Raw genomic sequence first — 144,179 nt, 5'->3', positions numbered from 1 at the left:
GAGCTTCTTCATTCAAGCTTTTAACACCATCTACCTTTATTAACAAATAAAATCTAACAAATTTTCATTGGCTGGTAAAAAAAAAAAAAATGGTGTAATATGATGGACTCAGTTACTATTAGTTGCAGTGTTTAATATTATATTCTTTTTAGTGTGTTACAGGGAATTTGTCTCTCTTTTCTTCACTGGTCTTGTATTTGGTCTGAGATTCGAAGTAACTAACAAATTTGGTTTCATCTTGGGTGACCATGGATTTAGATTGCATTGGTTTGGGTATCAAACCTAAATCAATCTGATCCCAAAGAATTGATAAAAACTGAAAGAATACTGCAAAGTATTTCATTTTCAATGCTACATAGCCATATTTGTACATTCCATTATTGCCCCTCTATTAACCTTGATTTTGTCAGACATCCAAATAGTTATTTTTGAAATCTATATAAACAATCAAATGTTAATGACAGATTTAATTTGTAGGCATTCTGTGTTAGAGATGCTAGATTTAATTTGTAAAATGAGGCATTTCATTAAAGTTGCAGAGTCTTTTTATTTTATTTTATATTTTTTGATACAAGTCATATTATCGATGGTATTCCTTACAAAAAATAATGGGCCTATTATAATCATCATCATTTTTTTTTTTTTTTCAGCACATATCATATTATGAATGATATTTCTTAAAAAAAATGGTTGATTTATTATAATCATCTTATTCTTTATCATATTTTTATTTTTGTTTTTGGTAAGTAACATGTTAGATTAACCATTTCTCAAAAAAAAAAAAAAAAGACATTTACATCGGTTGATGATGCTACCAAATTTTTTTTTATATATATGTAAAAAAAAAAAAAAAACATAACATAACAAATACATAGTATAAAATACAAAAGAAGAAAATTATTCAAATATGCATGTTAAAAGAAATAATTTTAAGACCGGGAAGTAGAAAAAGAAAAAGAAAAAAAAATGAGAGAAATTTAAACCAAAAAAGTTAAAGGAAAATTTAACCACTATAATTTATTTTCATATAGTGAAAAAAATAAAAAATAAAAAATACCACATATATTATATTGGGCTGGGCCAGATAAGGGGGCACGCCCCCACCCCCGCACCGGCCTCCTTAATTGGCTTCGCTCACAACCTATTACTTTGTTTAATTATTGATAATCTTATATGACTTAAGATTGATGGCACGTATATGATATAACGAAGTATTAAAGGTGTAGAAAAGTCTTTATCGAACAAATCAAAATTTAAAGTAATAAAAAACAATATTCACGAATGATAAATAATTTTTTTGAATCTTTTTGAAGGAATTACTAATTAATCTCAACTATATCAATTTTCTTTCTTTCTTTTTCTTTTTTTGGCAAGTGTAGTTGTATCAATGTTCAACAAAACGAACATTATAGATTTTATACTTGTTTTTGCAAAAATCGTGAAATTCAACTTAAATGCAAGTTCTAGTTCTTTTGATCAGACAACCTGGGTTATCATTTTGATTACTCAAATTATGATTTCCCAAAATAGAAAATATATGATAAAATATTATCATTCAAATAATGTAACCATTTACCAATCATGATAAATGGCTAACTGTCAAATAAAGAAAATTCCTATTCCCTGATATAAAGATTATTAAAATGGAATCCTGAGGGATAATAGTTATCATTAAAAATTTAAAACAAGGGTGAAAGTCCATCTATTTAATAAAGACCTGTAATAATTAATTAACATCTAATTTCCTCATCAAAATTACACCGTATATATATGTCCACAATATGATGTCAATCCCTGTTTTCTTATCAAAATGTATAATGACAAGTACAAATAACCGATTATATTGAACAATGATAAGAATTATGTAAATGTTTACATAGACTTGGAATTATATATACCACATAGATATCGTTATGTATTGTATATGATCGTTATGCATGTATTTATTTTTCGTGTGCTTAATTATTAGTGATTTTATCTCTTTGTTTCCGACTCAGTTTCAAATGAGGCAACATACTTCATATTCATGACATCAAAAAACATAGTCAAAGCTATGGTCTTAGCGTAGGTAATTGTTTAGGTACAAAAGATGTTTTTTCTTTCTGTCAGAAATGGTAATATCAACACTAGTTTTCTTCTAATTTTTTCTCCACGCTAGTTCCTCTCCCATCTCATTCATCTGAGGACTGAGACTGAGACTGAGAATCAGAACCACTTTTATAATTTTTGCATTGCATAATAGTTACCCAACCATATTAATGTTACAAGGAATAGAGATAGTAATTAGGTGCGCTAACACATCGTGCATCATACTTATTCGAACAATAAAATATAACACGATGCATGATGCGTCATGCCCCCAATACCTTATCTATTACAAGATGCGTGACAAAACAACTACAAATGACTTTTTGGTAGATGAGTGCATTAACAGTTAGTATTAAATATAGAGAAGGTAGTACACGAGAAAAATTTCATACGCAATAATGAACGGATAGATGCGCCATTGCAAACAAATTTTTCACCCAGTACATACCATATGTGGACCTACTATGATGGTTGACGTCAAATGACTAAAAACCATGTTTCTTTCATTTTCAATGCTGCAGAGCTATATTTGTATATTCCATTATTGCCACTCTACCGACTAAGATTTTCGTCATGCATCCAAATAGTTAATTTTTGAAATTTATAAACAATCAAATATTTGGTGAAACTTTTTACCCACCCTTTTCAAAGAATTAATGATTAACGCATAGCCCGGCCAGTGAATTTGTAAACCCAAGCCCGCTCAGACCTTACTTGCTCAACCACGTCAACCAACAACCATCAACAAATCCAACCACCACCTAATGGCTAGATTTATTAAAATCATTTTATTATTTAGGAAGACAATATTTACATTTCACTTTTTAAAAATTGCACTTCATATATATATATATATATATATATATATATATATATATATTTAGGTCGAAAGAAAATTTATTCTATTAAAATGATGATTAATGTTAAAATCAGGTCACAACTACTCAAATCAAAAAGTAGAAAAAAGGGCAAGCATAATTAGAGACAAAAGACAGTCACCATTGTTCCAATCTATAGCTTTTTAAGTATATTCTTCTCCCTTTAACTATTATTTCTAAAATCACCCTCTTCTCATGTTCTTTATTTTGGCTCAATTTTTTTCCTTACCTTCCTTAATATTTCATTCAATAAAAATATCAATCAAAATTTGAATGTATAAACCAAATAATCAAAACAATTCAGTTAATTGGGATGAGATCTCACCAAAGCTCGAAGGGATTTGTCGGCATATAGCAAAAGTTTTGGAGCAAGCACACATTGTTTAGATTAAGTTAGTTAATTACATAAATGGATGACGTCGAGAGGATCCGCTCTAATATCTACCTTGCGGGCTTATCCACCAGACGACTTAGGCACAAATGCTAATTCCATCGGTTTCAATCACCTTCGAGGGCTTAGCCACCAGACGATTGAGTGGCCTAAGGTACAAACGACAATTGATTAGGTCATTGGATGTAATTTATCATGAAAGGTGAACTCTTGAAATCTTTCACTATCCAAGAATTTTTAGGATGGAAGTGAGTGGCCTAACGCCCATCACTTTCAATCCCATTAGAGGGTCTAATATATTGAATGATATAGGGCGGGCATAACTAATGACGTGGCATACCTGGTACACTCGATGTCTTCTCATGAGGTATGATAATTCTATAAATACATCATTCCTGATGCACTCACCACAAGTCACTTTAACAAGGTTAATTAACAAATAAATGTTCACCTTGAAAACTATGGGAGTAATTTTTTTTGTAAATCCCACACCTACTATGATAAATAAAAAAATTATATATATATATATATATATATATATATATATATATATATTAATATATACTCCCTCTATCCCATAATATATGTCCTGCATGGGGAATTCAACTTTTTGGAGTAGTGGAGTTTTAATAGTTTTTTATTGTATTGATAAGAGTGAAGTTTCAAATATGCTCTTACTAAAAGAAAAATAGTGCTCCATAATTAATGCAGTTGTTTAGTTAAAAAGGATAATTTGAGAATGTTATAAAAAAAAGTACATTCAATTTTGGAATATGACATGTTTTTTTTGGATATCCCAAAATAAAAAGATGGACAACTATTTTGGGCCAGAGAAAGTATTCTATAAGACCTTGATTATAACACCTTAGTACTTATATTGTTATGTTTGAAATCATAAGGGTACTTTTGAATTGTACAATTATTATTATTATTATTTTTTCTTAATCCTTCATACTATCCAAAATAACAAAATAATATTTTTCACATTTTTTTTTTTTTTTTTTTCATGTGCCACGCCTTTGATGTATGAAATGTATCTTTCATTTTCAATGCTACAGAGCCATGTTTGTACATTCTATTATTACCTTTCTACCAACCTTGATTTTGTCACGCATCCAAATAGTTATTTTTAAAATCTATATAAACAATCAAATGTTAATGACAGATTTAATTTATAGGCATTCTGTATTAGAGATGTCAGGTTTAATTTATAAAATGAGGCCTTTTATTAAAGTTGTAGACTTTTTTTTACTTTCATTTTTTGATACAAGTCATATTATCCGTGGTACTCCTTCCAAAAAATAGTGGGTCTATTATAATCATCTTATTTTTTATCTTTTTTTTTATATTTATTTTTGAGCACATATTATATGATGAATGATATTTCTTAAAAAATGGTACATTTATTACAATCATCTTATTCTTTATCATATTTTTATTTTTGGTAAGTGATACGTTAGATTAACCATTTTTCAAAATAATAATAATAAAATAAAAAAAGACACAATACCTTCCAAATCTTCTTCTATATATCACTCTCTCAAGAAGAAAGTTTGCTTCAGGACAGGAGCAGACGTACCAAATCAACAAATTGAGCTGATGGAAAAGATAATTGAGTTGATGGAAGAGATGCGTGAAGAGTTCTTACAGCAGTTCGAGACCCTCCGTCAGACGAACGAAGCTAGTATGGCTCAGATCGTGGCGCTCCACCAACGGGCCATGGAGAGCCCTTCCGATTCTATTAGGAAAATGGCGACGCCTTCAAATTCTATTTGTACAAGGTCTTTCAGGTTTGGGTATGAAGAAAACAAGGACACTCCAAGTGGACATCCGAAATGTGCTGCTAAAGTGGCAGCTATGGTCACCGCCGTGACCTTCCAAGCCGGCGTCAACCCACCGGGTGGTGTTTGGTAGGATGATGGGGATGGACACTAGGCAGGAAGGGCAATTTACGCGTCTCACAAAGTAGTATTCTACGTTTTCTTGATATCTAACACATTTTCTCTTTCAGCGTCCTTCCTTGTCCTTGTTTGTCTCACTCAAGGATTTCCTTTTCATTTCGAATTATGGGTGGCCACGGCCTCAATGTGTGCAACTTATGCTTCTGCAGTTTTCTCTATTGCACCGGGTGAATCAGTGAATTTTCGCTATGTTCTGCTTGCAGCTGCTGTGCCTTTTATAATGAGATTTGTGATTCGGTTGTTCAGGAAGTGACATTGTTTTGTGCTATGCGTGGTCTGTTTGTTGTTTTTTTTTTTTTTTTTTGGGCAACTGTCATGTGTTGTTTGTTGGTGCTCTTTTTCTTTACTCTTTATTTATTTATTTATTATTATTATTTTTTAAAAATCTTTTCTGGTTTATGGAAATGGCCCTTTTCAATTGTAATATGAGGGTATGCCCTCTCTTGTAGCTTTGTACTCTTGTTTTGTTGGTTTAATGTAATTTTATTTAGGAAAAAATAAATAAATAAAGAGTAGCCAATTTAAAAAAAAGAAAAGAGAGAGAGAAAGATTTATATGTTCATGTTGTGGTTGGTCCTTATTGAATTCGAAACAATATGTATCACCATTGAGCTTCATTCAAGCTTCTAACACCATCTACCTTTATTAACAAATAAAATCTAACAAATTTTCATTGGTAGGTAAAAAAAAGGAAAAAAGAAAGTGTAATATGATGGACTCAGTTAGTATTAGTTACTTGCAGTGTTTAATCTTACATTCTTTTTAATGTGTTACAGGGAATTTGTCTCTCTTTTCTTCACTGATGTTGTATTTGGTCTGAGATCCCAAGTAACTAACAAATTTGGTTTCATCTAGGGTGACCATGGATTTAGATGGCACTGGCTTGGGTATCAAACCTAAATCAATACAAGTTCTGCGGTATTTTATATGGTTCAGATAGCTATTTGTCTTCTTTTCTTCATTGATCTTGATTCTTCTCATCTTGATATTGTAATGACCCGGTCATTTTTCTTTCTTTCCTTTTTCTGAAATTTTACGGATAAATTTTTTCCTTTTAATTTTTATTTCTGAGTTCAGTTTATCGTCTCATAGTGTCGTCTTGAGTGCTCGAAAATGGTTTCTGAGACTCTTTTGTTCGAATTGACAACTTCCTTTGAGGACCAAGTCATTTCCGCATTTTTATTTTTTCGACACTATTCATTTTTCGTTATTTTCCCTATTCTGTATTTTCCCCGTTTGTCACTTTGTTGATATAAACTCACTTTTCTTGCTCGGAGTTAGTTTTTGACCTCACATATCTTTATTCTAAGTGGTTTCAACGAAATACGTATCTTTACTTTTGTAAGAAAGTACTCTGGTTGCTCCCGGTGTCCATAGGGGCATGGATGCACAGTTTTTCAGAATCTTTTTCTTTTCTTGGGGTGTTTTTCATAAATATCTTTTGAAGATATTTTATTTCAGGAGTTTTTAAGAAAATATTTTTGGAAGATATTTTCATTCTGGAGCAGTTGTGCAGTTTTCACTTTTTGGAGGGACCATTGTGCAATTAACGAAAGTTATTGCAAAAATGTCTCGTTTTGAGTCTGGATTCTCGTACAGGTTTCATTTTCATATTTCGTCGACTCGTGTAATCTTAGAATTTCCTTCTGGTCGTTTTTCTCCAGTTTCAGGGTTTTTGGCCCCGGTTGCCGCCGAACTTGTTCGGGGCATATCTCTCTGCTCGGAACTCAGTTTTCGACGTCGTTTCTTCCGTTATTCATATTTTCTCATTTTGAATTTTTTTTGTTCACGAAATTTTTCCATTTGAGCTCGTTTACTCAAAAATCCACTTTTCCGAACCCGGCGGAACCCTTTCGGGGCACTTTTTGAGTTTTTCTATAAATAGGGGAGTCTTAAGTCAAAAAGTCAGATTTCTTCATCTTTTTCCCCCTCTTGGCCGGCAGCCATGGGAGCCCAAGGGGCTGCCTTCATTCTTTCTTTTCCTCCACTTGATTTCCTTAGTGAAAACTCTTCGGCCTTAACGTTTATCGTTGGCCTTGACGTGTTCTACCTTTCCCCCTTATTAGAAACTATTTCTGACCATTTCTTGAGTTCGGGGTTTGAAGTCAAGTTGTGATTTTCATGGGGCTTCCTTCGGATTCTTGTTCACCGTGTTGTCCCCGACAAAACCCCTCGGTATCGTCGGATTCGAAACACTTTTCTTTCGATGGGGATTTGAGTTTTTCATCTCAAATTGAGGTAGGGGGTGTTATAATTTACTTTCTTGTTATATTACATGCTATGGATGCTTATACAACTCATATACATGCTTGGATATCAAATCTAGAATTTTTATTTATTTATTTTCATGTATGAGATTTGATTTTCCCGGTGGGTTATAGCATGTTTTAAACTTGTGGCATGGCATTATAGTACACTTTGATATGGTCATTGACATATATTAAATTTAGAACATTTGGACAAGTATTAAAGTTTTTATTTAATATTTATCTTGAGTAAATATTTAATTCACGTGGCCTTAACTAGATAGAAATCAATATGTGTTAGCATATTATATTAGGCCCTAGGTGAATTTGAGAGAAATCGGTGATGTTTTGAAATCTAGTAATATTTAATTAATTTGATTTAATTAATTTATTCCATGTGTACTATTCACTCTAATGGAATTCTGACTTGATATTATGGATGTGCATGCCATATGATTTCATATATATTATTTTGAGAATTTTTGGACAACTATGATTTTTAGATTAATTAATTTCTACTTAGTGTTCTAATGATTTAGTCATCTATTTCATGTGGCTTTTGTCTTTTTATCATGCATTATGACTTGTTGTATCATGGTTTCACTAATGCAGTTATTGAATTTTCACGATTGTCTTGGAGTGATTTAATTATTCATGTATGGCTAAGTAAATAATTAAATCGTGTGTCTTATACTATTGGTATACTTGCATCAATGAATTCTATGTGCTATATATCCTAGTTTGTAGTCCATGTAGATGCATACTATGATTTCTTGACATTTCACATGCCATGATAGTTGAGAACTTAGGGCATGACTTGTGTGTTTCCAAAATCTCGGTTGTGCATGAAATGTGTTTAATGCATTACTTGTATCTTGATACTATCTTGACTTGCATAACTTGTTGATTTTGGAAACTCGGGGATATCAATCAAGAAGTGACATGGTTAGGACTTGGTTCTAGTACGGGAGATAGAGAGCTCCCTACACTATCGTGCGCACTAGGGGAAGGTACCCTTGGGTTAGTAGTCCTAAAGTGATCTTAAAAGAATGGTTTTTCTATGGTGCGCACTAGGGGAAGGTACCAATGGGTTAGTAGCCCTAAAGTGATCCCATGAGTACGGTTTTAATTCGGGCGATATCCAAGTATCCACACTGGTTGATTTCACTCTTTAAATTTCAAGTTGCTATTCCTTGAAGATTTAAAACTCTTTTCGTGTTATATGTAATGTTCCAACCTTATTCAATTGCATTGATACTATGCCTTATCTTTGATTTCGCGCCTTGTCCTTGTCGTGTTAATTGAATTGTTTCAATCTTGTTACTTTTCTTAATTATCTTGTTTCATGTTACCTTGTGCTATCGTGACTTAGGAATGATCATCTACGTGTAACTTGACTTAGATTCTAGTTGGCATGGTCCACATGTAATGATTTATATCAACATGCAAACTCTCTAAACCCTTAGATTTCAAGTGTTATCTCTTAAAGATATAAGGACCTTGTCGTGTTATATGGAGTATTTCCTTCCTTGTTTAATTTGCATAGACATTATGCTTACTTCGTGTATTTTGATCTCATTCGGTATACTTGAAACTGTGCACTTGCTTCTTGCGTCTAGATTCCATTTAGCATACTCGTGTCTTGTATACTTGCCTTGTGTGTTTCCAATCTCATTAGTATACCTGTGTTTTGTATATTTACCTCGCATGTTTTTACTTTCTTTTAGTACACTTATAACCGGTATGCTTGTATGTCGTGTATCTCATTTCAATTGCATGAGTAGCTTAGGATGCTCCCTGAGTCTCATCTTGACATAGACGCTAGGTGGCATGACCCATTTGAACTGCATCATGTTAGTCTAAAAATCTAAAAGAAATCGAGTCGATGCATGCTCATTCTCTACGAGTAAACTTGTTTACTAACCCCGAAGTTACTGGGGGTATTGTTCAGGTACGAAGACTTGGTTCGTGATGCTCATCGCTCCGTGGATGACTTGTATCTTTTAGGTTTCCATTTCATGCAAATGTTAGCATGAAATATCTTTCCGTAGCCTTATGTATCAAACTTGTATTCTTTGATTCCATTTATGTACGTAATGTGTACATAAGTACACCTTTTTCATTGTATTCAACATATATAAGATGAGGCCGGAGGCTAATGACATGTATCTTGTATTCTATACACTTTCGTTTTCAAGGTTCACTATGAAAATATTGAAAATTCACAAGTCTTTGCTTCATAACTTTTGCATCGGGCGTGGGAATTCTATTCTTTTTCTTTCATAGGGTTTCTATGATCATGGTTGAGATATGACCAAAGGCCAAACACTATTTCATTCTAGGTTTTGCATTGTGGTTCCATTTATAGTGTTTTTAGGCATTTTTGGCCGTTGAGAGGTTATATTTTGCATTGAGGCTATTTTGAAGCCGTAGACCATTAGGATGTGTCTTAAATGTCTTTTTACGTTCGCGTGCATGTCCACATTACACAAAACTCTTGAGTTTCAACTTTTGACCTATTTTTGCGCGATTTATTGAATTTTCATGGAAAATTCATCCTTAGGATGTCATTTTGAGTTCCTCCTTGTTTATATGCATGCTTTGGATGCTTGAACGGGGCTAGGAAATGTTTTCAAACTTGTTCGAATCATGTAGAATGCATGTAGAGCCCTAGGATTGGCCCAAGCACCATTTTCACACATTGCAGCAGCTTTTCATAGCTAGAGCATATGTGTCGGTCGGCTGATGAGGGTCCATCAACCGGCTGACAAACCTCGAGGGTCCATTCCAGTAGCATTTTTGTGAAAAGTGGAGTTGCAATTGGCTGACCATGGGGATTCGGCCGGCTGATGATGCACTTTCGGTCAGCTGATCCTTGCCGTCGGTCAACCGATCCTCCTTGGGACCTTCTCCTTTCAGTTTTTTTGGACAATTTCCTTGCACCGACTTCAGAGGGACTTATCTCCTTCGTTTCTAATTCAAATCTGTTCATTCTTGAGTCTAAATTCAAAAGCTCGAAGTTATCCTTCCATTGGTACCAACCACTCATCAAAACTCCAACTGTAGTGGGAGTTATTCCAGTTCTAGTGAGATAAGGTCGAGGAAATCCTTAAGCGGAGAAGGCCACTTTGTTTTAAATTTATATCTTTTCCGTCCAGACTCAGAATCAGGTGATTCTTGAGTCTAACTTTGTTCATTTTTTGTTGTCTTTCCAATGGTGTGCGCGGTGGCACCCATTTCAGTGTGAAATGACCATTTTGCCCTTGATTCATTTCTTTTCGAGTTAAGCATTCTTGCTTCATTTGCTTGGCTCATTTAAGTTCAGTGGCTTTATGGGGAGTCACTTTGGCGTCTTAGAGATAACGTACATCTCTAGAGGCCTTTTTACTTCTTTTGCTTCCGCATCTTGGATCTGATTCGGGTCATCACAGAACATGCTGGGTTGAAAAATCCAGGGTCGTTACAGATATATCATTTTCCTTGTATTTGGTCTGATATATGTTCTAATTAACTAACATGACTTGGTTTCATCTATACATTTAAGTTGCTTATCTGGTCTAATTATTCTCTTTGACACCACAGTAGGACATCTAGGACTTGTAATTCAAGTGATCAGAATTGCCAAGTCCAATTTTTTTTGGATTAATGAGGTAAGCTTGCTTTTAATGAGTTGGAGTTATAGATCTATTATTCTCAATTCAGTGGTTAAATATATTTTACATATTAAAAAAAAAAAAATGTTTTAATTCAGTAGTTAAATATAAAAAGTTAATTACAAATGAGCTTTCTTGATAGCATCCACTCATCTAAAAATAGATAATACTAAGAACCTAATGTTCAAAATAACTGCTTTAAACATAAAGACTAAAAAAGGTCATGCTAAACACATAGTTATGCTTAATTTCAACAAAACTGCCCGCTTTAAAGAAAATATTGTAAAAATTAACTTATATAGCTATGCATAGAATTGGAGCCTTGGAATTAATAGAATAGATGAATTGGAGAAAATTTAGTTCGTGGAGCGGAAATCTGTCCTTTTAACATTTTCCAAGCATATGTGTACGAGCAGCATAACGTAGGAGCAATGTCCTCCTCGTCTCCATAACTCTGTGTGTGTCTTGTATTAGTGCTAGGTCAGTGGATGTAAGTTGTCATCAAAGTCTTTCACTTGCTTCCAAGAAATTTTAAGGATGAAAGTCAAATTTTTATTTGATTAATGAGGTAAGCTTGTCTTCAATGAGTGACGCCAACACCAACCATTTCACATCATTTTTCTAACTGAATCAACTCATTTTTCAAGATGAACATACCATTATTTTACTCTAAGCACGTGTTCATGAAGGCATCCCGATGATTCTTGTTCATCGACTGTTGAAACACCAAAATATTTTATTACAATAACGAGTACAGATATTATATTAAGTACCATTTTATCTTCTTCCTTCCTAATTAAATATCAATGAGTGTATTGGAAAGTGAGTTAGAAGACAGTCCAAAATTTCTTTTATATATCAGACTCTCAAAATGAAGTTTTCAGTACCACAATTAGCTTCAGGAAAATGGGCAGGCCTTCAGATTCTGCTTGTTGGAAGAACTGGTTCAGGTTTAGGTATGAAGAACACAAGGACACTCCTAGTGACATCCGAAATGTGCTGCTAATAGTGGCAGCTATGGTCACCGCGGTGACATTCCAAGCCGGGGTCAACCCTCGTGGTGGTGTTTGGCAGGATGACAGCAATGGACACAAGGCAGGAAGGGCAATTTACGCGTCTCACAAAGTAGCATTCTACGTTTTCTTGATATCTAACAAATTCTCTCTTTCCGCGTCCATCCTTGTCCTTGTTTCTCTAACTCATGGATTTCCTTTTCATTTCGAAATATGGGTGGCCATGGCCTCAATGTATGCAACTTATGCTTCTGCAGTTTTCGCTATTGCACCGGGTGAATCAGTGCATTTTCGCTATGTTCTGCTTGCAGCTGCTGTGCCTTTTATAATGAGATTTGTGATTCAGTTGTTCAAGAGGTGGAAGTGACATTGCTTTTTACCATGTGTTGTTTGTTGGTGCTCTTTCTCTTTACCTTTTTTTTTTTTTTTTTAATCTTTTCTGGTTTATGGAAATGGCCTTTTTCAATTGTAATGTGAGGGTATGCCCTCTCTTCTTGTAGCTTTGTATTCTTGTTTTGTTGGTTTAATGTAATTTTATTTAGCAAAAAAATAAATAAATAAAGAGGAGCCAATTTATAAAAATAATAATAATAAGATTTATATGTCCATGTTGTGGTTGGTCCTTATTGAATTCGAAACAATGTATCACCATTGAGCTTCATTCAAGCTTCGAACACCATCTACCCTTATTAACAAATAAAATCTAACTACTTCTCTTTTAGTGTACCTGTTACAGGGAATTTGTCTTTCTTTTCTTTACTGATCATATATTTGGTGTACTTGGTCCGAGATTCGAAGTAACTAACAAATTTGGTTTCATCTAAGGTGACCACGGAATTAGATTGGATTGGTTTAGGAATCAAACCTAAATCAATCTGATCCCAGCGAAATGATAAAAATTAAATTTAATATGATTTGTAGACTCTCAAGAAGTAAGTGTAAAACTCTCTCTTTTCTGTACCTTGAGAGTTGAGATGATCCTTAAACATAAACTTTAACACTCTGATTACTTTCCAGGTCTTTCCACTTCCACAGCATCCTCTGGTTCGTGCACCATCCTCTCCAATTATTTGATACTGTGGTAGCTTCCATCCATGCTGAACAAGATACATTATCCAGATCCCCCTTTCCAGAAACTGAAATACAGATGGGGGTAGGATTAGAGTTAAAACTTGAAAGAATTAAAGAAATAGTGTACATATAATATATATTTTGCAATAATGTAAAACTAACGGATTTGTTATATAGGTTCTATTTTTTAGACCCTAATTTGTTAATCGATCCGTTTTCGACAAATTCTTAATTTATAAATTTGTAACCCAAACATTACACTAAAAATTGATAAATCCGTACGGATTTAATTGGATCGAATCGGATTCACGAATTAGGGGAATCAAATGAACACCCCTAGTTACATCTAGGTGCTTATTTAGTATTATTATTCTGTTTGACACCACATAGTAAGGGTGCAACTTGTCATTTTTACAATTAGGGTTAGTCATTTTTTGAAAAACATTAATTCAAATTCAATTAGGGTTTGAATTGAGTCGAAGTTTTCAATCTATATATATATATATATATATATATATATATATATATATATTATATTATAATATTCATACTATGATCACTTTTTTTCTTTTCAAATTTTTTTATTTAAAATTTAATTTATTGCATTCACAGGATTAATTTCTTAGAAATCCGCATTAACTTTGTACAATTTTTTGTGCTTTAAAGTATTTTAATATGAAATTATTAACTCTGGATCAAATTAGATTTTCAATGACCAAGGGACTTGTGATTCAGTGGTATCTTCTCTATCTCTCAAATTGGACTTGACCAAAAAAATAAATAAATTCAATTTGTACTGTGATTATATTAATAACTCGAAGTAACTTGATTTTTAAATTTGAAATCTCAACCGAATTGTAAACCTGAATTTAAAAATTAAAGAATAAGTTGGGCTCGAATTCAGTAATTACAGTTGAAGGTCGTATTAAAATTTAATTAGAATTGAATATTTCATATATCCGGTTAGACTTGAGTTGTACTCATCCACCTTGCTTAAGTTGTAACCCTATGACTTATAAATCAAAGTATGAGAATTGCCTAGTCCATTTTTTATTATGAGATAAGCTTGACTTAAACCAGTGACGCACCCAAATTGGGCGGTAAGCCAATTTGGTAGTAATTAGCATGGATTTATACCCAATACATTCACACTCCAAACAGTCCACGTGAACAAAGCCAAAGGAAATTTGGCCAAGAGTCTCATTAATGGGACGCACCAAATCATTACAACTTTTCCCCCACCAAATCTTTACAACTTTTCCTTACTCTTTCTTCTCAATTCGGCCAGGTGCTCCACTCCAACAGATATTTTATAATATATATATAATACTACCTAACAAAGAAAACTAAATCAAACCCCTTTAAATATTTCAATTAGATAAATTTTTAAATAAAATTAAATAATTAATCTTTGACAACTAAAAATCATGAAATAAATATAAATTAAAATTTTTAAAAATCTGGATTGTCACAAATGGCCTGGTCTCCTTAACTGTGTGTGTGTGTGTGATGTGTGTCTCTGGTATTAGTGCAAGGTCAATGGATGTAAGTTGTCATGAAAGCTAAACTCTAAAAGTCTTTCACTTGCTTCCAAGAAATTTTAAGGATGGAAGTGTTGAAGGGTTTCTTAAGCTTTTGACAAAATCTTACGTAAACGTGTTTTATATCATTGCTTGAACCACCATACTTCCTAGATAAGATAGGAGGGGTTTGGACAGTACAATATTCCATTAAACGTGTTTTATATCATTGCGTAAACGTATTTTAACACGAATAATACTTAGCTATTTACCGATAAGTAGCTTTACGTTACTCTCCTCTCATGTGTTCCAATAACAATATATCATACTAACTATAATAATCAAATAATTCACATTCTTTATATTTTCTCAGATCAACCATTAAATAATTTTTTTATTAAAGTTGATGTGGTATGTTATTATTGGAATACATGAGAGGTGAATAAGGTGAAACTAATCACCAGTGAATAGTTAATCATTATCCAATCAACACAAAAATATGCCCTGTGCAAGTATCCCCCAACAAAGTGATTTACTCTTAGAATTTTTGTCACTAATTAGGTGTGAATGGACTCAATATATTTTGATGGAATGTCCAAACAACCCCTTGCAATAGTATATAGGTAAGAGGCATGATGATTCTATATATAAATCAGACCTGTGGTTCTTATTCACACATAGCTTTCATTAAGCAACTTATTAGACCTCAACCAAAGGTCTTTTTTTGGTGTGCAAGATCCAAAAATGGATATTCAGAAATTGTTTGAAGCTGCTTATACAGGAAATGTTGAATTGCTACGCAAATCGCTTCAAGAAAAGCCATTGATTCTTATTGATGTTGCACTAACATGTCCCCCGGAGTCTCTGCTACATGTTGCAACTAAAGCTGGACAGCTTGATTTTGTACGCGAGCTTATAAAACACAATCCCGAATTAGCTAGAGAATCAAGTGAGGATGGTTTTATGCCTATGGACATAGCTTCGATGGCTGGGAACGTAGAAATAGTGAAAGAACTAGTAAAAGTTGATAATATGATCTGTCGTCTCAAAGGCAAAGACCAGAGGACAGCGCTTCATTATGCTGCCATCAAGGGGAGAGTTGAAGTAATAGATCTATTGCTCTCCACCTGTCCAGAATCTGTCGCAGATGTCACCGTCCACGGAGAAACTGCCCTCCAACTAGCTGTGAATAACCACCAATTTAAAGCCTTTAGTGCTTTGCTCAAGAGGCTTGAAAATCCCAGCATGGAACCAGTCTTGAATTGGGGTGATCGCCATGGAAACACTGTTTTGCACCTTGCAGCCTCTACAAAACAACTTGAGGTCCGTTTAGCTTTATTAGAACCACTGTCTTGATCTTGTTCTACATTTGCCTTCCATTTTCTTTTTTCATTTTTTTGTTTGTAGTCTCATGTTTGTGACAGTACTAGTGGTATGGAAATCAGATCATTAATTTATTATATTAGAAAATAGTATCAATGTTTGCTCTGATTCATATGACAGCTTTGAAGTAGATTTTGCTCTCCTCTTCTTGGTTGAATCAGAGCATAAATTCATAATCTTAGCAAAACTTCACGCACCTCTGTATATGAGACTTTGTATAACAATATGTAAATATTGTTTAGCTAGGATTTACAAGTTCATTAAATTGGAAGTCAAAGGCCATAGAAGTTGCTGATAAGGCGATGCCTCCAAAGACCACTATAGGTAAAGGACAACTGAGAGTCCCTAACCAAATCATGTGATCTTTGGGAAAAATTGATAAGAGGATATTGTTCTACTAAGACCAGTGGCATCTTTACGAACTAGCTAGAACAAAACAGTATTAAATCCTAATGATACCTAAGCATAAACTTGTGATGACTCGAATTTTTAAGATTTTAATTTATAATAATTATTATTATTATTTTTTTTTTTTTGAGTTTGTTTTAGTGGGGAAGCCGAATCCAAGAAGAGAGATTTGGTTTGGTTTGGTTTTGCACTTGTGTGTGTGTCTGTATATATATATATACACATATATAGTGCATTTGATGGTTGATTAAGCTGGTTGTACGAAACTGGTGAGATGAAAAGGAAAGATGAAGTTTGTGATGATGGCTTTTTCTTTTTCTGGGACCTACTAGGATTTGTGTTAAGAGATGAATTTGGTTTTGTGCATTGTATATAAGATATATATATATTTATTGCAAGAAGGAAGGTGGGCAGGTCCGCCGAGAAGAAAAGAAAGGGGAATTTCAGGTCCCACTTGATATTGATATTGATGGGTTGAAATTTGATTTTTTTTGTTTCATGTGTATGTGATATATATAAATATATACGTTGGTCAGACGGACAAGTGGTCCAGCCGAGTGGGAAGAGAGGAAAAGAAAGGTGGTTTGATTTGTTGGTGGGCCCACAAGAATTTATTTGGAAAAATTACATATAAATGGAGTCAAAGTTCCATATTTACTTAGAGGCTGAGTCAAAGTTCCATATTTCTCTAAAATGGATTGCTGAGGTGGCACATGGTTTTTTACTGTTTAGAAATTGTGGTGCCTAAAATACCCTTTCGCGAAGGTACTACTTTTTCTTCGAAGGTACTACTTTTTTGAACTGAAGGTACTACTTTTTGGTGTCCAGGTACCATGTTTTTTAAACACCCGCGAAGGTACTACTTTTTCTCCGAAGGTACTACTTTTTAAACTGAAGGTACTACTTTTTTGAACTGAAGGTACTACTTTTTTATTAGGGAAGGGCATTTTAGGCACCACAATTTTCTAAACAGTAAAAAACCATGTGCCACCTCAGCAATCCATTTTAGAGAAATATAAAACTTTGACTCAGTCTCTAAGTAAATATGGAACTTTAACTCCATTTATATGTAATTTTCCCAATTTATTTTGCAAGAAAATCTTGAGCTTCACGTGGGTTTTGTTTGTTGATTCTTTGTTCTGTCGGTGGATCTACATTATATATATATATATATATATATATATATATATATATATATATATATATGTGAGTATTGTGTGTCACAAAGTTGTATCTTGAAAAGAAAAAAAGAAATAGAGTGAGCCAAGACAGTGAGAGTTTGAGCGTGTGTCGAGAGTTGCAGAGGGCGCAGGATTCTCTATACCTTGAATATTTTTAATTAAATATATATGTTTATGTTATAAAGCTATTTTATTAAACCTCCATAAAATTCTTGTTATAGTTTTTTCTACGGGGACTTTTTGTCTCACCACTGTTTTAAGTACAGAAGATGAACGGGGATCGCTAGATTCTGACTTAGGCTGAAGAGTCGGAGGATTTATTTTTTTTATTTGGAGAATTGTTTTGTATATTTGAGAAATTTGACTTTGTATAAAAGAAGGGGTAATTTTTATGATCTGGGTATATTTTGATATATTTAGACTTGTATAAATTGAGAATTTTATTAAAATTGTCGGGGCCTGACAAAACTGTTCTCAATGAATCCAAATAAAAGAATTAGGATGATAGTTATTAATACTGTACATATTATGCTCATCTTCTTATGCAGTCCATTTCTCGAAAAAATACCATTTTAAGCAAATGGTCTGATAGATTAGTAATTTAGCATGTTCTTACATTATATATTTCTATCATGCAGTTTATAGAGCTACTGCTTTGTAACAGCGATGCTATTAGAGGGATTGTGAAAGTGAACGCCACAAATTCAAAGGGTTTGACAGCTATGGATCTACTAGATATAGTAATGGAAAGTCCCAATGATGTCCAACTAAGAGAAATCCTTCGACGTGCTGGAGCACTTGGGGCTCAAGATGTTAGTCCTATTCCTTCAAGACCTTCTCTTCAGCAGGTTTCAGAATCCGAACAAACTCAGCATGAGGCTCAATCAGAATCTCCAACAGATTGGTTTAAATATTTTAAATTTCAGTTGCAAAGAGATTCACCAGGCGAAACACGCAATGCACTGCTAGTAGTGGCTGCACTGATTGCCACGGTCACCTTTCAAGCAGGCGTGAACCCTCCCACTGGCTTACTAGAATCGAAAACCAATTCAGCTTCTGGTAATGGACCACCAGGATCAGCAGCACCCACAGGAGCACAACATTCACCATTAATAACCTCTAGTCTAGGTGATACTATTGCAATTATTGGCTCTCATTCTACTAAACCATTTTTGTTTTTGTTTGCAAACACATTGGGGCTTACTGCGTCACTAAGCATCATAATCTATCTCACTGGAGGATTTCCTTTCCAAAGGGAGCTCCTGGTTTCCATATACTCCATGATGTTCGCGTATGGATTTTCAATTAATAGCATGATAGAGGAGAAGAAAGTCATCACAAATATACTTCTGGGAGTCGCCTTCATTCTACCACTCTCTATACGGTGGCTGCCAAAGTGGGGAAACAAAGTTTGGAAGTGGTTGAGACAACAATCAGAGGCTAATGAAGGTCCGGACAACCTTTCTAGAATCTAATTTCTGTGCTCATACAAACACACTGGCTATCATAGTTCTCCTACTTATATTCAAGTGCTATATGCTGTTAACATATTTCTTCGGAGTTGATGTTTTATTGTAATTACATTTTTCATTATTTGTGTAATAAAAGTATTTAGTGTGTGCTCTCTAATAAGTCATTGTTATAAGAAAATTTACCTAGCTCATTCAAGGTTGTTTTATTACATTTTGAATTTCCAATATTCAACAAGTAGATTCCCAAGAGTGTTGTTGATCTTCAAATTTTAGCCCATACTGCCTATGCTAATTAACAAAAATTTTGGGAGCTTTCTTCCCTTCTATTTATTTATTTCTCTTTTTGCCAGCGAAGTTTCATTTAGTTACAAGAATAGTAGGCATAAAGTGCCACGCTAAATGGTATCCGTTACTAGATCATTAGTTGACAGAAGTCCGGTGCACCTTCAAATACGAATACTCAAAGTGTCGTTCACCATTTTCGTGCTAATGAAGATTCATAAACGATTTTAAAATTACTATACTCATGTACAGAAGCATTTTTGCACAATTAAATGGATGACTCAAAAGTAAGGACCACAGTAGAACATTTAGGACTTGTAATTCTAGCTTAGTGATGAGAACTGCTAATTAAGTCCAATTTTTATTTGATTAATGAGGTAAGCTTGTCTTTAATGAGTGACGCCAAGGGTAAACACCGACCATTTCACGTCATTTTTCTAACCGAATCAACTCATTTTTCAAGATGAACATAACATTGTTTTACTCTAAGCACATGTTCGTGAAGGCATCCCGATGATTCTTGTTCCTCGACTGTTGAAACACTAACATATTTTATTACAACAACGAGAACATAAATTATATTAATATCAACCAAATCAACACTTATCTAGGAAGTCAACTATATATATATTTTTTTGTGGGGAAGGTCGACCATTGAAGAAATATGAATGAAAGTTCCTTAATTAAGTAACCATTTTATCTTCTTCCTTCCTAATTAAATATCAATGAGTGTATTGAAAAGTGAATTAGATCGAAGACAGTCCAACTCTTCTTTTATATATTACACTCACAAAATGAAGTTTTCAGTACCACTTTTTCATAAAAATGGGCAGGCTTTCAGATTCTGCTTGTTGGAAGAACTGGTTCAGGTTTGGGTATGAAGAACACAAGGACACTCCTAGTGACATCCGAAATGTGCTGCTAATAGTGGCAGCTCTGGTCACCGCGGTGACCTTCCAAGCCGGGGTCAACCCTCCTGGTGGTGTTTGGCAGGATGACAGCAATGGACACAAGGCAGGAAGGGCAATTTACGCGTCTCATAAAGTAGCATTCTACGTTTTCTTGATATCTAACACATTTTCTCTTTCCGCCTCCATCCTTGTCCTTGTTTCTCTAACTCATGGATTCCCTTTTCATTTCGAAATATGGGTGGCCATGGCCTCAATGTATGCAACTTATGCTTCTGCAGTTTTCGCTATTGCACCAGGTGAATCAGTGAATTTTCGCTATGTTCTGCTTGCAGCTGCTGTGCCTTTTATAATGAGATTTGTGATTCAGTTGTTCAAGAGGTGGAAGTGACATTGTTTTTGGCTACGTTTTGTTTGTTGGTGCTCTTTTTCTTTACCTTTTTTTCTTTTCTTTTCTGGTTTATGGAAATAGGCCTTTTCAATTGTAATGTGAGGGTATGCCCACTCTTCTTGTAGCTTTGTATTCTTGTTTTGTTGGTTTAATGTAATTTTATTTAGGAAATAAATAAAGAGTAGCCAATTTATATAAAAAAAAAAGATTTATATGTTCATGTTGTGGTTGGTCCTTATTGAATTCGAAACAATATGTATCACCATTGAGCTTCTTCATTCAAGCTTCTAACACCATCAACCTTTATTAACAAATAAAATCTAACAAATTTTCATTGGCAGGTAAAAAAGGAAAAAAAAAAAAAGGTGTAATATGATGGACTCAGTTACTATTAGTTACTTGGAGTGTTTAATCTTATATTCTTTTTAGTGTGTAGCAGGGAATTTGTCTCTCTTTACTTCACTGGTCTTGTATTTGGTCTTAGATTCGAAGTAACTAACAAATTTGATTTCATCTTGGGTGACCATGGATTTAGATTGCATTGGCTTGGGTATCAAACCTAAATCAATCTGATCCCAAAGAATTGATAAAAATTAAATTTAATATGATTTGTAGAAAGTTGCAATTCGAACCGAACACGGTTGGTAGCAAGAACACGTTTGGTGGTCCTTATTGATAAGGACTTGGTGAATAAATAGAGACAAGAGAGCGGCCACCGTATTAATGTTACAACATACATTATACAAATAAAATAAAAAAATACAAATTTGCTTTTTTGGTAGATGAGTGCATATATTAAATTATTTATTTGTTTTTTCTTTAATAGCTAGTGCTATTAAAGACTGAAAGAATACTACAAAGTATTTCATTTTCAATGCTACATAGCCATGTTTGTACATTTCATTATTGCCCCTCTACCAACCTTGATTTTGTCACGCATCCAAATAGTTATTTTTGAAATCTATATAAACAATCAAATGTTAATGACAGATTTAATTTGTAGGCATTCTGTGTTAGAGATGCTAGATTTAATTTGTAAAATGAGGCCTTTCATTAAAGTTGCAGAGTCTTTTTATTTTATTTTATATTTTTTGATACAAGTCATATTATCGATGGTATTCCTTACAAAAAATAATGGGTCTATTATAATCATCTTTTTTTTATCTTTTTTTTTTTTTTTTTTTTGAACACATATCATATTATGAATGATATTTCTTAAAAAATGGTTGATTTATTGCAAACAACTTATTCTTTATCATATTTTTATTTTTGTTTTTGGTAAGTAACATGTTAGATTAACCATTTCTCCAAAAAATAAAATAATAATAAAAAATAAAAAAAAAAAAAAAACCATTTACAGCAGATGATGATGCTGCCAAAAAAATTTATATATATATATATATATATATATATATATAACGTAACCTAACAAATACGTAGTATAAAATACAAAAGAAGAAAAGAAAAAAATTATTCAAATATGCATGTTAAAAGGAAGAATTTTAAGACCGGGAAGTAGAAAAAGAAAAAGAAAAAAAAAATGAGAGAAATTTAAACCAAAAAAGTTAAAGGAAAATTTAACCACTATAATTTATTTTCATATAGTGTAAAAAATAAAAAATAAAAAATATCATATATATTATATTGGGCTGGCCCAGATCAGGGGGCCCGCCCTCACCCCCACACCGGTGTCCTTAATTGGCTTCGCTCACAACTTATTACTTTGTTCAATTAGTGATAATCTTATATGACTTTAGATTGATGGCACGTATATGATATAACAAAGTATTAAAGGTGTAGAAAAGTCTTTATCGAACAAATTAAAATTTAAAGTAATAAAAAACAATATTCACGAATGATAAATAATTTTTTTGAATCTTTTTGAAGGAATTACTTAATCTCAACTCTATCAATTTTCTTTCTTTCTTTTCCTTTTCTTGGCAAGTGTAGTTGTATCAATGTTCAAGAAAACGAACATTATAGTTTTATACTTGTTTTTGCAAAAATCGTGAAATTCAACTTAAATGCAAGTTCTAGTTTTTTTTATCAGACAACCTGGGTTATCATTTTGATTACTCAAATTATGATTTCCTAAAATAGAAAATATATGATAAAATATTATCATTCAAATAATGTAACCATTTACCAATCATGATAAATGGCTAACTGTCAAATAAAGAAAATTCCTATTCCCTGATATAAAGATTATTAAAATGGAATCCTGAGGGATAATAGTTATCATTAAAAATTTAAAACAAGGTTGAAAGTCCATCTATTTAATAAAGACCTGTAATAATTAATTAACATCTAATTTCCTCATCAAAATTACACCGTATATATATATGTCCATAATATGATGTTAATCCCTGTTTTCTCATCAAAATGTATAACGACAAGTACAAATAGCCGATTATATTGAACAATGATAAGAATTATGTAAATGTTTACATAGACTTGGAATTATATATACCGCATAGATATCGTTATGTATTATATATGATTGTTATGTATGTATTTATTTTTCGTGTGCTTAATTATTAGTGATTTTATCTTTGTTTCCGACTCAGTTTCAAATGAGGCAACATACTTCATATTCACGACATCAAAATATATAGTCAAAGCTATGGTCTTAGTGTAGGTAATTGACTTGGTACAAAAGGTGTTGGGTTGTTTTTTTTCTTTTCTTTTTTTTTTTTTTTAGGTTAGAAACGGTAACATCAACACTAGTTTTCGTCTAATTTTTTCACCACGCTAGTTCCTTTCCCATCTCATTCATCTGAGGACTGAGATTGAGATTCAGAACCACTTTTATAATTTTTGCATTGCATAAGAGTTCACCAGAATTCTCAAAGTATTAATGGCACTCATCTACCGTAACCTTAGTCACACAATTCATCTGGTTCCGCTTTAAAGCTCCGTACGCGAATTTGCGATTTGAGAGCGAATTCACACAAAATTCGCGAATTCAATTTTTGATTTGTTTTCCTAATTTGCGATTTCCCTATTACTTAATATATACATTAATTAATTAAATTTCAGTGTGTCCAAGGTATATGGCGTTGCTATACTACCACACACACATATTAATTATACATGTTTAAAAATATACTACTAAATTTTTTTTCAATTAAAGAATATTACAAATAAATCACGTATCTATTAGTGAAAAAAAAGTTAGCTTATTTATTATATGTATCATTAATGGAATAAATAATCACATATATGTATCATTCACGAATTTGTTTTCCTAATTTGCGATTTTCATACAAATTTACTTTATATAGCTAAATTTATTAGAGTCCCAGTGATATAAAACACATATATTACCATATATGCATTTATTACTTACCTTATTACTTAATATATACATTAATTAAATAAATTTCAGTGTGTCCAAGATATATGGCGTTGCTATACTACCACACACACACACATATATATTAATTATGCATATTTAAAAATATACTACTAAAAATTTTTTCAATTAAAGAATATTACAAATAAATCATGTATCTATTAGTAAAAAAAAAGTTAGCTTATTTATTATATGTTTCATTAATGGAATAAATAATCATGAAAATATTTGCATATAGATTTAAATAAATATATAAATATATATATATATATATATATATATAATTTTATTTAAACAAAATATACCTACGCTCTCAAGACGCTCCTGTTTTAAAAATTTTTTAGACTTTGACGCTTTCGCGCTCCAGCTCTCGCATTCGCCCCCGCTCTGTGTGACTTAGACTGTAACTCATCCATGTATTGCATGAGTTGGCAACACAAAGGACTTGGTGAATAAATAGAGATAAGAGAGGAGCCCACCATATTAATGTTACAAGGAATAGAGATAGTAATTGGGTGCGCTAGCAGATCGTGCACCACACTTATTCGATCAATAAATACAATAACGATGCATGAAGCTTATGCCCCCAATACCTTATCTATTACAAGATGCATGACAAAACAAATACAAATGGTTTTTTGGTAGATGAGTGCATTAACCGTTAGTATTAAATAATACAGGGAAGGTTGAAAAATTTCATGCGCAATCATCAACGGATAGATGTGCTGTTGCAAACAAAATTTTCACACAGTACATACCATATGTGGACCTACTATGATGGTTGACGTCAAATGACTAAAAACCATGTTTCTTTCATTTTCTATGCTACAGAGTTATGTTTGTACATTCCATTATTGCCATTTTACCAACTAAGATTTTGTCATGCATCCAAATAATTATTTTTGAAATTTATAAACAATCAAATATTTGGTGAAACTTTTTACCCACCCTTTTTAAAGAATTAATCATTAACGCATAGCCCGGCCAGTGAATTTGTAAACCCAAGCCCGCTCTGACCTTACTTGCTCAACCACGTCAACCATCAACAAACCCAACCACCAACCACCACCTAATGGCTAGATTTATTAGAATCATTTTATTATTTAGGAAGACAATATTCACATTTCTCTTTTCTAAAATTGCACTTCATATATATATATATATAGGAGACAATATTCACATTTCTCTTTTCTAAAATTGCACTTCATATATATATATATATTTAGGTCAAAAGAAAATTTATTCAATTAAAATTATTAAAATGATGATTAATGTCAAAATCAGGTCACAACTACTCAAATCAAAAAGTAGAAAAAAGGGCAAGCACAATTAGAGACAAAAGACAGTCACCATTGTTCCAATCTATAGCTTTATAAGTATATTCTTCTCCCTTTAACTATTATTTCTAAAATCACCCTCTTCTCATGTTCTTTATTTTGGCTCAGTTTTCTTCCTTACCTTCCTTAATATTTCATTCAATAAAAATATCAATCAAAATTTGAATGTATAAACCAAATAATCAAAACAATTCAGTTAATTGGGATGAGATCTCACCAAAGCTCGAAGGGATTTCTCGGCATATAGCAAAAGTTTTGGAGCAAGCACACATTGTTTAGATTAAGTTAGTTAATTACATAAATGGATGACGTCGAGAGGATCCGCTCTAATATCTACCTCGCGAGCTTATCCACCAGACGAGTTAGGCACAAATGCTAATTCCATCGGTTTCAATCACCGTCGAGGGCTTAGCCACCAGACGATTGAGTGGCCTAAGGTACAAACAACAATTGATTAGGTCATTGGATGTAATTTATCATGAAAGGTGAACTCTAGAAATCTTTCACTTGCTTCCAAGAATTTTTAGGATGGAAGTGAGTGGCCTAAGGCCCATCACTTTCAATCCCATTAGCGGGTCCAATATATTGAATGATATAGGGCGGGCATTACTAATGACGTGGCGTGCCCGGCACATTCGTTGTCTACTCACGAGGCATGATGATTCTATAAACACGTCATTCCCGATGCACTCACCATAAGTCACTTTAACAAGGTTAATTAACAAATATATACTCTCTCGGTTCCAAAATAAATGTTCACCTTGAAAACTATAACTCATAATGGGATAATTTTTTTGTAAATCCCACACCTACTATGATAAATAAAAAATTATATATATATATATATACTCCCTCTATCCCATAATATATGTCTTGCATGGGAATCCAACTTTTTATGATAGTAGAGTTTTAATAGTTTTTTATTGTATTGATAAGAGTGAAGTTTCAAATATGTTCTTACTAAAAGACAAAATAGTGCTCCATAATTAATGCAGTTGTTTAGTTAAAAAGATAGTTTTGGAATGTTATAAAAAATAGTACATTTAATTTTGGAATATGACATGTTTTTTTGGACATCCCAAAATGAAAAGATGGATAACTATTTGGGACGGAGGAAGTATATTATAAGACCTTATTTATAACACTTTAGCAGTTATATTGTTATGTTTGAAATCATAAGGGTAGTTTTGAATTGTACAATCACCTTCTTCTTCTTCTTCTTTTTTTTTTTTTTTTTAACAACTTCATACTATCCAAAATAACAAAATAATATTTTTCAATTTTTTTTTTTTTTTTTCATGTGCCATGCCTATGATGTATGAAATGTATCTTTCATTTTCAGTGCTATAGAGCCATGTTTGTACATTCCATTATTGCCTCTCTACCAACCTTGATTTTGTCACGCATCCAAATAGTTATTTTTAAAATCTATATAAACAATCAGATGTTAATGACAGATTTAATTTGTAGGCATTCTGTGTTAGAGATGCCAAATTTAATTTATAAAATGAGGCCTTTTATTAAATTTGTAGACTTTTTTTATTTTCGTTTTTTGATACAAGTCATATTATCATCGATGGTACTTCTTACAAAAAATCAACAAATTGAGCTGATGGAAAAGATAATTGGGTTGATGGAAAAGATGCGTGAAGAGTTCTTACAGCAGTTCAAGACCCTCCGACAGACGAACAAAGCTAGTACGGCTCAGATCGTGGCGCTCCACCAACGGGCCATGCAAAGCCCTTCAGATTCTACTAGGAAAATGGCGACGCCTTCAAATTCTATTTGTAAAAGGTTTTTCAGGTTTGGGTATGAAGAAAACAAGGACACTCCAAGTGACATCCGAAATGTGCTGCTAATAGTGGCAGCTCTGGTCACCGCCGTGACCTTCCAAGCCGGCGTCAACCCACCGGGTGGTGTTTGGTAGGATGATGGGGATGGACACAAGGCAGGAAGGGCAATTTACGCGTCTCACAAAGTAGCATTCTACGTTTTCTTGATATCTAACACATTTTCTCTTTCCGCGTCCTTCCTTGTCCTTGTTTGTCTAACTCAAGGATTTCCTTTTCATTTCGAATTATGGGTGGCCATGGCCTCAATGTGTGCAACTTATGCTTCTTCATTTTTCTCTATTGCACTGGGTGAATCAGTGAATTTTCGCTATGTTCTGCTTGCAGCTGTTGTGCCTTTTATAATGAGATTTGTGATTCAGTTGTTCAGGAAGTGACATTGTTTTATGCTATGTGTTGTTTGTTTGTTTATTTATTTATTTATTTTTTTTTGGGTAACTGTTATGTGTTGTTTGTTGGTGCTCTTTTTCTTTACTCTTTATTTATTTATTTATTATTATTATTTTTTAAATCTTTTCTGGTTTATGGAAATGGCCCTTTTCAATTGTAACATGAGGGTATGCCCTCTCTTGTAGCTTTGTATTCTTGTTTTGTTGGTTTAATGTAATTTTATTTAGGAAAAAATAAATAAATAAAGAGTAGCCAATTTAAAAAAAAGAAAAAAAAGAAAAGAGAGAGAGAGAAAGATTTATATGTTCATGTTGTGGTTGGTCCTTATTGAATTCGAAACAATATGTATCACCATTGAGCTTCATTCAAGCTTCTAACACCATCAGCCTTTATTAACAAATAAAATCTAACAAATTTTCATTGGTAGGTAAACAAGGAAAAAAGAAAGTGTAATATGATGGACTCGGTTAGTATTAGTTACTTGCAGTGTTTAATCTTACATTCTTTTTAATGTGTTACAGGGAATTTGTCTCTCTTTTCTTCACTGATGTTGTATTTGGTCTGAGATCCCCCAAGTAACTAACAAATTTGGTTTCATCTAGGGTGACCATGGATTTAGATGGCACTGGCTTGGGTATCAAACCTAAATCAATACAAGTTCTGCTGTATTTTGTATGGTTCAGAAAGCTATTTGTCTTCTTTTCTTCATTGATCTTGATTCTTCTCATCTTGATATTGTAATGACCCGGTCATTTTTCTTCCTTTCCTTTTTATGAAATTTTACGGATAAATTTTAACTTTTAATTTTCTTTTCTGAGTTCAGTTTCTCGTCTTATAGTGTCGTCTTGAGTGCTCGGAAATAGTTTCTTAGACTCTTTCGTTCGAATTGACAACTTCCTTTGAGGATCGAGTCATTTCCGCATTTTCATTTTTTCGACATTATTCATTTTTCGTCCTTTTCCCTATTCTGTATTTTCCCCGTTTGTCACTTTGTTGACATAACCTCATTTTTCATTCTCGGAGTTAGTTTTTAACCTCATGTATCTTTATTCTAAGTGGTTTCAACGAAATACGTATCTTTACTTTTGCAAGAAAGTACTCTGGTTACTCCCGGTGTCCATAGGGGCATGGATGCATAGTTCTTTATAATCTTTTTCTTTTATTGGGGTATTTTTTGTAGATATCTTTTGAAGATATTTTATTTCAGGGGTTTTTAAGAAAATATTTTTGGAAGATATTTTCATTCTGGGGTAGTTGTGCAGTTTTCACTTTTTGGAGGGGCTATTGTGCAATTAACAAAAGTTATTGCAAAAATACCTCGTTTCGAGCCTGGATTCTCGTACGCGTTTCATTTTCACATTTTGTCGAGTCATGTACTCTTAGAATTTCCTTCTGATCGTTTTTCTCCAGTTTCAGGATTTTTGGCCCCGGTTGTCGCCGAACTTGTTCGGGGCATATCTCTTTGCTCGGGACTCAATTTTTGACGTCGTTTCTTCCATTGTTCATATTTTCTGATTTTGAATCTTTTTCGTTCACGGAGTTTTTCCGTTTGAGCGCGTTTACTCAAAATCCACTTTTCCGGACCCGGCGGGACCTTTTCGGGGCACTTTTTGAGTTTTCTATAAATAGGGGAGTCTTAAGTCAAAAAGTCAGATTTCTTCATCTTCTTCCCCCTCTTGGCCGGCAGCCATGGGAGCCCAAGGGGCTGCCTTCATTCTTTCTCCTCCTCCACTTGATTTCCTTAGTGAAAACTCTTCGGCCTTAACGTTTATCGTTGGCCTTGACGTGTTCTACCTTTCCCTCTTATTAGAAACCATTTCTGACCATTTCTTGAGTTCGGGTTTGAAGTCAAGTTGTGATTTTCATGGGGCTTCCTTCGAATTCTTGTTCACCGTGTTGTCCCCGACAAAACCCCTCGGTATCGTCGGATTCGAAGCACTTTTCTTTCGGTGGGGATTTGAGATTTTCATCTCAAATTGAGATAGGGGGTGTTATAATTTACTTTCTTATTATATTACATGTTATGGATGCTTATACAACTCATATACATGCTTGGATATCAAATCTAGAATTTTTATTTATTTATTTTCATGTATGAGATTTGATTTTCCCGATGGGTTAAAACTTGTGGCATGGCATTATAGTATACCTTAATATGGTCATTGACATATATTAAATTTAGAACATTTGGACAAGTATTAAAGTTTTTATTTAATATTTATCTTGAATAAATATTTAATTCACGTGGCCTTAACTAGATAGAAATCAATATGTGTTAGCATATTATATTAGGCCCTAGCATGCTCTTCAACATAGGTGAATTTGAGAGAAATCGGTGATGTTTTGAAATCTAGAAATATTTAATTAATTTGATTTAATTAATTTATTCCATATGTACTATTCACTATATTGGAATTCTGATTTGATATTATTGATGTGCATGCCATATGATTTCATATATATTATTTTGAGAATTTTTGGACAACTATGATTTTTAGATAAATTAATTAATTAGGTTAATTAATTTCTACTTAGTGTTCTAATGATTTAGTCATCTATTTCATGGGACTTTTGTCTTTTTATCATGCATCATGACTTGTTGTATCATGGTTTCACTAATGTAGTTATTGAATTTTCACGATTGTCTTGGAGTGATTTAATTATTCATGTATGGCTAAGTAAATAATTAAATTGTGTGTCTTATATTAGTGGTATACTTGCATCAATGAATTATATGTGCTATATATCCTAGTTTGTAGTTCATGTAGATGCATATTATGATTTCTTGACATTTCACTTGCTATGATAGTTGAGAACTTAGGGCATGATTTGTGTGTTTCCAAAATCTCGATTGTGCATGAAATGTGTTTAATGCATTACTTGTATCTTGATACTATCTTGACTTGCATAACTTGTTGATTTTGGAAACTCGGGGATATCAATCAAGAAGTGACATGGCTAGGACTTGGTTCTAGTACGGGAGATAGAGAGCTCCCTACACTATCATGCGCACTAGGGGAAGGTACCCTTGGGTTAGTAGCCCTAAAGTGATCCCCAAAGAATGGTTTTTCTATGGTGCGCACTAGGGGAAGGTACTAATGGGTTAGTAGCCCTAAAGTGATCCCATGAGTACGGTTTTAATCCGGACGATATCCAAATATCCACATTGGTTGATTTCACTCTTTAAATTTCAAGTTGCTATTCCTTAAAGATTTAAAACTCTTTTCGTGTTATATATAATGTTCCAACCTTGTTCAATTGCATTGATACTATGCCTTATCTTTGATTTCGCGCATTGTCCTTGTCGTGTTAATTGAATTGTTTCAATCTTGTTACTTTTCTTAATTATCTTGTTTCATGTTACATTGTGCTATCGTGACTTAGGAATGATCCTCTACGTGTAACTTAACTTAGATTCTAGTTGGCATGGTTCACATGTAATGATTTATATCAACATGCAAACTCTCTAAACCCTTAGATTTCAAGTGTTATCTCTTAAAGATATAAGGACCTTGTCGGAGTATTTCCTACCTTGTTTAATTTGCACAGACATTATGCTTACTTCGTGTATTTTGATCTCATTCAATATACTTGAAACTGTGCACTTGCTTCTTGCGTCTAGATTCCATTTAGCATACTCGTGTCTTGTATACTTGCCTTGTGTGTTTCTAATCTCATTAGTATACCTGTGTTTTATATATTTACCTCGCATGTTTTTACTTTCGTTCAGTACACTTGTAACCGGTATGCTTGTATGTCGTGTATCTCATTTCAATTGCATGAGTAGCTTAGGATGCTCCCTGAGTCTCATCTTGACATAGACGCTAGGTGGCATAACCCATTTGAACTGCATCATGTTAGTCTAAAAATCTGAAAGAAATCGAATCGATGTATGCTCATTCTCTACGAGTAAACTTATTTACTCACCCCGAAGTTATTGGGGGTATTGTTCAGGTACGAAGACTTGTTTCGTGATGCTCATCGCTCCGTGGATGACTTATAACTTTTAGGTTTCCATTTCATGCAAATGTTAGCATGAAATATCTTTCCGTAGCCTTATGTATCAAACTTGTATTCTTTGATTCCATTTATGTAATGTGTACATAAGTACACCTTTTTCATTGTATTCAATATGTATAAGATGAGGCCGAAGGCCAATGACATGTATCTTGTATTCTATACACTTTCGTTTTCAAGGTTCACTATGAAAATATTGAAAATTCACAAGTCTTTACTTTATAACTTTTGCGTCGGGCGTGGGAATTCCATTCTTTTTCTTTCATAGGGTTTCTATGATCATGGTTGAGGTGTGGCCAAAGGCCAAACACCATTTCATTCTAGGTTTTGCATTGTGGTTCCATTTATAATGTTTTTAGGCATTTTTGGCCATTGAGAGGTTATATTTTGCATTGAGGCTATTTTGAAGTCGCGGACCATTGGGACGCGTCTTAAATGTCTTTTTACGTTCGCGTGCATGTCCACATTACACAAAACTCTTGAGTTTTAACTTTTGACCTATTTTTGGGCGATTTATTGAATTTTCATGTAAAATTCATCATTGGGATGTCATTTTGAGTTCTTCCTTGTTTATATGCATGCTTTGGATGCTTGAACGAGGCTAGAAAATGTTTTCAAACTTGTTCGGATCATGTAGAATGCATGTAGAACCCTAGAATTGGCCCAAGCACCATTTTCACACATTGAAGCAGCTTTTCATAGCTGCAGCAGATGTGTCGGTCGGCTGATGAATGTCCATCAGCCGGCTGACAAACCTCGAGAGTCCATTCTAGTAGCCTTTTTTGTGAAAAGTGGCGTTTCGGTCGGCTGACCATGGGGGTTCGGGCGGCTGATGATGCACTTTCGGTCAGCTGATCCTTGCCGTCGGTCAACCAATCCTCCCTGGGACCTTCTCCTTTCAGTTTTCTTGGACAGTTTACTTACACCGACTTCAGAGGGACTTATCTCCTTCGTTTCTAATTCAAATCTGTTCATTCTTGAGTCTAAATTCAAAAGCTCGAAGTTATCCTTCCATTGGTACCAACCACTCATCAAAACTCCAATTGTAATGGGAGTTATTCCAGTTCTAAGGAGATAGGGTCAAGGAAATCTTTAAGTGGAGAAGGCCACTTTGTTTTAAATTTATATCTTTTCCGTCCGGACTCAAAATCAGGCGATTCTTGAGTCTAACTTTGTTCATTTTTCGTTGTCTTTCCAATGGTGTGCGCGGTGGCACCCATTTCAGTGTGAAATGACCATTTTGCCCTTGATTCATTTCTTTTCGAGTTAGGCATTCTTGCTTCATTTGCTTGGCTCATTTGAGTTCAGTGGCTTTATGGGGAGTCATTTTGGCGTTTTAGAGATAACGTACATCTCTAGAGGCCTTTTTACTTTTTTTGCTTCCGCATCTTGGATCTGGTTCGGGTCATCACAGAACACATTGGGTTGAAAAATCCAGGGTCGTTACAGATATATCCTTTTCCTTGTATTTGGTCTGGTATATGTTCTAATTAACTAACATGACTTGGTTTCATCTATACATTTAAGTTGCTTATCTGGTCTAATTATTCTCTTTGACACCACAGTAGGACATCTAGGACTTGTAATTCAAGTGATCAGAATTGCCAAGTCCAATTTTTTTTTTGGATTAATGAGGTAAGCTTGCTTTTAATGAGTTGGAGTTATAGATCTATTATTCTCAATTCAGTGGTTAAATATATTTTACATATTAAAAAAAAAATGTTTTAATTCAGTAGTTAAATATAAAAAGTTAATTACAAATGAGCTTTCTTGATAGCCCACTCATCTAAAAATAGATAATGCTAAGAACCTAATGTTCAAAATAGCTGCTTTAAACATAAAGACTAAAAAAGGTCATGCTAAACACATAGTTATGCTTAATTTCAACAAAACTGCCCGCTTTAAAGAAAATATTGTAAAAATTAACTTATATAGCTATGCATAGAATTGGAGCCTTGGAATTAATAGAATATATGAATTGGAGAAAATTTTAGTTCATGTAGCCGAAATATGTCCTTTTAACATTTTCCAAGCATTTGTGTACGAGCAGCATAACGTAGGAGCAATGTCCTCCTGGTCTCCATAACTGTGTGTGTGTCTTGTATTAGTGCTAGGTCAGTGGATGTAAGTTGTCATCAAAGTCTTTCACTTGCTTCCAAGAAATTTTAAGGATGAAAGTCAAATTTTTATTTGATTAATGAGGTAAGCTTGTCTTCAATGAGTGACGCCAACACCAACCATTTCACATCATTTTTCTAACTGAATCAACTCATTTTTCAAGATGAACATACCATTTTTTTACTCCAAGCACGTGTTCATGAAGGCATCCCGATGATTCTTGTTCATCGACTGTTGAAACACCAAAATATTTTATTACAATAACGAGTACAGATATTATATTAAGTACCATTTTATCTTCTTCCTTCCTAATTAAATATCAATGAGTGTATTGGAAAGTGAGTTAGAAGACAGTCCAAAATTTCTCTTATATATCAGACTCTCAAAATGAAGTTTTCAGTACCACAATTAGCTTCAGGAAAATGGGCGGGCCTTCAGATTCTGCTTGTTGGAAGAACTGGTTCAGGTTTGGGTATGAAGAACACAAGGACACTCCTAGTGACATCCGAAATGTGCTGCTAATAGTGGCAGCTCTGGTCACCGCGGTGACCTTCCAAGCCGGGGTCAACCCTCCTGGTGGTGTTTGGCAGGATGACAGCAATGGACACAAGGCAGGAAGGGCAATTTACGCGTCTCACAAAGTAGCATTCTACGTTTTCTTGATATCTAACACATTTTCTCTTTCCGCCTCCATCCTTGTCCTTGTTTCTCTGACTCATGGATTCCCTTTTCATTTCGAAATATGGGTGGCCATGGCCTCAATGTATGCAACTTATGCTTCTGCAGTTTTCGCTATTGCACCAGGTGAATCAGTGAATTTTCGCTATGTTCTGCTTGCAGCTGCTGTGCCTTTTATAATGAGATTTGTGATTCAGTTGTTCAAGAGGTGGAAGTGACATTGTTTTTTGCTATGTGTTGTTTGTTGGTGCTTTTTATTTTTTTATTTTTTATTTTTCTGGTTTATGGAAATGGCCCTTTTCAATTGTAATGTGAGGGTATGGCCTCTCTTGTAGCTTTGTATTCTTGTTTTGTTGGTTTAATGTAATTTTATTTAGGAAATAAATAAATAAATAAAGAGTAGCCAATTTATATAAAAAAAAAAGATTTATATGTTCATGTTGTGGTTGGTCCTTATTGAATTCGAAACAATATGTATCACCATTGAGCTTCTTCATTCAAGCTTCTAACACCATCTACCTTTATTAACAAATAAAATCTAACAAATTTTCATTGGCAGGTTAAAAAAAAAAAAAAAAAAAAAAAAAAAAAAGGTGTAATATGATGGACTCAGTTACTATTAGTTACTTGGAGTGTTTAATCTTATATTCTTTTTAGTGTGTTACAGGGAATTTGTCTCTCTTTACTTCACTGGTCTTGTATTTGGTCTTAGATTCGAAGTAACTAACAAATTTGATTTCATCTTGGGTGACCATGGATTTAGATTGCATTGGCTTGGGTATCAAACCTAAATCAATCTGATCCCAAAGAATTGATAAAAATTAAATTTAATATGATTTGTAGAAAGTTGCAATTCGAACCGAACACGGTTGGTAGCAAGAACACGTTTGGTGGTCCTTATTGATAAAGACTTGGTGAATAAATAGAGACAAGAGAGCGGCCACCATATTAATGTTACAACATACATTATACAAATAAAATAAGAAAATACAAATTTGCTTTTTTGGTAGATGAGTGCATATATTAAATTATTTATTTGTTTTTTCTTTAATAGCTAGTGCTATTAAAGACTGAAAGAATACTACAAAGTATTTCATTTTCAATGCTACATAGCCATGTTTGTACATTTCATTATTGCCCCTCTACCAACCTTGATTTTGTCACGCATCCAAATAGTTATTTTTGAAATCTATATAAACAATCAAATGTTAATGACAGATTTAATTTGTAGGCATTCTGTGTTAGAGATGCTAGATTTAATTTGTAAAATGAGGCCTTTCATTAAAGTTGCAGAGTCTTTATTTTATATTTTTTGATACAAGTTATATTATCGATGGTATTCCTTACAAAAAATAATGGGTCTATTATAATCATCTTTTTTTTTTTTTTTTTTTTTTTTAACACATATCATATTATGAATGATATTTCTTAAAAAATGGTTGATTTATTACAAACAATTTATTCTTTATCATATTTTTATTTTTGTTTTTGGTAAGTAACATGTTAGATTAACCATTTCTCCAAAAAAAAAAAAAAAAAAAAAAACATTTACACCAGATGATGATGCTGCCAAAAAAAATTATATATATATATATATATATATATATATATATATATATATATATATATATATAACATAACCTAACAAATACGTAGTATAAAATACAAAAGAAGAAAAGAAAAAAATTATTCAAATATGCATGTTAAAAGGAAGAATTTTAAGACCGGGGAGTAGAAAAAGAAAAAGAAAAAAAAAATGAGAGAAATTTAAACCAAAAAAGTTAAAGGAAAATTTAAATACTATAATTTATTTTCATATAGTGTAAAAAATAAAAAATAAAAAATACCATATATATTATATTGGGCTGGCCCAGATCAGGGGGCACGCCCTCACCCCCACACCGGTGTCCTTAATTGGCTTCGCTCACAACTTATTACTTTGTTCAATTATTGATAATCTTATATGACTTTAGATTGATGGCACGTATATGATATAACAAAGTATTAAAGGTGTAGAAAAGTCTTTATCGAACAAATTAAAATTTAAAGTAATAAAAAACAATATTCACGAATGATAAATAATTTTTTTGAATCTTTTTGAAGGAATTACTAATTAATCTCAACTCTATCAATTTTCTTTCTTTCTTTTTCTTTTCTTGGCAAGTGTAGTTGTATCAATGTTCAAGAAAACAACATTATAGTTTTATACTTGTTTTTGCAAAAAACGTGAAATTCAACTTAAATGCAAGTTCTAGTTTTTTTTATCAGACAACCTGGGTTATCATTTTGATTACTCAAATTATGATTTCCTAAAATAGAAAATATATGATAAAATATTATCATTCAAATAATGTAACCATTTACCAATCATGATAAATGGCTAACTGTCAAATAAAGAAAATTCCTATTCCCTGATATAAAGATTATTAAAATGGAATCCTGAGGGATAATAGTTGTCATTAAAAATTTAAAACAAGGTTGAAAGTCCATCTATTTAATAAAGACCTGTAATAATTAATTAACATCTAATTTCCTCATCAAAATTACACCGTATAATATGTCCACAATATGATGTTAATCCCTGTTTTCTCATCAAAATGTATAACGACAAGGACAAATAGCCGATTATATTGAACAATGATAAGAATTATGTAAATGTTTACATACTCTTGGAATTATATATACCGCATAGATATCGTTATGTATTGTATATGATTGTTATGTATGTATTTATTTTTCGTGTGCTTAATTATTAGTGATTTTATCTTTGTTTCCGACTCAGTTTCAAATGAGGCAACATACTTCATATTCACGGCATCAAAATATATAGTCAAAGCTATGGTCTTAGTGTAGGTAATTGATTTGGTACAAAAGGTGTTGGTTTTTTTTTTTTTTTTTGTCAGAAACGGTAACATCAACACTAGTTTTCGTCTAATTTTTTCACCACGCTAGTTCCTTTCCCATCTCATTCATCCGAGGACTGAGACTGAGAATCAGAACCACTTTTATAATTTTTGCATTGCATAAGAGTTCACCAGAATTCTCAAAGTATTAATGGCACTCATCTACGTAACCTTAGTCACACAATTCATCCAAAGTAGTTCCACTCTCAAACTCCGTAAGCAAATTTGCGATTTGGGAGCGAATTCGTACAAAATTCGCGAATTCAATTTTTGATTTGTTTTCCTAATTTGCGATTTCCATACGAATTTACTTTATATAGCTAAATTTATTAGAGTCCCAGTGATATAAAACACATATATTACCACATATGCATTTATTATTTACCATATTACTTAATATATACATTAATTAATTAAATTTCAGTGTGTCCAAGGTATATGGCGTTGTTATACTACCACACACACACATATTAATTATACATGTTTTAAAATATACTATTAAATTTTTTTTCAATTAAAGAATATTACAAATAAATCACGTATCTATTAGTGAAAAAAAAGTTAGCTTATTTATTATATGTATCATTAATGGAATAAATAATCACATATATGTATCATTCACGAATTTGTTTTCCTAATTTGCGATTTTCATACGAATTTACTTTATATAGCTAAATTTATTAGAGTCTCAGTGATATAAAACACATATATTACCATATATATGCATTTATTACTTACCGTATTACTTAATATATACATTAATTAATTAAATTTCAGTGTGTCCAAGGTATATGGCGTTGCTATACTACCACACACACACATATATATTAATTATACATATTTGAAAATATACTACTAAATTTTTTTTCAATTAAAGAATATTACAAATAAATCACGTATCTATTAGTGAAAAAAAAGTTAGCTTATTTATTATATGTTTCATTAATGGAATAAATAATCATGAAAATATTTGCATATAGATTTAAATAAATAAATAAATAAATATATATATATATATATATATATATATATATAATTTTATTCAAACAAAATATACCTACGCTCTCAAGACACTCCTGCTTTAAAATTTTTTTACACTTTGACGCTTTCGCGCTCCAGCTCTCGCACCTGCACCCGCTCCCGCTCTGTGTGACTTAGATCGTAACTCTTCCATGTATTGCATGAGTTGGCAACACAAAGCAGTTGGTGAATAAATAGAAATAAGAGAGGAGCCCACCATATTAATGTTACAAGGAATAGGGATAGTAATTGGGTGCGCTAGCAGATCGTGCACCACACTTATTCGATCAATAAATACAATAACGATGCATGAAGCTTATGCCCCCAATACCTTATCTATTACAAGATGCATGACAAAACAAATACAAATGGTTTTTTGGTAGATGAGTGCATTAACCGTTAGTATTAAATAATACAGGAAAGGTAGTACACGAGAAAAATTTCATGCGCAATAATCAACGGATAGATGCGCTCTTGCAAACAAAATTTTCACCCAGTACATACCATATGTGGACCTACTATGATGGTTGACGTCAAATGACTAAAAACCATGTTTCTTTCATTTTCTATGCTACAGAGTTATGTTTGTACATTCCATTATTGCCATTTTACCAACTAAGATTTTGTCATGCATCCAAATAATTATTTTTGAAATTTATAAACAATCAAATATTTGGTGAAACTTTTTACCCACCCTTTTTAAAGAATTAATCATTAACGCATAGCCCGGCCAGTGAATTTGTAAACCCAAGCCCGCTCTGACCTTACTTGCTCAACCACGTCAACCATCAACAAACCCAACCACCAACCACCACCTAATGGCTAGATTTATTAGAATCATTTTATTATTTAGGAAGACAATATTCACATTTCTCTTTTCTAAAATTGCACTTCATATATATATATATAGGAGACAATATTCACATTTCTCTTTTCTAAAATTGCACTTCATATATATATATATATTTAGGTCAAAAGAAAATTTATTCAATTAAAATTATTAAAATGATGATTAATGTCAAAATCAGGTCACAACTACTCAAATCAAAAAGTAGAAAAAAGGGCAAGCACAATTAGAGACAAAAGACAGTCACCATTGTTCCAATCTATAGCTTTATAAGTATATTCTTCTCCCTTTAACTATTATTTCTAAAATCACCCTCTTCTCATGTTCTTTATTTTGGCTCAGTTTTCTTCCTTACCTTCCTTAATATTTCATTCAATAAAAATATCAATCAAAATTTGAATGTATAAACCAAATAATCAAAACAATTCAGTTAATTGGGATGAGATCTCACCAAAGCTCGAAGGGATTTCTCGGCATATAGCAAAAGTTTTGGAGCAAGCACACATTGTTTAGATTAAGTTAGTTAATTACATAAATGGATGACGTCGAGAGGATCCGCTCTAATATCTACCTCGCGAGCTTATCCACCAGACGAGTTAGGCACAAATGCTAATTCCATCGGTTTCAATCACCGTCGAGGGCTTAGCCACCAGACGATTGAGTGGCCTAAGGTACAAACAACAATTGATTAGGTCATTGGATGTAATTTATCATGAAAGGTGAACTCTAGAAATCTTTCACTTGCTTCCAAGAATTTTTAGGATGGAAGTGAGTGGCCTAAGGCCCATCACTTTCAATCCCATTAGAGGGTCCAATATATTGAATAATATAGGGCGGGCATTACTAATGACGTGGCGTGCCCGGCACATTCGTTGTCTACTCACGAGGCATGATGATTCTATAAACACGTCATTCCCGATGCACTCACCATAAGTCACTTTAACAAGGTTAATTAACAAATATGTACTCTCTCGGTTCTAAAATAAATGTTCACCTTGAAAACTATAACTCATAATGGGATAATTTTTTTGTAAATCCCACACCTACTATGATAAATAAAAATTTATATATATATATATATATACTCCCTCTATCCCATAATATATGTCTTGCATGGGAATCCAACTTTTTATGGTAGTAGAGTTTTAATAGTTTTTTATTGTATTGATAAGAGTGAAGTTTCAAATATGTTCTTACTAAAAGACAAAATAGTGCTCCATAATTAATGCAGTTGTTTAGTTAAAAAGATAGTTTGGAAATGTTATAAAAAATAGTACATTTAATTTTGGAATATGACATGTTTTTTTGGACATCCCAAAATGAAAAGATGGATAACTATTTGGGACGGAGGAAGTATGTTATAAGACCTTATTTATAACACTTTAGCAGTAATATTGTTATGTTTGAAATCATAAGGGTAGTTTTGAATTGTACAATCACCTTCTTCTTTTTTCTTTTCTTTTTTTTTTTTTTTTCTTTTTCTTAATAACTTCATACTATCCAAAATAACAAAATAATATTTTTCAAATTTTTTTTTTTTTTCATGTGCCATGCCTATGATGTATGAAATGTATCTTTCATTTTCAGTGCTATAGAGCCATGTTTGTACATTCCATTATTGCCTCTCTACCAACCTTGATTTTGTCACGCATCCAAATAGTTATTTTTAAAATCTATATAAACAATCAGATGTTAATGACAGATTTAATTTGTAGGCATTCTGTGTTAGAGATGCCAAATTTAATTTATAAAATGAGGCCTTTTATTAAATTTGTAGACTTTTTTTATTTTCGTTTTTTGATACAAGTCATATTATCATCGATGGTACTTCTTACAAAAAATCAACAAATTGAGCTGATGGAAAAGATAATTGGGTTGATGGAAAAGATGCGTGAAGAGTTCTTACAGCAGTTCAAGACCCTCCGACAGACGAACAAAGCTAGTACGGCTCAGATCGTGGCGCTCCACCAACGGGCCATGCAAAGCCCTTCAGATTCTACTAGGAAAATGGCGACGCCTTCAAATTCTATTTGTAAAAGGTTTTTCAGGTTTGGGTATGAAGAAAACAAGGACACTCCAAGTGACATCCGAAATGTGCTGCTAATAGTGGCAGCTCTGGTCACCGCCGTGACCTTCCAAGCCGGCGTCAACCCACCGGGTGGTGTTTGGTAGGATGATGGGGATGGACACAAGGCAGGAAGGGCAATTTACGCGTCTCACAAAGTAGCATTCTACGTTTTCTTGATATCTAACACATTTTCTCTTTCCGCGTCCTTCCTTGTCCTTGTTTGTCTAACTCAAGGATTTCCTTTTCATTTCGAATTATGGGTGGCCATGGCCTCAATGTGTGCAACTTATGCTTCTTCAGTTTTCTCTATTGCACCGGGTGAATCAGTGAATTTTCGCTATGTTCTGCTTGCAGCTGCTGTGCCTTTTATAATGAGATTTGTGATTCAGTTGTTCAGGAAGTGACATTGTTTTGTGCTATGTGTTGTTTGTTTGTTTGTTTATTTATTATTTTTTTTTTTTTTTTGGGTAACTGTTATGTGTTGTTTGTTGGTGCTCTTTTTCTTTACTCTTTATTTATTTATTTATTATTATTATTTTTTAAATCTTTTCTGGTTTATGGAAATGGCCCTTTTCAATTGTAATATGAGGGTATGCCCTCTCTTATAGCTTTGTATTCTTGTTTTGTTGGTTTAATGTAATTTTATTTAGGGAAAAATAAATAAATAAAGAGTAGCCAATTTAAAAAAAAGAAAAAAAAGAAAAGAGAGAGAGAGAAAGATTTATATGTTCATGTTGTGGTTGGTCCTTATTGAATTCGAAACAATATGTATCACCATTGAGCTTCATTCAAGCTTCTAACACCATCAACCTTTATTAACAAATAAAATCTAACAAATTTTCATTGGTAGGTAAACAAGGAAAAAAGAAAGTGTAATATGATGGACTCGGTTAGTATTAGTTACTTGCAGTGTTTAATCTTACATTCTTTTTAATGTGTTACAGGGAATTTGTCTCTCTTTTCTTCACTGATGTTGTATTTGGTCTGAGATCCCCCAAGTAACTAACAAATTTGGTTTCATCTAGGGTGACCATGGATTTAGATGGCACTGGCTTGGGTATCAAACCTAAATCAATACAAGTTCTGCTGTATTTTGTATGGTTCAGATAGCTATTTGTCTTCTTTTCTTCATTGATCTTGATTCTTCTCATCTTGATATTGTAATGACCCGGTCATTTTTCTTCCTTTCCTTTTTATGAAATTTTACGGATAAATTTTAACTTTTAATTTTCTTTTCTGAGTTCAGTTTCTCGTCTTATAGTGTCGTCTTGAGTTCTCGGAAATAGTTTTTTAGACTCTTTCGTTCGAATTGACAACTTCCTTTGAGGATCGAGTCATTTCCGCATTTTCATTTTTTCGACATTATTCATTTTTCGTCCTTTTCCCTATTCTGTATTTTCCCCGTTTGTCACTTTGTTGACATAACCTCATTTTTCATTCTCGGATTTAGTTTTTGACCTCATGTATCTTTATTCTAAGTGGTTTCAACGAAATACGTATCTTTACTTTTGCAAGAAAGTACTCTGGTTGCTCCCGGTGTCCATAGGGGCATGGATGCATAGTTCTTTATAATCTTTTTCTTTTCTTGGGGTGTTTTTTGTAAATATCTTTTGAAGATATTTTATTTCAGGGGTTTTTAAGAAAATATTTTTGGAAGATATTTTCATTCTGGGGCAGTTGTGCAATTTTCACTTTTTAGAGGGGCCATTGTGCAATTAACAAAAGTTATTGCAAAAATACCTCGTTTTGAGCCTGGATTCTCGTACGGGTTTCATTTTCACATTTTGTCGAGTCATGTACTCTTAGAATTTCTTTCTGATCGTTTTTCTCCAGTTTCAGGATTTTTGGCCCCGGTTGTCGCCGAACTTGTTCGGGGCATATCTCTTTGCTTGGGACTCAATTTTTGACGTCGTTTCTTCCATTGTTCATATTTTCTCATTTTGAATCTTTTTCGTTCATGGAGTTTTTCCGTTTGAGTGCGTTTACTCAAAATCCACTTTTCCGGACCCGGCGGGACCCTTTCGGGGCACTTTTTGAGTTTTCTATAAATAGGGGAGTCTTAAGTCAAAAAGTCAGATTTCTTCATCTTCTTCCCCCTCTTGGCCGGCAGCCATGGGAGCCCAAGGGGCTGCCTTCATTCTTTCTCCTCCTCCACTTGATTTCCTTAGTGAAAACTCTTCGGCCTTAACGTTTATCGTTGGCCTTGACGTGTTCTACCTTTCCCTCTTATTAGAAACCATTTCTGACCATTTCTTGAGTTCGGGTTTGAAGTCAAGTTGTGATTTTCATGGGGCTTCCTTCGAATTCTTGTTCACCGTGTTGTCCCCGACAAAACCCCTCGGTATCGTCGGATTCGAAGCACTTTTCTTTCGGTGGGGATTTGGGATTTTTATCTCAAATTGAGATTGGGGGTGTTATAATTTACTTTCTTGTTATATTACATGTTATGGATGCTTATACAACTCATATACATGCTTGGATATCAAATCTAGAATTTTTATTTATTTATTTTCATGTATGAGATTTGATTTTCCCGATGGGTTAAAACTTGTGGCATGGCATTATAGTATACCTTAATATGGTCATTGACATATATTAAATTTAGAACATTTGGACAAGTATTAAAGTTTTTATTTAATATTTATCTTGAATAAATATTTAATTCACGTGGCCTTAACTAGATAGAAATCAATATGTGTTAGCATATTATATTAGGCCCTAGCATGCTCTTCAACATAGGTGAATTTGAGAGAAATCGGTGATGTTTTGAAATCTAGAAATATTTAATTAATTTGATTTAATTAATTTATTCCATATGTACTATTCACTATATTGGAATTCTGATTTGATATTATTGATGTGCATGCCATATGATTTCATATATATTATTTTGAGAATTTTTGGACAACTATGATTTTTAGATAAATTAATTAATTAGGTTAATTAATTTCTACTTAGTGTTCTAATGATTTAGTCATCTATTTCATGGGACTTTTGTCTTTTTATCATGCATCATGACTTGTTGTATCATGGTTTCACTAATGTAGTTATTGAATTTTCACGATTGTCTTGGAGTGATTTAATTATTCATGTATGGCTAAGTAAATAATTAAATTGTGTGTCTTATATTAGTGGTATACTTGCATCAATGAATTATATGTGCTATATATCATAGTTTGTAGTTCATGTAGATGCATATTATGATTTCTTGACATTTCACTTGCCATGATAGTTGAGAACTTAGGTCATGATTTGTGTGTTTCCAAAATCTCGATTGTGCATGAAATGTGTTTAATGCATTACTTGTATCTTGATACTATCTTGACTTGCATAACTTGTTGATTTTGGAAACTCGGGGATATCAATCAAGAAGTGACATGGCTAGGACTTGGTTCTAGTACGGGAGATAGAGAGCTCCCTACATTATCATGCACACTAGGGGAAGGTACCCTTGGGTTAGTAGCCCTAAAGTGATCCCCAAAGAATGGTTTTTCTATGGTGCGCACTAGGGGAAGGTACCAATGGGTTAGTAGCCCTAAAGTGATCCCATGAGTACGGTTTTAATCCGGACGATATCCAAGTATCCACATTGGTTGATTTCACTCTTTAAATTTCAAGTTGCTATTCCTTAAAGATTTAAAACTCTTTTCGTGTTATATATAATGTTCCAACCTTGTTCAATTGCATTGATACTATGCCTTATCTTTGATTTCGCGCCTTGTCCTTGTCGTGTTAATTGAATTGTTTCAATCTTGTTACTTTTCTTAATTATCTTGTTTCATGTTACATTGTGCTATCGTGACTTAGGAATGATCCTCTACGTGTAACTTAACTTAGATTCTAGTTAGCATGGTTCACATGTAATGATTTATATCAACATGCAAACTCTTTAAACCCTTAGATTTCAAGTGTTATCTCTTAAAGATATAAGGACCTTGTCGGAGTATTTCCTACCTTGTTTAATTTGCACAGACATTATGCTTACTTCGTGTATTTTGATCTCATTCAATATACTTGAAACTGTGCACTTGCTTCTTGCGTCTAGATTCCATTTAGCATATTCGTGTCTTGTATACTTGCCTTGTGTGTTTCCAATCTCATTAGTATACCTGTGTTTTATATATTTACCTCGCATGTTTTTACTTTCGTTCAGTACACTTGTAACCGGTATGCTTGTATGTCGTGTATCTCATTTCAATTGCATGAGTAGCTTAGGATGCTCCCTGAGTCTCATCTTGACATAGACGCTAGGTGGCATAACCCATTTGAATTGCATCATGTTAGTCTAAAAATCTGAAAGAAATCGAATCGATGTATGCTCATTCTCTACGAGTAAACTTATTTACTCACCCCGAAGTTATTGGGGGTATTGTTCAGGTACGAAGACTTGTTTCGTGATGCTCATCGCTCCGTGGATGACTTATAACTTTTAGGTTTCCATTTCATGCAAATGTTAGCATGAAATATCTTTCCGTAGCCTTATGTATCAAACTTGTATTCTTTGATTCCATTTATGTAATGTGTACATAAGTACACCTTTTTCATTGTATTCAATATGTATAAGATGAGGCCGAAGGCCAATGACATGTATCTTGTATTCTATACACTTTCGTTTTCAAGGTTCACTATGAAAATATTGAAAATTCACAAGTCTTTACTTTATAACTTTTGCGTCGGGCGTGGGAATTCCATTCTTTTTCTTTCATAGGGTTTCTATGATCATGGTTGAGGTGTGGCCAAAGGCCAAACACCATTTCATTCTAGGTTTTGCATTGTGGTTCCATTTATAGTGTTTTTAGGCATTTTTGGCCGTTGAGAGGTTATATTTTGCATTGAGGCTATTTTGAAGTCGCGGACCATTGGGACGCGTCTTAAATGTCTTTTTACGTTCGCGTGCATGTCCACATTACACAAAACTCTTGAGTTTTAACTTTTGACCTATTTTTGGGCGATTTATTGAATTTTCATGTAAAATTCATCATTGGGATGTCATTTTGAGTTCTTCCTTGTTTATATGCATGCTTTGGATGCTTGAACGGGGCTAGAAAATGTTTTCAAACTTGTTCGGATCATGTAGAATGCATGTAGAACCCTAGAATTGGCCCAAGCACCATTTTCACACATTGAAGCAGCTTTTCATAGCTGCAGCAGATGTGTCGGTCGGCTGATGAATGTCCATCAGCCGGCTGACAAACCTCGAGAGTCCATTCTAGTAGCCTTTTTTGTGAAAAGTGGCGTTTCGGTCGGCTGACCATGGGGGTTCGGCCGGCTGATGATGCACTTTCGGTCAGCTGATCCTTGCCGTCGGTCAACCAATCCTCCCTGGGACCTTCTCCTTTCAGTTTTCTTGGACAGTTTACTTGCACCGACTTCAGAAGGACTTATCTCCTTCGTTTCTAATTCAAATCTATTCATTCTTGAGTCTAAATTCAAAAGCTCGAAGTTATCCTTCCATTGGTACAACCACTCATCAAAACTCCAATTGTAATGGGAGTTATTCCAGTTCTAATGAGATAGGGTCAAGGAAATCTTTAAGTGGAGAAGGCCACTTTGTTTTAAATTTATATCTTTTCCGTCCGGACTCAAAATCAGGCGATTCTTGAGTCTAACTTTGTTCATTTTTCGTTGTCTTTCCAATGGTGTGCGCGGTGGCACCCATTTCAGTGTGAAATGACCATTTTGCCCTTGATTCATTTCTTTTCGAGTTAGGCATTCTTGCTTCATTTGCTTGGCTCATTTGAGTTCAGTGGCTTTATGGGGAGTCATTTTGGCGTTTTAGAGATAACGTACATCTCTAGAGGCCTTTTTACTTTTTTTGCTTTCGCATCTTGGATCTGGTTCGGGTCATCACAGAACACACTGGGTTGAAAAATCCAGGGTCGTTACAGATATATCCTTTTCCTTGTATTTGGTCTGGTATATGTTCTAATTAACTAACATGACTTGGTTTCATCTATACATTTAAGTTGCTTATCTGGTCTAATTATTCTCTTTGACACCACAGTAGGACATCTAGGACTTGTAATTCAAGTGATCAGAATTGCCAAGTCCAATTTTTTTTTTGGATTAATGAGGTAAGCTTGCTTTTAATGAGTTGGAGTTATAGATCTATTATTCTCAATTCAGTGGTTAAATATATTTTACATATTAAAAAAAAAATGTTTTAATTCAGTAGTTAAATATAAAAAGTTAATTACAAATGAGCTTTCTTGATAGCCCACTCATCTAAAAATAGATAATGCTAAGAACCTAATGTTCAAAATAGCTGCTTTAAACATAAAGACTAAAAAAGGTCATGCTAAACACATAGTTATGCTTAATTTCAACAAAACTGCCCGCTTTAAAGAAAATATTGTAAAAATTAACTTATATAGCTATGCATAGAATTGGAGTCTTGGAATTAATAGAATATATGAATTGGAGAAAATTTTAGTTCATGTAGCCGAAATCTGTCCTTTTAACATTTTCCAAGCATTTGTGTACGAGCAGCATAACGTAGGAGCAATGTCCTCCTGGTCTCCATAACTGTGTGTGTGTCTTGTATTAGTGCTAGGTCAGTGGATGTAAGTTGTCATCAAAGTCTTTCACTTGCTTCCAAGAAATTTTAAGGATGAAAGTCAAATTTTTATTTGATTAATGAGGTAAGCTTGTCTTCAATGAGTGACGCCAACACCAACCATTTCACATCATTTTTCTAACTGAATCAACTCATTTTTCAAGATGAACATACCATTTTTTTACTCCAAGCACGTGTTCATGAAGGCATCCCGATGATTCTTGTTCATCGACTGTTGAAACACCAAAATATTTTATTACAATAACGAGTACAGATATTATATTAAGTACCATTTTATCTTCTTCCTTCCTAATTAAATATCAATGAGTGTATTGGAAAGTGAGTTAGAAGACAGTCCAAAATTTCTCTTATATATCAGACTCTCAAAATGAAGTTTTCAGTACCACAATTAGCTTCAGGAAAATGGGCGGGCCTTCAGATTCTGCTTGTTGGAAGAACTGGTTCAGGTTTGGGTATGAAGAACACAAGGACACTCCTAGTGACATCCGAAATGTGCTGCTAATAGTGGCAGCTCTGGTCACCGCGGTGACCTTCCAAGCCGGGGTCAACCCTCCTGGTGGTGTTTGGCAGGATGACAGCAATGGACACAAGGCAGGAAGGGCAATTTACGCGTCTCACAAAGTAGCATTCTACGTTTTCTTGATATCTAACACATTTTCTCTTTCCGCCTCCATCCTTGTCCTTGTTTCTCTGACTCATGGATTCCCTTTTCATTTCGAAATATGGGTGGCCATGGCCTCAATGTATGCAACTTATGCTTCTGCAGTTTTCGCTATTGCACCGGGTGAATCAGTGCATTTTCGCTATGTTCTGCTTGCAGCTGCTGTGCCTTTTATAATGAGATTTGTGATTCAGTTGTTCAAGAGGTGGAAGTGACATTGGTTTTTACCGTGTGTTGTTTGTTGGTGCTCTTTTTCTTTACCTCTTTTTTTTTTTTTTAAATCTTTTCTGGCTTATGGAAATGGCCTTTTTCAATTGTAATGTGAGGGTATGCCCTCTCTTCTTGTAGCTTTGTATTCTTGTTTTGTTGGTTTAATGTAATTTTATTTAGGAAAAAAATAAATAAATAAAGAGTAGCCAATTTATAAAAAATAATAATAATAAGATTTATATGTCCATGTTGTGGTTGGTCCTTATTGAATTCGAAACAATGTATCACCATTGAGCTTCATTCAAGCTTCTAACACCATCTACCCTTATTAACAAATAAAATCTAACTACTTCTCTTTTAGTGTACGGTGTTACAGGGAATATGTCTTTCTTTTCTTTACTGATCATGTATTTGGTGTATTTGGTCCGAGATTCGAAGTAACTAAAAAATTTGGTTTCATCTAAGGTGACCACGGATTTAGATTGGATTGGTTTGGGAATCAAACCTAAATCAATCTGATCCCAGCGAAATGATAAAAATTAAATTTAATATGATTTGTTGACTCTCAAGAAGTAAGTGTAAAACTCTCTCTTTTCTGTACCTTGAGAGTTGAGATGATTCTTAGACATAAACTTTAACACTCTGGTTACTTTCCAGGTCTTTCCCCTTCCACAGCATCCTCTGGTTCGTGCACCATCCTCTCCAATTACCTTTTTGGGAGCATTATTTGATACTGTGGTAGCTTCCATCCATGCTGAACAAGATACATTATCCAGATCCCCCTTTCCAGAAACTGAAATACAGATGGGGGTAGGATTAGAGTTAAAACTTTAAAGAACTAAAGAAATAGTGTACATATAATATATATTTTGTAATAATGTAAAACTAACGGATTTGTTATACAGGTTCTGTTTTTTAAACCCTAATTTATTAATCGATCCGTTTTCTACGAATTCTTATTTTATAAATTTGTAACCCAAACATTACACTAAAAATCGATAAATCCGTACGGATTTAATTGGATCAAATCGGATTCACGAATTAGGGGAATCAAATGAACACCCCTAGTTACATCTAGTTGCTTATTTAGTATTATTATTCTGTTTGACACCACATAGTAAGGGTGTAACTTGTCATTTTTACAATTAGGGTTAGTCATTTGTTGAAAAACATTAATTCAAATTCAATTAGGGTTCGAATTGAGTCGAAGTTTTCAATATATATATATATATATATATATATTATAATAATATTCATACTATGATCACTTTTTTTCTTTTCAAATTTTTTTATTTAAAATTTAATTTATTGCATTCACAGGATTAATTTCTTAGAAATCCGCATTAACTTTGTTCAATTTTTTGTGCTTTAAAGTATTCTAATATGAAATTATTAACTCTGGATCAAATTAGATTTTCAATGACTAAGGGACTTGTGACTCAGTGGTATCTTCTCTACCTCTCAAACTGGACTTGAGGTTCAAGTCTCTAAATGAGCAAAGTGAGTTTGTGAGTGGCTTGTCATTGACCAAAAAAATAAATAAATTCAATTTGTACTGTGATTATATTGACAATTCTAAGTAACTCGATTTTTTAATTTGAAATCTCAACTTGAATTGTAAACCTAAATTTAAAAATTAAAGGATAAGTTGAGCTCGGATTCAGTAATTATAGTTGAAGGGTCATAATAGAATTTAATTAGAATTGAATATTTCATACATCCAGTTAGACTTGAGTTGTACTCATCCACCTTGCCTAAGTTGCAACCCTATGATTTATAAATCAAAGTATGAGAATTGCCTAGTCCATTTTTTATTATGAGATAAGCTTGACTTAAACCAGTGACGCACCCAAATTGGGCGGCAAGCCAATTTGGTAATAATTAGCATGGATTTATACCAAGTAATTTAGGTTGCAATTTAATTTATATTTCCTTAATTATTCACGTTTCTTAGCAAATTCAAGTCTTTATTATTTCAATCCCAATTTGTCACCTTTTCGATCAGATTTCAGTTTCCTTTCGTATTTCAATTCTATTCAATTTCTATGCTCCAATTACTCCGTATTTTCTTTAGAAAGTCCGCTGACCCGGTCAACACGGTGATCGTAAACGTCAACCATTTTACACCATCTTCCTAACCGAGTCAACTCATTTTTCTAGCCGGACGTATTCACGAAGGCACCAAGATGATTCATTTTCATTCTCCGTTGAAACACCAAGCTATTTAATTACAATACTTTATGGTAAACGTCAACCATTTCACACCATTTTTCTATCCGAGTGAACTCATTTTTCTATATGAGCATATTGACGAAGGCACCAGGATGATTCTTCTTTGTTGTCTTGTTGAAACAGTACCAAATCGTCTTCTATATATAACACTCTCAAAATGGAAGTTTGCTGCAGGAAAAGCCCTTCAGATTCTATTAGGAAAATGGCGACGCCTTCGTATTCTATTAGGAAAAGTTTTTTCAGGTTCGGGTATGAAGAAGACAAGGAGACTCCCAGTGACACCCGAAATGTGCTGCTAATAGTGGCTGCTCTGATCACCGCCGTGACCTTCCAAGCAGGCGTCAACCCACCCGGTGGTGTTTGGCAGGATGATGGCGACGGACACAAGGCGGGAAGGGCAATTTACGCGTCTCACAAACACGCATTCTATGCTTTCTTGATATCCAACACATTGGCTCTTTCCGCATCCATCCTGTCCTCGTCTCTCTCACTTACAGATTTCCATTTCATTTCGAAATTTGGGTGGCCACGGCTGCAATGTATGCAACTTATGCTTCTGCAGTTTTTGCTATCGCGCCAAATGAATCGGTGCGTTTTCGCTATGTTCTGCTTGCAGCTGCTGTGCCTTATATAATCAGATTTGTGATTCTGTTGTTCTGTAAGTTGAAGAATAGGCAGGGCCGGACCTAAAATTTTAGGTAAGGCAAGACTGAAATTTTGTAATAATTTCAGGGGCATTAGTAATATTTTAGGGATACATATTGAAAAAAAGGAACATAATATATTAGTAAAAAATTAAAAATTCATAGGCAACATTCGTGGTACTAGTCTTGACTCTCCGATAAGTTATTTTTCTGAGCAATTGATATGGCTGGATGTTTTGGTGCCCTCTGCTGTAGCATTGTATTCTTGTTTAGTTTGTTTAATGCAATTTTATTTGAAAAAAAAAAAAAATAGATAAATAAAGAAAGAGTATCCAACATCCAAATTATTATTGTACTTACTCTCTCTTGACTATTACCTCTGTCCCAAAAAGAATATCGCGTGTTTGCATAACCGTGGGGTCATTTTTCTTTCTGAAATTTTACGAATAAAATTAAGGCATTAAAGCTCGAGCATTGTACCTATAGAGCTCGAGCCCTATCAATCGTGCTCGAGCCTTACCTAAGGTGCTCGAGCCTTTCGGTTTCCCAAACTCGACATGTTTTTTGGAACAGAGTGAATAATTTATAAGGACTATATTGACTGGTGCCTTTTGATGCTAACAAAGAGGATTTAAGTTAACTCTGTATAGGAAAGAAATCATCAGAAAATTATATATAACTTGATTTTATTTTGTTTATTTTTTATTTTTAATTAAAAAGGTACAAATGAAAATAAAATATTGATGATAGAAGTTACTCAGTTTTGTCATTGCAATTTCCTTTACTCAGTTATGTCATTGCAATTTCCTTTTCTCATTATATTGTTGGTTGGTTCATAATATTTTCAGGGTTTCATTTGAATCTTTTATTTTATTATATTTAATTATTGTATAATATATATATATATATATATATATATATATATATATGATATCTATGATATAGAAAAACTCTAAAAAAATGTAATTTATCCATTCCAGCAATGTTCTAATCAATATTCGGAAGAGTTGTCTCACCCTGAAGCTTGTTAATTACAAAGCACATCTCACCCTTTTAAACAGGTAACATGTCTACTTTCTAGAAATTTTTAACTGAATGTTTACATATTTACACAAAACTCTCACTATTTCTAAAATATTATACAATCATCTAGCATCTTCAAATTATCCAACATTTTAGAATCTCTCAACTTTCTTAACAATACTCCACAACCTCCACATTGGACTGAAGACTGCAATTCCAACTCTTCTCATTCATGACACTCGTGTGGTCATGGCGAAACCTTCTACAAATTAGCGGAGAGTGACAACATGCTCCAATTAGTTGTCCATGAATACACATGTTCAATTTGGGCACCATAATTCATATTCAAGCCTCACATTTCATGAACGACAAGTTCTAACAGCATCTTCCATTGTTAACTAATAGAATCTAATAACTTACTATTTCTACTAACATGTCAATATATACTACATTCAAATATATATATATATATATATATATATATATATATATATATGGGGCCGGTTGCGAGCGATAAACACCTGTACGATAAGCAAATAGGTTATATAACCTATATAGGTTCTTGAAAGTCCCTAATATTTATTTTTGGTGCGAATAAGGACCTGTCGTCAGTAGAGCGATTAAAAAACTAAAGTGTCCTTTATGTGTTTGAAAATAAAAGGTGAAACACAGAATAAATGTAAAATGATCAAAGTATCCTAACCAAAAGGGAGGGTATTTTGGAGAGACCAAAAGGACAGTTTAGAGAATTTGTTACTTAATACAGGCACGTGCAACACACATGACTGCTTAAATGTGATTTTCAAACATATTATACAAAGTAAACCCTTATTTGCCTATTTTTTAAAACTTAACAGACTTACATACCAAAATAAAAGTTAGGGTGTTATTTCCCATATTAAGAATGTTTTTCTCACTTTGCCCTCTATATATATATATTGTATTACTAATATCTATTATCTATATGAATTCAAGACAAAGAAAGTAAGGAAAAAAAACAAAAAGGTTTTTAAGGACTTGCAACTTGTTCATCTCTCTCTATTTATTTATTTTTCTTTTCTCATTTTAGTTTCCACGTCACATTTATTTAAATTGTTTTATCCTATTTGTTTTAGGTTGTAGGTTCCTCATTATTTAGGTTATTTATAATGAGAACATCTTCACACTGCAAGGTTGTAAAAGTTAACCTCTTCACAGGGAGAAAGTCTGCTATATCCCCGGAACCTCTTAACTGTCGAATTACTCATCAGGTGAGTTCAGCAACCACATCTCATAGTTGGGAACCAATACGTTCGGTACTTCCAAGTATTGCAGACTTTCGTGAAAGTGTCATTAATATTATATGTTATAAAAATAAATATTATATTTTTATATTCATCTTGATTTTAATTTCATTCTACTACTTTGGCCCCCAACCCAACATTTCTGGTTCCGCCCCTGACAAACGGTCTTCTGTTTCGGAACTATCTCTTTCTCTTCCTCTCCCTGATATGTAAACTGTAGTCTCAAGCTCATGTACATTTCTAGATATCCATATATGTGTGTGATATGTAGATTCTCGTTTCCCATCGTTGTCTCTTTAGAAACACATTTTCTGTATTTGTTTCTTCTCAATCATGCACACCTTAGATCTACATATATTTATGAAATACCATTAGAGGTCAATTTATGTGTAATATACTAGAAGGAATCAACTGATTGAAACCCCATATCCATGAAATCAAGTGGGTTGATCTTGAAGTGTTATTTTTATAGAAAAATGTTTTCAAAAACCAAACACAAAAATAACAGAAATTTTTTTAAAAAATATATAGTAACGACCCACTCCACCACATGGGTACGATATTATCCGCTTTAGACCTAATCTCAGGCAATGTGAGACTATGTACCCGTAACTCGCCAGTGTGGTAGCCTGACAGTGCCCTCTCGCGCCCGCCCACAAGGTCATCACATATATATTTTAAAATCAAGATACTAGTGTAGAGAAGCATTATTGCACAGTTAAATGGATGACTAGAAAGTGAGGACCTGGTTACATATGACAAGTCTGTATTGAACAAAAGAGGAGAATATAGACGGGGAGGCTATTTCAAACCATTTTTCTGACTGAACCAACTCATTGTTCATGAACGCACTGCGATGTTTCTTGTTCATTGAATGTTGAAACGCCAAAATAATCTGTTACAATGACAAGAACAAAAATTATATTAATATCAAACAAATCAACAATCATACCAGGAAGTCAACTATTTTAGTTCTTTTTTATTTTTGTTTAGTCCATAGAAAGATGAATGAAAGTTCGTTGAGTACTATTTTATCATTCCAAAACTTATTGAAAAGTCAATTAGAAGACTCAGTTCGCTGTCATTGGAAAATCAATTAGAAGACTCAGTCCAAACCTTCTTCTCTATATTAGCCTCTCAAAATGAAATCATCAGTACCACTGCTTCAAAAAAAATGGCGAGTCCTTCTGATTCAGTTGGGAAAAGTTGGTTCAGGCTTCGGTACGAAGAAGAGAGGGACACTCCAAGTGAAACCCGAAATGTGCTGCTAATTGTGGCTGCTTTGATCACCGCCGTTACCTTCCAAGCAGGGGTCAACCCACCGGGAGGTGTTTGGCAGGATGATAGCGATGGACACAAGGCGGGAAGGGCAATTTATGCATCTCAGAAAGTAGCATTCTACGTTTTCTTGATATCGAACACAGTGGCTCTCTCTGCATCTATACTTGTCCTCATTTCTCTCACTTACAGGTTCCCTTTTCATTTTGAAATATGGGTCGCGACGGCTTCAATGTATGCGACTTATGCTTCTGCAGTTTTTGCCATTGCACCAGATGAATCGGTGCGGTTTCGTTATGTCCTGCTTGCAGCTGCTGTGCCTTTTGTGATGAGATTTGTGATTCAGATGTTCAAGAAGTTGAGGAGTAGGGTTTGATATCCATGTAATAACATTGCTTCTAATTTATTTAATTCATGAATCCAACAGCAAAGGTTTGTTGTATCAATAAAATTGAGAGTAGTCTATTTTAGCACAATCAAATTATTCTTATACTTACTCTTTCTTCGCTAATTTTATGAGGACCCATTGGGTGAGGCCTCTTCTTGATGCTATCCATGAGGACTTTAGTTGAACTTCTCTTGGATTATACCATGAGGAAATAATCAGAAAATCAGATATTACTTGAATTGTTTTATGTTTAAAAGGTACAAATCAGAAGAAATATTTGGGCCCCTTTTGTTTGATGAAAAATATTTTTCAAAAAATATTTTTTTTATTTTTTGGTGTTTGGTTGTTGTAAAATATTTATGAACAAAAAAATATTAAAATTTAACAAAATTAATTAATCCATCAATTTTTGTTCAAATTATTTTAAATATTTTACCTAAAAAGAAAAATCTTTTGTGAAAAAAAAATATTTCATATCAAAACAAACGCAGCCCACGATGATAAAAGTAATCTAAAAAAATTTCCTGTCTCAATTTTCCTCTTTTCAAGCATTGTTGGCTCAAAATCATTTTCATTCTATTTGACAAGTTCCATTTGAATTACTAATGAGCATTGGTCATATGATACAAGTTCTCTTTCCCAAAGGGTAGGTTGGGTGTTGGAGTTAAGGACAAAAGATTATGGGTGTGTATGTTTGTTTAAACTTCCGAACAAAAAGGTTTCATTTGACTTTTTTTTTTTTTCAAGAAAACCAACAATGGATTTATATAATCATGTTGTGGTTGGCAATTAACCATTAATCTTAGTTAATATAGTTGAACCTTTTGATAAAAATACAAACTAACCTATAGGACTACCTAATTCTTTTGGACACTGTGTGATTTGCTGAAAGAAAAAAACAAGTGAACAAATAAAAGATAATTTCTCTCATGTTCAAGTTGGCACATGCTCCATCCAACTAGTTGTCCACGAATGCACATGTTCCATGTTCCCACCCAAGAATCAAATACAACTGTCAAACAGCATAAATTGTCTCTAACTGCCAAAAATAACCACAACACTGTATCATCACTTTTTGTGCACACAAAATGCTTTTAGACACCAAACATAGCATCAAAGGGGACCTTTCACTAACCAGTCACCACTCATTTTCCATTCCAGATGGGCCTCCTCAGTTACAACATAGCCATCAGAAAACTTTAGTGTCACTGCTAAAAAACAAAAGTGGACAAGTATCTTTCATTGACATTAACATACTTTGATAGCCAGACTGTAAAGCACAGACACCCATCTGTATAAATGCTAATTGATCTCAAGTCCAGATCAGCCCAAAAAAAATTAGATTAAAAAAAAGAAAAAAAAAAGGAAATGTACGCACTACACATGGTAAATTCGTCACTACAGGTCTGGGAAAGGTCAAATGTACGCAATTTTACCTCCACATGAAAACGTTGTTTCTAGTTTCGATCCCATGACCTAAAAATGTATGCAACCTTACCTCCATATGAAAAGGTTATTTCCGGTTTTGATCCCGTGACCTCAGGTCACAAAGGAGTAGTGACCTTACTATTGCCGACCGAGAGAGGATCTCTCTATTTCTAACTACATTTGGAGGTTGAAAAGCTAAGTACTTAAACAGCTAGTTGTGGCTGTTGTTGTTGATGGGAGGAGGCTTCATCTTCATTGAAACACAAGTGCAGCTTTGGTGACCTTCCAATATTTAAGGAAGATTCTGCTAAATCTAGATGAGGCTGCAATATCATCTCTCTCTGTAGGTGAGAACAGTATGTGTGGAAAGTCGTTGGGGTCACGTTTAAGTGGAAGCTCAATCCAAATAGGAAATCCACTTCAAGAAAGTTCATCTCTGTTGTGCTGATTCCTCCAACTTTAGCATAATAAGCATTATTGTAGTACCTGAAAATTCTCAAACCATCAAAAAATAAAACATTAGTTCAAATTATAGTGTTTGTCTATATATATATATATAGTTATATACATACCAAAATGAAAAATTACTAAATTATCCTTTTCATGGTTCACATTAACTACTAAAAGACAGCCAAGTAATTTTATGAATGCTTAAACAAATTTTATGGTTCTGCTGGACTATCACTATCAGATATGAATATTTAGTCTTTGTCATGCTATTAAAGAATGGATGAATTTTACAGTAATACCCTTCACATACACTTTTGGTAGCTGTTCTTGAAAAAAGAGAGAAGAAAAGAGAAACCAGGGTTTTGTAGCTTTCCTGGTCTGATTTGCAACTCTATATATCAAAATTTGGGGAAATATTTTAGATAATAAATCAAATCACAATTCACAAGGTACCTGGAAAATCAAATTGGGAAAGTAAAATGTCTGGACTTTTCAGTATTTCAGCATTTATATTTTCTAAAATGCATCATTCCAAGAGAAAACAATTCAAGAAAACCAAAGCTAGACTGGAAATCAATAACAAAATACAATTAAGCTTCCATTCAATCCTCAAAATCAAAATCAAAATCCATTCACATAAATAAAGAAATAAATTTAAAAAAACCCAGAAAATGATTTCCAAGAATTTCAAATATTTATCAACCAAAATTAAAAATTTAAACAATTTAATGAAATATAGGCCATAAATTCCAGAATTTTGAACATTGAATGATCAAAGCAATTTGAGCATTGAATGATCAAACTAATTTGAACTAAAAAAAATCCCCAGAAAACAAATCAAAGAATCTGAAACTTTTTTGAGTATTTAACAAGAAAAGAATCTTGAAAACTTACATATCATCCATGAACTTTGCAGAGATCATGACACTGGCGATGAGCAACCGATGAACGTTGAATGAATTGATGGGCAATGAGGGCTGTCTCTGAGCGAACCGATCAAGATAAATGTAGGCAACAACGAAGCACGACGGACTACAATTCGCGTACTTGAAAATTCTCTCTAAATAGCTCTGGATTGATATGGAGGGTCGAGTTAGGCCATGAAAAACAGAGATTTTCTGTGATTGGAATAGAGGGTTGAGATCGTTTGATTCGGACACCCTTTGGAGCAGAGTAGAGAGGAAGGTGATGAGTTTGGGCATCACATTTGGGCTCTCCAAATCTGCCATTGAATTGCTGGTGAAATTGTTCAATATGTGTTGTTGTTGGGATATATATATAGAGCTCATCTTTTTTTACCTGGAAGTGGTCGTTATTTGGTAGGTAATTTTATTTGACCAAAATAGCCTCAGGAATTTGAATTATGGCTAGTATGTCCACACTCACCGATGGTGGTCTTGTACTTTTTGGCTCAAAAGTCGGGAATTTTGAGTTGGATTATGATTTCTTGATTCAAACTTAACTTGTAAAAGAGGGAAAGATTGATTAGTGTGAAATTGTGGATTAATGATTTGTTTTCATTAAAGGTGGAAATAAAGAGGAATTTGAACTTTTTTTTCATGGGAAAGTGACGGAAAATAGACATATGTGATGGCATGACACATACTAATTATCATGTGATTACATGTGGATTAATGGTGATTTTAAATTGTGGGTCCTACTAGAACAGATTTTTCATAGGTTGTGATCTATACATAATTAGGTGACAAAGTAGACAGTGACTGTTAGTATTATTATTATTATTATTTTTGTAGGTTTGTTTAAATTTCATTTTTTGCAATTCTAAGATTTTGTCTGACCGACACAACCTTATATCACTATTTATGATCCAAACATGTATATTCAATTTTTTTTTTTCATTTTCTTTTTCTTTTCAAAAAATAAAAAATAAAAATAAAAATAAATAAAAAATCAGGTTTGAACTACGGCTGCAACTTATGAGGATTGAAAATTTAGCTTTGAGTCCAACCCGACATATAAAATGTTTAATCCAAACTCAATCATAACTTTACCTTCAACTCTAACTACTCAATTCGAGCCCAATCCATCCTTATAATTTTAAACTGGATTTTAACTCGAGATTTTAGATTTTGAGTTCAAAAGTCGAGTTACCCATATGACCAATTTGATTAAGTTACTCTATCTAAAAAAAAAAATTAAAAAGTTATTGCAAATTTTTAATAAATTACTAACAAATGCTTATAAAAGTAATCCTACTAAATGCCAATACACAATAAATTAAGATTTATCAAATGTTGAAAAAAAAAAGGTGATTATAATTTAAAGAATATATATAATGCATTTAAAGTTAATATATATATATATATATATATATATATATATATATATATATATATATATAAATATAATAATAATAATAATAATAATAATTTTAGAATTCGAGTTCGGATTTTGTTAGCACCTAAAATCAAGCTCAACCTTAATTAAGTTCTGGTTAAGATTTTTCAACCAAAGCTTGACCCTAATTATTATAAAAATAATTATCCAGACTCGTGAAAAATTAGACTGGGATTGGACAAGGTTCGAATTGCCCAACCCAAATTACACACCTAGTTTGAACCGTAACAACAAAACAAAATCCTTACACTTTTCATGTAGTAAATTGAATTAATGGCCCTGAATCTATGAAATTTAAATAATATGTACATCAGTGTTAGTATTTTTAACTATTTTATCTTAATTTAAGTTTTAACTTTTCAATGCATGCAATTTTTAGCTCCATCCTTAATTTCCAATTTGAGCCCAAGTGAGCTCTTCCTTTACTGTGTTTGTTGAATGGATCTTAAATGAACTTTCGTGGGTCACTACATATCAGTCTGCTTTCCAATTTAAAGAAAATGAATATTATGGATCGAATACGACCCTTAAAAAAACGAAATAGCAACAATTTCATGTAGTCAAAATAAAAATAGTACAGTGACTAAATATATAAGGTCACTGATAAAAGTGTGAGAGAACACGTACATCGGAGAATTAAGAAATTATCTATAAAATGAGAAAGTCTACAAGGTAAGAGGATCGTAAAAAAATAAATAAATAAATAAAATAAAATAAATTTGAAATGAGGTTGTGATGACGTTGATTATTATGAATTGAGCAATTTTTTATTATTATTATTTTTTTAAAAAAAAATTAGGAGCCACCAACATAGAAGAGTGTTTTAGTGGCACTCCTGTGAGGTGGACACCAAAAACAAACTATTGGAGTGATATATTTAAAATTCAAATGATAAAAAAAGTTCAGAAAGAGAGAAAGGTAATTGACTTTACAGCAAGATGGTTATCTGTTCATAGCCATTCTGAGTTCTAACATGCTGGCAACCTATTCCCCTCATTAATTTTGTCTTATGCTAGCTTTTAAAAACAACTACTACAAACTATACCACAGAACTTACATAATATATATATATATATACCCTACCTTATACCCACTACTATTTACTTTAATCTAGTGCATTCTAGTTGAAGATATATTTCTTGGACTAATTATAATTTTTTAATGGATTTTTGTAGATTAATTAATGTTTCTTGCTGGATGGTGTTGTGAAGATAGATCTCGCACTTTTACATTTATTTGTCTCCATTTATGTTTCAAGGAGTTCTAAGAAAAGAATAGGTGTCATTACTCGCTAGACCGGGAGAAAGGAAAAATGTGTGGTATTTGTATTATTCGTAAATAAATAAATCCCTAATAATTCATTTTTAATTCTTATTTAATGATTCATTTTTAATTCTTATGTAGTTTTATATACTTGTATAGTTTTAATTGGGCCAAATCCCCTGATTGGGATAGGAGGCAAGTATTACAATTTTTTCTTCTTCTTCTTCTTCTAATTCAATCAATCCAAATAAATCTTAAAAATTCTAGTGATAAGGATTATTCAAAAAATGGCATATTCATGTAAAACAAATACAAATTGCATGTATAGAGGACACATAAATTGTATTATAAAAAAAAAGTTGTGACAGTCTAAAAAGATGGAGTCTAACATAATGATCTTTTCTAAAAGAATCAGAGTCAATTTGAAATTATTATTATTTAGGTGAGATATTAGAGTAAATTAAATAAATGGGGCAAAGTCCAAAAGATCTCCTCCTGTTGGGGGGTTTTTTGGAATTTTTGGAATAAAAATAGTTAGTTAAGAGATTTAGTGGAAAATTAACCAGAATGTAAAATGACTAAAGTATTTCTTATACTTTAAAATGTATCTCCATTTACTGTTGCTGTCAAAATAAATAAACACACAATATAACATAAAAACTCCATAAGTCCAACACCATAAACCATATAAAAAAAAAAAAAATTATCTTCAAACAAATAATTAAAATTAAAATGATAACAAATAAACAAATAAATAAAATTAAAATGATTGTTGGTAAAGAAAAGGAAAACCCATTGTAATTAAATGTAACAAAACTACAGTTCTAATACAATGCATTTAACAAGCTTATATAGATTCATATTGAATACGAAATTAAAAAATAGTTACATGGGTGTGATTTGCTCACATTAGCTTGGTTTTCACAGTAATGTAGGGCTGAAAGACAATTATCATAAAGCAACTTCAAATGTCAGTCTACAATACCAGATTTGGGACTCAAAATTCAAACATCAATATAAACATAAAAATAAAAATAAAAAAGTATTATATCTCTCTCCCAAAAACAACCACTGTAGGTGCGAAATTTCTCTCTATTAAAATAAATAAAAAAGAAAATACAAATCACTCAGAACATACAATTATAATACTCAGAGATAAGAGTATAATGCTCGATAATTTTATTAAAGGTCTAGGCCTCTATTTATAAGAAATAAGGTGGTGGAATTATGGTAGGACTCACCTGACTTGTCCTCCAATCAATTCCATACATGACATTCTTTACATTTATAATTATTTCCTTTTTACAATTCTTTCCATGCAAAACTTTCTTTGCACAGAACTTGCTTTCTTTACTGAATCATTTGTCTATTAGGACTGGTCTATCTTTAATTGGGATTGGGCTGAATGTGGGCCAATCCATACGATTCGGCAAATAGGCTTGAAGTTCAGCCATAGCAGCCCCGGGCTGTTGAGGTCTTTATTGGGCCTGAATGAGATTATATGCATCTGGGCTTATTAAATGGGCCGAATGCCCTGAGTCAACGGTCTAGATGGAAGAAAGACCTTGTCTGGACTTATTCTGGATTAGGTTCTCCCAATCTGGGCTTGATACTGATCAGACCCTTGCTGTATCTAATATAAATTTGTAGTGTGATGACGTGGACGATTCTTACTGGAGGGGGGATTTTTTCCCTCCACAACCACTAATGAGTAAATAGGTATTCATTCGTAAAAGAATAAGTATTGCTACTTGCCTAATGATGAAATGAAGGAATATAAAAAAAATAACTCATGGAAAAATTGAAGTTGTTTTAGACTCAATTAGTGATTATTATTATTATTTTTCTTTGGGTCCTATATAGGAGAAAAATTAATTCATTATTATGAATTCTAGCCTCTCCGTTGAATCTTTGCAAAGTGGATGATGGCAATTCACAAATTTTGCCTAAAGGATACTTTAGTCATTTTACATCCTGAGTTGATGTCCCTTATAAATTTGTTAACGCCTCTCATAGTTGAGGGGGTTTTTTGAAATAAAAACAGTTAAGAAGGGTTAAAGGGTAAAAGTGGGGTTTTCTTTGGACTTGGTCCAGATAAATGATATCAATTTGTTAAGATTAACTTGATTCTATTCTAAACGGTAGTCATGCGTTGTCTACATTGCCCGGAGTTTCCATTTTAAAAGATTCAATTTAGAAAACAAAACTACAAAAAATAAATACTAATTTGATATTTAAACTCTCGTGACTCCAATCTCTTGTCTCTTCCACTCCAAGGAATAAAGAAATTTTCAAATATTATTGTTAAAATCTGATTTTTTAAAGAAAAACTTCTCAAAACCTTTTACTTTGTTGAATGGGGTCTCTCTTTAAGAAAAGAAGGTTAAGGGTTTAAATTCTGGTTGGGACTTGTGAATATAAGTATATTTACCTAAGTAGAAGGATTGTGTCTCCCCAATCCATGGTGGGTTTCTCTGCAAATCCATTGTCAAATGTTTCTGGAATTTTTGTCTTTATTTTTTTGGTAAAGTACAATCACACTCCCTGAGGTTCAGCAAAAAGATACTCAAAAGAAACTTACCTGTTTTTTGGACAAAGACACCCCCTGAAGGTTCAAAAATGAACAAAGACACCCATTTACCTGAAAAATTGACCAAATTACTCTTTGACCATTTAAGATACTTTTTTAACTTTACAATTTAATAAATTGGACCAATCTACCCTCATGAATAATTTATGCATAAAAAAAAAGTAAAAAAAAACTTTATATTGTTCACTTTTTTTTTTTTTTTTTTTTTTTTTGTTAATTACTTTATAAATGTCCCAACTTCTTAAAAATGTAGACGTCTAAAATAATTTTTTGATTCAATACATTTATTTCAAATAAATTATATTTTGTTATTACTTCTTTTCTTTTTTTTTTTTTTTAAAAAAATTAAGATGCTTAATTCTTTTATCTAAAAAAATTAAACCAATCTCTTTTCCTTGAAAATAAAAAATAGGGTACCAGTGTAACTTTATGCATCTTAAATTATATATAAAATATTATGCATTTCCCAGCATAAAAGATAATAGTTACCAGTATAACTTTATGCATGCCTTTGTTTTTGTTTTATTATGTTTTTTTCCTTTATTTTATTATTATTTTTTTTCCCTTTTATGTTAGGAAATGCATAATATTTGATATATAATTTAAGATGCATAAAGTTATACTGGTACCATATTTTTTATTTTTAAGAAAAAGAGATTGGTTTAATTTTTTTAAATGAAAGAATTAAGCATCTTAATTTAAAAATAAAAAAGAAAAGAAGTAGTAACAAAATATAATTAATTTGAAATATATGTATTGGATCAAAAAATCATTTTAGACGTCTACATTTTAAAGAAGTTGGGACATTTATAAAGTTTTTTTTTTTTTTTTGTTACTTTTTTTTTATGCATAAATTGTTCATGAGTGTAGATTGGTCCAATTTATTAAATTGTAAAGTTAAAAAAGTTTCCTAAATGGTCAAAGGGTAATTTGGTCAATTTCTCATGTGAAGGGTGTCTTTGTCCATTTTTGAACATTCAGGGTGTCTTTGTCCAAAAAATAGATAAATTTTATCTGAGTATCCTCTTACCAAACCTCAAGGGGTGTAACTGTACTTTACCTTCTTTCTTTTTTTTCTTTTTTTCTTTTATTTTCACAGATTTACTGTGTTTTTTCCTATTAGACCCTAACCTCTCATATATGTGCACACAAGCTATTGCCCTTGCAATGTCCCTTAAATATTTTATTTTTATTTTTATTTTTATATCCTCATTGTCCCTTGAATTCACATGCCCTACTTGTATCATTGTTAATAGATTTGGCAGTCACCATAACTTTGCCGAAGTTTCTTTTATACAAACTGTCTCAAGTCCGAATAAATGTGAAGAGTGGCGTTAAAGTAATTTCTTAGTCAGCGTAAAACTTTGTTACAGACTGTATGAACATGAATTTTACAATTACTTAAGTAAAAAGTGCAGTGAAGACCTTCAAGTACGTCATATCATCTATATTGACATATATATTAAGCAAAGAGGAAAATCAAAGTTTTAGTGAGTGGAATTAATAAGAAATGACGAGATAATATGTGAATTGACTAAAGTTATAACCATAAATAGAGCAAATGAAAACATATGATTCATATAACTTATTCTAACTTTCTAAGTAAGTTGAAAAATAATTTGATTGTTGTTAATGTTGTATTTCGGCCGTCACCATATTTTGGACATATCATATTCCGATTAATTTTAAGAGGTTATATTTACACTCAAAAAAAAAAATCTACCACATTTTGAAATATAATAATAGATATCATGTAACAAGAAACCCAATGAAAAAAACATATATATATTTTTATGTGAAGATTGTCTCTCTTTAATTTATTAATCAATTTTTTTTTTTTTTAGTTGGTAATTACACTCACGTACCTTCATTGAGATTCGAACCCCTGACTTCTCTTTGAAAAGTAGGGACATGATACATTACTCGCCTATTGATAATTTATTAATCAAAATTGAATGAAAGTCTCCTTTAAGTTGCAGGATATAAAGAAACATTCAATGATGCTATTAAACCGACTTTGTTGTTAGTGGTATAAAATTCATGTTCTGAAATTTGGATCTAAAAAATAAAAAATTAAGATTTTAATCTTTAATTCCTATTTTAAAACATAAAATTATATGGTGCACTCAGATAGAAAAGGGTACTTGTGGAAATCAACAACATGAAACCAAATGCCAAGTTGGGAGCATGTTTTGATTGGAGTGATTGAAGAACAAAGCATGTCGTGCAATAGAGATGTAGAATAGATATAGAATAGAATAGAATAGAGCTTCTCAAACTTCATGTTACATTGCGATCACTATCTCATAAGCCTCTTTGCTGGTCCTACTACAGTACCAACCCATGTGCTGTCCATGTGAGTCCCTCCTCTACCGTCACAACCACATTTCACTACCACAATACACACACACACACACTAGCAATATATATATATATATATATATATAAAACAAAGTAAAAAATAAGAGCAACCCACATGATTATTCAATCAATATTGTCGCCTAGTGGTATGGTCGTCCTTTAACCTTAGAATATGACCTATCATGTACAAAGTTTCCAAGTAACATAGATATAGGTCCCAAACAAGGAATGATCAATGAACATTAGATTCTGGGTATCAGACCAATGAAATTGCGCCACATCAATTGTTTTTTTCGGAGTGGGAGTTCCACGTGCTAGGCACGTTCTACACATGTTGTCGGTATGTGGTCACTGTTTTCCTTCATTGTAATTTGATGGTGTTATCACCGACAAAAAATTATTTGTCAAATAGCTTATTAAGATGCGAAAGTCTCTAAATGTGACCAGTGCTATGCTCATAAAATTTGAAGAAGAAAGCACAGTTGATTAAATTTGGTTATAGTTACATAATTATTCTAAATAAGTGTCATTTTCACTTTCCGTAACCTCTTTTACTTCCATTTTTACTTTGCGTCACTTAAATTTTGCTTCAATCCCACTCTCCTGACTTAGGGACTCACACCACATAAGCTAATAAATTACAGTAGCAAACGTAGAAATAAAGAAATCATGAGATGTGACCAACTCATTGTTTATGTGTAAACAAGTTGGGCCAGGATGGACCATGCATGGGTGGTCGTGGACCTGTAGTTGACGAAGTGATGACTCAAGAACCCAATGTGTCGAGTTTGTTTTATACTTACTCAAATACAGTAGTTTGTAGATGACTGTGTGAGTATGTGTATTTACATGGATTAGTTTGTTCAAGATGTCCATGGTCAACTTGAAATTGCGAGCCCAAACCATAATTGTCCGGGTCATTGGCCCAGTATTGAACATTTGTAGGTGGTGTTCACCTTAAAAAAAAAAAAACACTCAATATTGAGCCAATGGACCAATATTGAAGTGGTGTTCAAATTGTGAGCCCAAAAGACCCAAATCAATATTGCCCAATGGACCAATATTAAAGTGGTGTTCAAATTGTTAGCCCAAAGGACCCGAATCAAAATTGCCCAATGGCCCAATATTGAACATTCAATTTTTATTGGAGAGAGATATTTGAAGGCTAAAAATGTTTTATTTACTCTAATTTGAGCAATTTTACTTCTTAAATTTCTTCTAAATTTAATGACTGCTTTTCCCAATATATACGATTAGTCATAATCTTATCTCCTCAAAAAAGGAACTGACTTAATGAGAAGTGCAAGGCACAATTAGGTAAATTCAGGTGCAAATTTAGCACAGCATGCACGGAGGAATAATTTGTTTGTAGGTACGAAAGACAGAACTATTAAAGTCATCAAACGAACTCTTAGTAGAATAAAATACGCGCGCGCGTGAAGGTGCAAGAGCCTAGAGGGCATGTAATTTATGTAATGTACTCAGGAACTCATACTCATTATAACCATTCACAGTGGTAAAACTGTAAACCAAACAAAGAGGAAGAAAATGAAATTTTCATTCCAGCCAACAACAATTCCTGTAAAAAATAACCAAGTTAGCTTTTATGAGATGAGACTACACTTCAGCCTAGATCAACGGTGAAACATTTGAAGTAAAACACATAGTAGTTGGTTCAAGAACAAAAAACTCTGAAAGGAGAAAAATAATTTGCCCTTTATTCACACACAACACAAAACAAAAATGAAAATAAAGAAAAAAAGAAAAAATTCTAAATGAACGTTATCTTAATAATTACAAAGATCTTTGATATATGGGGACAAGACACCTTCCAGCTACAATATGTCAAAGACATTTCAAGTTTAATGTAACCCACCCCAAAACCCCAACCCAAATATACAAAGTTCTTGACATGTTTTCATGCAATAATTTAACACCAATGAAACACAAAAGGGTTGTCAGTCTCACATATGATGGACCCTGATGTTTACACCTCAAAATGGGAAATTTGCTCACAAAATTATAGTTTCCATAAGAATTAGGGGCAATATCCATTGGAGGATGTGCTGCACTTTGGAGAGTCAGAATTTCTTAATCGGAACCTGCCAAATCCACAAATTTAGAGAAATTTTGGTCTTTTGTATACTAATTCATTGATCATTTCAATTTCTTACACTATAAACCTTCCTCAATAAATCAAGAGCATCCTGGCCAACTTCTCTGCATAACATCCGTGTTTGCGATATTTCCATGAACAAATACTTTGGGCTCTCTGACCTGCAGTAAATGAATAGACAAATGTTTTGCAGTAACTGTATTATGCAAATAATATTTTTGAGATAAAGCAAAACTACTTACCAGCAAAATGGGTGGAAAGCCATTGTGAAAACGAGCTCTGGAGAACCCGTTTATAGTAAATAAACACTTGAATCCATTGATGTTGGCGTACTCACTATCATACAAAGAAAAAATATATATTGGGAATCAATTCAAAAAAAAAAAATTGAGATTAGAGATTAGAGATTCAAGATTTGCAGATACATTTCAGACTAGTATGTAAAAAAATAAAAGGAAAAGGTAATCGATCTCAAGTCTGCAAATTTTTATTAGTCTAGAATTGTAAATATGCGTTTGCAACAATAATCCATCTCTGTTATACTTTGGCACCTCCAATCCACTGAACAACCAATCAAGAGAGAGAGAGAGAGAGAACATATGAAGGTCCATTACTAGTGTTGGTTCCGCCTATGTAGGGAGCTGGAAGGGTCGCACTGGAAATAAACCTAACCTTAGACATTATTTTGCAGAAATTGTCCAGTTTTGAACTTGAACTCGTCTTTCAATACAACAATTAAAACTTTTTCCAATACACCAAGAATTGACCCCTTACAAGATCACCCTTATGTTACCCTTTTCTTACATGCACCTTATTCACTAACATAGCCCTGCTCTCCTTGTCATGTGCATTCAGCCTACTCTCCTCTCACTGTTTCTATTTGCACACTCTAGTGTGCTGACAGGGAGGGGGAATACCCATGTAGAAAAATGGAATCTTTGCATTACAATTGAACATTTTGCCCACACATACCTTCCTTTTTCATGTACAGGGATATTATTTGCTACACTCTAATTGCATGAGTGTACTACAGAGTTGGACGACATCTTCAAAAATATATACCTGAGGTGGCAGTAGCTAAATTTTTTTCCATAAAGCACACCTGTTTACGCATCATGTTCTGGCACACATTTTTAATACAAAAAGATAAAATAGAATGATGACAAACTCACTTCAGAAGATAGGTGAAATTCCTTTGGCAAAATTCTTCTAGACGTATGTCTTCTTCTTTAGAATACCTGCATTACAAAACAGTCTAACTATGAACTGAAAAACAAGCACTGCAGATCATAAAAGAATTTGAAACTGTTGAATTCCCTCATTATTAATGTGCTACATTCTGGAAGCTGTTGAATTGATGGTTGATGAAAAGATGGATCACAATAAACTGTCACAGGGATGTAACCTGGCCCTCAAAATGATTCCTTAAAGATTTAGCTGGTGAAGAAACTACACTTTTTTGTTTTTTGTTTTTTGTTTTTAATTTTTAGAAAAGAAAAACACATGATGAGAAAGAGAGGAGAAAAAGACAGGAAAAACATATGTGAGTTTTGGTCAGCCTCATTTCTTATCTGACCTTGAAAAAAAAATTACAATCCGAGCCTTTTAGTTCCCATCCAAAATTAGAGAATTTCAATTTTCCGTTAGTTAAAAGCGACCGAGATGAATATTCTAACTCATTCCTTATCTGACCTTGAAAAAAAATGCATTTCAGTTGATTAGTAACAAAGCACATTTTTTTTTTTTTCCTCCTCCCTAGTTGGTACTCACAAACCCCTGACCTCCCTTTGAAAAGTAAGAGGCTGATATAGTTAGGCCACTGGCCCGTTGGTAGTAACAAAGCACATTGACAGTCACCTGTTTTCCTACATCCTTACTGCCATAGACAGTATAGTTGATTGCTATTAAAAAGATTCATACTTGAAGTGAGTAAAATAATGATGTACAGTGCTTGAGATTGATACAACAAATTCTATATTGACATTCCACAGCAGTGATTACGTTCCTGCATAGAATATTGACTGGGTACTAACATAAACTTTCCAGGTAAATAGTACTAAACTGTTGCAATCGTAGGTTGGTGCTCAAGCTTAATATCAGCATCTAAAATGTTTAGTATCGGTGAGTTCTACACAGTTCCAAAAAAATGTAGTGTCCTTAAAATTCTCACTTTATAGGTTGCTAAATCATCGTGTCAAATACCAATGCTCGTACCAACATCAATGCAAGGTAGCTTTTGACCAGTTCTTAAGGAATGATTACTTTGAGTGAGTTGAAGGAACATTATGACAACTGCTGCAACCTAAAGCATGCGAAGCAAACCCAATTTGAAGAATAAAGTGAAAGGAAGGAAGAAGAGAAGAAAAGAAGGAGGAAAATGAGACAAGGGACAAAAATTCTCTTCAATTGAAAGAATTCTTACTTAATATGCCAAGAGAATGGCCTTTTTTTTTTTTTTTTTTGGGGGGGGGGGGTGTGGGCGCAAACAAAAACAAAAACAAATAGGGGGGCAAAGATTAAAGCGCCCTTCATCTTATGTCTATATTCAGCACTTCTTTCAAGCTGGAGCAAACATATCAACCATACACAGCTTGTCATAATTATATTGAGCCCCATTCCAATACTTTTACTAAATATATCAGTAGTTGGTTTCAAAATTCGTGCACAAGTAAAAATCATTTTACTCATGACATGCTCAATTATCTCATGGGATATAGTACTAAGAGCAGTGCACATAACAACCAAGGGCATCTATTTTTTCACATGACTAGGAACTCCATTTTGTGAAGAAGATACCAAAACCATTTACCCTATAAAAGTAAAACCAACTTAATCAGCCATCAAATCTAAATAATATATGACTCTAAAAGTTACAAGTAACAGTCTTTCCTCAGAGCACACTTCAAAGATCAAAACACAACTCCCAAGTAAATCTAAGGACAAAGGGAATGCATAAACAAGCCAACAACTCCACCTGCAGAGGAAATGTTACAACATAAACTGTAAAATCTATCATTTTTTCCAACAAATCTTGTATAACGTCCAAGATAAATAAATATATCACCATGACTATTTACGACTTGGTACTTACACCCAAGGGACGATCCACTATTTTGCTGTAGATCAAACTATCCTAAGAAACCAGTCACTGAAATAGATAAAGACCATCATGGAATTTAAGTGACGATACGAATAAGTCGAATCAAGTATACCTCCATGGGAAATCATTTTCACAAAAGCGAGAAATTCCATTCATCGCTGAGAAGGAGTCTATGTGGACCCACTGTTCATTTGAATTGTTTGTGGCATAGCCTGCCAGAACAATCATATCAATTTTCACTGAATAATGCAATTCAAATACACACACACAACCAGAATTGAATGCAAATGCAAACTAACAACTTAAACACAAAAATGATTTCTGTATCTGAATAGTTGGCTAATGTTGAAAATGTAGATGATTCAAAAAACTATTCAAGATTGACATATAGTTAGATGAATGTACACTGTCTCTGCTTCTTTTACCTACATACTGAATGGTAAAGCATGTCAATTGCATTACAATTTATTTGTTGTATAATAATCTGTAAAATATTACTCCAAGACTCGCACCAACTTTCACAATACTTTCTATTTTTAGGTGACAAATATTATGGTTTGTTAGACGGCTCCGATTATCTTCTTTACATATTAGAAAGAACAAACAATATAAATATATATATTTAGAGAGAGAGAGAGAGATAGAGAGAGGTTAGCAGGACCCTTTCTTTTGAGTAGTTCACCTCTGGATATATTAAACCTTTCAACTTGTCTCACTAAGTATGTTTTAAGGTTCATTTAGTTATCTTATTAAAGCTTTACTTGGAGACAATGTTATACAGATTTTACACATAAAGCTCTTTATAACCACATGATTTTGAAATAGCAATAACCTTTCAATTGTTTTTGCTCACTCGAACCTAGCAACACACATATAAAGTTGTATTTGGTTTCAATTAGAGTAGTCAGCTTTGCAAACCTTAGAAGTAGCACAATGGCTCATAAGATGCTTGTGTGTGTGTGTGTGTGTGTGTGAGAGAGAGAGAGAGAGAGAGAGAGAGAGCTCACCCATCCGATGCAAATCTTTCAGTGCATAACCACTAGGATAGTTCTCATATGATGCCATAAACATTATAACGGTGCACCCTAGACTACAAAATGAACAATAAGCATCGATAGATGAAGTAATTCAAATTTCTAATGATGGAATGTGCATACTCATCCAACCTGGCAATGAGCAATCCCAGCAGAGCAATATAAAGCAAGTTCCAGAATCTCTTTTTCCTATTGTTGTAGCTGTAAAAAGTTGAAATCAGAAATTAATAAAAGTTTCCTACAAGTCAAAATAGAGAAACTGTAAAATCCAATACCAGATTTATTGAAAAATGAAAGGACATAATATTTTGGGATAATTGAACATCAATAAGCTACAATTACATTGAAAATTACAATACATATTTAACTTTCTAAATTTTCATCCAAGCAAGCCAGCAAAAGCGTTACATAAACACTTCTAGATGAAAGCCATATCCATTCAAAAAGAATCAAATCCAGATACAAAAAAATCTGGTGAAATACCCTGGATTCTTCATTACAAGATTTGTTATAGATTCTAATAATACAAGATGGTTTGAAGACCATACTCAATGATAAAGAAAGCTGGAAGTCAACTAAATATCCATAACTCAGCAAAAACAATAGACAAATACTGAAACTGCGTACGAAGACAAGGATAGAACTTAAAAGGGAAAAAGGAACAAATTTGTGAAAAGTTAAATGTGACACCAATCTGGAACAAGAAGAGAGAAATTCGACTGAGATGGATGGTCCTTCAAGCTATCAGGACCTGAGGCCAACCCCAACCCCACCTCACCCATCAGCATCTGATTACTGTTTAAGGGTAGCTCGGATGATAGTCATGTGGAAGATAGATGACAAGACTAATTAGGAGTGATTAATTCAAGGCTTCAAGCTAAAGGTGCTAAGACCGACAATGAGGTCTTTGTGAAGTTGAGCAATAAATGTTTTACTTGAACACTTCACCACTAGGTGACATATCCATGTTAGAAATGACATGCAATAAATACAGATATATGTGTTAAACTGTTGAATAAATACGTCAGCATCATGTGTGTCTAATAGAAGATTAAATATTCCTAAATAACTTAAGGTTCCCTCCTACCATAAATATGTTTTTGTTCCATGAGTATTTCAAAGATATCCATAATTCTTATAAGAATATTGTAAAGAATAATTGAGAAAGTGATCAGCATAGAAGAAAAGCAACATACACTCTGCTAGCTCCAATTGCTGCAGCTAAGTTGAAGATTGGAACAGAACTAATAATGAAACGGAGCTCCTGCCGTATTAAGAACTATGACAATGAATACGTGTCCGGTAAGTTGAAATCAAGTAAACCTGAACTTCATAGTCCATGTCTAGTACCTTGTGTGGGAGCTTGGAGTAAAGTAAAACAAATGAGACAACTGGAAGAATGTAGAACACCACCCTCCTATCAAGTAAAACCCCAAGCTGCAATGATGATGACACGTCAAATGAGGAACAAGAAAATTAGTAACAATTTGTACTCAAAACTCAAGTTGAAGAGAACAAAATTTTTGGGCATTTCAATAATAAAGTCCTCAAGACACCTACCACTCTTTCTGATTCTCTCATTTAGAATCAACTTCCATTTTCTTTCTCAACGTCCACTTATGGGTAGCATTAGTGTTGCATCAAATTGACAAGAGTGAAAATAAGTTTTCATTAACTAGCATTAAACTATAATCTTGTTGCAATCATCCTTGTAAGGGATTTGTTTGCCAAGAATTAAATTAATTAATAAGCTGAGCCAAATATGATGAGAGAGAGAGAGAGAGAGAGAGAGATTGGAGATCTCAAATCGTCTTCACTGCACTGAAACATGTACATTAAACACTCACTAGTCTCAACCAAATTTTCATGTAGAGAAAAGGCCATAAAATCTTCAGGTAATTGACCCAATCATTAAACTATTGATACCTTTTATTAGCGTGTCACGCCCAAGACCACACTAAGTAATATATACATCATGCAGGCAATGTATATAGTTTGCAATAGATATTATCAAATCAAAAGTGCTAAAAAAATTACACAATTATGACATAAATACATATAAGGTTGAAGCACGAAGCATCAACAGTTAATAATTTAAACATAAACCAACTCAGCCAAATGTCTAACATGGAAGAATCTAAAACCCCTCCCAACCAAAAAGAAAAACAGAAAATGGAACTTCGCATAATAACTTCAGGTACACGATATTGGTGTGATAATTAACTTAGTGATCTGCAAAGCAGCTGTTGCGCCTAGTAAAAAATAAAAAAGAACATTTCAAAGACCATCATTTGAATGTACGTAGGCAACTACTTTATGCTACAGAGATGTGTCACTGGAGAAATCATAATAATACATGACAGATTTTTACATTCAGAATAAGAGTGCTTTTTGGTCTGTTAATATACCCACCATAAAGAGAGGATATGCAGCAAGCAATGAGCGGGGAAGTGCTGAAGTGAAGTACCAGTGGAAGGAATGTGTCTGCAGAGTAAATATTAAGGATGACAGAAAATATGAATTTCACAAAAGACTATATTTATAAAGGTGTTCTGATGAGAGTTCTGATATCTATAGTAAAGATAAAGATAAATCAACAGGTTAAATCATTCATGAATTATAAATCAAATCTACCTAAAAAAGGCAGAAAAGCAGATTGCCCAACTCAAAAAGGCCAGCCCAAACACTAAGTAAACTCATGAAGCCCTGAAGCCTAACAATCACACAATAATTTTGCCAAGTCTCACCACTAACACCCAAAAAGAGAACATGGTGTTTAAGGAGATACACAAGGCTCGTGTTACCATGGTGTAATAGAGCCTTAGATAGCCTCTCTCTCTTTCAAGCTTCAATTATCTCACCACCGTCTCACCAACTTTCACTTCTTCTACCCAAGACCAAGTCGAACTCCGGCCCCCAAATTGAAGAAGGGTATTACCTAGTTACTACTTGCTAGTACATGTCCCACCTGCACGGTGTGCTAAGAGGGGATGATTAGAGATAGAACTAACCTTTGTTATTCACAAAGTGGCTACTCTGAGACTCAAACCAACACGCTCACATTTGTCAGCTCAAGGTTTTATCATTGCAACATGCAATCACCTCTATTGCATCTCCTCAAAATACACAAACACGTATTACACACCTGTATGAGCAAGCAACAAACAAAGTATCCACCAGGGTTGAGTTATTTCATTCACATAAATCACTGTAACATTATGATGTAATGATGTAGGAGGGAGAATTGCAATATTCCTCTAGTAACCACAAACTCTAACCACTATGAGCACGGTAGGGGAGGAACCAGAAATTTTGATTTGGTTTTGGTGGCAGTGGTGGGGGACAAGTACTGTGTACTTAAAGTTTATAAATCTATCATAATATAATTTTCTTTATTATATTAGTCTTTAGTGTATATATTGAGGAAAATATAATTTAAAAAATGAGAAAAATAAAACCTAAGTAAATAGAGATGGAAAACTGATATGAGAAAGAAAAAACAAAGAGAAAAGGAAACAGTAAGTTGCATGTAAAAGAGAAGTGGTAGAGAAAAACATTGTTAAAGAATGGATTATCCATTAGCAATGGTTTAAAATTTTCAAAAATTCAAATTTTTGAAAAAAAAAGTGAGTACTTTGATTCCAGCCGTAATGAAAGATTAAAATAAAGATACCATTTTAACTAAACAAAATATCACAAGGTTTTACAAAACGCGATTATTAGGAACAAAATAAATAAGTGCTTTAATAACTTATACAAGGAGTGGCTATAGAATTTGCATTTAATAAGTGACAACTAAAACTATTACCATATATGGTACCATTGTTGTTGGCATTTTTGTCATCTTGGTCTTATAATAATTTAGTTTTTCCTTCCTCTCAATGCTTTAAGACTCGCCGAAGGAGATTGACATATGATTCATGATATTTTTCTTGTAAACATCATATAACAAAAATGTCTAACAAGGTAGGTTCATGTGTTTTTATTAAAGATGAGGAGATATTAGTGTTATTTTTCTTTTTCTCTATTGAATTCATATAATGGATAGAATACACGTCTATATACAAATGTAAACGGAGTGATAATATATTACAGTAAGGAATAAGGACTGCAAATGAATCACAAGTTACAACACAAGCACTTTGAGCATACATATATAAGTAGACACACATTGCAGACTCAAGAGCACTAGCTTAGACCATTAGAACACGCAACATATACAGACAAACATGATATGTATATTTAATAAGATCAATGAATACGAAGACATCTGTTAGATACTTCGTCAAATTCTACATATAACAAAAAAAAAAATTGCAACAAAGGATACTCCCCACTCGGAACTCCGGTTCAGAACAGAATTGAACCAGAAAACTTCAAATTCGGGCCACAACAACTTCCCCCACATAACCGTATCAACCAGCATGGTAAGACCTGCAATGCATAGAAATTAATTCTTTGAGATCACAAGAAGATTTGATACCATGAACCAATTTAACGTTTACATGTTATATGGACTGATAAAATATATGAAGTAATTGACATAGTGGAATACAATAAATAACAAACCTATGCAAAGCAATGCAGTTCCAATGCAGCATTTTACTGCTTTCCACAATGAAATCGATTTGGTCTGCCATCAAAAAATGAATGTTACTAACATTAAGCATAAAGCTTAATCAAGCTTAACAAATTATTATGGAATCAGAATATGTTAAAAGCAACATTGGTGATTATCACCACCAAGGGCCAAGGCTGGTGGTATTTCCTCCTCCCATAGGAGGTTGAGGGTTCAAATAGTCATCAGGGCAAGGCAATAGTGATTGTGTGATTGTGTTGCGTGAGTTTGTTGGGTGTGTGTGTGTTCTTACCTATCAACAAAAAATTGATGATTATCAGGCGAAAAGAAACTCACTCTGATCATTATACCAAACAATACGACATTATCCAATGTCTTCATTTTCTTTTTTCTTTTTTATTTTTTTGTTAGGTAAAACTAGAAACCATGAACGATGCACATATTACCCAATGTCACAACAAGGAAATCGTTTTAAAATATATGACTTATATGCAAAAAGAAAAAATATGCAGTTACTCATAAATAACGCAACAAATAGAATGCAGAACAAGTGCATGTTAAACCTAAAAGATAAAATATTGACAGAGGTGCATTCATAAGGACACAAATCATAAACCACAAAAGCATAATAGTGACATTTTAACAGGAAGATGCATAGATTTCCATGGGAATAAATAATAACAGTAGGTTCAAGGAACATATAATTTTAAGTAAATGCTAGGATAATTCAAAATTAATTGTTCAAAACAACAGACGGATAATTATTAAATAAAAATAAAAAATCCAACGGCCACACAACATACCAGCAAAAGCTCTAGACCCAGAGGACAAAGAAGTAACAGCATGTCGCACCTAAAGATGAGTGTAGCAAAAATCTGACAATCAGAACACAGAGAGCAATGAGAACTTAAAAATAGCAATAAGTAAGATTCTAATGATGCATTTTACATGATATTTATTACAAAAATGCAGGGAAAAAAATACTTGTAAGAAAAAGAATAAGAAATGATATTTAATAACAAATATATAATGTCGAGAAAGATAATAATAAAATAATACCCATAGGGCTAAGATAAACTTACATGCTGGTAGATATGGGAAGGACAATTTCTTGTTATGGAAATCACCATGACCCAAACTTTCCATCAAATTATTGATTTTATTGATATTTGGGATCTTGACAAAAGATTAAAAGAAGTTCAAGGGTTGCATGAGCCAACCAATGACGAGTACACCTCATAGGCTTACTGATAAAAAATTCAAAACCCAGGGACTAGCAATACAGAGAATAAAGCAGTACTAATCTCCAATTATGAGCTTAGGAAGGTCTACTCCAGCACTAAGCATTTCTTATTTCTTTTATTTTTTTATAAGTATTTATTGAAAAGAGTGGTCCCTTGTTCACGGGAAGTATGTAAAAGATGATTGTACAAGTTTATCTGAACCAAAAATTTTACAAAGTGTCAAACCAAAAAAAAAGAGAGAAAAGAAAAGGCTCCTCAATCCAAACAGAGTGATCTCAGCATATGATGCTTAATATACCAAATAGGCATTTTTGCTCTGTCAAAAAACCTACTACTCACTCCAATTATTCTACAAAAGGCATCGTAGTGCCTCATAAAACACTAGCTTGACTCTCCTTCCCAACTCTGCAATCCCTCCAATTAGCAGGCACATCCCCTTCTAATTCAGACATTGCTCACAGGTCTCCAAAAAGTGCAAATAAGAAGAACCACAAGTCAGCATTCACAATCTTCCCAATAACCTTAATTGATCCCAAAAAAGAGCAACTTTTACATGAGTTTTTGTGTACCACTACCTTCCAAGAAACCTTAAACGACCCTCTCCTGAAGCACCTTATAAAAAGATTTCACCTCAAATTACCCTCAATTTCAACCGTCCTCAAAGAATCCTCCTTCCCCTCAGCAACAACCTAAGCATAAAATTACCAAAGAATGCCTCAATCTAACTCAGCCCTCGGATGTTGCAGTCTATGAAACTAAATATCCAACACCACTCTGATCTAAATCAATCTTATACAATTTACAACTATATCCCGTTGGTCCACGGCAATCCGGAAAAGAATGAAGCAAGGTGTCCAGAATCCACAAAAATCAAAGAAACAAACCACGAGTTATAGGTAACTTTGCAATGTGGACTAGAGATGCTATATTGTCCATACCATAAAAACACAATGCAAATAACACAGCAAGTAATTTAAGTGAAGTCAAAAGGCTCATACTAATGTAAGAATGTGTCTGTATTATTATCTTCTTTTTTTGATAAGTATCTGTATTTTTATCTTCATGACCTGTTCAATCTAAAAATGGAACACAATTTGCAGGAATCCAAGCTAATATTTTAGGATTTTGTGACATTTTGGATAACCAATATTACAACACATAATGTGCAACATGACCTTGAGTGGTTAGGGAAAACATACCAGACATCTTAATGCTGCGTAAGAACTCCCCTTGAACCAATACCCATATGCCAAATTGACTACAAAAATATTCAGAAAATTTCAGTGTGACAAACTATAACATATACTGCATAATTCCTTACAGTGAACCATTCATAAGTGTTATCCACACAAACAGTTTCATTTTGCAAACACAAGCCACTTGATAATTAAATGGAAAGAACCAAGCACTGCAAACCTATACTAGATAAGATCATCAAGAGACGGACTTCGAAAAAATGATGGCAAACTTCATTCTAATAGATCCTTCATCATGTAGTGAACTTCTGCCCATTCTTTTCTCTTCTTTCTTTCAAATTGTCAGGTCACCGTGGTTAGTTAACAACAGCCATCCAGACTAACATTGTCAGTATTAAATTAATTGATTTTCCAAAATTTGAAAAATATCCCCCAAATCAAGCTCAACTGGATTTAAGTTTGACCCCACTGAGCTAGATGTGATAGATACTGGTGTAATATCCTTTACGAGAAGAGGCTGCCTATCATATGTAGCACTTTTCCTGAATTAACTTTGAATCTCAATTATATTAGACTCATGCAAAGCTAATTTTAGTAAAACCACAATCAGTTGTTTTACTTCTTTCTCTATCAAAACTAGATTCCTCCCATACAGGTAGCCCTTTATTTGTTACTGTTGACCACATCATTCCAATGAAATGCACAACTTTAACATTAAGCTTTTTCATTATAGCTAACTAACAGAATTCTCCCTTACAAAGCATGCGATATTAGACACACAAAATTGGAGCCAAATAGACAACAGTTTTAGATGTTTGAATTGTAATTGCAAATAACCAATGTTGTTCCTGTTAATTAAGAGGGTGCTGAAAGGAATGAATTAAGTATGGGCCCAACCTCTGCTATTATATATGCAAAGTAGCTGCACAGCTCATACTTAAATGCAAGTAGAAAATACATTGACCTAATAACATTTTGAAATTTGAAACAAAACACCAAACCAGGGTCACATTGCTCACTCCAAACCTAGAATAGCGCCAATGAGAGAGAAGAGAGAGTGTTCTAGCCTCTAAAGCAATTATATCACATAGTAGTAAAGACCTTGGTTTTATATGTTTCTGAACCACAAAAGAGGTGATGGAAACTTTGAAAAGCTGTAATGGGAATAGGGGCCCTAGTCCTGATGGTAGGATGAGGGCATTCTTACAACAGTGTTGCGGATCACAAGATCAGATGTCATGGAAACTACTAATCACTTTAATGGGCATGGATAATTGAGAGGAACCAGAATGCCTTGCTCATTACAGTAATTCCTAAGAATGAAGGTATTATAGACTTGAAAGACTTGGACCAACGGTCTATATAAGTTTGTAGAGAAAATCATGGCTATGAGGCTCAAGAAGGTGATGAAGGCAATAAATTCAAAGTCCGAAAATGCCTCCATGGAGGTTAATAAAATGAGTAAATATCCATGCCGGTCAACACACAAACCTGAGTCCAGGTGAAACACTGGAAGTCTCATTATATTACCTGCTGATTATAACATTGTGTTTTGCAGGGTAAAGGAAGCTCAGGTGAAATACTGGAGTTCAATTCCCCTTTGTTCAAAGAATGTGTCTAGCTTGATGGTTAAATTGGCAAGAGAACGTTGATCCCAATGGGAGAGGTGAAAGGCACAAATCTCTAGCTGCTATTTTGAGGTGTAGGTTGGAAACTCTTCCTGCTGCTTATATGGGCGTCCCTTCGGGTTTTCCATTCAAGGCAACAACTATTTAGGATGTTGAGGTAGAGATGTTTGACGAGAGGTTAGCTTGCCCACACACTTCATGTCTTTCATCCACATTCCACTCTAAAGAGAATATATCCCTTCCCATGGCATTGCTTTCCATGAGTGAACTAAAACTGAAAGTAACAGAAGGCGTGAGAACTAAAGAGAATATTGTAGCAGATATAGCTGAATAGTATGTTGTTCGGATAACAAACTCTCTCATTCATAGCAGCATAAAATAAAAAATCAGCCAGTTTTAAAACGTAACTGAGCATATTAGAGTTAAAAGTGCACATAATCACCTAAACCCAATGCCAAAATATTAGGAAGAGGACGTGTGCAATAGAACAGCATGTGAAACTGAAATGCAACCAATATCACAAAGAAAGCTTCAACTTGATGGCCAAACTTCTTTCTAATCTGCTCAAACAAAGAACAAAGTTCACCAGTAACTCCATTAAATGGAATACCAAACATAAGGAGATAGAAAAGCAGAGCATATATGCAGGGAATATGTTCATCAAATAACTTGAAATAAAAGATCTGTGGATACACTTCCCTTTCTTGGGAGGAGGAAAAAAAAAAAAGGGGGCAGAAGAAACAGGAAGAAAAGTAACAAAAACACCTCCCTCTAAAGGTATCTGAAGTCATAGCTAAAAGCTTAACCAAAAAGGAAACCTCTTCATAAGTCAATCTAGGTGTCCACTTAATCTAAACCTCTAAAGAAATAAGCAAAACTCTCCTGTGAAACAATTTTGAAGCATGGATCAAGATTGAGCTCTGGCCCAATTTGCCACTGCCTTTGAATCACCCTCGAGCAAACACTCACAGATTCGCAAAAGTGAAGTTTTCTGTAGGCCTTCAAGAAGAGCTAGAACCCACACTTCAGTGGCAAAGCCCCAATACAAAAATAGTTTACAGTCTAGAGAGAAGGAAGGAAGGGCAGAAGATCCTCCGGGATGAAATGTTTCTTTCTTCTACCTTAGTGCCTTGCCAACTGTAATTGGTTAACTCATAATGGATGTTTGGTGTGATAATCAAATCTATTTCAAAAACTCATCCGGAGGTATTAAACTAAATTTTGATGGTGGGAATACTATATGGCCGAGTCTCTTTAGCATCAAAGCATAGTTGTTAAAGGCGCGCGCCTGAGGCGCAAGGCGCCTCCAGGCACCACCTTGGCGCCTTGATTGTCTCAAGGCGACTGCCTTGTACTAGGTGAGCGCCTCTAAGGAATAGGCGCAAGGCTACAGGTGCGCCTACTTGAAAGTATATATATTTTGTACTTTTTTTGTTATTATTTTGGTTGTGTATGGGTTTATTATTTGTTTATTGTTTGTTTAGTTTTTATTTTTTTATTACAAAACCTATACAAGACTACAAAAGAAAAAGAAAAGAAAAAAGTTACCAAAAAGCAAAAGGAGTAAAGGACAGAGAAGTACGAGCCCGGACCGAGCCTCATCTGCGAAGCTTGGAGTCTTGGATCTGCCGGATCTGCGAAGCTGGTAAGTTCTCCTTCCCTCTCTTCTTCTTCTCTCCTTCTTGCTTCTCGGATCTCTCAGTCTTCTTCTTTTCTTCTTTTCTTCTTTTATTCCTGAGACTCTCAGATTTTTTTTTTTTCTTCTTTTCTTCAGTTCTTCTTCTCCTCTCGGCAGTCAGCTCTCTCGAGTCTCGGCTCTTAAGTCTTGCTCTTCTTTTATTTATTTATTTATTTATTTATTTTATTTATTCTTCTTCTTCTTCTTCTTTTCTTCTTCTTCTCTCGAGTCTCGGCTCTTCTTGGCGTTTTTTTATTTTATTTTTTTCTCTATTCTTCAATTTCTTCTTCTCTCGGCTCTTCTTTTATTTTATTTTTCAATAGCATATCATTGTTGTAGATCATTGTCTTTCGACTCTTTCCTGGTATATATCATTGAAAAATGAAGAAATTAATTAAATTGTTTTAAAATTTCCTAATTTAAATTGTCTGTTTGAATAATAGCATATCTTATTGGAACTGGAAGATGAAATTCGATTAATTTATGTCATTCATTGACACTTTGAAATCTAAAACCTGAAATCAGATTGGTCAGAGCCGAGTTACATGACTTCTTTTTCTCTTGTTGAAAAAAAGTAGTCAATGGAGCTATTAGAAACTATTCGAGTTATGAGCCAATTCTTGAGACTTACAATGTTGAAGAAATTAGGTGATTGTTCAATTTAATCTATTACTTTATATGTCACTTAAACTTTCACTTAAATAGAATCAAAATTTGAAGTGAAAGAGTCACTGTTGAACTCAAGTACTTGGTTTACTTGGTTTTGGCATCTTTATGTTGAATATTTAACTTAAGTAATTCATTTAGTTGACTTTTGCATCTTTATATATACTATTGCATCTTTAATACTTTATTGGGTGGGTTTTGTTTTTTTTTTTTTAAACATGCGCCTTGCTTCAGTCGGGCGCGCGCCTCGCCTTGCGCCTCAGGCTCCAGGAGGTATTTGTGCTTTTGTGCGCCTTGAGCCTTTAACAACTATGCATCAAAGGCATATTTGGAGATCATTGTGATAGTAAAAAAAAAAAATCTAGGCTGCAACAGGGTTTAGGGGAAAAAAGTGCTAATAGTACCATGCCACACAAATTTTACTTTATCTCCTCCACCAAAGCCCCAAAGAACATGTGAAAGGATTTTTAAGTGAAAATTCAGATACGAAATGGTGATCAAAGCATTTTTTTTGTCCAATTTATTTCAACAGAAAAATTTATTAGCCCTAGACATTGAAAAAAATATACAATGTATAAGCATAATATGTAGGGACCATTACACAAAATTAGTTCCGCCAATGCGAGGCACCGAGGGATGGATTGTGTGTGGAACTAACATTAGACATATAAATAAATATATAGTAGCATTCAAATCGGGCACCAAAAAAAAAAAAAAGGTTGTTGCACAATGATTAAAGTTTGGGCATAACATTTAAAAGGGAAAGCAGGGTTAAGAGTTTTTGTTATAGCCAATAATCAAAATACAACATGCTAATAGCAATATACATAGCAAGTAAATCCCCCCTTTTTTTTTTTTTGTGTGTGTGTGTGTGTGTGTGTGGGGGGGGGGGGGGGGGGGAAGTTAAATTGAAAAGGGCTGATTTGGAAAAAGAAAAAGTGAATACCTGAAGACGGAAAAATCTCAATGTAGACAGTATGATGCAACCTAACACCAAACGAACTAGAAAAAAGAAAACAAATAAATCAAGTGCCTTTAACCAAATATACACTTCATATTATGTTTAATAAAGCAAAAGGTAACGTTGTAACATAAGAAGAAAAACAAAGATGCTAGCCCAGGCATTTATATTATATATTAACTAGTTCAAATACAATAGATACAACAACTGAATATCATGAAAGGCCCATCATTGATGGAGAAACTTATGCAATACATGCAAAGGAAGCCAAATATGTAATACCCCTAATTTTGAAAGGATAGTCTCGGTATTATTTAAATTATTTTAATTGCGTTTTAATTATGGCTAATTGTTTACTTGTTTAATTAATTTAATTATTTGTTTATGTGTTAATTGAATTGGTTATTTAAATTAAATGGTGTGCTAAAATTATGTATATTTGACTTATTTGTTTAAATTAAATTATATATGATGATGTGTATTTGTTTGGGAATTTAATATATTGTAGTTACCTTTTTAGTATTTAAATTTTAGTTTATTTTTATTATTAGTTTGACTTGGATTGGGAAAAGGATTTTTGGGTTATTTTAGTTGCCTATAAATATATAACTATAGGGTTGTAAAAGGGGTTAGAACATAAATCACATAATATATTCTAGAGGGAGAAAGAAGGAAGACGAAGGAAGAGAAAAAGGAAGAAGGAGGCTAGGGTTTTTATCAAATCCCTAAAGGCAAGTTCTAATTCTTCTCTTCTCCTTTGATTCATACCCTATGCATGCTAGATTAATTCCAGGTTTATTAAATAAATTAATTGGATCTATTTATATAGATTTATTTGAAAATTAATAATGAGTTTGTGATAAATTTTCATATTTTGATAAATTAAATTTTCATGTGCTGTTATATATCATGATTTTAGTATGAAGCGGTTTGTATATATAAACTAGATTAGATTAAAGTTGTTCATATATGGTCTGCGCGCGGAACGAAAAATGCTCCAATTGAATCAGTTTGGTGTTTATATATGAAATCAGTTTTGGGTATTTGTATAAATCAATTTTGTCTTCATACACGCCGAACGATGTACAATTACTTTTAAGGAAAAAGGTTATAAAATAATAATGGAAGTTTGTTTTTCCTTACAAAACATGCACGTCGAATGAGGAGACCCATGATGATATTGCTTTACGGAATATATATAAAATAAGCTTCCTAGAATCAGTTCCTAGAATCAGTTTGTGTTGTGAAATTCGTAACTTGTTCTTTATATGTGGGCACGTGGAACGAGAAAGGAGAAAAAGTAAATAAATGTTTTTCTTTAATGGGATTGCATGGAATATTTAAGCAAATTATTTTTAATTATTCTGTATGTGTTCTCTTTTGATTTTGTTTTGATTAGATGTGTTTACATTTAATATTTTTAACTGTAAGTCTGATTAAATGCTAAGATATTAAATTAATATTGTGGTTTTTGGTTGATGGATCGATAATAAATATTTATTTAATGTAAGTAGATTCATTAAGAATTGGAATCCATGATTTAAGTTTACATGCTAAGCATGGAATTTAATTAATTTTAAAAGGATAAATTAATTAAATATTCTTGGATTAAATTATTTTAATCAATTGTTTAGATTTAAATTAATTTAATCAGAATATGGAGATGAACAATTTAGTTGAGATGCATGTTAATTTCTTGTGATGTAAATTAAATGCATGCTAATTAGAATTGATATTTTTGTTCAAATAAATGCAAAAGATATATATATGATTTATATCATGTTTATTTGAATTATTAGATGTAAATATTATTTACATTATCCTTGGATCGGAAACTTTTATTTGGTTATGATATGGATTAATGCACCATTATGGGATGGGGGCATATTAGGGACGGATTAACTTAAGAGTTAAGTCCTACCTATTTTTAATAAGGGAACGGATTAACCACAGTGTTAAGTCCTACTTATTCGTGTCAGGTCAACGGAACAGTTGGATGACATGGTTGGATATGACGGATTTTACATATATAATAATACACCATGATATGAGCTTGAGTCTCAGGATCAGTGGTTAGGATGCGTATATTGCCAGGGATGTGTAGCTAGATATAGTGTAGTTGTGTACCCTGGTAGGTCTAGGTACTCATGCCCACTATAGGTGCGTTTTGCATGTTACCTACTATTCAGGTTGAGACAACTCTATAGTCTAGTGAGGTTCCTTTAGTGTGTATATATCTATGTATGGAGTATTTAGTTATTGTTGAATTAATTAGGATGCGTACGTGTATCGGGTCTCTGTTTGGGATGCAGTAGATTAGAACTTGTATGTGGGCCTGACCCACCATTATTTTTCAGGTGTTCGTCAGTTCCAGTCTTAGAGATTGTTCGTGCCGAGCAGAGACATCCATTCACTCTTCCGACTCTACGTAGGACTCCTCTTCATTAGTTACTTCCTATTTTTATTTCGGTTCGGTTATTTCAGTTAAAATATTATTAGGGGTCCACAATATGGATTCCCGAGTTGTAGTTTAATTAATTACTGATATCAGAGGATTGGAGGATTTTAGTATGGGATTTTTAATTATCATTTATTTGAGGTTTTTTTTTAAATGAGAATTATTTATTTAGTTTTCTTTTCAGCTTCTTTATTTATTCTTAATTCATCTTGTATTCCAATGCTTGTTTAAATATTAATTGTTTGATATCCCTTGTATTCTGTGCTCGGACTTGATCACCCGTGGCTCTAGAATCGAGGGGTATCACAAAATATCATTCAAATAAGGTTATAAAAATCACAATGATAAAGAAAAATAAAATGACAATAATGCACCTTGAGGTGCAAAGTCATGCATCCAACATACTATCATATAAAAGCATCAGAATATATGTACAGTTGTGTAATATGCCTTTTTTGTAAGTAGTTTAATATCCAAATATTCACGTATCAATAAAATAATAAAAAAGAAAATCTAATAGCCATTGCACATATATTACTCTTCATACTCAACCAATGCAAAACAAAATGAAACCATCTACAACAGGTTGACCGTGATAAAATTAGGTGTATAGAAGTTTGTGTTTCAAAATTCATCACTAGAACTTCTAGTTCTTGTAAATGTAATATCAAATTATTACACCCATTTGATCTGACTAAATTTGATATTTCAGAGTCAGCCTGCCCCAAACACTGAAGTGCTCAAAGTAAAAATACAATTTTTTTTATAAGAAACAAGAATATTTATGGTAAAAAAAGAATACGAGTACAAGCAAAAGAACAAGATGTCTTCATATTAAGAATCAAGAGAATCAAGAGACGAGATATCCTCCATAATATTATTCTCCACCTGTGACAAATCTCCTTCAGAGTGGCCATAAAAAAACTTATTTTTGTAAAAATACTTCAATTTGACTGGCACTCTGTGAATGGAAAAGTATAGACATGATCTAAGTTAAATCACAAGTCGAAACTTACATTTTCAAAGGTTTTAGTCATGTTAAGAATACAATTAACTCATTATTTCTTGAAAGTCTTGTCACATTGATTAATTGATTCATTTGAATAAAAGCTTATATAAAGATAAGAAAAACTAAACCATCAAACATGAGCTTTTGAGCTCCCCTTTTGCATAAGTGACATTCTTTTCTTCACTACAAATAATAAATGATAGAAACATTTTGCTCAAAAGAAGCCTTTTGGATTACTTATCAAAATAAATAAATTGACACAAAGCAATTCACATTACTTTAAAGAAACTGCACCCTGTACAGAAGTGCACAAAATAACAATTAAACTCAGCGACGGCAAAAGATCGACTTTCTTTAGCTCAAATACAGGTGATTTCTACTGCTATCCTTTTTTTTCATTGTAATATTACACCAAAAGTAGTATTATGATAAGCACGTTGAGAAGCATTTTAGTTGAACAGGATCATATGAGCATTCTCAAGTATCTAATGGACTGACCTGCAAAAAGACTATAAATCTTTGGAAAGTTTAGCACATTGATTGCTAATATGATTGGAGATGCCAAAATTGAAACAAGCAAGGCACCTACAAGAAAGACATTAGTTAATAGTTAATGCAGAGCAACTTCAACCTCATTCAAAAATAGCATTATGCTGAGCAAATCAATTTAGCTCCTACTATGGGGACATATAGCTTCTTATCAGCCAAAATAGTATACTCGAAATAAAATCCAAACATGAAAATGTTTAACGTCAATGGGCAAATTGAATAATACGATAAGCGAGTCATGTCCATGGTGAGATTCAGAGGTCACTTACTGCCCTCCTTGAGTGATGAGGGTTGAGGTTTATAGGGGCAGTGAGGTCTTGTTTTTGTTATTTTTCTTCTTTGTTGAGTTGTTGAGTTCCTCTTTGAAAGATTATTGATCCTATCCTCTCTTATATGGTTCCTTTTCTTCATCTCATCATCACCATCCTTGCGGGTATGGGGTCAGCCACATAAATTCTCGTTTCCATTCATTTGTATTACAAGTCAGTTCTCCTATTATACTTAGGTCTATTAAAGTCATTTCTAATTACTCCATGTGGATTTTAGTTGCCCTCTTTGTCCCTTACATTCTATGCAAACTAATCTTCATTTTTATACTAGTATATCTACAGTTTATATTGTATATTTCCATACCACCTAGGTCTACTTTATCTTATTTTAAAACTTAGAGACATCATTTTCTCCCTCACACATGTAGTATTAAATCTATTCTTTTAGTCACTCTTATCATCCATCTCAGTATTGACATTTCAACAACATAAAGAGTTGTCTTATTTCCTTTTTAATACCAAACACTCCGTTGTGAATGAAATATCTGTTCTAATAGCTATTATATAGAATCTTCCTTTTTAACTTTTCTTTTAGCCTACCTTTATTTTGTCCATTTTGCTCTGCTCCCACTAATTACATCATCATCTATTGACCTGTCCTTTTGTATTAGTGATCCTAAATATAGAAAATAGCTATTCTGTGTACTCATTTGGTCTTAAATTGTCATCATTATAATAGCATTTTCTGGAATTTCATTAAATTTACATTCCATGGATTATTAAGTCTCCTGATTCTAATGTTAATATCAAGTCTAGTGTTAACATTTCCTGATTCTAGTGTTAATATTAAGTCTCCTTAAAAGTATAATATAGCACTAAATAAACGGCAAACAAGAAACAAAAGATTAGGATAATGATTCACTACTTTCCTCCAATTTTAATTGCATACATATTGAATTTAGATAGGCCTAACGACTCAAAGAGTTGAATATTATGGTTTTGAATGTTGATTAAATTGACTTTCCATCATTTATGTGAAAATACAAGTTCAAAACTCATGGACAAGTGACTCCAGCCTAAGCAAAACATTATTAAAACATACAGTGAAGTAACTTTTTACACATCCTTGATCAATAATAGGAACTAGTCTTTGCTGCAATCTAGGCCTACCCATGATCCTTGGGCAAAAAAACAAACAAAAGCATCGCAAAAGAAAAAAGAGGTTATTTGTATTTGTTTTAATTCAATCCGATGCCAGGGTGTATCCTTTTGGCAGATTTGAATTTCTTTTTTTTCTTTTCTTTTGTGGAACGTCAGATGATTTTTCATGTGTAAGTAATGCCATGGGACAGGACTTTTTGGCACTTCTGTTCACACCAACTCTCCTAAGTGAAGCTTCAAATTTATCATATCATGGTAAAAGAGTGACGTAACATCTAACTACACAATGATACATATCTTTGTGGGATCATGCATGTTATTGTACTAGGTAGAGAACAGAAAATACTTTCCAAAATCATAAAGAATGTATAAAAAGCTCCTAATAAACCCTTGAAAAAATAGAACATACCAATGAATGTGCGAGGAACAACTCCGGGGAAATCCAAGTGATCATACTGATAATATGATATCAGAAGAGAGACATCACAATCAAACAACTAGGTCTAAAATCAAATATAGTTCAATCCAAACTAGTAAAAGAGACAGATTGAGAGCACAGACAATTAAACTTACATTTTCTATGTGATGCCGATGATACAAAATATCGTGCATTGCCTTAACAAATAAATAAAGAAAAAGTATTAGTTTAACTCTCACTGTTTGATTTTTGATGAAACAAATATGAGAAAAAAATATTGATGAGAAATCGAAGATTCAAATTCTTAAACCAAAAACAACATAAAGCTGTGTTTAATTGTCGATAGAACTAAGTGAAGTTTTGAATTACTGATAAACAAGGAATGCACCTGAACATTGAAGCTTTCTTCAACCTTTGTGTATGGTGCCATGAATACGTAAAAAGCAGCAATCGATCCCAAAAGCAAATCATAACCTAGCAGAGACAAATTGAAACTCATGAGACAAACACACATACATATATATATATATATTGGAATTTAGAGTGTTCAAAAGCGAATTATAACTTCAAAATAGCATCAATTTACCATAAAGCTCCAGAAATTTCAGTGACTTGTGAGCCATTTTCACAGACGGAGAGAGAATGTGTTTTTTTAAGTTTTAAATAGCTGCTTTTCAAGAAAATGTCAGCTTAATCTATCCCTTGGGCCTGCTTGTCGGGCTTGGGCTGTTTTATTGAATGCAAAATGATCTCGGGTCGGAATTTAGATCAACCCAACATTCCTAGCTTGCTTTCAGCTTTTTAAAAACAATTTCGAAACTTTTTTTAAAAAAATATTTCCAGAACAAATCTCTAAAAATATATATATATATATATATATATATATATTTTATTGAATTTTAATAAATTACAATTTAAAAACTTTTTATATAATTTTTTAATTTTCAATAATATGAAAATTGTAAACTATCCTCATCAAGCAAACCTAGAGATGTATACCAATTATGCATAAAGGCTAAATTACATAGGCATTCCTTTATTATAAAAATTAAAGTTTTTATATTATTTTAAATGTTTGTAGAATCCAACTAAATTATCAAAAAAATAATAAAGCATTTATATAAGTGATTTTACTTGTATTTATATTAACTCTTACACATGCCACTATAAAATAAAATAAAAAAATAATCGAATATTGTGTGTAGCCTAATATGTTTGTTAAAGTGGAACGTCACAAATACAATCTCACTGTTAAAAAGATTTAAACATTCAACCTCTTACTACTAGATTAGTAGTTCTAAGCATGTGAATGTATTTTTTGCATATTATATATATATTCACATTTATGTTCATTCTTGTATTTTTAGAAGTTTATAATATTTTAAAGTTCAAATTAAATTTTGATTTTTAAAAAAAGTTAAAAAAAAAAATGCTGTTAACTTTTTTTTAGAAAAAAATTGATTTAAAAAAAAAAAAAAATGAATGGCCCACGAACCATCTCAAATTTTATTACAATAAGTATGCAATTATGAGTGTCTAAAATCTCAATTATTAATCCCCTAACAAACCTTCTAGAGATTGTCACATATTGACCACTCGTTGGTGATTTGTGCACTCGAGTGTAGGGAATGTTAGCTCTTCAGAGAAATCCGTGGTTCAGGTAGGCGAATATTCCCTCTTGCAATTAGGGTTAGGGTTTGTATTTCAGACCCAACACATATATAAATCCCATTTTAGTGCCCAGTCTCTCTCACTAAAGCCTGAGACCAAGAGAGCTTGAAATTATATACAGGAGTCATGGAACAGACATTCATCATGATCAAGCCTGATGGCGTCCAGAGAAACCTGGTTTGTTCCTCGTACACTCTAGTCTCTTTGTGTGTGTATGTGTTGGTTCTTAGTTATATATATATATATATATGAGAAGATCTAAACTAGCATATGAGTTTTTATGTTCTGGGCTTTGATTTTTTTTTTTTTATGCAAATTCGATAAGTGCTATTTTTCGAGTGTTTAGATGTTAAAGAAGTGTTGGAAAAGAGGAAAGGAGGTCCATCTCGTTGCGAACTTTATAAATTTTGGGGATGACGAACAGTTTAAGTACTTTCTGGGTTTGTTTATTTTCCTTTGTTAATTAAATTGTTCAGTTTGGTGGATTCGGTGTGAAAACGTTGGAAGAGAAAGATGATGGAAAATATTTTATTTTTCTTCTCGTAGAAGTGCCAGAGTACTAAATCCAAAAATCAATTATAGTTGTCTATATTGAATCAGCTTTGCCCTGTTTTTGGATATCTAAGCGACAGGATCATAAGATTCAGTTTATTTATTTATTTTTTAAAAGAAAATTCTTTGAACCAACAACATGGTCTGTTGTTTCATTTTCTGGTTCAGAAATGTTCATTAGTTGTATTCGAAATTGATGTTTTATTGATCATATGAGATTTTATTACTGTGTTTCAGGTTGGCGAGATTATTGGCAGATTTGAGAAGAAAGGTTTTACTTTGAAAGGTAATATTCTCCTTTAGAGTTGACTAGCTAGATCATGTCATGTTGTTATTATAAGTTCGGGATTCCCTTTAATAGATCAGCTTGATCTGATTATTTGATCCAGAATTTTGTGACTAGATTCTGAGTATCCTTCAATAACGCAAACTCCCTCTCTCTCTCTCTCTCTATGTATATATATACCTCTCTCTCTCTCTCTCTCTCTCCCTCTATATATATATATATATATATATATATGTTGTGTAGATAAGTAAAAGTATGCAGGAGAAATGTAACATGTTGTCAATCTCACATTTTGGATGTTGATGTGCCCAATAAGACTTTTAAAGTGGTTCTCTAGGATTTTGTTGTTAACTTGTCATACTCAGGATTCACTTTTAGTGAAAACTTCTATTTATTTGATAATTACATGCGTCCTTTTGTAACTTTGATATCTTCAGGCTTGAAGCTCATGAGTGTGGATCAATCTTTTGCCGAGAAGCACTATGCAGACTTGTCCGCAAAACCCTTCTTCAATAAGCTGGTTGAGTACATTGTATCTGGTCCAGTTGTTGCAATGGTTTGGGAGGGTAAGAACGTTGTTACCACAGGTCGGAAGATCATTGGAGCCACAAACCCCGCTGATTCTGCTCCTGGCACCATTCGTGGTGATTTCGCCATTGACATTGGCCGGTAACATGTTTCCCCTGCTAGTTTGATTGATAGTATTTTATATGCGAATTTCACTTGCTTGTCATACCCATAAGATTACATGGGTGTCGATTATTTTGTCCGATCTCACACTAACTGAATTTAATTCAACCATTAATGCAGTGTAAAATCATATCTTGTATAGATAAATGGTTTTACATTGTGTTGTTACATCATCTGATTGGTATTGTTTTGGGACCAATGATGATGAATTTGGTCTGCATAATGAGCAATAACTTTTGTTAGAAAGCAATTTATAAAAATAGATTAAGCAGGGGAATGTTTCTGTGCAGAATCACTGCAATGCATTTGCACTATTGTCTTGTTTATTTATAACATCTTTTAAGTTGCGAGAGATTTTCTTTCACACATACTCGTAAAATTAACGTCTCCTTGGGTACAAATATCTTACCTGGATAAATCATTCTTTGCTTTGTAGGAATGTCATTCATGGGAGTGATGCAGTTGAGAGTGCAAGGAAGGAGATTGCACTCTGGTTCCCAGAAGGCGTTGCGAACTGGCAGAGCAGCCTTCACCCCTGGATCTATGAATAACTTTTCTCGGGTCGTGACCGTGGCTCCTATTATCTCTGGCTTTTGTTATGGTTATTTAATATTGGCAAACTTTGAATTTTGACTGTGATTTAGTTTTAAATCCTAATGTTTTAGGCTGCTAGCCTACCTATGAACCTAAGTTACGTTTATCAGGTTAATCTTATCATCACGGTGCTCGGCATCAATCTGGTTGGTATGCCCTATATTTTGTATAACCTATTTATATTGTTCATAAGCAGTTGGTTTATGTGAGCCGGATGTGTTGGGAGTGAAAGATGAAATTATAGATTCTATGGGTAAGTGCGTAGAAGTTGTGGCATTGGGTTTTGGTGGTGTAGACCTAGTGCAATGTCGCAGGTAGGGTGGTTGTTTTATATACAACTATGCTCAGCTTTCGACAAATAGCTCGAGTTCAGCTTGTTAAAGTGTCGATTTGTGTTCGTTTGTTTAATAAACGAATTAAACTTGAACAAAAATTTTAGGCTCGTTTAATAAATTAGTCAATCTCAATTCGCTTTGTTTGTTCGTGATGTTCGTGAACTTGTTCACCGAACAAGTTTAAAGGCTTGTTTGGTGCTTGAAATATATATATATATACATATATATAAATGCAAGTATATGTAGTGGCAATTTGTGTTCGTGGGTTGTAATTGTGTTGTGTTAACTTATGGGTATTATACTAAACAGCTCAATTCGATTAATAATCGTGTCAAGAGTTCTCAACATTAACACGACATGTTTATCGAACGGGTTACACTTGTAATTCGTTTAATGACCTATTTATAAAATATATATATATATTATTTAAATTATTAATAATACTCAATAAATATTAAAAAAAAAAAAATACAAGTTTTAATTAGCCAAATTACTAAATAGTTTATTCACGCCATATATAGTTAAACGTATATAAACGGATTATACGGGTTGAATTAACTAAACGGGTTAATCGTGTCAACCCGTTTATGACCCGAACCCGTTTAAGGTTAACCCGAACCCGTTTAACTCGTGTCGTGTTCGAGTTGTGTTGGCGGGTCGTATCAACTTTTGCCACCCCTATATATATACTCTATCCGACCTATAAAATTTATTCATTTTGGGAATTGTGACTCGCAAAGAAAGGGTGGTTGTTTTATATACAAAAACTGTTGAGCTGGGCTCGAGTTTGCCCAAAAATTGTCTAGCTGAGCTCAAACTTCTATCCAAATAAGCTGAGCCAGAGTTTGTCCAAAAATTGTCGAGCTGAGCTCAAACTCCTATCCATAGCTGAGCCGAGCTCGAACACCCCCCAAGTTTGGCTCATTTACAGCGCTATATACAACCCTTTTGAGTAGAGAAGACATCTTGTTTGAAAATCGAAGTACCCGGTGAACTAGCAAAACCTTGTTCTAATTGGGCTCGTTTTTCAATCGAAATTTCTGTGTTTCTGTTTTTGACCGATAATGTGAGTGAATTTTTCCAAGCAAAAACATGATTGGTAAGAAAAGTATTGTAAGTTTGAAAAACAAAATGGTCAGTAAAAAAAAAGTTACCATCCTGTCAACTTTTTGTTTACAAATCCCTATTTTTATCCTTTTAAATCAGGACGAGAAGGATAAAACAAGTTTGGCTTCAAGCATTTCTAAGCTTTTACGGAGTCCCGAAGGAAATTTGCTTTTCTTATATGAACATTATATAGGAGTCGAGGAAAGAAAAGAAAAGAAAAGGTAATATTCCATCTTGGAGATGCATTTCACAACTCTTCTGTCTGTCTTGCAATGGTTATAGCACAGAAAGCTCAAATAGTGCAAAAAAGAACAAAGTTAAACTAGAAATACCATCTCATGTCACTTTAAAATCAAGAGTCACTAATTAAACCAGCCCACACTGTTTACTGTTTTAGTCTGGGTAGTGCCTGTGAGAGGACAACTCATATTTCACAATCAACACGCATCTGCGCTCCCGAATTACTGATTCTACCACTACAATCACAAACTCAACCACACATTTCTCCGAGAAAGGAAGTCAGAAGATAACACAGCTCTCAGGTTATGTTAGAAAAGCATCATATCGTGGAAAAACGTGTATTAAAAGAAAACTGAGAGAAAATGGACTACTAGAAAAGGAAGCTAATGGCATCAAATGGTTGCCTGAATCTTACTTAAAAAGCCATTTTGTTCTATATCTCACAACTACACTATCTGGAAAGAAGGTTGTATGAGGGTAGGTCTTCTAGACGTGTTATATCTTCTTGCATAAGCTCCCTTTCCAGCTGACGACGCGTAGCTTTCATCACCGACTGTAAGGAAAACATGATAAAAGAAGACAACAATATTAAAAATAGAAGTATATGTACTGTAAATTAGGCAGAGTCTAACTTCAGTAACAATCTTAAGTAATTTGCATATCAGTATCGTGTAATACTGCAGAATTTGTTTTGGGCTGCATTTGTTTCGATGCAAAACAGTTTTATGGTAAAACATTTTTTATGTAAATCTTTTACATTTAAAATGATTTCCTTTTGGTGTTTACATTGACACAAAAAAATACTTTTGAGAAAAAGAAGCATAGGGCAAAACGAAAAAAGACAAAAGAAAAAATGAACTGAAAAGCTGCAGCAGAGTACAAAATGATTACCATCATCATCCCCTTTACAGTTAAAAGGTAGATTACATATGTATAGTTCTATATCTTAGAGAGATCTATAAACTGCAATTTTACAAGAACTGGTATTGACATGTGTGTGTGTGTGAGCAATGAGATACTGGACTGGAGCGATGAAGATATACTTGTATCAATCTCATCAAATTGGCACTAAAAAAAAATATATATATATATATATATATAAACACACACGATACATAGAACAGGTACTCTATTCTTCATGTTCAAACATGATTATCTGCTTCTAGCATATAGTGATGTGAGCGATGAGATTGGTAAAAGGTACTGACAAAATCCGATTAATCCAAGGTACAATTCCAATCTGAGCAATGACTTGCGAAGTAGGATGATTTTTTATTGATATGAGTAGGTGAGAGAGACATGAACATATCCTCTGTTCTTGAAGATGAATGGGTAAAATGACTAGCCCATTTTAGATGGGTAAGTTATTTTTCTTAGAAAGGGGTAAAATATTTTACAAGAAAAATGTTTTACTTAACTTTATGTGCAACCAAACATGGAAAATAGGAAAATATTTTCCAAAAAATGTTTACGATGTTAATTTTTTTCTAAAAACATTTGTCATTTTTTAGTACACATTTTATAAAAAACTGAAAAAATATTCTACATGAAAAATATAATCAAATAGCCAAAACAGCTTACTGATTCAATTCCATGTATAATTTCTGGACTCTTTAAAGTGAGAACTCTCTACGTTACCCGAGAACAAACTACTAAAGTTGGAACTATCAAGTTATTTCTTATTCTCTACTACGCAGTTGCAAAACAATTTCTTAAAATCCCACATTTCTAGGGTTAGCAGAATCAAAACTGTACATTTCTCAGTTTCATCTACACAACCGTTATAATCCTTAATTTTGTTGGCATTAAGGGTCAGCTATGGAATTATACAGACTTTACTCAGGGACACATATTATCTGCCCAAGAATCGAAACGGTTCCATCAGCAGGAGTTTGGGCAATTTTAAATGAGATATCAGGACTTGCTTTTACTTGAAGAGGCCAACTTGACAGAAGTTTTGAGGAAGAAATTGGACTTACACGAGATGCCAATGATGGCAGTGATGATGCCGGGTATGGGAGTTGTCGTGAGGGTGCAGGCCTCACGATGAATGCCAGAGTAGCTGTGAAGGGGGAGGAGTAAAAGGAATAGTATTCAGCTTCTAATTTGAAGCTTGGAGGAGGTTCCATTCTGGAGCAAAGATTAAGATGATCAAGGAAGCAAGAGTGTGTATTGGTTTTCGGTCTAAGGACACAAAAGATTCAGTGAAGGTGGCTTCCCTTTTAAAAGGAAGAAGCAGAGAAGATAATTGAAAAGAAGGTTATTGTTCATATTGTTAGGATTTTAGGAATTTAGCCAATTTTAGATTGAAAAATGAACAAGATGATTTTAGGATTCTGGCCAAACAGCAAAAAATAAGAGGAAAGAAGTCCATTTTACATAAAAATGTTTTATGACAAAACATTTTATGTTGAAAAAAATGGGGCGTATATTAAAATCTCTCAAGTCTTGACAAGTTAACCTTAATGTGGAAGTTTTATAGTCAAATCACCAAAAAACAAAATTGGTACAGGGCAGCGAGATGCATTGGGCCAGTTGGAAGCTACGAAAAAACACATATACACAGACAAGAAAACAAAAAACAAAAGAAATTACGAAGAAAATAAGTTTTGCAGGTCAACTTCTGGGGGGACAAAATTGCTGGCTTCATGAATGCAAAAGAAATTACAAAGAAAATAAATTTTGCTGGTTAACTTCTGGGAATTTTTTTTAAAAAAGCTGCTGGTTTCATGAATGCAAAAGCACTTATGAATTAAGAACTAGAACCTTTCTAATTAAAGAACACTTACGTTGAAGTCCATGTATGACGCACGCATGGCAAGCCATTGATGATCCATCAGCTTGAATGTGATGCAATAGAGAAGATCAAATGCTGATTCACTTTCTGTCGGTCAAAGACAAAGACAAAAACATTTTTAATAAGAATCAAAATACTGACAACAGTTCATTGAGACATAGAACTAAATGAAGAATAATTAGTTTGCTCCTATTATCAAATTCATTGAGCATTCATCTCATCAGATCATTAATGAAAAACTGAAAATTTCATATTACTTTGCAAGTCTATAGATGCATACTAAATTGATCTCAACGTGTTTTTTTATTAGCATTTTTTAATAAAAAATCCATTAACAATAAATAAGAAAGAAGCTATTATAGGTCACAAAAAATGGCCCCACGTTACCTGCAAAGAACTTCAAAAAAGTTGCTCCTGCCAATGTTCGTGGCTTTACTGCATAATACATCAAAGAATTAGCTAATGAAAAACATGGAATTTGAAATCTATATTTCTTTCACGGAATTAACCAAGTCAGAATACATTGGTAGCCATGTATATTTAAACCACCTTCAAAACCATTTGCCAGACCTCTTGGGCACGTAGCAATAAAGAAACTTGTTCATGGTCAAAGGACCATTTCTTGATATTAAGGAATGGTTGGTTGATCACTACTCTAAGTTTTTGCAGCTCGGAATCATCAATCTGTGACCCAGGATGTAGAAGCAAGTAGTCTGGTGTAAACCCATGCTCTTCTCACCGAGGTGAAGGTACCTAACTATCTCTACGCTTACATGAAAAAAAATGTCCTCCCAATATAGGAAAAGTTCTAGGTTGGCAGACCATGACCTTGGTATGCTAAGAAATGAAATCGTTCGATTACTTTGTTAGTTTGTTAGCATGAATTTTCTTTCCTTTTCTTTTCTTTCTTTCTGTTTATTTTGGGTGGGGATGGGGGGGCCCAGGTATAATGGTAAAATAAATGAAGCCCAACTTGCTGAAAAACAAAGTTCATCCTGCTTTGAAGCTGTTTACAACTTTACATAAACAAATTAGACTCGTACAAAGACTTCATATATAGAAAGAACTCATTTCAAGTTTTACGAAAGAACGACTCCAAAGGAAACATGGGATACAAGTTCCATTCATGGTATCATTCTGAAAAATTCACTAGATATGCAAAATCTCTCGTCGAGAAAGATAAATCCTCATCAAATATTCAAAACAATACATACAACAAAAATACAAACCAGCTTCAAGATCAAGCATCTGAATAAGCATGAATGTGATGTTTACACCAGCTACAGCAAATGGGTACTCCCACATGGCCCGATCACCTTCCTGTTTCCATAGAAGATCCTGAAAGGATTTCTGCAGAAGCATATTTGATAAATTTTAGGATGAAAGGATGATAAAATGAGTGCTATATAATATAAGGTAAAATATAGATTCCTAACCACCCAAAATAAGTTAACACCATTTGAGAAAAACTTGATTTTTGCACGCTTCCACTGCTAACATTGTTCAATGTGTATACATGCTTTAGGAAGGGGAAAACTGAAAGAAATTGACATAGCTGACAGGGCCCTCACGCAATGCCTTCAATGTAAAATTATGCCTCCTATATTAGCAATTTAGCATAGTTGAGCGAAAGCATGGGGAACCAAAAGTGATAGCTTTTCACAGTTGAGCAAATGCAAGGGGAGAAATGATAGATTTTCCCCCTTTAGTAGTCATAACATGATTTGCTTTCAGCTTTTAATGCTCACTTAACATGGCGCACACTTGTCTATGCCTGTGAATTCAGCATTTAAACAAGTAAAATATGGAAAGGAGGTCAAAGCAGAAAAGGGGACAAGACACCGAGAAAAACCTTAGTATATTGGCTTCACTAAGAGGAATGCAATCAAGATCAAGTTTTTATCCTAATGCACAAGGAGCATAAAAAATATCACTAATTGCCGCAATGTCTTTGAAATCTTTGTGATAGATCGAATATCTTTAAACATACGCATTTTTTTAATTTGATTTATTGTGCACTTGGTTTTGCAATTGCACCGTTATATGGTACATTGTTTCAAACCACATATTTATTTGTTCCTTTCAAAACAATGAGGAACCAAATCTATTCATCTTCTCTAACAATCATACACGGCAAACCGTCAAAATACTTTCGTCATTGCCCCATCACATTACTACTTCATTGAATTGTTGTATTGTTATTTTTATTCACTTATTTATTTGGTTTTTCTATCAAAAACAAACTTATGTACAACAATATATGTTTATTAGCAAGTATTTATTTATTTAGGAATTTTTATAAATTTTCAAAAATTTCTATCAAATCTATTAATTTTCTGCTTTTTTTAAACTCACTTTTATCTACATTTTGAAAGAAGAAAAAAAATTAAACATTGTTTCATGTTTACACTATACAACACTAAATATAATATATATATATATATATATATACATGATTTAATAACTTACATCCTTTGGAAAGAAATCCAAAATATTTGAATAATTAGTAGATCCCACGAATAAGTATATTAAATTTAACGAAAAATAGCATTTTCATGTTAGATCTAGGTAGGGGAAGGAGAAAAAAAAAAAAAAAAAAAAAAAAAGTTACAATCCTACAGATTATTAGCAAGATCTGGAAGTTTTAATTGGATATATACAGGTGTTTTTGGCGTTTGGATTCATAGATCCAAGTGTTTGAAGTGGTAAGAATCTCGTGGGTTCACGTTTTGGAAAAAAAACAGCAGGAGTTTCAGTTGGGGGGCCAAAACGACGCCATCTCAAGAGTGATGGAGCAGTCACAAAGTCACCCTGAGTTGGCCACAAATCAGTCTCACCCTGCTATATCAGTGCGACTTAGCCGCAACCCTGATCAAGTCCATTGCTAGTTGGCTAATTCAGAGTGAGGTTTAATATCTTGAGCTTTATATAGATAACTAAGAGTCTACAGAAGATGTGAATGTTAAGACGCCACATCGTAGTAAATAAACCAATTGTTGTTGCCACATTAGAAGAAGCCACATGACAATACTCCAATCTTAGTAATGTGACCAATCATGTGACTTCCCAAATTGGAGAACTTAATTATTCATTTATTTAAGGGGAAAATGGTGGCTTCCACTATTCCAACGCACAGAAAAGTATTACACTAACCCATTACTACAGTAAAAATTTATTACACCCATACCAAATATACCAGTTCCAATTAAATTAAATAGTCTTCCTCATTCTAGACTAGGTTTTTCGTTATCATAAAATCATCTGGAGGAGCCAACCTTTTCATATTCTCATTTGGCATACAACATGGATCCATGTACCATATGACATTTGTACAGGAAGCATGACTGGGGAAACAACACGCCCTCACATATTCGAAGTGATGCTCCAAATAATGACAAGATACTTGAATGTCTTTTCTTTCTTTTCCTTTTCTTTCTTATTGCTTTTGTTCTTTTGCACAAAAAGAACAAAAGGAAGTTAGAAAGAAAAACACACTTAACTAACAGGCCAGTGGCCTAGCGGTATCAACCTCTTACTTCCCAAAGGGAGGTCGGGTTCAAGTCTCAGAAGAGACAAGTGTGTGTGAGTACCAACTAGGAAAAAAAAATGAAGTTAACTGCTTCAAACAACTTTCCAACAAGAGATGAGACGAGGTCTCCTCAGGGGTGGAGGAAAAACTAATTACTGCTTCTGCAACAACAACTGGTTACATTGAAGATACTAACCTGAGGTAGGCAGATAGAAGTGTAAATCAAATTTATATATAGAGCATAATACATGCAGCCTAGACATTTATCACCAAATCAATGTTGCATGCATACTTAATATTAGATTATGAACATAACTTGGGGGGAATTTGGAACATCTGGGTATTGTTGGCATTTCTAAATACACTTCCTAACTGGCAGGTTAGAAAAACTTTATTTTTTTGGGGGGTGGTGGTTGTTGGTTAAGGAATTCCTGTAAAACTTGATGTCATTGTAACAAAGTATTTCGCAAGTATATTATCTAAGGCAAGGAAAGCCAACGACCGTTGGAGGTACTCACTTGATTAGGAAAATACTAGCTACAAGAAGTCAGGGAAGGGGCCAGAAAATTTTGTGTGTGTGTGTGTTTTGGGGGGGGGGAATGTTTTAGTTTTAATAATTTTAGTGAGGGCAATAGTGGGATTTTATAGGTACATAAGTCAAAAAGAAAAAATCAGCAGGGCTATAATACTAAAAAAAAAATGAGTGCAATTGCCCCCACTAAGTTTTAAACAGGTCCATGCTTGCTTGAAGTTTTAGGAACGCTAAAGAGGAAACTGGCTTTCAACCAAGAGAGTATGCTACTTCCATTATAAAAATAACTGATTCTGGTTTCTCCTCCGCCATTGCCATTCTCTTTCTTTGCCATCATTTGTTCTTCGTTTTATCCTCAGTTTTCCCTTCAGCTTTTTAGTTATTCTTATTTCCCCTATCTTGATAAATACATTTCTTACAGAGTAAAAGTTTCCCAAATACAATAGAGCCACTTATCACTAATAATCATAGTTGAGAAATAACTTGTGTTACAAATGTTTTTTTCTCTAGGATTAAGAATCTCTCCTCCTGATTACAAGCAAGATTTTATAACAACTGGAAAGGGGATCTATGGGGCTCGAAATTTCAAAGCTTGCTATAAGGCCTCCATGCAAGTCTTTAATGGATATTTAATACACTTGCAAATCTCGAGTGCCAACATATTATTTACAAGTAACTATCACTTTTTGTTCTTTAATAAATATCATTTCAAAACCTTTATGCATTCGTTACCAAGTTCTTTGCAGAACTCATTAATAAAACTTTTGGCCACAAAAAACTTAGCCAAGTGGAACGTTGAGAACTCAGGTCCCCAGACGGGCAATTGTGAGTGTGTGTATGCTCGCGCGCGAGCCTTATAATTAATTAATAGAAAGAATATTTGACATCTAAGAACCTTCCCGTACCCTTAACAGATTGTTACATGACTGTGGAGATCAGGGAATAAGCATAGTCAGTCAGTTCAAACATATATGAAATAACACCTGGAATAAGCATTGTGACACATTACACAGCAGCACGTTTCCGTGCTGCTGTGAGTTATCAAGGGAAATTTAGTATATTCAAAAGAAAAAAGTAGTGTAACTCAACACTATTCTTGATATAAATTATTTTTAGAACCCATTTGCAAATACATTGACACCCCTTAAACAGTAATTGTATTGTTGTTAAATTTCTAATGATAAATGAAAACACTATGGCATAAAATAAATTAAAAAAAAAAAAAAAAAATCAGACTATTAGTTCTTAATCTTAAATGAAAACAAGTGCAGTCACCAAGTAATTGTAGCTGGGGAGCACCAAACTACTACTGACAACAGTTCAATATATATAATATTTGACATCTGTTAAGTCAAAGAATAACTTTCAAACATATATTGCAAAACTGAACATACCGGATAATTCTTAGCAAAGTACAATAAGTTCTCCAGTGATATAAAACCACCACCCCTACCGGAGGAATCCACATGTCAAAATTAAGCAACAGGGGGAGAAAACACATCAGAAAACACATCAGCACAAACAAATGAAATGAAGAAAACAAAAGAAATACCAGTGTACCTAAAGTCTGTCGATGGATCTTTTCCTTGCCAACCCATTTCCTTCCACTGCTCAGATATTAAATCACGAAGTTCTTCTTCCGGAAAGGCAGCATTCCACAAAGCCCTCAAAGCTCCCTGCAAAATAGAACCTTACTCTTCAAGATTAATCAATAAATTGAAGTCACACATGCATCAAACAACTTAATGGCCAGGTGGCAGGTATAATTAATAATTTTGAGGACATTCATTTCATCTCTTTGAATCAGATGTCAGTCCTGAAAAGAAAATGGAATCTTGAGGAAGAATAGCACCTGGTGTTCAGGGATTGAACTATCATAGGATACATCTATGCGGTTCTGTAGTCTTTGTAAGCATTCCTCCTAAGAGCACCAAAACGGAAGAAAACATCAAGGATTCTGTGGTATTACCTCGTTGTATCCAAAAAAAAATTGAAAAAACGAAAGATAAAAATGAGAATGGATCATGCGCATCAGGAAAACATGCCATTTTCCACGCTTAAATGATCATCAAATGACATATATGCATGTGTGTGACTTGGTATGCAACTATGCATGCAAACTATATAAAATTGATGCCAGGACCAAATTTGACCATGTAATCTACTTCGCTTAGGTATTCATTTCAGAAGGTGTTTCTTTTTTCTCCCTTTAAAACAAATTAGGAGACCGTATGTAGAAAATGAGTATTTGAAAGCTGTATCAAATACTGCCCAAACTATATATATAAATATGTGTGTGTGTGTGTGTGTGGTTCTAATATTAGTTTCTTGTTTGAACTTTATTTAACTAATATATACTTCAAGCTAATACTTAATACAATAAGTTCGAGCCTTAGAGCAGCCACTTTGGAAAATACCAAATGTCAAGTGTGTCCCAAGACCTCCCTCTTCAAGATCCTGCCATGACAGGACCAGAACAGGGTAATGCCCTTAATACTTTGGGCCAATACGTAATACCATGAAGAGAAAGAAGAAATATTAACTTCAAATCAATCATGCCACATGAATATTACCTGCACAGGAGTCAAATCAAATGATAGGCGAGCATCACTCTCTCTTCTCTGTGCACAGACACAAGAAAGACCTCTGCCTAGCCATGCTGCCGATCCTGCCACAACCTCAGCTGAAAGAATATATATATATATATATATTGGCTGATGATCACGGAATTCTAAATCAACAAATAGCACATGACAGATTTAGTCTAGATTAGCTAGTGATCCGTCATTTCACTTCACAACATGCCCAAAAAAAAAAATTAACGTGACAACAAATTGGCAAATTAGTCTACGGCATCTCCTCAATAAAGGAATACAGTACTATCTGCCATACTATAATATATACACAGGGGGTGGGGGAGAGGAAGCACTTCTAGCAGCTCACTCACCACAATTCTCAATGCAACCAGGCATGAATTTTATATGATCTAATTTCAATTGAAAGATCCAAACTTCTAATAAATTCAACCTGATGAAGGGAAGACAGAAATATGGGGAGGAGAGGGGGAAGGATAGAGGTGAAGAGAGAAAGATATACATGTCCATATATATATATATATATATATATATAGAAAGAGAGAGAGAGGTGCCAAATTAGGATTCTCATAATAAAAAAAATAAAAATAAAAACAACTAAGCGTAATATACCGGAAGTTGAATGGCATGTATTTTCTCGCTCGAGACCTTGCGATATCCTCCTGACCGCAACAAATGATTCACCTCGATCATCCATATCCGCCTTCGAGAGCAACTAAACCGCCATCACACCAAACTCAACCACCTTGGAATCGCACAATCAAAAACAGACCAAACGACAAAAAATCAGAGAATTCTCCAACTAAACTCGCCAAATTCGAACGAAAACCACCAGAACTCGATCTCAAATCCAAAATGCAGAGAAAAACGCAATCGAATCGGATCAAAACCAGTAAATACTTCAACTCCCGAAGATTCAACTCCGATTTATAAAACAAGAAATTCTAATGCTTCCTTCAAAACTTTCCGTTTCTGTAAAGGCAATAACTGGACGAAATGTACCGAAAGTGAATCAGACGAAAGCAGTTCTAGATCTCGAACATCTTCTTGATGAAAAACCAGAGCAGTTCTTGAAAAAAATGCAAGATTTCTTCGCAGATCAAAAAGTTAGGGTTTCAAGATTTGCGATAACGCGAAAGCGGTGAGAAAATGCAAGCTCTGTCTCTCTCTCTCTCTCTCTAAAGTGCACTTTCTTGCTCTATATTTTTGCCGGATTTCTTCGTCTCTGGAAGGATATATGTTGGACGGCCTTCGTGTCCAACACTATAGAGAGAGAGAAAGAGTGGTGGGACCCTACGGCGATTTGTTTTATAACTTTTATGTCATGGGATTTGGAGATTATAATTAAAATTGATAAATTTTAATTTTTAGAGGATAACATAAATGCAATTATTTATGATTTTTACACAATTGATTGTTTCTCCAAACAGTACTTCTCATAAATTAAATTCAGTAACTACTAAAATTAATTTTTAAATTATTAATTTTATCACAAAATATTTCTTTTTTTATTTCTAAATTTAGAGTTGTAAAATTTTGATAGAGTTATAGTTATTGATTCTTTAAAAATTGCAAACTTTGGAGAGAGAGAGATATATATATTCAGATAGTCCCTGAATCAGTCATACACTCCAATTTGAAAAAATAAAATAAAAATAAACTCCAATTTGTCTTAAATTTTCTCAAATTTTGAGTAACCTAAAATTGTTTTTTTAACCTGAATTCTATTACAACTTTATCAAAATTTTGAACAAAATGGTACCTCTAGTTATGTTTTCAATGGTGTCTTAATCAAGTTTTATTTTTTCCTCACAAGTGACAGTCAAGTCAATTGTTTAATAAATATCCTTTACTATTTTTGGACCTCTGGCATTGTGATGTGACCATTATTTCCCTTATTTTCTTTTAGTTCTAGATTGTATCTTTTAGTTCTAGATTGTATTGTTTTTTTTTTTTTTTCCTTTTTCTTTAATTTTTGGCCAGCCATATACACACATTCACTTTTCCCGAATTGTACTTTACTTAATTTTTTTTCCTTTTAAAAGAAATAATAATAAGCCCCTGAATTGATATTATCTCTTATTTTAAAATATAATAATTATTATTTATATATATAATTTTAAATTTTTTTAGACAATACTTAGATCCTTACTAATGAGGAGTTACAATATACTCACCGCTAATGTTGACCTATATTGTCCATTTTTTTTACTACCTGTACTATTTTTTGTTCCATGATGTACCTTTTTTTTTTCTTTTTTCCTCCGATGTCTTCTCAAATAAGATAATTTACTCAATACAGTAATTTATTCAATAGTGACAATTTTTTTTTTTTTTTAATCCAACCAAAACAAATAATTTATTCAACAAAATTAACTTCTTCTTTTTTTCAAAGGTAACTTTAAAAATAATAATAATAATAATAAATTATGGATCTCATCAAAAGAGATAATTTATTCAATAAAGATATATTTTTGAGGTTTTTTTTCTTGTCAAAAGAGAAAAAAAAAAATTAATAGATACTTTTTTTTTTTTTTTGTCTAGTCAAAAGAGACAATTTATTCTACAAAAATTTCTTATTATTCAGTGGAGATAAAAAATATTTTTTGGGTCATGTCAAAAGAGACCTAATATAATAATAAAGATTAGAAATAAAGAGATGAATTTGAAATGATAGTTGTGTCATTTGAAAAATAATAATCATTTACTGTACTTGTTGCTTCTAATTTTATGAAGTGAAAAAGTATTTTTTATTTTTTTTTTACCGAACTTAGATCCTGGACTTTTATTTTGAAAATGAGGAAGCACCCCTACTGTATTTGGTGGTTATAAAGTGAATTGTTTAGGTATGCCCAAAAAACATTAAAAAAGGTGAATTTTTTAAAATGCTTATAATATTACTCATATGTTTTGATATGAACAACTACCCCATCCATGACACAATTCCATCACACCCACTGAGGTGAAAGTTGAGTTGATTCCTACATCACTTCAATGTTCACAATTAGGTAAAGAGATGAATTCAAAATAATAGTTGTGTCATTTGAAAAATAGTAATTATTTATTGTACTTGTCGCTTCTAATTTTATAAAGTGAAAAAGTATTTTATTTTTTCTTTTTACCGAACTTAGATCCTGGACTTTTATTTTGAAAATGAGGAAGCACCCCTACTGTATTTGGTGGTTAATGGTTATAAAGTGAATTGTTTAGGTATGCCCAAAAAAATAAAAAAAATAAAAAAAGGTGAATTTTTTAAAATGCTTATAATATTACTCATATGTTTTGATATGAACAACTACCCCATCCATGGCACAATTCCATCACACCCACTGAGGTGAAAGTTGAGTTGATTCCTACATCACTTCAATGTTCACAATTAGGTGAATGACTATGTGAAAGGGTAGCAACATGTCATATAGGTGTGACAAAAACACATTAATTAACATTAAAAAAACACATTAATTAACATTAAAAAAATGCATTAATTACTAGGAACTGTTGCCTCATTGTAAAGGGATAAAAAACACTAGTCACATGGGGTGTTGGTGGACATGGGCCATAGATCACGATGTTGGATGAGTTCATTTAAAGTTTGTTGACCCACAAACACACCATCAATTTTGCACTTTGAAGTTGCTTGCTTGTTAGGTTCAAACACCTCCAAATTAGGCCCATGGGTCATGGGTCCCCAAACAATGTTTGGAAGTTGTGGGTTGCTTTCCTCTCCCATTCTCCATGATGTCCATGAAGCAACTTTGCACGATCTTTTTCTCTACTTTTTTTATTGAGCATTGTTATTTGTTGCAACACTCACAAGGGAATTGTGATGCGTCATCATCCATGGTTTCTCTTTAGCTATGGAGAGGCCGGAGAGAATCTTGTGGTTGATATTGAATTGATAGATGAAACCTATCAAATTCGATTTTACAGTGAAATTAAATAATTAAATGGGATTCACAGATAATGGTTAACTCTCATCGAGTGATGAAGTGTAGGAAACGTTGAAAAATATCCAAGTCCTTCGTGGTGAACTCTACAAGGAGATGGTAAATGTTGCAACAGTCACCTGTCGCAAGGTTAAATTGGTTCATTCTCAACTACCTCTATTATTCGGGATGAAATCAAAAATTTTTATTCAAATGAAAACATCAAGTTTGATGATTTTTTGGTAAATCCATAATTAGTAGTATGTTGATCCCGTGCTTTCAAACGTAGTTTTATTAATCAGTCTATCCAGAATTAGTTAAAAGTGTCTCTCACACTATTGTATTGGATCAACAACACAATTATCTGAACTAGTCATCTTTTTGTTTGGATGAAAGATTTGGATTCTATATCATTTGTTGGTGTAAGAATCTTTTAGACAGTCTAAATAATAATCTACAAAATGAAGAAATTAAATATATTCAAACTGCACTTATTAAGTTCAAAACTATAATCAATGTAGAGATGGTTGATGGTATTTTTAACTCCATCCCAGGGTTTGAAGTTCTAAAATCTTCATTTTATAAGGCGAAAACTTAAACTATTGAGTTTGGATCTTGTTACTATCATTGAATTTAATTAAATTATCCAAAACATATGATATAGATTCTTGGTTTTGGATAATGTTGTTGGTTAAGAAATTCCATTAGTTCTTGGTACTTGGACACCTATTTATTTTTTTATTTTTCTAATATAATATATATATATATTTTGTTACAAGTTATCCAACAAAGTGGAACATTACTCGAAGTAAGATACTTTTATTTATTTTTTCTATATATATATATATATATATATTTCAGTCAAACTTAGATGTGCCCTCATGTTGTAAGCTTGCAACTTACCAACAACAAAATATATATGTGTAAAAAATATACATATGCTTTGGGCAATGGAAATAACACCTGGTGAGTGATTTCGATACAGATGGAGATCATTAAATCTTGGGATTATGATTTTTTTTTCTGGTATGAAAGATTAATTAAGGAGCAAAATATAAGGTGTTACTCATTATATTCCTCTAAATTAAATTTTTTTTTAAATGGTTGGATTTTTTTTTTACCAAAATGGTAAAAAAAAAACCTCAACCATTTAAAAAAAAAATAGTTGGTTTGTTTGGTAATTTTAAAACATGGTTGGTCATTATATTTTTACCAAAATGGTAAAAAAAAAATTAGTTGGTTTGTTTGGTAATTTAAAAACATGGTTGGTTCATATTATAATTGAGGTCAATGTCACCCACTTTAGTGGGTTTTGGTGGGCCTATGTATTACTTTCAATGGGCTTTCGTTTTTTTTTGATCAATTTGGACATTGGGCCCACAGTTTAGGATATGGACCCGGCATTGTGTTAAAATAATAATAATAATAATAAAAACAAAAAACTACCAAAGAAACCAACTGAAAGGCTTGTTTGGGTCAACAATCTTCCGATCACAAAAGTGGCTGGAAGACTAGTTAGCCCATGATTGGTCTTATCTATTTTATGAGAGGTAAATTTTGTTTTTCTTGTTTGGATGCCAAAAAAAAGACTTAGAAAAAAAAAATACAATGTGAAGGAAAAAATTAAAATTTTAAACAAAATTAAATTTTCCATAAGCTACCCGTGGAAGTTAAAAATTCATTATCCCCCGTGGAAGTTAAAAATTCATTGTCCTTTCTTTCCTTTTGAATAAATCATTCTTACCTTAATCCCATTTGAATAAAGTTGGTTATACGAATATATATATATTTTTTTCTTATGATAAATCATATCTCCTACAATATTTAAGTTTTTAAGATTATTTTTAATTACTTCATTCCAAAAAAAGTTTGGTCATTTTCTTTGTTGTTTACTTTCTTGTCAAATAACTCTTATCTTTTAATTGGTGTATGATCATGCCACTTAAATTTACTTTACTTTCTCCAAATTCATAAATAATAGGCTCTATTTTCTCCAAATTCATAAATAATAGGCTCTATTTGATTATTATTATTTTTTTCATGGTTCTATTTGATTGGAAAAGTAGAAGGAATAAATAAAAAGGACAGAACGCATTTGTTGAAGAGGAGACCTCTTAAAGCTCTTGGTATCGTTTTCCTCTCTCCTTTCTACCAAACAACCACTACACCTTTATCCATTATTTTAATTTGAACCATTCCACTCCTTCATTTTTGCAGTTAGACAGCTGAGTTTACTTATAATAGTCACAATATTTGTAGAATGAACATGAAGCATGTGATGAATTAAAACCACAGTTTTTTAATTTTTGAGGTAAGAATAACTGAAGTAAAATGATAAAAAAATAATACTGCAATAATTTATGACCTTTATTTTTTATAACAAGTAAAATTATCATTTTTTACTTTCTCTATTATATATATATACTTTTTTTTTTCCTCAAAAAGTTCCACTAACAAGAGTATTGAATATTTTTTTAGTATTTTTTCCCCACCAAAACCTTGGTTTAGTTAGTGATATCTCATGACTCCAGCTCAACTAGTAGCCAAAACGTTCCTTTACCTTTAAAAAAATAAAAAAGATAAATGATTTTTATTTTATTTGATCCTTAAAGTAATTTTACATTTCACTCTTGGACTTCAATCATCAACTTTTAATTTGGGAGAAAAAAAAAAAACTACTAGAGTACTAAACCTTCATAATTATGATTAGTGGGACAATCACTTTTTTTCTTTTTCTTTTTATTATTTTTTTGTTTCTCTTCTATTTAATGTTATTAATAGGGGTGACAATTTGTGTTCGTGGATCATAATCGTGTCGTGTCGATGTAAGAATATTATACTAAACAGGTAAATCCAAACTCAATCCATTTAATAATCATGTCAAGAACTCTCAATACTAACTCAACCCGTTTATTAAACGACCTACTTATCAAAATGAGATATTTAATTAAATAATAAATAAATAAATAATTGTCATAATTAACCCAAATATTTAAAATAAGAAGAAAAATGATAAGACATAGACAACGTTTGTGTTTAAATGACTTAACTATCTACAGTAATTGAGTTTAAATAGCTAACATATTACATATATCATATTCACGATTATAACATGTTGAGTTAAACGGGTTACACGGGCTGAACCCTCAACCGTAACTCTAACCTTAACCCCTCAATTAATCTTGTCAATTCGTTTATAACCCAAACCCGTTTAAGATCAACTCAAATCCATTTAATTCGTGATATTAACAGGTCAACAGGTCGTATCCTAATTCGCGGGTATTAATATCCATTTCATTTCCTTAAAGTTTAGGATGATCTTATCCAAAAACTCAGCCAAAATTCTAAAGTACGCTTTTATTCCATGTTTGGATATCAAAAAGTCTAACTCATACGGAGTATTAATTAATTGAGCCAGGCGTCTTACTCGAACCCAATTGGTTAGGATCTAGGACTAATGAGTGGGTGCATGACATACGAACACTGCCTAATGTCACGCCCCGCTTATGGAGGTTATGCCACGCAGGCGACACGCAGACGCTAAGGAGGACGCTGCATGGCAACTGCATGGCAAGTGGAGTTTCTAGAGTCTTCCGGAATAGTCTAGAGTTATGTGGAAGTTTCTAGATATGTGTAGAAATGTGTAGAAGTGTGTGGAAGGTTCTAGAGTTCTCCAGAGTTGTGTGGAGTAGTATGGAGAATTCTAGAATGTTGTAGATACTAGTAGATAAGTATGGAAGTGTGAAGAAGGTGGGAGAAGATTCTAGATAATCAATCTCCACCGTTGGTTAGAATGCATCCTAGCCGTCCATTAGGGATGGGGATGCCTATAAATAGAGGTAGGACTTCATTTTGTAGGCAACAAGTCCTAGAGTGAGTCTTGAGAGCCTTGTAGAGAGCTTGAGTGCTAGCCTTGTACAAAGCATTCTTTGAAGTAATAGAAGTGTTCTTTCCTTGCCAACTTAAGTGCCTTAGTGTGTGTGAGTGTGCAAGCCAAGTGAGGAGAGGGCGAGGGCAACTACAACACTAGTAAGCGCACGAGGGGAGTGTGTTGGCTAAGGTGTGCACGGGAGTTAGGCTGACCAAGTACTTGCGAGAGTGAAAGCAACGTCTTGGTGCCGCACGGGAGCAGCTAGAGTGGTGCTGAAACTCTAAGCCCGTGACAGTTGGTATCAGAGCAGGTTCGTCAAGGGAGCTTTGTTGGAGTAGACATGGCTAGCGGAGGAGACCACCAAGTCCACATCTTAGAGCAGAGCTTGGAGGAGAAGCTTGCCACACACTTGGTCTACACGGAGACCAAGTTTAATAGGCTCGAGAGAAGGATGGCGGAGCTCTACGAGCTGATTGATGGCATCGCCAACAAGGCGCAAGAGAAAGAAAGGGACTTGCATGATTTGGTAGACGACTTGCGCGTGGAGATTGCCGAGTGCAAGAAGGAGTTCTCCCAGGCGCGCGAGGTCGTGGTGAAGCCAAGGAAGAAGAAGGCGCCGGAGCCCAAGGAATACGATGGGGCAAGGAATGCGCCCCAGATTGACAACTTCTTCTGGCACATGGAGCGGTACTTCGAGTGCATGGAGATCGAGGACGATGAGGAGAAGGTGCAGACAGGCACTATGTACCTCACGGACACTGCCGCTCTATGGTGGAGGCAGCGCTTCACCGGTAGAGGCGCAAGAGCAGTTGACACATGGGAGGAGTTTAAGAGGCAACTCAAGAGGCAGTTCTATCCCGAGTGCGTTGAGGACCTCGCCATGATCAACCTAAGGCGCCTGAAGCAGAAGGGCAGCATAAGGGAGTATGTGAAGGAGTACTCCAACTTGATGCTGGAGATCCCAGAGATGCCGGAGCGGCAACGTGTGTGCTTGTTCATTGATGGGCTGCAGTCTTGGGTGGCCACGGAGCTAAGGAGGAGGGAGCCTAGAGACTTGGCATCCGCAATGGCTATAGCGGAGCGCCTCGAAGACTTTAGGCGCGATGACAAGAGGGCCACGTCTCCCAAGAGGGACCACGGCAAAGGTGGGGGAGACCGGCGCTTCAAGAAACGGGGCTCGCCCAAGTCTAGCGATGATGAGCACAGCGATGAGGAGAGACGCCCACGCCATGATAAAGGTAAGGACCATGGAGAGAGGTCTAAGGCTAGTGGCAAAGGGGAGCGCCGCGATAAGGGCAAGTGGGAGCCGAAGTGCTACTTGTGCGAAGGGCCGCACATATTGCGACACTGCCCCAACAAGAAGACCATGAGCGCCCTTGTGAAGGATAAGGGCAAGGGCAGGGTGGACGATGCGGGCAGCGATGAAGATAGGTGCATGGGGGCTATGCAGATGCTGAGTAGCATGGCGCATGACACCAAGAAGAAGGGCAAGGCAAAGAAGGTAGCTGGGGTGCGCTATGTGGATGCGCAGGTTGGTGGCAAAGCCGTGCAAGCGTTGGTAGACACGGGTGCTACACACAACTTCATTACCCCGGAAGAGGCGCAACGACTTGGCTTGGAGATGCGCAAGACGGAGGGCTGGATCAAGGCCGTCAACTCCGAGGAGGCACGCGTGAGTAGAGTGTGCAAGGAGGTGGAGCTATGCATGCAAGGATGGAAGGGCAAGGCTGACTTCCAAGTTGCGGAGATGGACGACCACGACATGGTGCTGGGGCTGGAGTTCATGGACAGGAACAACGCCGCGCCACTACCATGCCTTGGTGCGTTGATGATACTTGGAGGCGAGGAATGTAAGGCCGCATGCATGGTGCCGCTCGTGGGCAGGAAGGAGAGTCCAGAGGTGGCAGTCAACACGATGGAGCTCGTGAGGACTTCACATCTCCCGAAGGGCGCTCGTACGTTTGGGCCAAGGACATATGCGCAAGTGCTGATGACCTGCGAGAGGCTGGGTCAGCTGAAGAAACCGTGACGAGGGCGTCACGGAAATGGGTGGGGGAGAATGTCACGCCCCGCTTATGGAGGTTATGCCACGCAGGCGACACGCAGACGCTAAGGAGGACGCTGCATGGCAACTGCATGGCAAGTGGAGTTTCTAGAGTCTTCCGGAATAGTCTAGAGTTATGTGGAAGTTTCTAGATATGTGTAGAAATGTGTAGAAGTGTGTGGAAGGTTCTAGAGTTCTCCAGAGTTGTGTGGAGTAGTATGGAGAATTCTAGAATGTTGTAGATACTAGTAGATAAGTATGGAAGTGTGAAGAAGGTGGGAGAAGATTCTAGATAATCAATCTCCACCGTTGGTTAGAATGCATCCTAGCCGTCCATTAGGGATGGGGATGCCTATAAATAGAGGTAGGACTTCATTTTGTAGGCAACAAGTCCTAGAGTGAGTCTTGAGAGCCTTGTAGAGAGCTTGAGTGCTAGCCTTGTACAAAGCATTCTTTGAAGTAATAGAAGTGTTCTTTCCTTGCCAACTTAAGTGCCTTAGTGTGTGTGAGTGTGCAAGCCAAGTGAGGAGAGGGCGAGGGCAACTACAACACTAGTAAGCGCACGAGGGGAGTGTGTTGGCTAAGGTGTGCACGGGAGTTAGGCTGACCAAGTACTTGCGAGAGTGAAAGCAACGTCTTGGTGCCGCACGGGAGCAGCTAGAGTGGTGCTGAAACTCTAAGCCCGTGACACTAAGCTACAATTCTGTTCCCCAAAACGTGAACCCAGTTTCAGACCGTTGACAGTCGATCTAACACCATCTAAAACCCTAGAAACAATTAACATTCATTCATCGTCTTCTTTTACTTTCTATATCTCTCTGTACATAATTTATATCCATAGATGCATATATATACTACGAGAATGCAGTCTCCATGTATCGGCGTCTGCAACAATTTCACGGGCTCACACCAACAATTTATGGGGTTTGGCACTCATCACTCTCTCTCTTCTTCAAACCGGACCTTCTTGCCCTCTAGAAGGTCCTATCCACGTCTTTCGTGCAGTTTCAGTAACGGACGCAATCGAAGCCCTAATCGCGAGAAGTCTAGACAGAGGAACAGCGGTGGTGATGGTAGAGAGAGAGTGAAGACTAAGGGCAAGGACAATGTGTGGAGTGTCGATAATGACATTGCCAAGGCGGAGAAGGAGAGAGGGCATCGGAGGAGGAAGAGAGGGAGGAGGGTGAGGACTGTGGGGAAGAGGTCTAAGGGTGATAGGGTTATGGTGTCTGGAGCTATGTTGATGGAGGTTGAGACTGTTCTGCAAACTCAGGTAATTCAGTTTGTTTTTGAGTGTTTAGTTGTAGAGAGTAGCTGCTTCAAATAATTGGCAGGCCTTATTGAGTTGAATTATAGATAGAAAGTTCAGTTCCACACATATGTGAAAATTGATATGTGAAAATTGATATGTATATGGACATATGCATTTGAGGGAAAATACCTAGCTCATTTATATGAACAATTGAATTCGTCCAAAATTGGGTGGGCACTTGGATGGTGTCAGATTTCAGAGGGCATGGAACAGGAGTAAAGTATTTCATTTTCTTATTTCCTTTTTGGAAATTTAGTTATGCAAAGTTTAATTTGGAACATTCAGGAAAAAAAAAAAAAAAGGTGTTCAATTTGGAACTGAAACACAGGAGTAAATGCCCATGTTCTGTTTGCATCACCGGGTAGTTGTAGTTATGACTGTTGTTTTGCCACTACAACAGAATATGTTGTAGTTATCATTGTTGTTTCAGGACACAGAATATTCGATTATTACTTTATCTTTGGGGTTTTTCCGTAACCATTTGATACATTAGAAACTGTCGGCCCATCACACCTTCAAATTTGGGGATTTGTTGTGGCTAGGCATGGAGTGGTCGGATTTGGATTCTGGAAAGTATTCTAAATAAAGTTGAGCTCAATTTTGAAATTAATGTACAACTAAAGGTTTGAATACATTGGGGTTGTCCAAATATCCCACAAAATTAAAATTGAAACCAAGCAGCTTTGGGCATAAGAAAGTTATAGTTTTATGTTAGTTATTACAATATTTTGTTCCCTTTAGCCAAATGTTGATTTGTATTCAGATTTAATCTAAAATTTTAGGGGGATGTGTCTTGTAATTTAACCTAACGGCAAGGATTTTCTTTTTCAGGAACCTGTAATCCGTCCAGTATGGAATACATTTGCAAGCAGTATCAGTGGAATTTGGAAGGGAGTGGGAGCAGTATTTTCTCCCATCACTGCTGAAATGGAGCCAATTGAGATTGGAAAGAAGAATGAAAACTTATATGACTGTTATACTCTTTCACGAATTGAGGCAGTGCCATCCCCTCGTGGAGAGCAGAAATCTCAAATCCAAAAAAGAATAAATTGGGTCACATTGAATCCTTATGGTGAAAATAAACGGCTGAACAGAGGCAGCAGTAGAAGTGAAGGAAATTCTACAGATGAAGATGCAAAGGAGACATTTCATGGAAGTCTGGCAAATCATGTTTTGCCAAAATATGAGTCTTTTGACTTTGGGAGAAGTGATGTGATGGAAGAAGATCTCATGGGCATGGAGCCTGGTCTTGTTTACTTCGAGGTAGGATTAAGTCAATTTCTTTGATAAATTACCAAACAATACCCCCCTCTCAACCCCAAATAGAAAACTCTGTTTCCAAGATTTAAGCTTGAGAATTAATAATTTAAAAAACCACATATATCATTTATGCATATTAAATGAGTAATGCAGGTTGGTTCACAATTTTAAGGTTATTTTAGATGCAAGGATGGGGAGTCAAGTCTCTTGTAAAATTGGGCACTGTATTAGGGAATTTGGGGAATGATGGTGTGTGTGTGTGAGTGTGTTTTCCTTTTCCCCTTTTTCCTTCATTGTAAAAGATAAGTCATCCTTTGCCTTGTTTTCTTCCATCACATTTTCTTGATATGTTCTAAATTGCTGGCTTTTGCAGTGCCTAGCTTAACACGATGGGGTTGATGATAACAATCAGAGTTTGCTCAACTTAAAATACTTGGCTAAAATTGATACCATAAGATTTCCTATAGGTTTAGCTATTGCCAGTTTCCACTCTCGACAGACGTGGACGTTGCATGTGATTTAGTTACAATGCAGAAGTCCTAATAATACTTCAACACAATAATGTTTTAGTAGGGATTGTTTCACATAATATATACTCGTCAATTCTTACAGAAGTGAAAGGGGTTTATTTATAGAAACAGGAAAAAAGGGGAAAATCTGTGAGTAGAAATTCCTTGTGTCTAGTGGTCTAAATTGTCTAATAGATCTTCTGTTACAAAGGATCTGGTGCTTTGTAAAACTTTATTTATTGCAATTTAATGCTTTCTTTGAGAAGAAAATAATAGCAGAGTCCTAGATAGTATTTTAAGGGTTTAATATTAAGGGGTCTAGACTACTTAAGTAAGTAGCATTTTGGTCTTCTTGGATTCTGTTGTGTAGAGGACACATTATTTTAGTCTTGCAGATGCTGGTCTTTTTCTTTTTCTTTTTTTAAAAAATTAAATAACTAAAGGAGTCTAGACTACTTAAGTAGCATTTAGGTCTTGGATTCTGTTGTATAGAGGACACATTATTTTAGCCTTGTAGTTTTATTTTTTTTATTTTTTATCTTGTTAAAAAAAAAATTATGCGTTATGAGCATATTGTGCATCTTTTACATCTTGTACATGATTTCCTTTGAAAATTTATTATTATTGTTATTATTATTTTTGCTTGCTTGGGCACTTTATATATTTATTTATTTTTTGGGTAAGTCTTGATTAATTAATTGTTTCGCAAGATGCTTCTATGGGCAAAGCAAAACCAATAGCATAATGGCTTTACAATTATGGACCAAACTTTGGGTAAATTATGCCGTTGTTATTAACCAGTAGTATGGTGCGGTCTTGGATTCATTTCTTCCATTTGAGTTCCATTTTTTTTAAAAATATTAGCAGGAAATTATGACAATGAACTAAGACATTGAAATATTCTATGAAATATTGATAAGAAGTATGTAAAAGAAATTTGGGCATGCATCATAAACTTGTCAAAAAAGATGCTCATGAATTTTATTTAATGGAAGACATTTTGTGATGATAGGATCTCCTTTAAGTAGTCTATGGAGTTACAGATAAAATTTTGTTTTACCATGTTCACCTTGATTTCTTTTTATAATGAACGATTCATTTGGTTGATTTTACAGGATGGATCTTTTTCCAGGGGCCCTGTTGATATTCCGGTTGGTGAAGTTGATGAGTCCCAGTATTATCTGTCACCAACTTTAAAGTTTGAGCAAGTAGAGTCTCGCGATCTCTTTAATTTTCTTGTGTAATATTTTCTATGTACTCTTCGACTCTTTGTGATTGTATTTAGTGTCAATGTGAGTATTGTGGGTAGGGTCTGTTCAAACTGGTTTCTAATGTACCATCTACATGTTTAGCAGTGTAGATCCATGTGCCAATTTAGTGGAGAAGATAAAAGGTACGATTAACTGCTATAAATAAAAAACAAAAACAAAACAAAAACGACATGAGTACTCCTATGTATCTTGAGGCTGTAAGTTTTATTGTAGAATGATTTTCTTCTTCTTTTGTTGGTAGAGTGTGGGAATTAAATATTGATAAAACAAAGGCAAAATGTATAGGGGCATATCAACATGATCTAGGAGGCACATCTATAGTCTTTTTGGGAAGGTCAAAGAAAGGAGGCATATCTATAGTTGCTATTAAGGTTCTAATAGTTTGGAAACATGTGTCTCAAGAATATTATCTGAAACTCAAATGAGGATCCAAAAATTTTTTTTGCCACTGTTTTGCTATATACTCTGAGGGCGGGCTGTGGTGTAATGGTAAGGTTGCTCCATTGTGACTTGGAAGTCATTGAAATAGGAAACAAACTCTCCGCATGTGGGGGTAAGGCTGTGTAAATTTGACCCTCACCAGAATCCGAAGTGGTGGGAGCCTCATGCACTAAGCTAGCCATTATTTTGGTATGCTCTTTGTAAAATCTTACGAAAGGAAGAATAGTTGGCTGTTGGGGTGGGGAGGAAGCATGTGAGGTGTGTTGTTGGTAGGGGTGGCAACTGCATTGGTTGTGGTGGACCATGTAGTTGTTGCAGTATAGTGGAGTGGCCCATTGATGAAGGTTTGGTGGTAGTGAATTAGCTATGTTGACTGTGGTGACGGTGTTGATGGCAGGGATCAAAGAAGAGGTAGAGATAGTGATAGCGGCAGCTGAAGGGAAAAACTAAATTATGGTGACAAGGGCAATGGAGAGGTGGCAGGACAATTTCGTTTCCTTTTATTATTCAGGTATTTTCAGTTGAAGAATCATATTTTATATATATCACATGAAGTACTAAGCTGCTGATATCACTTTGGGGAAAAAAGTTTTCTGCTTTGTGTTCATCTGGTGATTTTATTGAAGCCAAAATTAGGTGGTTCAGCCGGAAAGTTTTTTCTGCCAGAGGCCTTTTTTTTTTTTTTGGGGGGGGGGGGGGGGGGGGGATCAGAATTAGAAGCAAATGTCTTTATAATGCCTCCCCCATGTTGAGCAGATTATGTCTTTATAATGCCTCCTGTCCAGTTTACTTAATTTTTTTTTTTTCTTAGTTGGGACTTACACACACTGCCTTCACTGAGGTTCGAACTCCTGACCTCCCTTCGGGAAGTAGGAGCCTTATACCGCTAGGCCAGATCTGTTGGTCAGTTTACTTAATTGTATTCAATGTCGTGAAAAAAGTTTAGTGCATCTACTTCTTCGACTGAAGGAAGACAAAAATAGTTGTTCAATCTCAATGTTTTCTTGCTCAGTGTTTGGTCAAAGGTTGCCACAAAAGACTGCGCATTGTTCACACTATAGAATTCAGTAATTTGGCCTCAGACATCCAGATAATGAGGGTTGCTGTTTATGAAGAAGAGTGGGTCAGTCCTGCTAATATCCCCGACCATAGGTATGATTGTACTTGCCTTTCAGCATCTACTTGTGTTGGGTAACTATGACGATTTAGGGTCTATAATATCAATTGTCTTTGATAATTTTTCCCTGAAAAGGTCTAATGTCTTATCTCTAATTTCCCACAGTGACATTGAGTTTGATTTGAAGCCATTTTCTCAGAGGAAAAGAATTCAACCAGCAGAGCTGACTGGATCCTGGAAGGTGTTTGAGGTGAGTGCTTTCCCAATCTATGGTGAGGAGATGGTAACAGAGGAAAGCAACAGCACCCCTTATGTATACCTGTGCACAGAGACCTTAAAGAAGAGAAGCTTGCCTGAGAATGCAGTTCATTTTGGAGAGGAAGAGGCGCAAGATATGCAGGACATGGCCATTCTGTGGCTGCCAGGAGGTGTCACTGGCTATGTTGACGTAAATAAGGACGGCACCCTATGTATTGGGGTTGGTTGGTACTCTGACGAAGGAGTCAACCTTGTCATGGAGAGGGATTATGGAATAGATGGGAAGCTCAAGGAGGTTCGATGGAAGACTGAAGTGAAGAGAAGGTGGTCAAACCCAATCCCAGAGTAAATTATCTTAAAATGTTTTTGTTTGTCTGCTAATAGTGTTGACTGTACATGTCTGAGTTAAAGAAAACTAAGAAATGATGGGGCAAATTTAACGCTTTGTTAATAATTGTGTTTAATCGGCCAGAACTTTGCAGCTCTGTAGGCGGTCCTGTCCATTCCTTGTGTAAATTCTCTTTAAAAGTTTCCATTTGTTATGTTACCAAGGATCTGCAGCAAATGTTGATATATGATAACCGAGTGTTGACAGCCAATTACAGTAGCATTGACCCCATTGCTTGCCTGTTTGTGTTCTTTGAAGTTCTAGGAATGTATACCCGCTGATCAGAGTCATTCCTACCTAACATCGGCAACGATGATCAAAATCAGTTTTTTCTTAATAACAACCAATAACCTTATTGACGGTCTATTTTGTGGCCAATATTATCTTTTATCAGGACTGCAGGTAGAGTCATTGCTTGCTTGTTGGCGTTCTATATTATCTTTATATGTATATATATATATTCTTGTTTTCCCTTAATCGCCAGTATTTGTTTTTCTCATTTTATCCATCTTTGGCATTTGAAATCATGTTCTTCTGCTTGAATGTTGCGAGGATGAGCATGGTGTTACAACTTGCAAAAACTGAGTAATGTTGCAGTCTCTACTTATTCCCTCATTACTGAAGGTTTTATAGAGGAAACATTTACTGTGGTTTGTAATGCAAATCAATACATCAGTTGTTTGCCATTTTGTGCTTCTATTTTAGGGCTTTTCGCAAATGGGGAATGGGAGAATTTACACTCAGAAATGGTTACTTTAAATTGGTTTGATATGGCTGATAATGGTATTCTTATTGAGACATCCAGCCTATGTTTTCTTTGACATCAGGAACCTTGCTTTGCTTTGCTTTCTCTATCTACATTTGTGCCCCAGGCATCGCTTTATAATTTATCAAATAATTCTAATATACCATATTATTCTTATTGTCATGGAATATTAAGCGGTAATAAGATTTTAAATTATTATGGCCAAGGTATTTCTCCGATCTTTTTGCTCTTCTATGAACTCTTATATTTTATTCTCTTATTATTTTCATACACTAGGTATTTTTAAACACTAGGCTTACTAATAAACCATTCTAATCTTATAAATAACACAACTGCCCTTCAGATTTCCTATCCTTATATCTAATAAATTGTTTATTTTGACCCGAGCAAAAAAAAAAAAAAAAAAAAAAAAAAAAATGTTGTAACAATTAAAAAAATTATCTCACCTAAAAAAAGTTATTTCTATTGAATAAATTATTTCTTTTGATGAGACCCATAAAAATTACCAAAAAATGAAGTTACCTCTTTTAATATGGTTGAAAAAAATTTAACTTTATTGAACAAATTATTTGGAGCTGTTTCGTCATTATTTGTCAATATCATAGTCTATATTCGATAATTCGTTTTCTTGGTGAATCATATACTTACATGTGTATTAGTCTTTTGCCTTTTTATATATTAAATATTGGATGAAATTAGTACAAGATTAATTCAATTAACAATATTTTTCCACTATCCCTTTAAAGCATAACTCAAAACCAGGCCCTCTTCAAAAAATTCGCCACGAAATTAAACAGCTCTAACCTATATTTGGTTGTCGATGATTCGAACAATTTTATTTTATATTGCTTTGATTTCTTAAATTTAAAAAGATTCCTTCAACTAAGACTAATAATTATATTAGAACTCTCTTAACCGTTCCAAAGGAAAATAAAAAATAAATGACTTATGAGTTATCCTCTCGGCCTGCAATACAATTATTAAGCTTGGTTGAATAAATTTAGGGCTTCACAGCAGCATTACCAAAACGGCGGAGCGACGATCGGCGACCACTACACACAACCGTACAACTCTAGTTAAATCAGGTTAGTGCTCTCTCACGTCTATTCTTACTTCTCTATCCTATATTAACTAAATTACAATCTTTCTTGATTTGTCAAGTTTGTAGCTCTGGAAATCAAAAAGCACTCCAAAATAAAATAAAAAAAAAAAAGAAAAAAAAGAAGGTGAAAAATAAACTTTTCACGGTTATGGATTTGGAGAACAAAAGGTAATGACATAATTATTATATTGGAGCTAAATTTAGTTCACATTCTTGTCACTACACGTGAGTATGTATTGTCACACAAGTAAAAATGCATTATTTTCAATAGGTTATATAATTATGTGTCATGTTTAATTAGTAATTAAATTATATGATGTCATCGGGTGCATTAAAGTTTTTTTTCTCCCCCAAGGGCTGCTGCTTCGGGTGCATTAAAAACTCATCCGGTTGGTATCATAATTGAACAATGATCATCACTAAAATCAAAATTCTGGTTAGAGGTGTCAAGTTCTTGCACATCAATGATTCAGTCCTTTGTTTCCAGAAGATAAAGTACTAATTCTTCTGATTTATACGTACATATTTCTTCAAGAATTACTCTTTTTGGTCTATAATCTAATTGATCTAGTTGAGTGCAGGGGACCCAAATGCTCAATTATTTCAGAAGTACATTTCAGCTGGGATGTGTTGGAATAAAAAAAAAAAAATGTATAATGTGTGCAAAAATATATATTTTATATAAATATAGTTGAATTGCAATTTATTCAATCAAAATATAATTTTTTATTTGGGTTGGGCTTGGTTAGGTCTGATGTGTTTTACCAATGCCCTGTTTTCCTTGTTTGGGGTGGGCTCTCCAGATTGGACTATTTGGGCCTGCTGGTTTGATCATTGTGGTTTGTGGGCTTAAGCACTTTTTTTATTTTTATTTTGTCATTTATCTTTTTCTACCTTTTGTAAAAACTCACAATCCATTGTTGCAAAACAAGCGCCAACCCAAGCATCAAAACATTCAAGTTACCAAAAAAATTATGAAAATTTTTAGAACGTTCAAGAGTTTGTAAAAATAGAATAGAAATTTTATAAAAAGTTTTAGAGTGATTTTATTAGAGAGGATGATGTCTATAAATAGGTGAGGGTGTCATTTGTGTTGCTCTTGTACTACTCAAAGAAAAGAGGGAGGAATCGGGTGAGGCACGAGAGCAATGTTGGGTGATTTGGGATGATCGTTACTAGTTACTTTACATAATGATTTGTTTTTTTAAAAAAAAAGCAAAATAGTTATCTTAAATAGTTAAAGTGAAAGAAAATATATCATTATTTAAAGATCTTCTACCCCAAACTGTTTCATAATCCTTTGAATATGGATTACAGGGTAGATTCTGAGTATCAATTTTTTCCCCTATAAATCTTGTATTGGATTGATTGATTTTTCAAAATCAATAGAATATAATATGTTTGAATGTGATAAATGTAGAAGTTGTAGAACGTTGTATGATGTAGCTCCAATTGATAACAGAAAAATATCCCATTGCAGTAAAGTCATATTAGCGAAGTGCTTCCACTAAATGACATTGGAAGTGGAAAAAGTTGATGGGAAGAGGTGAGACATGGGATGATGGGATAGAGGTGGGAATTGTGTTGGAAGAAGTTGAAAAGGAAATGCAATATTTTTTTTTTGGTGGGAATGCAAATTTTGGGGTATAGAGTTGAGCTATATTGTATGGGGGTGTATTTTTAGTTATACTAAAATAATGTTCTGTTTTTTAAGGATATGCCGCTTAGTTTGCTGATTCTTGATCAAACTGATTGATGATTTATTCATCTTTTTTATGCTGAGGTTTAATTTATAGTCATTAATGAACTGTTTTTCACATTTGTAGGTGCTCATATGGTAAGATGTGTGTGAACTTGGGTTTGAGGTCTGAAATTTGAAATTACTGGTGAAGTAATTATGGTCTCATTTGCCTTTTTTAGGGTTTCTTTTGTCATTGATCTTGCAATGGTCACTATGTCTGAGTTTGGTACGTTATTCACCTGTTTTCTGCCTAGGTTTGGTTTTTCTTAATTAGTTTCGGTTTTTATAAATTGTCTTCATGCTGACCTATTTGTATGGAACAAAGGTAACGGTGATAATGATTTATTTGTATTCTTTATAATTAGTGCTTTACTGCATTGGTTGTGGTGGACCATGCAGTAGTAGTTGTTGCAGAATGGCGGTGGAATGACTCCACTGATGAAGGTTTGGTGCTAGTAAATATAATATATAAACGATATCATACATGTGTAATATATGCAAGTGTGCATATTGTCACGCCCCGCCTATGGAGGTTGTACCACGCAAGCGACACGCAGACGCTGAGGAGGACGCTGCATGGCATGGGAGTTTCTAGAGTCTTCCGAAATAGTCTAGAGTTATGTGGAAGATTCTAGATATGTGTAGAAGGTTCTAGAGTTCTCCAGACTTGTGTGGAGTAGTATGGAGAATTCTAGAATGTTGTAGATACTAGTAGATAAGTATGGAAGTGTGAAGAAGGTGGGAGAAGATTCTAGATAATCAATCTCTACCGTTGGTTAGAATGCATCCTAGCCGTCCATTAGGGATGGGGATGCCTATAAATAGAGGTAGGACTTCATTTTGTAGGGAACAAGTCCTGGAGTGAGTCTTGAGAGCTTTGTAGAGAGCTTGAGTGTTAGCCTTGTACAAAGCATTCTTTGAAGTAATAGAAGTGTTTTTTCCTTACCAACTTAAGTGCCTTAGTGTGTGTGAGTGTGCAAGCCAAGTAAGGAGAGGGCGAGGGCAACTGCAACACTAGTAAGCGCACGAGGGGAGTGTGTTGGCTAAGGGGTGCACAGGAGTTAGGCTGACCAAGTACTTGCGAGAGTGAAAGCAACGTCTTGGTGCCGCACGGGAGCAGCTAGAGTGGTGCTGAAACTCTAAGCCTGTGACAGTTGGTATCAGAGCCAGGTTCGTCAAGGGAGCTTTGTTGGAGTAGACATGGCTAGCGGAGGAGACCACCAAGTCCACATCTTAGAGCAGAGCTTGGAGGAGAAGCTTGCCACACACTTGGTCTACACGGAGACCAAGTTTAACAGGCTCGAGAGAAAGATGGCGGAACTCTACGAGCTGATTGACGGCATTGCCAACAAGGCGCGAGAGAAGGAAAGGGACTTGTATGATCAGGTAGACGACTTGCGCATGGAGATTGCCGAGTGTAAGAAGGAGTTCTCCCAGGCGCGCGAGGTCGTGGTGAAGCCAAGGAAGAAGAAGGCGCCGGAGCCCAAGGAGTACGATGGGGCAAGGAATGCGCGCCAGATTGACAACTTCTTCTGGCACATGGAGCGGTACTTCAAGTGCATGGAGATTGAGGATGATGAGGAGAAGGTGCAGACAGGCACTATGTACCTCACGGACACTGCCGCTTTATGGTGGAGGCAGCGCTTCACCGGTAGGGACGCAAGAGCAGTTGATACATGGGAGGAGTTCAAGAGGCAGCTCAAGAGGCAGTTCTACCCTGAGTGCATTGAAGACCTCGCCATGATCAACCTAAGGCGCCTGAAGCAGAAGGGCAGCATAAGGGAGTATGTGAAGGAGTACTCCAACTTGATGCTGGAGATCCCAGAGATGCCAGAGCGGCAACGCGTGTGCTTGTTCATTGATGTGTTGCAGTCTTGGGTAGCCACAGAGCTGAGAAGGAGGGAGCCTAGAGACTTGGCATCCGCAATGGCTATAGCGGAGCGCCTTGAAGACTTTAGGCGCGATGACAAGAGGGCCACGTCTCCCAGGAGGGACCACGACAAAGGTGGGGGAGACCGTCGCTTCAAGAAAAGGGGCTCGCCCAAGTCAAGTGATGATGAGCACAGCGATGAGGAGAGACGCCCACGCCATGATAAGGGCAAGGACCATGGAGAGAGGTCTAAGGCTAGTGGCAAAGGGGAGCGCCGCGATAAGGGCAAGTGGGAGCCGAAGTGCTACTTGTGCAAAGGGCTGCACATATTGCGACACTGCCCCAACAAGAAGACCATGAGCGCCCTTGTGAAAGATAAGGGCAAGGGCAAGGTGGACGATACGGGCAGCGACGAAGACAGGTGCATGGGGGCTATGCAGATGCTGAGTAGCATGACGCATGACACCAAGAAAAAGGGTAAGGCGAAGAAAGTAGCTGGGGTGCGCTATGTGGATGCGCAGGTTGGTGGCAAAGCCGTGCAAGCGTTGGTGGACACGGGCGCCACACACAACTTCATTACCCCAGAGGAGGCGCAACGACTTGGCTTGGAGATGCACAAGACGGAGGGATGGATCAAGGCCGTCAACTCCGAGGAGGCACGCGTGAGTAGAGTGTGCAAAGAGGTGGAGCTATGCATGCAAGGATAGAAGGGCAAGGCCGACTTCCAAGTTGCGGAGATGGACGACCATGACATGGTGCTGGGGCTGGAGTTCATGGACAGGAACAACGCCGCGCCACTACCATGCCTTGGTGCATTGATGATACTTGGAGGTGAAGAAGGCAAGGCCGCATGTATGGTGCCGCTCGTGGGCAAGAAGGAGAGTCCAGAGGTGGCAGTTAACACGATGGAGCTCGTGAGGACCTCACATCTCCCGAAGGGCGCTCGTACGCTTGGGCCAAGGACATATGCGCAAGTGCTGATGACCTGCGAGAAGCTGGGTTAGCTGAAGAAACCGTGACGAGGGCGTCACGGAAATGGGTGGGGGAGAATGTCACGCCCCGCCTATGGAGGTTGTGCCACGCAAGCGACACGCAGACGCTGAGGAGGACGCTGCATGGCATGGGAGTTTCTAGAGTCTTCCGGAATAGTCTAGAGTTATGTGGAAGATTCCAGATATGTGTAGAAATGTGTAGAAGGTTCTAGAGTTCTCCAGAGTTGTGTGGAGTAGTATGGAGAATTCTAGAATGTTGTAGATACTAGTAGATAAGTATGGAAGTGTGAAGAAGGTGGGAGAAGATTCTAGAAAATCAATCTCTACCGTTGGTTAGAATGCATCCTAGCCGTCCATTAGGGATGGGGATGCCTGTAAATAGAGGTAGGACTTCATTTTGTAGGGAACAAGTCCTAGAGTGAGTCTTGAGAGCTTTGTAGAGAGCTTGAGTGTTAGCCTTATACAAAGCATTCTTTGAAATAATAGAAGTGTTCTTTCCTTGCCAACTTAAGTGCCTTAGTGTGTGTGAGTGTGCAAGCTAAGTAAGGAGAGGGCGAGGGCAACTACAACACTAGTAAGCGCACGAGGGGAGTGTGTTGGCTAAGGTGTGCACGGGAGTTAGGCTGACCAAGTACTTGCGAGAGTGAAAGCAATATCTTGGTGCCGCACGGGAGCAGCTAGAGTGGTGCTGAAACTCTAAGCCCGTGACAATATGCTAATGATATGTTATAGGAACAAACAAAATAATGGAATTATACTTTTATTTGAGATGATTTGGACTTCGAAATAAAGCTAAAAATGTTTAATTAAAATTCTATGAAATTTAAAAGAATAAAAGTTGTAATTATTTCCAAACTGACTATAATGGAGGCCAAGAAATAACTCTTTAGAAAAAAATTTGGGAGGCCAATTGAATATTTTTATGAGTTTGGTTTACAAAATAACAAGTTTTAAGAAGTATACAAATGAATTTTCAAAATGTTCAGTCATTAGAATATTTTTAATACCTTCTAATGTTTTTTAGAAGGTATTAAAAAAAATTGAAAAATTTTGAGGGGCCATGGCCCACCTTCCCTCCACCCCTACATGTATCATTCATTATACATGTTTATTAAAAAACATTCATGTTGCGTTTGCAAATATCAAATTGGTGCTTTAAATTTATAATAAATTAAATTTTATCTAATTCTAAATCCGAAAGGTTGTTTAGGTGCTTCCAAACATAGCATTGAAAGCACCGAATCAACTCTTTGGATTTGAAATTAGAGAAAACATTTATGTTGCGTTTGGAAACATCATAATCATGATTTTTTTGTTTTGTTTTGAATTTGTAGTTAAAATTTTAAATAATCATGAAAAACAATAATAATAAACACACACTAGCAATTTCTTTTTTCTCGATAATCTCTAGCAAATGACTGAACATATTAATGGAGATCTCATCAAAGCTGTTATATTAAGATAGTCTTTATAGTTCTTTACCCACTCTGTTATTAAATTGGTGCCTTAAATTTGAGATTGGAAAAAATTTAGTTCAAATTTTGTACTAATGCTATGTTTGGCGGCATTGAATATGCACTTCAGATTTGGGATGGAGTACAAAATTTAAAGTAAGTTTCATCTTATACCAAATTTAAACCACCAATTCGGTGCACCCAAACATAACATAAATTTTTTTCAATTTCAAAATTAAGTTACTGATTTAATGCCCCCAAACATAATTTAAATAACTATCTTTTGAGTTTACCAACTTATTAAATCATCAATTTCAGTAGTTCTTATTGTACTATATACTTTTATTAATTCTTTAATTATTTTGGATAGTAAGAATTACAAGAAAAAAGAAAAGGAAAATAGCAATAAATTACACCAGGATTCACAACTCTGGTTGGACTTAAAAATAGAAAGAAGAATAAGAAGACATTTAATAATAAAAAAAAAAAAAAAAAAAAAAAAAAGGATATGTAAAACTACAACTCATAATCACAAACCACAAAATTCGAGTAAAACAAGAACAATATATAGCACTGCCTCTTGCCTAGCCCATGCATGCATGGAGGCCCACCAAAACAAGCGCCAACACAAGCATCAAAACATTCAAATTACCAAAATCACCGGTGGCTCCGCTAGACGAAGGTGGCGGCGGTGGTGATGAGGTTGTGGTGGAGGTGGGGGGCGGCGGAGAGGATGAGCCGGAAGGCGGTGATGAGGTGGCGGGTGGCGTGCCACCAGGGCTGGGGCTACTGGCCCCTACGGTGATGGCTAATTTCATGCCCCCTTGACAATGACCAGGTGTTGGGCATATGAAGTACATTGGACCGGCAGTAGTCAAGCTAATGGTGGTTGAGCCTCCGGTGTAGGATTTAATTGGGCTTGAAGGATTGCAATTTGTGTAGTCACTTTGACTCACTACGTCCACACTGTGGGTGCTACCATAATTGAACACTGATCATTATGAAAATCAAAATTATGGTTAGTCAATCTGTATCATGAACATGTATAAATTATATATATATATATATATATATATATATATATATATATTAATCTCACATATATACATAATTACATATGAACGTGTGTCACATATATAAAAATAGTACTCCTCCGTCCTAAAATATATGTTCATCTTTTCATTTTGGGATATCCCAAAATATATGTCCCTTTCTAAAAATAGATGTATTTTTTTTCATCACATTCCCAAACTACCCCTTTTCCATTTACTTGTTTTAGTTGTTTAGCACCTTACAAGGTTAAAAATAGAACTTCACTAAAGTACACTTTCATAAAAAGTTAGAATCCCAATACATTTCAACTATTCTGGAACGAAAGGAGTATGTAATATGCATCTCCAATTATATATATACACACACAGGAGGTTAAAAAAAATAAAAAAAAATAAAATTTGACAACATTTGTCAACCATTGAAAGAATCATTTGTTGACTTCCTTGCTGTACAAAATTTATTTTGTAATAACGTTTGATAATTGTGATGTTTTTCCCATAAAATTGTGGGTGTAATTGGATGGAAAAATGTTTTTGTTGCAACAACGTTAGTAGGGGCCGTCATAAGTGGTGGACCCCATTGAGGTGTTGCGACATCTAGCAATGTTCTAATTGAGCTTGTTGGAGGAATCAGTTTAATCTATTTGATTCAGTCCAAATTGTAATGAAGCTAAAGAAAATTAATCAAACAGAAAAATTCAGATTGATGTTGTATTTGTCTCTAATTAAATTTGATTAGATAACTTCTATAACTAAAAAAATTGAATATAATATAAATATAAAAAGAAATAATAAATCAGAGAAACTAATTTCTCTAAAAATTTATGAGAAAGAAATCTAAAAAATTCGACCATAATTTTACATATGTGTGCACGCATATATATATATATATATATATATATATATATATATATATATAGTTAAAGTCAAATTAAGTTCGGGTTGAACTCAGGTGACTTACCAAGGTTATCTCCAACGGTAAATGTTTGAGACTTAGCCCAAGTAGTGTAATCCACGCTCTGGGACCAGCCGTTGCTGTCCCCGACGGTATGGTCTGCTGCATAAACGGCCGGCGAGGCAAGCAGGAGAATGAGGAGAGCAGCTGCCAAGGCCATGTCTAAGGCTTTTCTTAATTCTATGCTCAAAAATGGAGAGAGGAGGCACAAATGTGGCACATAGTCTCGTACTAAGCTATATATACAGCCAGAGTTGAGAAAATTTCTTAGTATACATGTTTTAAAATGTGGTTGCTGGTAACACCCATATTTGTCTAATGTTACCTGCTTCTGTCTTGAATTAATACTATAATAGTTTAGTGCCAACTATCCCATGTCTACCTAATGCACTAGGACTTTTTGGTTCTGTCTCTCATATGGTTTTAGCTCTGGGACTTTAGGCTCCACTATTGATATGGCTCACCGAGGGTACTAAGAGCTAATTATATATATATATATATATATAATAATTATATATAAAATAATAGTGATGTCAGGTCTCCTAAAGTATCTCATAATTCATCACTAGATACATGCAGTCCCGTCGTCCCACATGCATCGGGCAATTACCTAAAAAATTACAAGGAAATGACTCTAAGAAAATTGGAACTCCTAACTCGAGTATGTGAGGTGAGACTCTTTGACATTAGGCTATCCCTTGAGATTAGTCAAAGTAGTTTTTCCTTTCTTTGGCATTAGTTAAACCCTAGCTCATACTTGAGAAATTATTAAAAGAGTTATGACCTAAGTCATACAATCTTTTCCAACGTGTGATACTCTCACACTCCGCGGAAGATCTCGCTTCAATTCTCACTGTTTGTAACTTAATTTTGTCTCTTTCGCTTTCTCGCTCTCGAATTCGATTTTTCTCTCGCTTTATGTGATTTAAGTCATGACTGAATAATTTCATCTAGTCAAAACTTTCCAACTAAACAAATGTAGACTCAAAAATTTTAATAAGGATATTATTAAGGGAAAAAAATTAATATAAATTTTAATTAGACTGAAACATCAAGTGAGTACTTATGACGGACACCTTCCTTAATAATTACCATAGAGTTATTCCCCTTGTAGAGCATTATTGACTTTAGTAAAATCAATAGGTGAAAAATCTTCCAGTAAGTACCAATTTATACGTTAAAATAAATAAATAAATAAATAAAGAGAAGGAAGCATGCGAAGCCAAGTTGTTTCAATTCAATGCAAGCCAAGCTGATAGCAAGACATAATTACATAATTGACACACACACACATAATAATACACACACACAAACACAGAGATAATACAGATCTTACTTTCATCAAATGTTTCATTTTATATGGTTTATTTAAATGTAATTGCTACCTAACATTTTGATAAGAAACATCATCATGCAGAGATTAGGTTAGCATGATCTTGGGGAGGTTGTGTTGGGTCATATTAATATTGATAAATGATTGTCACGTTTTGACTACGAATCAATTTGGGGTTGGTATATAGGGTCGTTAAAGCTTGAATTTTGTATCAAATTCTTCTCTAGACAGTTTGGATGTCAAATAAAAAAAATGCTACTTAAATGATAAAAAAAAATAAATAAACAATTTTGGTTGGCCAATTCGAGGTCAACAATTTTGCCAATTGGGGGAATCTTACTTGATTACGCAAACCTATAAATAATAATAAAATTTTAGTGCTACGTCAAAGCTTATTATGTTTATTAAAGAAAACACCCTTCTACATATTCCATTGTCAGGTATGTTAGTTGGTATAAGTGTGTAGATATAAAGTTGAATTTACTAAAATCTACAACCTTTAAAACACTTACTCCTTATATACAACTAAAATATCATATTTTTAAAGAAATATTTTACCTTTTATTTTACGGGACAAAATGATGAACCCAAATACCCTTTTTTATATTTAATTATGAACCTCAATTTTCTCTTGTGTTAATTACATTATTTCTGTAGCAATTCACATCGCTTATAAAAACAATAATAAATTTTTAGTGCATGTGTTGCATTTGCTATGTACTCGGTGAACACTGAATAAAAAGCATAAGATTCCGTTCAAAGCCTGTCCCTAAAATGATATATTTTTATACTTCTATATGATATAATTTATCATGCATCGAGTCTTTTTTTTTTTTGTTTTTTTTTTTACCCTCGCAAACATACAACAGCAGCAAAATTAAAATAGACAACCCTTTGTTGCCAAATCAAGAATATCTCCTGGAATGTGACCCAGAGCAATATCATCATGAATATGCTGGCATGAAAGCTGGGCAAGAGCATGAACGACTCCATTATCATGTCTAAAGTCATGACTAAATGAATAAAAGGAAAATCGCCTTAGCGCCACTTGAATATCAAACGCAACAGAATGAATGTCAACAGTCCACAAGTCACTCCATTCACTGCCTGGACCACCACCAATGAGTTACATTCAAACCAGATCTGGCCATACGAAAACAATAAAGCCCACAGAACCGTTTTACGGAGACAAATAGCTTCATCTAGAGTAACAGTAGAAGCCAGGAATGGAGAAAAAGCTACCGCCTGTAGAATGGTTCCCTAGAATCCTGAAAAACAGCATCTGTAATACCCCTAATTCTAAAAAGGATATAATTGGAATTTAATTATTTTATTTTATTAAAATTTAGGTGATTACGTAGTTATGTGTTGATTGATTTCTTTGTGTTATTATGTTAATTAAATTATATGCTTATGTGGATGTTGAATTAATTGTTTAAATTATTTTATGTGTTTAACTGGCTTTATGTGTTTAATTGAAAGTGTTATTACGTTAATGTATTAATGAATGGAGTTAATGTTTAAAATTAATGGTTTAAAGTTAAGTGTTTACTTTTATTTAGGATGGAATTGGTTATACTCATGGATGTATATACATGTATATATGGGTATATGTGTATATGTGAATTAATTTAATTATTATTAATTATTAATAATTGAATTTGTGATTTTAGTCATCATTTAATGTATAAAATAATTCTAGGGTTTTATTTATATTTATAATATCACGGGGCTTAAGGTTGCTGACTTGTATACATATATTTAATTTATATTAGAGTTTCTTTTCTATTCTCTTTTCCGTCTTCTCTTTAAAGTGGAGTTGGGGTTTTATAAACCTATATATATACATATGATGGTCTGCACTAAGGTTGGAAAACCCTAATAGCAGTAAAGAGAGGGACGGGAGAATACAGTGAGTTTTAAGAGAGAAACTGAGAGAAGGGGATTAAGGTTTGGGCCAAAGGATTAGGCTGGACCAAGGACGAAGGTTGAGGGCTGTTCAATGGTTAAAACCAAAGCAGAGGAGTCCTTGACGGCAGTCATGATGGCCGGAAAAACTTAGGAAGATGGCGACGAGATTTTGTGTAATACCCCTAATTTTAAAAAGGATATTCCTGGTATTTAATGGTATTTAATTTATTATTTAAGTGCATTTTATTTGATTATGTGTCATTATTTTTTTTATTAGGTGCTTAATTGTTTTCTTTTGTGGTGATTTAATTTATTTCTTTTGTGGTGATTTAATTTATTTAAATGATATTTATTTTTTAGTAATTTGATTGGAATTACGTGTTAGTGTTTTAATTATTTAATTGGCATTAATGGTTTAAGTGTAATTGGTTTAATTATTCTATGTGTGTCTTATTTTATGTATGTCTTATTTGGTTTAATTGGGTTTACTAATTATTATTTTGTTCAATTAGATTATTTGTTAAGTATTTAATGGTGAATAGGGTAATTAGGTAAATACATCTAACTAGGGTTTTAATTACAGTATAAATTAGGGTTTTATATTATAGCCGTCGTAGGTTTCTACGTTAATTGGATGGGCCGATTAGGATTGTGAGTTGGACTTAAATGAACCTAGGGTTTAGGAAAACTCTATAAGTATAAGGTAGACGTCTGTGTAGGGTTTTTTTTAAACAAAGCACACGTTTTGTGGAAGTGGAGAAGGAAAAACGCAGTTTTTCACATTTTGCCAAGGTTTGATCAAAGCTCCGATCCCGCTTTGTCCGTGGTCCGATCGAGCTGAATTTTGGAGGAGAGGTTCACGACTCAGTGACGCACAATCTGAACAGTGGAGATCAGAGTTTGACCTCGGGAACAGTGATTCGTACTCGTGAACAGTAACTGGGTCGCACATGTTTTTTTCCATTCCGCCCAGATTTTATCAAACATTAGATCCCGCTTCGTCCGTGGTCCGATGGAGCTTAATTTTGGAGGAGAGGTTCATAACTCAGTGACGCACAATCTGAACGGTGGAGATCAGAGTTTGACCTCGGGAACAATAATTCGTACTCGTGAACAGTAACTGGGTCGCACAGGTTTTTTTCTATTCTGCCCAGATTTCATCAAACATCCGATCCCGCTTTGTCCATGGTCCGATCGAGCTGAATTTTGGAGGAGAGGTTCATGACTCAGTGACGCACAATCTGAACGGTGGAGATCAGAGTTTGACCTCGGAAACAGTGATTCGTACTTGTGAACAGTAACTGGGTTGCACAGGTTTTTTTCATTATGCCCAGATTTCATCAAACATCCGATCCTGCTTCGTCCGTGGTCCGATCGAGCTGAAATTTGGAGATAGGTTCATGACTCAGTGTCGCACAATCTGAACGGTGAAGATCAGATTATGAGTTCGGGAATAGTGTTTCGTACCCGTGAATAGTAACCGGGTTTTGGGACTCGCCGGGATTTTTAAGAAGACGACGTTGAAACTTTGAACAAAAGTTTCTGAGGCAAGATTCTATCCTTACTCTTTCCCTTAGGCTTCATACTCTTTGCACTCTTAAATGATTTCAGGATTAATGAAGATTAAACCAAACTAAAATGATATCTGTTTTGCTATGAAACTGATAGTTACAGTAGTGTTGTATGCTTGTTCAACCTAGACTAAGCATGTTTGTGGATGCATTGTGGTTCTGTGGTTCACGTTTTTCCTTACCACTGCTAGTATAAATTATTAGAAGGATGGGTCTAGATGATAGCTATCTTAACTTCTGTAATAGCAACTGTTGGAACTTAAATACTAGGAGGATTTGAGTTTAACACTAGATCGGTTTTGTGGAACACTATAATTTGAGCATGTCTACATACATACTGTGAATATTGTTTTGATGCTTACATTATTACAGTTAGTATCAACTGTGGAGGTTAGGATTTTGTGATACATACCCTACATATCTGTATGTCATTTGTAAGGTGTTAAATGGAAGTTTTAATTAATTATGTCTTTATATCAGACTAAAGGGAACAACTTAAATTGGGCATGTATATGTTGTTGTTGTGACCTTGTTTATCGATGCTTATTTTATCACTGCTAACATTGAATGTTGGATGTTGGAATTTAGTTGATATATACTTGATTTATTGGTATTATTGACTACTGGAGGATTGGAAAGTAGGCACCGGTATGGGACGGTGGCATACTAAGGATGGGTTTGGTTTTTAAAACAATACCATTACCCACCTACTTGGAATAAGGATGGGATTAACTAAAAGTTAAGTCCTGTGGATTTGTATTGTCATGGCAACTACTTGTTGAGCGGCAATACCAGGGATTTTGGATGGATTTTATATTTGTACTGTTATGGTGCCTCGGTATGAGCTTGAGCCTCAGGACCGATGGCTAGGGAGCGTATATGCATCGGGATGTGTAGCTGGCTACGATGGTTGGAGGTGTACCCTGTTTAGGTATAGGTACATATGCCCACTTCGTGTGTGTTTTAGCATGTTACCTCTATTCAGGTTGAGACCGGCCTGTAGTCCAGTGAGAGTCCTTTAGTGTGACTATATATATATATATATTTACGGACTATTAGCTATTGTTGAATTATTTAGGATGTACATGCGTATCGGGCCTCTGTTTGGATTGTAGTAGTATAGAACTTGCGCGTGGGCCTGACCCACTTCTATTTTTCAGGTACACGACAGTTCCAGGTTTAGGCGTGTTCGTGCTAAGCAGAGGTCTCTATTCACTCTTCCGACGATGTAGGGCTCTCTCTATAGTTTTATTTCTGGACGTTTATTACAGTTGTTCTATCTTCCGTTTGGATGTTTAATAGGGGTCCACTAGAGATGGATTCCCAAGTTGTAAATTGATGGAGTTTTGGAGTTTGGGTTTGATGGATTTTACTAATTATAATATTTTGCGGATTCTATTTTTAGTTCCTTCCAACTTTAATTTCATTTCTTAATTTACATTGTATTCCGTGTTCATTATAAAATATTAATTGTTTGATATTCCCTCGGGTTTGGGCCTGGGCCTGATCAACCCGTGTCTCGGATCCGAGGGGTATCTTAGTTGGTATTAGAGCATTCCAGGTTCAAGTGTCTCTAGGATGTTTTCGTATTAAGTCTTCCGCGTAGCGTTTTTTCTTGAATAAAGCTTAAGTTAGGATTCATTGTATTCCTTATGGTTCGTATAGAAAGGGTACTGACGTCTGTCTTTTCGTGTTAACAGATGGTTAACGCTAGAAATGGACAGAACATGCAAGGAACTAGGAAGGAAAGGAGAACGGCACGTAGGCAACAATATCTCCTACGGTGTCAGCAAATGGAGGAAAAGTAGCAAATGCTTGGGTTTCAAGATGACATAGATCAGTTTCAGGAGGAACAAGAGAATGTTCAACAGACTCTGGACCAGGTCAGAGATCCGGAGATTCCTCCTCACCTCAATGACCTCGTTGCTCGGGCTATAGAGGTTGGGGTAACAGCTGCACTTCGGAATCAGCCTCAGGTACAGCCGCCACCTGTACCAGCACCAGTGGTTCAGACGGATTCTTGGGGAAAGGCTAGGAGCTCTTTCACAAAGGGGAGTCCACCTGTGTTCTCAGGCTCAACCGATGCGAGAGCAGCTCACCAGTGGAAACAGGACATTGAGCGTCATCTTCGTTTGGTTCAGTGCACGGAGGTTCAGAAGCAGACGCTTGCTACTTTCAAGCTAGTTGGGGATGCACTACAGTGGTGGGAGTCAGTTACCACCTCAGAGGAGAGGATGACATTGTCTTATGATGAGTTCAGTGCTTGCTTTGATGAGAAATATTTTCCCTATGCAGTCAGGGCAGCTATGAAGACCGAGTTTCTAAGTCTGCAGCAGGGAAACATGACAGTGGCGGAGTATGAGCAGCAGTTCACACGCTTGTCTTTCTTTGCACCGGAGGAGGTGGATACAGAGGAGAAGCAACGCAACAGTTTTGTCAAGGGACTGATGTGGTCTATCAAGAGAGCTATTACAGGTACTCCAGCCTATACTACCTATGCTCAGGTGGTAGACGCCGCTCTACAACAGTATCAATTGACTGTGGACATCAGACAGGCTCGTGGTGAGAAGCGGGGAGATAAAGACTCTACTAATCAGTCAGCTGAAAAGGGGAATGACAATGGTCACCGGCAGAATGACAAAGGCAAGTTCTAAGGACAACAGCCTTGGAAGAAGCACAAAGGTGGTTCAGATGCTCACCGGAATGGGGCACCTATTTAGAGGCAACAGAATGGGGGACCACAGGCAGGACAGGGTCAGCCACAGGCTGACCGACAGAGGAGGCCATTTGGTACTTTCCAGGGTAGTTGTTACACTTGTGGAGAGTATGGTCATACCACCAGACAGTGTCCTAAAGCAGGACAAGGACAGGGACAGAGGCAGTATGTGCAGCAGGGACAGAGGGCGCCAGTGCCTCTACCAGCTCCACAGGTTCCACTGATTCAGGGACAGACACATCTAGCTTTACCGGCACCGTCGCAGACTCAGGGACAGACACCACAGCAGTTGCACTATGGCAGAGTGTATAACCTCATGCCACAGGATGTTCAGGCTCAGACTATTAAGGGTAAGTTTCTTATTCATGGTTTGCATGGACGTGTTTTATTTGATACGGGTGCTACACACTCATTTGTAGCTAGGACTTTTGTTGCTTTGTCTGGGATGAGGACGAGGGTATGACCTAGACCTCAGGGTATTTTTACACCATTGGGTGATACAGCTATTATACATGAGAGTGATGGGCCTGTGACACTAGATATTGGCAGACTCAGATTTCTAGCCAATCTATTGGTCCTGGACATGCACACTTATGATGTGATACTTGGGATGGATTGGTTGTCTCACTACCATGCCCAAATTGTTTATTTTGATAGATCTATTATTTTTACCATACCTGGTCAGGATATGTATGTAGTAGCTATGCCACGTTCTAAAGGGGGCGGTAGCACCTATTTGTTCCATGTGGAGGAGGAAAATGAGGAGGGGATTACTGTGTCATTAGATAACATACCGATTGTACAGGATTTCCCGGATGTATTTCAGGAGATTCCAGGGTTGCTACCTAGTCGCGAGATCGATTTTGTGATAGACTTAGCTCCAGGCATTGCGCCTATTACTAGGGCACCCTATAGGATGGCACCGGTAGAGATGAGAGAGCTGATGGATCAGATTCAGCAGTTACTCAGCCAGGGTTTTATTCGTAGGAGTACATCACCTCGGGGAGCACCGGTTCTGTTTGTAAAGAAGAAGGATGGTTCGCTTCGTCCGTGTATAGATTACAGGGAGTTGAACAAGGTTACAATTCGTAACAAGTATCCTTTGCCCAGGATTGATGACTTGTTTGATCAATTAAGAGGAGCCACATATTTCTCCAAGATTGATCTGCGTTCTGGGTATCATCAGCTGAGGGTCAGGGAGCGGAATGTTCCTAAGACAGCATTTCTCACGCGATATGGTTCTTATGAGTTTCGAGTTATGCCATTTAGGACGACTAATGCACCTGCAGTATTCATGGACTTAATGAATAGAGTCTTCCGGGCTTATTTGGATCAGTTTGTTATTGTCTTTATTGATGACATCTTGATCTATTCTCGGTCGGAGGACGATCATGCTAGACATCTTCGCATAATCTTGCAGACGCTTCGTGAGCACCAGTTATATGCCAAGTTTGAGAAGTGTGAATTTTGGCAGCGGGAGGTGAAATTTCTGGGTCATGTGGTGTCAGAAAAGGGGATAGTAGTGGATCCGGCCAAGGTTTCAGCGGTGGTTGAGTGGGGACAGCCTACATCACCTACTGAGATTCGGAGTTTTCTCGGTCTGGCAGGATATTACAAGAGATTCATCCAGGGGTTCTCCAAGATAGCAGGACCACTCACTCATCTGACCAAGAAGGGTGTACAGTTCGTGTGGGATGAACACTGTCAGCGAGCTTTTGATGAGCTGAAAAGGAAGCTGACTTCTGCACCGGTTCTGGCTACTCCGCAGAGCGGGATAGAGTATCTTGTTTACACGGATGCTTCATTGCAGGGTCTTGGATGTGTATTGATGCAGGAGGAGTGACCGATTTCTTATAGATCTCGGAAACTTGAGCCTCATGAGCTTAATTATCCAACACATGATTTGGAGTTGGCAGCAGTGGTCTTTGCCTTGCGTATTTGGAGGCATTATCTGTTGGGTGAGTCATTCAGATTATTCAGTGATCACAAGAGTCTGCAGTACTTGTTCACTCAGCGGGAGCTAAATATGAGACAGCGCAGGTGGTTGGAGTTTGTAAAAGACTATCATTTTTCTATACAGTACCATACAGGGAAAGGGAATGTAGTGGCGGATGCACTCAGTCGCCGACCTGTTGGTAATCTTTCTGCTCTATTCACTACTGAGTGGAATGCTTTAAAGAGTGTGGATGAGTTATCGGATGCTTTTATGGCTTGCATGGTGGTTACACCTTTCATCATTCGCAAGGTTTTACAAGCACAACTCACCGATCAGCAGTGTGTCGACAAGGTCGCAGAGATAGCTTCTGGAGAGGTTCCATTCTACTATGTTGGGGCTGATGGAGGTTTAAGGTACAAGGGACGGTTAGAGGTACCTTCTGCTGATAATTTGAGGAAGGATGTGATGACTGAGACTCATCACTCTGAGTTCTCTGTTCATCCAGGAGGCGATAAGATGTATCAAGATATGAAGCGGTAGTTTTGGTAGGTAGGTATGAAGAGGGATATTGCTCTTTTTGTTTCTCAATGTAGTACTTGTCAGATGGTTAAGATTGATCATCAGAGGCTGCCAGGAGCTCTGCAGCCACTACCAATTTCGGAGTGGAAATGGGAGAGCATATCTATGGATTTTGTGGAAGGGTTGCCAAATTCTTTCAAGGGGCATAATTCCATATGGGTCATTATGGATAGGTTGACCAAGTCAGCTCATTTCTTGCCTATTTGCACTGACTACACTTCGGAGCAGTTGGCGAGGCTTTACATTTCAGAGATTGTGAAGCTACATGGCATTCCATTGTCTATTATATTGGACAGGGATTCGAGCTTTGTATCTGGATTTTGGAAGAGTTTTCAGCAGGCTTTAGGTATGGAGTTACACCTTAGTACTGCTTATCATCCTCAGACTGACGGACAGACTGAGAGGGTGAATTAGATTATGGAAGATATGCTTCGGTCGTGTGTTCTGGATTTCAAGGGCCACTGGGAGGAATATTTGCCACTTGTGGAGTTTGCTTATAACAATAGTTTCCAGAAGACTATTGGTATGGCACCATTTGAGGCATTGTACGGTCGACCGTGTCGGTCACCTGTTTGTTGGATGGAGGTTGGAGAGAATCGATTCCTAGGTCCTGAGTTCATCAAGGATACCTCTGAAAAGATTGCTCTTATTCGAGATCGCATGCGTACTGCCTAAAGTAGGCAGAAGAGCTATGCTGATCGTCGTACTCGGGCTTTGGAGTTTCAGGTTGGGGATCAGGTTTTACTCAAAGTGTCTCTTATGAAGGGTGTTATGCGCTTTGGGAAGAAAGGGAAGTTGTCACCGCGATTTGTTGGTCCATTCATGATTACGGATCGCATTGGAGCTGTTGCTTATCGGTTGGCACTTCCGGATACTTTGGATCGCGTCCACAACGTGTTTCATGTTTCTATGTTGCGGAAATTTCTTCGAGATGAGGATCGGTATCAGCATTTCGATGTTGGGGAGATTGCGTTGCAGCCGGATGCAACTTATTTAGAGCCACCGTGTCGTATTGTCGACCGACGAGATCAGATTCTTCGTAATAAGGTTATTCCTTTGGTTCGTGTTCAGTGGAGTCATCACAATGAGTCTGAGTCCACTTGGGAACGAGAGGATGTCATTCGCTCATGGTTTCCTGAAATATTGGAAGAAGGTAAGAGTGAATTCCGAAGACGGAATTCCTTTTGTTAGGGGGGAAGAATGTAATACCCCTAATTTTAAAAAGGATATTCCTGGTATTTAATGGTATTTAATTTATTATTTAAGTGCATTTTATTTGATTATGTGTCATTATTTTTTTTTATTAGGTGCTTAATTATTTTCTTTTGTGGTGATTTAATTTATTTCTTTTGTGGTGATTTAATTTATTTAAATGATATTTATTTTTTAGTTATTTGATTGGAATTACGTGTTAGTGTTTTAATTATTTAATTGGCATTAATGGTTTAAGTGTAATTGGTTTAATTATTTTATGTGTGTCTTATTTTATGTATGTCTTATTTGGTTTAATTGGGTTTACTAATTATTATTTTGTTCAATTAGAGTATTTGTTAAGTATTTAATGGTGAATAGGGTAATTAGGTTAATACATCTAACTAGGGTTTTAATTACAGTATAAATTAGGGTTTTATATTATAGCCGTCGAAGGTTTCTACGTTAATTGGATGGGCCGGTTAGGATTATGAGTTGGACTTAAATGAACCTAGGGTCTAGGAAAACTCTATAAGTATAAGGTAGACGTCTGTGTAGGGTTTTTTTAAACAAAGCACACGTTTTGTGGAAGTGGAGAAGGAAAAACGCAGTTTTTCACATTCTGCCAAGGTTTGATCAAAGCTCCGATCCTGCTTCGTCCGTGGTCCGATCGAGCTAAATTTTGGAGGAGAGGTTCAGGACTCAGTGACGCACAATCTGAATGGTGGAGATCAGAGTTTGACCTCGGGAACAGTGATTCGTACTCGTGAACAGTAACTGGGTCGCACAGGTTTTTTTCCATTCTGCCCAGATTTCATCAAACATCCGATCCCGGTTCGTCCGTGGTCCGATCGAGCTGAATTTTGGAGGAGAGGTTCACGACTCAGTGATGCATAATCTGAACTGTGAAGATCAGAGTTTGACCTCGGGAATAGTAATTCGTACTCGTGAACAGTAACTGGGTCGCACAAGTTTTTTCCATTCTGCCCAGATTTCATCAAATATTCGATCCCGCTTCGTCCGTGGTCTGATCGAGCTGAAATTTGGAGGATTGGTTCATGACTCAGTGTCGCACAATCTGAACGGTGCAGATCAGATTTTGAGTTTAGGAATAGTGTTTCGTACCCGTGAATAGTAACCAGGTTTTGGAACTCGCCGGGATTTTTAAGAAGACGACGTTGAAACTTTGAACAAAAGTTTCTGAGGCAAGATTCTATCCTTACTCTTTCCCTTAAGCTTCATACTCTTTGCACTCTTAAATGATTTCAGGATTAATGAAGATTAAACCAAACTAAAATGATATCTGTTTTGCTATGAAACTGGTAGTTACAGTAGTGTTGTATGCTTATTCAACCTAAACTAAGCATGTTTGTGGATGCATTGTGGTTCTGTGGTTCACGTTTTTCCTTACCACTGCTAGTATAAATTATTGGAAGGATGGGTCT

General features: G+C 34.6%; 12 protein-coding genes across 17 annotated transcripts; 8 read left to right on the top strand and 4 right to left on the bottom strand.

Moving 5' to 3' along the window:
• Positions 1–12,123: 12,123 nt before the first annotated feature.
• On the top strand, positions 12,124–12,597 carry LOC132300994 (uncharacterized). Its single transcript, XM_059798293.1, has one exon. It carries the CDS (start codon positions 12,124–12,126, stop codon positions 12,595–12,597), a length of 474 nt encoding a protein of 157 aa, XP_059654276.1.
• A 2,921-nt stretch (positions 12,598–15,518) lies between these two features.
• On the top strand, positions 15,519–19,456 carry LOC132298619 (ankyrin repeat-containing protein ITN1-like). The gene is made up of 2 exons (XM_059795020.1): positions 15,519–16,144; positions 18,432–19,456. The coding sequence occupies exons 1-2, from the start codon at positions 15,566–15,568 to the stop codon at positions 19,266–19,268; spliced, it is 1,416 nt and encodes a 471-aa protein (XP_059651003.1). The 5' UTR covers positions 15,519–15,565; the 3' UTR covers positions 19,269–19,456.
• A 916-nt stretch (positions 19,457–20,372) lies between these two features.
• LOC132300992 (uncharacterized) lies at positions 20,373–20,846 on the top strand. The gene has a single exon (XM_059798292.1). The coding sequence runs from the start codon at positions 20,373–20,375 to the stop codon at positions 20,844–20,846; it is 474 nt and encodes a 157-aa protein (XP_059654275.1).
• A 13,489-nt stretch (positions 20,847–34,335) lies between these two features.
• LOC132300991 (uncharacterized) lies at positions 34,336–34,809 on the top strand. The gene has a single exon (XM_059798291.1). It carries the CDS (start codon positions 34,336–34,338, stop codon positions 34,807–34,809), a length of 474 nt encoding a protein of 157 aa, XP_059654274.1.
• Positions 34,810–48,408: 13,599 nt separating this feature from the next.
• LOC132300990 (uncharacterized) lies at positions 48,409–48,882 on the top strand. Its single transcript, XM_059798290.1, has one exon. The coding sequence runs from the start codon at positions 48,409–48,411 to the stop codon at positions 48,880–48,882; it is 474 nt and encodes a 157-aa protein (XP_059654273.1).
• Positions 48,883–54,646: 5,764 nt separating this feature from the next.
• On the top strand, positions 54,647–55,898 carry LOC132298618 (uncharacterized). The gene has a single exon (XM_059795019.1). It carries the CDS (start codon positions 55,234–55,236, stop codon positions 55,711–55,713), a length of 480 nt encoding a protein of 159 aa, XP_059651002.1. The 5' UTR covers positions 54,647–55,233; the 3' UTR covers positions 55,714–55,898.
• A 730-nt stretch (positions 55,899–56,628) lies between these two features.
• Positions 56,629–58,868, bottom strand: LOC132299189 (cyclin-U4-1-like). The gene is made up of 2 exons (XM_059795676.1): positions 58,498–58,868; positions 56,629–57,639 (listed from the first exon to the last, which is right to left on the bottom strand). The coding sequence occupies exons 1-2, from the start codon at positions 58,830–58,832 to the stop codon at positions 57,357–57,359; spliced, it is 618 nt and encodes a 205-aa protein (XP_059651659.1). The 5' UTR covers positions 58,833–58,868; the 3' UTR covers positions 56,629–57,356.
• An 8,999-nt stretch (positions 58,869–67,867) lies between these two features.
• LOC132299186 (dol-P-Man:Man(7)GlcNAc(2)-PP-Dol alpha-1,6-mannosyltransferase) lies at positions 67,868–90,928 on the bottom strand. 4 transcript variants are annotated; one of them, XM_059795672.1, is made up of 21 exons: positions 90,828–90,928; positions 90,630–90,715; positions 90,397–90,438; positions 90,233–90,278; positions 88,343–88,429; positions 84,363–84,418; positions 81,515–81,632; positions 79,448–79,506; positions 77,808–77,879; positions 76,995–77,058; positions 76,756–76,859; positions 74,838–74,909; positions 73,776–73,862; positions 73,622–73,704; positions 72,558–72,626; positions 72,399–72,481; positions 71,504–71,603; positions 69,464–69,529; positions 68,534–68,627; positions 68,350–68,452; positions 67,868–68,277 (listed from the first exon to the last, which is right to left on the bottom strand). In XM_059795672.1, the coding sequence occupies exons 1-20, from the start codon at positions 90,862–90,864 to the stop codon at positions 68,372–68,374; spliced, it is 1,506 nt and encodes a 501-aa protein (XP_059651655.1). In that variant the 5' UTR covers positions 90,865–90,928; the 3' UTR covers positions 67,868–68,277; positions 68,350–68,371. The 4 variants fall into 4 exon arrangements, with proteins under 4 accessions (XP_059651655.1, XP_059651654.1, XP_059651653.1 ...); XM_059795671.1 differs by having other exon boundaries at positions 68,359–68,452; XM_059795670.1 differs by having other exon boundaries at positions 67,868–68,452.
• A 939-nt stretch (positions 90,929–91,867) lies between these two features.
• LOC132299188 (nucleoside diphosphate kinase B) lies at positions 91,868–94,243 on the top strand. Its single transcript, XM_059795674.1, has 4 exons — positions 91,868–92,089; positions 92,702–92,750; positions 93,188–93,419; positions 93,877–94,243. The coding sequence occupies exons 1-4, from the start codon at positions 92,039–92,041 to the stop codon at positions 93,989–93,991; spliced, it is 447 nt and encodes a 148-aa protein (XP_059651657.1). The 5' UTR covers positions 91,868–92,038; the 3' UTR covers positions 93,992–94,243.
• Positions 94,244–95,793: 1,550 nt separating this feature from the next.
• Positions 95,794–106,415, bottom strand: LOC132299185 (uncharacterized). Of its 3 annotated transcripts, XM_059795668.1 has the most exons (10): positions 105,781–106,415; positions 105,522–105,601; positions 105,148–105,257; positions 104,427–104,495; positions 104,135–104,250; positions 103,969–104,023; positions 99,743–99,863; positions 98,901–98,948; positions 98,506–98,600; positions 95,794–96,269 (listed from the first exon to the last, which is right to left on the bottom strand). In XM_059795668.1, exons 1-10 carry the CDS (start codon positions 105,795–105,797, stop codon positions 96,168–96,170), a joined length of 813 nt encoding a protein of 270 aa, XP_059651651.1. In that variant the 5' UTR covers positions 105,798–106,415; the 3' UTR covers positions 95,794–96,167. The 3 variants fall into 3 exon arrangements, with proteins under 3 accessions (XP_059651651.1, XP_059651650.1, XP_059651652.1); XM_059795667.1 differs by lacking the exon at positions 105,522–105,601 and having other exon boundaries at positions 105,148–105,305; XM_059795669.1 differs by lacking the exon at positions 105,522–105,601 and having other exon boundaries at positions 105,781–106,414.
• Positions 106,416–112,529: 6,114 nt separating this feature from the next.
• Positions 112,530–121,776, top strand: LOC132299184 (uncharacterized). Its single transcript, XM_059795666.1, has 6 exons — positions 112,530–112,586; positions 115,705–116,282; positions 117,153–117,584; positions 119,206–119,298; positions 120,815–120,954; positions 121,085–121,776. The coding sequence occupies exons 2-6, from the start codon at positions 115,851–115,853 to the stop codon at positions 121,524–121,526; spliced, it is 1,539 nt and encodes a 512-aa protein (XP_059651649.1). The 5' UTR covers positions 112,530–112,586; positions 115,705–115,850; the 3' UTR covers positions 121,527–121,776.
• Positions 121,777–130,074: 8,298 nt separating this feature from the next.
• On the bottom strand, positions 130,075–131,657 carry LOC132300989 (uclacyanin-3-like). Its single transcript, XM_059798289.1, has 2 exons — positions 131,504–131,657; positions 130,075–130,481 (listed from the first exon to the last, which is right to left on the bottom strand). Exons 1-2 carry the CDS (start codon positions 131,655–131,657, stop codon positions 130,075–130,077), a joined length of 561 nt encoding a protein of 186 aa, XP_059654272.1.
• Between the last annotated feature and the right edge of the window lie 12,522 nt (positions 131,658–144,179).

Source organism: Cornus florida, unplaced genomic scaffold (assembly GCF_030987335.1).
Source record: "Cornus florida cultivar Cherokee Brave unplaced genomic scaffold, ASM3098733v1 CherokeeBrave_3.0.0_Hap2_Chr03, whole genome shotgun sequence".
Taxonomy (NCBI): domain Eukaryota; kingdom Viridiplantae; phylum Streptophyta; class Magnoliopsida; order Cornales; family Cornaceae; genus Cornus; species Cornus florida.
The sequence above is the reverse complement of the archived record's forward strand: the minus strand, read 5'-3'. Positions and strand labels throughout refer to the sequence as shown.

What these genes read in the sequence shown, in the direction of transcription:
- LOC132300994 (XM_059798293.1), top strand. Translation starts at nt 12,124, where the DNA reads ATGGGCAGGCCTTCAGATTCTGCTTGTTGGAAGAACTGGTTCAGGTTT.
- LOC132298619 (XM_059795020.1), top strand. Translation starts at nt 15,566, where the DNA reads ATGGATATTCAGAAATTGTTTGAAGCTGCTTATACAGGAAATGTTGAA. An exon ending in CCTCTACAAAACAACTTGAG is followed by an intron (nt 16,145 to 18,431) that starts GTCCGTTTAGCT and finishes TCTATCATGCAG; the next exon opens with TTTATAGAGCTACTGCTTTG.
- LOC132300992 (XM_059798292.1), top strand. Translation starts at nt 20,373, where the DNA reads ATGGGCAGGCTTTCAGATTCTGCTTGTTGGAAGAACTGGTTCAGGTTT.
- LOC132300991 (XM_059798291.1), top strand. Translation starts at nt 34,336, where the DNA reads ATGGGCGGGCCTTCAGATTCTGCTTGTTGGAAGAACTGGTTCAGGTTT.
- LOC132300990 (XM_059798290.1), top strand. Translation starts at nt 48,409, where the DNA reads ATGGGCGGGCCTTCAGATTCTGCTTGTTGGAAGAACTGGTTCAGGTTT.
- LOC132298618 (XM_059795019.1), top strand. Translation starts at nt 55,234, where the DNA reads ATGGCGAGTCCTTCTGATTCAGTTGGGAAAAGTTGGTTCAGGCTTCGG.
- LOC132299189 (XM_059795676.1), bottom strand. Translation starts at nt 58,832, where the DNA reads ATGGCAGATTTGGAGAGCCCAAATGTGATGCCCAAACTCATCACCTTC. An exon ending in GCAAAGTTCATGGATGATAT is followed by an intron (nt 57,640 to 58,497) that starts GTAAGTTTTCAA and finishes GAGAATTTTCAG; the next exon opens with GTACTACAATAATGCTTATT.
- LOC132299186 (XM_059795670.1), bottom strand. Translation starts at nt 90,864, where the DNA reads ATGGCTCACAAGTCACTGAAATTTCTGGAGCTTTATG. An exon ending in GATTTATAGTCTTTTTGCAG is followed by an intron (nt 84,419 to 88,342) that starts GTCAGTCCATTA and finishes TCTTTTTTCTAG; the next exon opens with TTCGTTTGGTGTTAGGTTGC. An exon ending in AATTTCACCTATCTTCTGAA is followed by an intron (nt 68,628 to 69,463) that starts GTGAGTTTGTCA and finishes TTTGTATGATAG; the next exon opens with TGAGTACGCCAACATCAATG.
- LOC132299188 (XM_059795674.1), top strand. Translation starts at nt 92,039, where the DNA reads ATGGAACAGACATTCATCATGATCAAGCCTGATGGCGTCCAGAGAAAC. An exon ending in ATGGCGTCCAGAGAAACCTG is followed by an intron (nt 92,090 to 92,701) that starts GTTTGTTCCTCG and finishes ACTGTGTTTCAG; the next exon opens with GTTGGCGAGATTATTGGCAG. An exon ending in TTCGCCATTGACATTGGCCG is followed by an intron (nt 93,420 to 93,876) that starts GTAACATGTTTC and finishes TTTGCTTTGTAG; the next exon opens with GAATGTCATTCATGGGAGTG.
- LOC132299185 (XM_059795667.1), bottom strand. Translation starts at nt 105,865, where the DNA reads ATGGATGATCGAGGTGAATCATTTGTTGCGGTCAGGAGGATATCGCAA. An exon ending in TACATGCCATTCAACTTCCG is followed by an intron (nt 105,306 to 105,780) that starts GTATATTACGCT and finishes TTGTTGATTTAG; the next exon opens with AATTCCGTGATCATCAGCCA. An exon ending in GATGCTTGATCTTGAAGCTG is followed by an intron (nt 98,949 to 99,742) that starts GTTTGTATTTTT and finishes TGTATTATGCAG; the next exon opens with TAAAGCCACGAACATTGGCA.
- LOC132299184 (XM_059795666.1), top strand. Translation starts at nt 115,851, where the DNA reads ATGCATATATATACTACGAGAATGCAGTCTCCATGTATCGGCGTCTGC. An exon ending in CTGGTCTTGTTTACTTCGAG is followed by an intron (nt 117,585 to 119,205) that starts GTAGGATTAAGT and finishes TTGATTTTACAG; the next exon opens with GATGGATCTTTTTCCAGGGG. An exon ending in GCTAATATCCCCGACCATAG is followed by an intron (nt 120,955 to 121,084) that starts GTATGATTGTAC and finishes AATTTCCCACAG; the next exon opens with TGACATTGAGTTTGATTTGA.
- LOC132300989 (XM_059798289.1), bottom strand. Translation starts at nt 131,657, where the DNA reads ATGGCCTTGGCAGCTGCTCTCCTCATTCTCCTGCTTGCCTCGCCGGCC. An exon ending in TACCGTTGGAGATAACCTTG is followed by an intron (nt 130,482 to 131,503) that starts GTAAGTCACCTG and finishes CATAATGATCAG; the next exon opens with TGTTCAATTATGGTAGCACC.